At 37.2% G+C, this 144179-nt stretch overlaps 11 protein-coding genes, 2 long non-coding RNA genes and 1 pseudogene across 19 annotated transcripts; 9 read left to right on the plus strand and 5 right to left on the minus strand.

The window, feature by feature from the left end:
- Nucleotides 1-34610: 34610 nt before the first annotated feature.
- Nucleotides 34611-38352, plus strand: LOC121785173 (tRNA-dihydrouridine(16/17) synthase [NAD(P)(+)]-like). 4 transcript variants are annotated; one of them, XR_006046934.1, is made up of 4 exons: nt 34611-35171; nt 35263-35369; nt 37061-37844; nt 38221-38352. XR_006046934.1 is itself a non-coding variant. In XM_042183551.1 (3 exons), exons 1-3 carry the CDS (start codon nt 34809-34811, stop codon nt 37785-37787), a joined length of 1197 nt encoding a protein of 398 aa, XP_042039485.1. In that variant the 5' UTR covers nt 34611-34808; the 3' UTR covers nt 37788-38044. The 4 variants fall into 4 exon arrangements, 2 of the variants coding, with proteins under 2 accessions (XP_042039485.1, XP_042039486.1); XR_006046933.1 differs by having other exon boundaries at nt 38209-38346; XM_042183551.1 differs by lacking the exon at nt 38221-38352 and having other exon boundaries at nt 37061-38044.
- LOC121785174 (protein IRX15-LIKE-like) lies at nt 38114-39384 on the minus strand. Its single transcript, XM_042183553.1, has one exon. The coding sequence runs from the start codon at nt 39165-39167 to the stop codon at nt 38250-38252; it is 918 nt and encodes a 305-aa protein (XP_042039487.1). The 5' UTR covers nt 39168-39384; the 3' UTR covers nt 38114-38249.
- A 6603-nt stretch (nt 39385-45987) lies between these two features.
- On the plus strand, nt 45988-50730 carry LOC121785090 (pinin-like). 2 transcript variants are annotated; one of them, XM_042183442.1, is made up of 10 exons: nt 45988-46366; nt 46951-47013; nt 48227-48311; nt 48380-48448; nt 49021-49096; nt 49313-49361; nt 49691-49773; nt 49861-49930; nt 50100-50185; nt 50289-50730. In XM_042183442.1, exons 1-10 carry the CDS (start codon nt 46073-46075, stop codon nt 50335-50337), a joined length of 924 nt encoding a protein of 307 aa, XP_042039376.1. In that variant the 5' UTR covers nt 45988-46072; the 3' UTR covers nt 50338-50730. The 2 variants fall into 2 exon arrangements, with proteins under 2 accessions (XP_042039376.1, XP_042039377.1); XM_042183443.1 differs by having other exon boundaries at nt 45991-46366; nt 49024-49096.
- Nucleotides 50731-56090: 5360 nt separating this feature from the next.
- LOC121783413 (ethylene-responsive transcription factor ERF008-like) lies at nt 56091-56929 on the plus strand. The gene has a single exon (XM_042181475.1). It carries the CDS (start codon nt 56244-56246, stop codon nt 56682-56684), a length of 441 nt encoding a protein of 146 aa, XP_042037409.1. The 5' UTR covers nt 56091-56243; the 3' UTR covers nt 56685-56929.
- Nucleotides 56930-64222: 7293 nt separating this feature from the next.
- LOC121783745 lies at nt 64223-65795 on the plus strand. Its single transcript, XR_006046639.1, has 3 exons — nt 64223-64527; nt 65041-65178; nt 65395-65795. It is a non-coding gene; the product is annotated as an uncharacterized LOC121783745 (long non-coding RNA).
- Nucleotides 65796-70489: 4694 nt separating this feature from the next.
- On the plus strand, nt 70490-75962 carry LOC121784070 (annotated as a pseudogene).
- Nucleotides 75963-84293: 8331 nt separating this feature from the next.
- On the plus strand, nt 84294-87270 carry LOC121785566 (floral homeotic protein APETALA 2-like). Of its 2 annotated transcripts, none has more exons than XM_042184025.1 (10): nt 84294-85224; nt 85314-85339; nt 85463-85493; nt 85583-85670; nt 85891-86036; nt 86119-86163; nt 86264-86355; nt 86451-86572; nt 86691-86807; nt 86886-87270. In XM_042184025.1, the coding sequence occupies exons 1-10, from the start codon at nt 84737-84739 to the stop codon at nt 87078-87080; spliced, it is 1350 nt and encodes a 449-aa protein (XP_042039959.1). In that variant the 5' UTR covers nt 84294-84736; the 3' UTR covers nt 87081-87270. The 2 variants fall into 2 exon arrangements, with proteins under 2 accessions (XP_042039959.1, XP_042039958.1); XM_042184024.1 differs by having other exon boundaries at nt 84296-85224; nt 86655-86807.
- A 10858-nt stretch (nt 87271-98128) lies between these two features.
- Nucleotides 98129-101384, minus strand: LOC121785156. The gene is made up of 3 exons (XR_006046930.1): nt 100516-101384; nt 98965-99029; nt 98129-98508 (listed from the first exon to the last, which is right to left on the minus strand). It is a non-coding gene; the product is annotated as an uncharacterized LOC121785156 (long non-coding RNA).
- LOC121785155 lies at nt 99539-101369 on the plus strand. The gene is made up of 2 exons (XM_042183531.1): nt 99539-99998; nt 100088-101369. Exons 1-2 carry the CDS (start codon nt 99554-99556, stop codon nt 100267-100269), a joined length of 627 nt encoding a protein of 208 aa, XP_042039465.1. The 5' UTR covers nt 99539-99553; the 3' UTR covers nt 100270-101369.
- Nucleotides 101385-101894: 510 nt separating the features above from the next.
- On the minus strand, nt 101895-107412 carry LOC121783684 (filament-like plant protein 7). Of its 2 annotated transcripts, none has more exons than XM_042181832.1 (6): nt 107232-107412; nt 106663-106815; nt 105897-106041; nt 103418-105788; nt 103295-103352; nt 101895-102552 (listed from the first exon to the last, which is right to left on the minus strand). In XM_042181832.1, the coding sequence occupies exons 2-6, from the start codon at nt 106765-106767 to the stop codon at nt 102085-102087; spliced, it is 3147 nt and encodes a 1048-aa protein (XP_042037766.1). In that variant the 5' UTR covers nt 106768-106815; nt 107232-107412; the 3' UTR covers nt 101895-102084. The 2 variants fall into 2 exon arrangements, with proteins under 2 accessions (XP_042037766.1, XP_042037767.1); XM_042181833.1 differs by lacking the exon at nt 107232-107412 and adding an exon at nt 107060-107214.
- Nucleotides 107413-110375: 2963 nt separating this feature from the next.
- Nucleotides 110376-113564, minus strand: LOC121783652 (PI-PLC X domain-containing protein At5g67130-like). The gene is made up of 8 exons (XM_042181794.1): nt 113400-113564; nt 113205-113330; nt 112987-113124; nt 111981-112079; nt 111591-111894; nt 111202-111425; nt 111025-111111; nt 110376-110767 (listed from the first exon to the last, which is right to left on the minus strand). Exons 1-8 carry the CDS (start codon nt 113478-113480, stop codon nt 110594-110596), a joined length of 1233 nt encoding a protein of 410 aa, XP_042037728.1. The 5' UTR covers nt 113481-113564; the 3' UTR covers nt 110376-110593.
- Nucleotides 113565-117035: 3471 nt separating this feature from the next.
- Nucleotides 117036-118298, minus strand: LOC121783654 (mitogen-activated protein kinase kinase kinase 20-like). Its single transcript, XM_042181795.1, has one exon. It carries the CDS (start codon nt 118204-118206, stop codon nt 117193-117195), a length of 1014 nt encoding a protein of 337 aa, XP_042037729.1. The 5' UTR covers nt 118207-118298; the 3' UTR covers nt 117036-117192.
- Nucleotides 118299-129697: 11399 nt separating this feature from the next.
- Nucleotides 129698-134016, plus strand: LOC121785074 (triacylglycerol lipase OBL1-like). Its single transcript, XM_042183412.1, has 5 exons — nt 129698-130078; nt 131332-131525; nt 132430-132463; nt 132788-133386; nt 133613-134016. Exons 1-5 carry the CDS (start codon nt 129766-129768, stop codon nt 133892-133894), a joined length of 1422 nt encoding a protein of 473 aa, XP_042039346.1. The 5' UTR covers nt 129698-129765; the 3' UTR covers nt 133895-134016.
- Nucleotides 134017-138567: 4551 nt separating this feature from the next.
- LOC121785258 (triacylglycerol lipase OBL1-like) lies at nt 138568-142106 on the plus strand. Its single transcript, XM_042183646.1, has 5 exons — nt 138568-138938; nt 139874-140067; nt 140710-140743; nt 141035-141633; nt 141720-142106. The coding sequence occupies exons 1-5, from the start codon at nt 138626-138628 to the stop codon at nt 141999-142001; spliced, it is 1422 nt and encodes a 473-aa protein (XP_042039580.1). The 5' UTR covers nt 138568-138625; the 3' UTR covers nt 142002-142106.
- Nucleotides 142107-144179: the final 2073 nt, after the last annotated feature.

The following is a 144179-nucleotide window of genomic DNA, read 5'->3' on the forward strand; positions in this document are numbered from 1 at the left end:
CTCCTCGGTACCGGAACCACAGGAGAACTCCATCTCCTCCGTACCGAAGAGATGTCGGGTTCGCCATGTACGGAGCATTAAAGACTCCGTTCTCGGACGATATCACCCGAACTCCTTTGCCGCGGAACTACCGGACACCGTCAATGACTTATGACGGGCTAGTGGATCCTCATGACTTCCTGGGACGCTATCAGTATAACATGGCGAACCAGGGTCTCAATGAGGTCCATATGTGCAAGCTGTTCCCCGAGCTGCTCATCGGGAACGCCAGAAGGTGGTTCGACAGCCTTCCTCAAGGCAGCATTAGATCCTACCGAGATCTAATGGATGCTTTCCACAGGAGGTTCTTTCAGAAAGCGGAAGCCCGAATTACTTCGGCTCAGCTGCTTTCTATACGTCAAGGTCACGACGAAAAAATCAGCGACTTTTTGACGAGATTCCACAAGGAATGCCTACAAGTAGATGATCTCAATGATCTACTTGTCATTTCAGCATTCCAAAATGGAATCCTGCCCGGAGCTCTCTACAGAAAGCTCGTGGAATGCAGTCCGCAAACAGCTCAAGAGATGTGGGACATTGCGGACCAGTTCTCCCGTGCCGATGAGGCAGACCGTCGCAAACGGTCGTTAGACAGCTCATCGTCCCGAGGAGACAGAAGGAAGCCCGATCATAGCGATCAGAGGTTTCCTCGCCGAACTCCTTTTGAAAGAATTCAAAGGGCACCGGTACAAGGCAGATTGGGACCACGTCTCAATCCTGAGAAGCCGCCCGCTCAGTTCGTACCATTGAACAAGTCAAGAGCGGAAATTTTCGAACTACATTCCGATATGTTCGAAAAGCCAAGGCGGATGACGAAATCGGCCGCGCGCCGACCTCAGGATCAATATTGCTCCTTCCATCAAGATTACGGTCACGATACCGAGGAGTGCCGACATTTGGCTGCAGGTATTGATGCCCTTGTGAAAGCAGGGACGTTAAAAAAATACCAAAGCAAGCAGCCGAAAAGGAACAAAAAGCAGGGAGGTGCGAACTGCGCTCCTCAGGATCCGAAAAGGCAACAGGATCCCGAAGACGACAACGAGCCGCAATATGATGGAGTAATCCTAACTATTGACGCTCTCCCTGCCGGGAAGACTAAATCGTCTCTGAAGTCATAGAGCAGAAAAAGGCTTTTAACGAGCTCAAAAGTTATTTAGCCGAGCTTCCAATTCTCTCTGCTCCAACAGATGCCGAAGTGATTTTCTTATACTTAGCGGCATCCGAACAAACCATCAGCGCGGTGCTTGTACGAGAAGAAGGCCCGAAGCAGTTTCCCATCTACTTTACAAGCCGAGCATTAAGAGGTCCAGAAACAAGGTATCAACCTCTGGAAAAAATTGCTCTGGCGTTAGTAAATGCAGCAAGGAGACTGCGGCCATACTTCTATGCTCACAAGGTATGCGTCTTAACCGATCTGCCTCTTCGGCAAGTTTTGACCAAGCCAGAAGCATCAGGCAGAATCGCCAAATGGGCCATAGAGCTGGGAGAACACTCAATCGAGTACCTACCTCGAAAAGCCATCAAGGGACAAGCCTTGGCAGATTTTCTTACAGAGGCCAAGTTCGATCAAGCAATCCCTGTCATTGCCGAACAGAAAAATTCTGCCAATGCCGAACTAGCACAGCCCTTGGAATCCGAAGAAGAGCCGCCGGACTGCTGGAGTGGATTCGTAGATGGAGCTTCGGATAAAACGGGAAGTGGAGTTGGTATTCTACTTATCGCTCCCGACGGAGACGAGGTAACTTATTCACTTCGTTTCTTATTCCCAACTACTAATAACGAAGCCGAGTACGAAGCCCTCCTGGCCGGACTCCAGCTAGCGCAAAGTCTGCTCGTCAAATCTCTCAAAGTCCATTGTGATTCACAAGTCATAGTAAATCACATGTTGGGTACAAGTGAAGTTCGTGACGAGAGAATGAAGAAGTATTTGGACAAAGCGCAAAGCATCAGCCGAAGTTTCTCCTATTTTCGGATAATCCGCGTTCCCAGAGCGGAAAATAGCCGAGCAGATACCTTAAGTAAGTTGGCCTCAGATCCGAGCTCAAAGGCGGAAGAATTAATGCATCGAAGCATTGATGAAGCCGAGGTACATTCAGTATCCAGCTCGCCGAACTGGATGACGCCGATCTTGCAGTATTTGGATCAAGGACAATTGCCCGAGGATAAGAGAGAAGCTCGGAAGATCACGTGCCGAGCACTTCAGTACGAACTTCATGAAGGAGTCCTCTTTAGAAAGTCTTACCTCCAGCCGTTATTGCGGTGCGTAGGACCAGAAGAGACGGACTACATCCTCAGAGAAGTTCATGAAGGATCGTGCGGCAGCCACATCGGAGCTAGAGCTTTAGCTAAAAAAGTTCTAAGATGGGGATATTATTGGCCAACCTTGGTACAAGAAGCAGTGCAGCTCGTCAAGACATGCCCGAAGTGCCAAATTCATGCAAATGTCCCAAGGATGCCGCAGACCGATCTATACACTATGCAAAGCCCTTGGCCGTTCATGCAATGGGGCATAGACATAGTGGGACCACTTCCTCAAGCTCCTCGGCAAATGAAATTCCTAATCGTTGCCGTGGACTACTTTACGAAGTGGGTGGAAGCTGAACCATTAGCTACGATAACGAGCTCGAAGGCATTGGATTTCGTCTGGAAGAACATAGTGTGCCGATTTGGCATACCCCACATCCTCATCTCGGATAACGGGACTCAGTTCACCGACAAGACGTTCAAGAATTGGTGCCAAGAGCTGAATATTCAACAGCGGTTCACTTCAGTCTCTCATCCACAAGCAAACGGACAAACGGAGGTAACAAATCGTATCCTGGTGAAAGGGTTAAAAGCTCGGTTAGAACAAACCAAAGGACAATGGGTAGAAAATCTCCCTCAAGTCCTATGGTCCTACCGAACTACACCCACCACCTCCAACGGTGAAACTCCGTACAGTCTGGTGTACGGCACTGAAGCCGTAATTCCGGTGGAGATCGGCGTACCCAGTCCCCGAACTCTAAATTTCTCAGCAGAAATGAATGACGACGGACTGAGAGCCGAGCTAGATCTTGCCGAAGAGAGAAGAGAATTGGCATGCATAAAAGCAGCCAAGTACAAGGAGCAAGTAGCCCGGTATTACAACCAAAGGGTGAAGAAGCTGCAATTTCAAGTGGGAGATCTCGTCTTGAGAAACAACGAAGTAAGCCGAGCAGAAAAGCTGGGCAAGCTCGAACCCACATGGGAAGGTCCGTATCGGGTGTCAGAAGTCCTCGGCAAAGGGTCTTACAAATTGGCTCACATGTCAGGAGAACAGGTACCCCGAACATGGCACGTTTCCAACCTCAAAAAGTTCTATTTGTAAGAGACAGTCCGGTCAGTCAGTCTTGAGTCCTGTTCGGTCAATGTGCTTTATTTGTTTTGCTTGGTCTTTATTTGTCTCTGTGCGTGTTGTCTGTATGTTTTGTCTGTCTCTGTGCGTGTCGTCTCTTACAAATGTTACTAAGGTATCTTGTTCTTCAAAGGCTGATCCCCTTTTTAGAACATGTACAAGCCCACGATTGTGAGTCAAAGCTTCTAAAGAGGATACAAGACCACAATTCAGCTAAACAAGCAGTTCGTCTGAAACGAGCTGCAACAAGCCAACGATTGTGAGTCAAAGCTTCTAAAGAGGATACAAGACCACAATTCAGCTTAAACAAGCAGTTCGTCTGAAACGAGCTGCAACAAGCCAACGATTGTGAGTCAAAGCTTCTAAAGAGGATACAAGACCACAATTCAGCTTAAACCAGCAGTTCGTCTGAAACGAGCTGCAACAAGCCAACGATTGTGAAGTCAAAGCTTCTAAAGAGGATACAAGACCACAATTCAGCTTAACAAGCAGTCCGTCTGAAACGAACTGCAATAAGCCAACGATTGTGAAGTCCAAGCTTCTAAAGAGGATACAAGACCACAATTCAGCTTAAGAATCAAGCACTTCGTCTGAAACGAACTGCAACGAAAGTCCGATTCTCGCGATAAAACTTGCCTGAATTAGGACAAGGGAAAGTCCGATCCACGCGATAAAACTCGCCGAATTAGGACAAGGGAAAGTCCGATCCCCAAATTAGGACAACGGAAAGTCCGATCCGAGCGATAAAACTCGCCAAATTAGGACACAAGCTTAGTCCGGTCAAAGATGTTTATTTCATCAGACCAAAGACGAGTCCGGTCAAAGATGTTTATTTCATCAGACCAAAGACGAGCCCGGCCAAAGATGTTTATTTCATCAGACCAAAGACGAGTCCGGTCAAAGATGTTTATTTCATCAGACCAAAGACGAGCCCGGCCAAAGATGTTTATTTCATCAGACCAAAGACGAGTCCGGTCAAAGATGTTTATTTCATCAGACCAAAGACGAGCCCGGCCAAAGATGTTTATTTCATCAGACCAAAGACGAGCCCGGCCAAAGATGTTTATTTCATCAACCCAAAAACGAGTCCGGTCAAAGATGTTTATTTCATCAGACCAAAGACTAGTCCGGTCAAAGATGTTTATTTCATCAGACCAAAGACGAGTCCGGTCAAAGATGTTTATTTCATCAGACCAAAGACGAGTCCGGTCAAAGAAGAATTCACTTCATCAGACCGAGGACAAACATCAACTTACCCCGTACCTTTATCCAGAATGCCGAAGTGATTCACTTCGCTTTCCGGGGGGGGGTAGTGATGGAGTACGTACTAAACAAGCCCAACAGCGGTAAAGCCCATCAGCCTAAAGCCCAAGAAAGAGTATCAGTTCGGCATGACTAAAGAGTATCAGTCCGGCATGACTAAAGAGTTCAGTTCGGCACAACCAAAGAGTTCGGCCCCAGCCTACAGCTCGGTAAAAGCCAACCAATCAAACTCTGCTCTCAGGTCGGCATCAAGCTCTACTCTCAGATCGGCAAAAGCTGTTCGGCTATAATTCAGCAGTTCGGTCTCAGTATTCGACCGAACTAGGAGATAGTGGACTCATGCAGGATTTCCACCTCCACTACACCCACGATCTATTTAGTGGTGTCAAGCAGTCATTAACTCATGCAGGATAGTGGACCCATGCAAGATCGCCACGATCTCCACGACATCCACTACCTAGTAAATGGCTGCATGCCACGATCTTGGTTCAATGTATAAATAGAACCTAGATCAGATAGATAGGGTTAGGTTCTGAGACTCTCTCGCTTTCTAGAGATCAAATACAAAATAGCAAGTCTGTATTGTAAGCTGTAGAAAACAGATCAAGCAATACAACTCTGCCCTCTTTTCTTCCCGTGGACGTAGATTTACCTCAGTAAATCGAACCACGTAAATTCTCTGTGTCGTGATCTGCATTTTCCTGCATTCACTAACATCAAATTTTCGCGGATCCATCAGTATGAAAATTTACATTATTTCAATTCCAAAAGTCCGAACATAAGCAACAAATAGATCAACCTAGCTATAAAGGTCACAACTCACAAGTGATTACAATCCACACACCCCAAATCAGCAATGCAAGACAAAGTACGAAAGTTTAAAAAAAAAATAATTGATCCAATTACTGCATGCCAAGATAAGACAATAGATAATCTCCCCAACCATTCTTCAACGGGTGAATTTCATACAAGTGATACCACTAACAAAATAAAAATTGCAATTTGGTCCGAATACATTCTAATAACTTGGTTTACTCACATTTTATTATATAAAATTAATTATAAATGTAGAATCGACATTCCACTATCTTTTTTATCCTTGATCCTTTATATATCTTAAAACTTGAACTAAGTGAACTAATGACACAGAGGGATTATTAGAATTTTGTTATGTTGAAAGCAATATGTAGAAATTTGTAAAACCACAATATTATTCAATGAAAGTGACCCAACAATCACCTAAATTAACCATGTAAGTTTGCTTCGACCAAATATTCTCCCCTCTAAAGTTTTCGAGATTTGAATAGATGTCACCACCGCCAACAAAATATTTATATGGAGTACAAGAATTTTGGATACCAAATATATTAATTTACAAAATTCATCGATCTTTCGCTATTGAAATAGTTCTGCTGAGAATTATAGTTGCATTGGATTAGCAATATGTGACCAAAAGTAATGAATTTACTTGTAATAGGTTTTTAATCCGAATGTGGAAATAAATAACACAACAAGTTAGTAGTTTTATTCATAGTGTTTCACTGCTCAACCGAAAAGGATCTCCTGCTCAACACAATATAGTCATATTCCTATCTATATATTTCGTGTGTATCATTAGATAATAAAAAAAATTGATCAATATTGGAGGAGAAGAGCAGCCTGCAACGCCAAGTCTATATATATGGAGAATATATTTAACACATTTCCTATGTTAATATCATTTTCCTGCATTTACTTAATTAAAAGCTGACTTCACTAAACCTAGGATGATGCCAAGAAATCTGGTTATGAAAATAACATTAGAACGTATATTTAATTCCAACAAATAATTTTACTATGTTTATGCAAGAGAATTTCTTTTTGATTTTTATGCTTTGTATGTTAAATAAACAAAAAATTATGTAGCTATATGAATATATTTCTATACCTAGAAATTAAGTTTACACAAGATTTAAAGTTATGGGCATTCGGAAAATTAAAATATTGTCCTATTTATTTCGGAGTTGGGCCAAGACTATTTCGTACGATTTTAAAGAAGGCATTTATATGGTTAGTTTTACTGTTGGGCCTTCAATTTTGGACTAGAAAAAAAAAATCAGCCCCGTTAGGGGAGGCCGCCCGATGAGCCTGCATTGCAGGTCCTCATTCTCCATCGGGCAGCCCGCCGGCCATGCCGGCACCTCCTTTTTTTTCTTTATATATTAATACCCACCTTTCACCTATAAATACCCCTTTCTCGGGTTGAGAAATCGTTAATTCAATAATTTCATTAATTTTTTTTCAGTTTATATTTTTCGCCTTTCAAATTATTGCATTTCGCGGTTAGTATCTCGATTACAATTAAAGTACTTTTCAATTAAATTTAATTATTTAAAATGCTGAATTGTTGGGGCTGAGTTTGGAGCGTGCTGCATTGTAGCTTTTGGAGTTGGAATTTGAAAAGTTGAGGTGGCAGTTGAAAAATGAATTCATGGCTGGATTTTTAGTGTTGCATTATAGATGCTCTAAGCTTCAAGGTTCACACTAGATAATGAATGAAAAATGTCCAACCAGTGACTCAATCACTAAAAATGTCAGTAGATCGATAGTCTAGAAATAGATACTAATTTTTACTAATATTTGAAGGAATTTTAGATATAGATTTTCCACAAACTAATATAGGAGTAGAACCTTTTAATCTTTTTAACCGGGTACAAAGATTAGTCTATCCACTAAGCTGTCTCTATACCGTCCCTTAACTACTATTTTGACCACTATTTGAGGACCCCACTGTCCTTTTTTCCTCCATCCCTTAACTAAGGGACGGAACCTGCAACGCTCCGTCCCTTAACCGTCCCTTATTCCGTCCCTTAATTACTATTCATTCAATTTCATTTTTATTTTTTTTCCCAACCCAATTCAATTAAAACAAACACACTTTATTAAAAAACACACTTTATTAAAAAACACACAACATAAAAAAACACACGACATAAAAAAACACACAACATAATTTAAAATACAAATTTAAAGAAAAATAAAAAAACTACTCCGTCGGCTAATCATCCTCCGGAGGCGGTCGAGGTTGAGGGGGAGTCGGAAGGTCAAGTTGTGCTGCCATATGCACAATTCCGTTCCACCAGGCCATGAATTGGGCGTACGAGAAGCGGGAAGTGTCCACCATTGTGGCGGTCATGTACGCCACAATAAGTGTGTCCAAGCCTCCCCGCGAGCCCGATCCCGAGGCCGACTGGCTTGATTCGCCTCGGCCCTTCCTTGCTCTAGCCGCTTTCGCCGCCTTCGTCCCTTGCGGCCGACGGCGCCCACTCGCGGATCCTCCAGCATCGCCGACCGTACCCGCAAACTCCTGGGATTCAGCCTCAGGTTGGCTGATGCCCTCAGCGGTGTCACCACCAGACGAGTATTGGCCACTCGTCGTATGCTTCGTGTAACGACCTGTTAAATCGTTACCTACACGAAAGAATAAACCACGTATCAAATACACTTTCGACAACAAATCGAGATGAAAAGTTGGATAAGAATCGCGTCACATCAGGCACGTTTTCCAATTGGATAAGAATCGCGTCACATCAGGCACGTTTTTCAACGCTGCATTAATTACGCGTCACATCGAAACGAAAAGACGTGAATTTTTGTCTTTTATGAAATTTTTTTCTATAAATATGACCTCCCTCCTCTTTCATTTCTTTTACTTCTACGAACGAATCGAGAACCCGAGAGAGAGAAGAGAGAGGGAGGAGCTGATGGTGGCGGATCCGCGATGGCGGATTCGTGGCAGCGGTGAAGGGAGAGGGACGAATCGTGTCAACGTTTGTTCTACCGATTCGTTTTGTGTCAAAGAAGGTATATTGTTCACTTTCTATCATCCTACCCGTTTTGACCATGTTCTTGAGTCCTACATGCATGTAGAGGGTGTAGGTTTGATAGATCGCAAGTTTAACGGGAGGGAAAGTGTGTTTCGTAAGAACTTGTTTGATTTTGCGCTGTTGATTGAAATCATGTGTGTTGGATTGAAATATTTGGTGAATAATATGAGTTTATGTGCAAATATGTGTATGAGGAACGTGTAAGCATGATTATGTGTTATCGAGCATGAAAAATCGGTGTTTGTGTTGTGGAAGTTTTAAAAACCCTATTTTCGAACTTGAACCAGAAATCTGTGATGCACGACCAGTGACTTATGATCTGTATTTGACCTATCAAACGAACGAATTTTTCTATGAAATTTTTACTGAGTAAACTTCAAGTTGTTTTCTGTGTCTCGTATAAATTTCAGCCCTTTTTGTCGAAAAATGAATTTTTGAAAAATGTTTGAAGTTGACTGCGCAATTCTGCCAGTAACGTGTGTTCTCGGCCAGAATGTTTCGAAATCTGTTTGACCGACCAAATGACCTCCGATCGATGTGATTCTTGAACTAGATGAAAATTTGAAGTGTCTTCTCAGTCTTGTGAAAATTTCAGCCTTATTGGACATCGTATGAATTTACGGTGAATTTTTCAAATGAACTGCAAAGTGCTGCTAGAATTTTATGTTCCGATCAGAGAGTTGCATAAATGTTTTGACTGACCAAATGATATGATTTCAGTGTGAAATGTTAACTGGGTGAACTTGAATGTGTCTAATATGTTGTGACCAAATTTTAGCGTCATACGAGGAAGGATGAATTTTGGTGAATTTTTGAAGTTTACTGCGCAATACTGTCAGAAATTATATGTTCTGACCAGAGAGTTCAATATGTGAAATGACTGACTAAATGGCGTGATTTCGATATGAAAATTTTCACGGATGAACTTGAATGTGTCCTCTGTATTGTGACCAAAATTTAGCATCTTTTGAGGTTGGGTGATTTTATAGTAATTTTTACAAAACGGTCGCGCAATTCTGCCAGTTTTCTGCCTTATTAAAATGACACCTAGTTTCAAGATTTAAAAGTGTTATATGATGCATGTATGTCCAAGAAACGTGTTTAAATGTTGAAATCACTTGTGATCAGTTGAAATGTGTTACGCGTGTCTTACACCTATGTGACGTATGCTGGGTTTGGGAAATTGAGGAAAACGACGAGAGAGAAGCGATAGGACATGCATAGTAAGATGATGTTGTGTGAGGCTGACTTGTGTTGTCATTGACAAGGGTGTTGTGTACTCGTGAACTCGAGGATCGAGAGTTGCTAAGTTGGGGTGTGAATTGCTAAGAGAACGAGGTGGGCTTTCTTTTACTAAACTCTTTTACGCTTTCAAAAGTATGATTATGGAGAAATAAGGGTGGTTTAAAGTGTTATGTCATGCCATGATGTTTTGTTTATGAGATTGTTGCCTGATGCCTAGTTCGTCTGACCTTGCTCCGTTAGGCTATATGGTTGTAATGAATGAATGAAACGAATTCGGGTCTGAGTAGGGCCGCAAACCCTATCAGGCTGTGTACACAAGTGGGATCGTGAGCCGTCCTTGCTAGTCGGCCGGTCTCGTGGGCGAATAGTGTGGCCACACTTTCGTCGCACTATGGAAAGAGAATGTGATTGAATGATTGATGAGAAAGTGGGGAGATTGATTGTCTGGCCAGACTTTGAAATATTTTTGTGTTCTCGTGATATTTCTTAACTACATAAAACTCGAGATCACTGGTATGGATGACATAACTGTTTTTATGAAAATGTTTTCGGCATGAGCCCATTGAGTACAACAAGTACTCAGCCCTGCATGTGTTTTCCATATGTGCAGGTTGAGCGGGATGTTGCGGTGGATGTTGAGTCGGCATAGGGAATTTGGATGCGTTGTGTCTTCATACATAGGCGTCATCCTTGACTCTCTTTGAAACCTTATTTCCGCTGCTATATATATATTTTTGAACTAAAATACTATTCTTTTAAGCTAATTGAGCATTTCTTATGAACTGTTATCCTTAAATGCTATACTTAAATGGTTGACCCTAGGTCACGATCGCCTCGTTTGTAACACCCCTAGTATGGGCGGTCGTGACAGAGTGGTATCAGAGCTTCGTTCTTTCGCTCTGGTCCGAGAGTCTTCTTTCACCTTAAGTCTAGAATAGTAAACCTTAAATTGGAGTGTCATGAAGGCTCAACATCCAAAGCATCACGCTCAACCAAAGAAAGTGAGGTATGTTTTAAGTTGTTGAAAGAATGTGAGATAGATGTATGAAATTGATGATGATATGATGAGGATGTTTTGGCAAGTGTACGCATGTGAATGAATGTTATACGTGAAGCTGAATTTTGATGATATGATTATGTGGAATATGAGTACGATTGACATGAAAATTTAAGCACGTGTGGTATGTTGATCATGATATTGTTATGATGTGATTATATGGAGCATGAGCAAGACTAGTATGATGACTAAGTATGTTTTATATGTGTGAAAGTATTACGACGTGAGCATGTCAACATAGGATGATTGAGTGTTTTACATGAATGACGAAAGTTGATGAGTTGTTTTGAGAATGTTAAAATTTTTAGAAAATAAATGAGTAATCTAAGAATGTTGTTTCAAACATATATGTGAAGTGCATGAGTGTTTTGTTTGGAATACAAATGTGTTATGAGTTTTGAAAGATTTGCATGGTTTGATATGTAGAAAAAAAAAATGGAAAAAGGATTTTGTGGTTGATGTTTTGTAATATTAATGACTCGTTGTCTAGTGGAGTTTGATTGAGGAAAAAATGTTTATGTTGTGGAAAGTTGTTAAAAAAAATTGAAAAAAAAAATTGAAAAAAAAAATTTTGAAAAAAAAAATTTGAAAAAAAAAACTAAAAAAAAAAATTAAAAAAAAATGGAAAATTGAGCCATCGAAGTGTGATGTTATATATGTTATGAGGTGCGAAGTATGAAGCGTTACTCTATGGAGTGTTTTATACGAGTGATGAAAGTGGATGTTCAAGTATGTTTTGAGTTTTGAGTCAAAACTTTTACTCTAAAGTTGAAAGTGAGATGTGAAAATTTTGATGAAAGTGTGAGAGTCTGAAGAAAATTTTATTTCAAAAGTTTTAAATGATAATGAGAAGTGTGAAAGTGTTTTGCTTTGAGATGTGAAAATGTCGTGTGTTATAGTACTTGTTGTGATATTTTGCTATCTACGAGATGATGAAATGTGTTGTGAACTTAGAGTGCCGAAGATGTAGACCTAGTTGACCACGCGGACCGTAGTTCTAATTTAAAAACTCACCTATTGCTTTCCCGAGCAATGAAAACGAACGAGAATGAAAAGTAGGGTGAAATTTCCAAATTATCGAGATATGAGACTAGAGTATCGAGATAGAGGATGGAGACCGGTGGACCATGAAACTTTTTCTATTTCTTGGAATGACGCTATGAACTTTGTATGCGAACATAGAGTGCCTAAGAAGTATGTTAGATTAAAAGATATCGAATTTAGTTGTTGACAACTGCAATATCACTTTTCCGAGTGATAGGACAAATGGAAATATGTGGTGTGAACTCGAACTTTATCGAATGATTACAAATTCAGAATCGTTTTTCCCTGAATGACGAGAACAAGGAGAATGCGAAAGGACGTAGCGTATGATAAAGAGTTTAAGAAAAGAAGAAGTGCAAATTGAAGAGATGTTCCAAACGAGAAAATGCTCGAGGCAAGAAGAGATGCGAAATGATCCTACAACGGATGTAGAGATCATACCTGCGATCTAATAGATAAATCCGATCTTCGGTCAAAAGTAGCGATTCGGCGAAAACGACCGTTATAGCATGTTGAGAGCGCGAGTATAACTACAACGTTTTAAGAAAATGACGATTATCACGTGCAAGGAATATATGAAGATATGGCTTTCGACTACTGTTATTAGTTGTAACGACACGATGAATCTCAACTTGGAATCCGCAATTTCGTAGAACGATGTTACCATGTTCGGCCTCAGAAAGATGAACGAGAGAGTGTGACCCTCGTGGCTATAATGAATGATTTTAATCAGCAGTACTTACTTGGATCCTAAGAAATTCTTTCTACGTTCTTTCGATTAACGGGGAGCCCTGTTCAATTTAAGACTCTGTTTGACTCAAACCTTGCAAGTAATGCTCATTATTTCTTTTTCCTATGTCATGTCAGGACTCATTTTTCAGTTCTTGAAAATTTGTGCTTGTCTTTGTAACTTTGGACATCTTGATTAGTAGTCTTCTTTGATTCATCTTTTGTAAGGACAATATTTTGACTTTATGAACTTCCGCCTTTGAGCTTCATTTCTAAAGTTGTTTGCAGTTATGACTTTCAGTACGATCTCATTCCCAAACATGTTTCTTCAAAGAATGGAATATTCTTCTTGGAACTTTTGTACACCTTTTTATTTCGTAACTATGCATGCGGCAAGTTCTTCCTTGCAGAAGTGAAATTTTTTTAGCTCAGTTTCACTACACATATTGTTTCATGCTCAATGATTTTTTTTCTGCAACACCAAGTTAAGGCTATTGTGTCTCTTTTTCCTTAACGTGGTTGATCTAGCCGATCTTCCTAAAAAAAAAAAAAGTTCACTTCACGTTGGTTGCAACCCTGTGAATCCATTGATGTGACATCATTATTCAATAACATGATGTCGTCGAATCATGATCAGTGCTACCTCATGACATTTGTCTATGCTTCTAAATCCTCCCACGATTGATCATCTTGTGTCATGACATGTGTGAACCATCATTCATTGATTTTGCAAATTTGATTTGACAATTGAAATATCTTATTTGGCAGTCTACTATGTAATTTGAGACCTGATTCAGTTTCATCCTGTTTTCAAGGCCTATCTCATATTCTTTCGAGCTCTCGTCAGGAGTAAAGTCTCAACCTTTATGAGTTTATTTGAAACCTTAATTTCCAGAATGAACATGATCAAGATCAGTGAAACTTAGACCCTGCCTTACTTTTTCAAACCAATTTCTGCAAGTTGGTGATGAGATCTAAAAGAGTCGAACTAGAAGTGTTATTCTTGTTTTCTTGATTAATTCTACAACCTTTCTGATTAAGACACCTTCAGCAGTGTTGCTACAATTTTGAATTCAGTTCATATCCAAGTAAGACTGCATGATCAATTTTCGAGTTCTTGATACTAGACTTGGAGAAAAGGGAGGGGTTGAGCTTTTCGAATGCACACGGGGGAATAAGTTTCTATACTCAGACATGCGTAAAAGTGATGCACCAGCCAGAGGCAAATTTCTTTTCAAACCCCTGGCGACGAGCCGACTATTTTTTGTAAGGGATTTCTTTAAATCGACAAACCTCTATAATCTCCGCATTGCAAGCAACCATGATGATAAGGAAAGGGCGTCCGGCGTATCTTGTGTACTTGAACGGAGAGGAAAGGAAGGAATTGAGAGTGGAAGAAGTGGCAGTAGTACTAGATTTTCTCGATGTGTTTTACAGAAGCTTTGTCTGGACCGCCAACCGACAGACAATTAGAGTTCACTATTGATTTGGAACCAGGGCCTGCGCCAGTATCGAAGGGGCCATACCGAATGGCCCCTAAAGAGTTGGCAGAGTTGAAGATTCAGTTGCAAGAATTGTTAGACTTGGGTTTTATCCGACCTAGTGTGACACAGTGGGGAGCGCCGGTGTTGTTCGTAAAGAAAAAAGGATGAAACGGTGAGAATGTGCATCGATTACCGTGAGCTCGACAAGATGACCTGAAGAATAAGTACCCACTGCCGAGGATTGATGATTTGTTTGACCAACTTCGAGGAGCGGGCATATTTTCAAAAAAAAGGACTTGAGGTCGGGATATCATCAACTAAAGGTCCGACGAGAGGATGTACTTAAGACTGCTTTTCGCACTCGTTATGGCCATTATGAATTCGTAGTGATGCCATTTAGGCTGACCAACGCCCCGGCCGTCTTCATGGACTTGATGAACCGAGTTTTCCACGAGTATCTTGACAAGTTCGTGTTAGTCTTCTTCGATGATGTTTTAGTATACTCGAAGAACGAGGAGGAACATGGAGGGCATCTGCAAACTGTGTTGGAAACGTTACGAAGGGAGAAGCTTTATGCCAAGTTTAGTAAATATGAATTTTAGTTGACTCGAGTGAACTTTCTTGGTCATATCGTGACGGCAAATGAGATTCAAGTAGCCCCCGCAAAGGTTTAGACTGTGCAAAATTTGAAATCGCAGAAAACGCCGAGTGAAATTCACTGTTTCTTGGGATTGGTGGGATACTACCGATGCTTCATCGAGGGATTCTCTAAAATCGCGAGACCAATGACACAATTGTTGAAGAAAGGAATCAAAGAGGTTTGGACGCCGGAATGCGAGGCGAGTTTCCAACGATTGAAATAAAAGTTGACCACAGCACTTGTTCTAACGGTGCCGGCAGCCAACAAGGACTTCGCCGTCTCTACTGATACATCAAAAGTAGGACTTGGATGCGTGTTACTGCAAGATGTGAAGGTGATAGCATATGCTTCCCGACAGTTGAGACCGAATGAGCTGAATTTTCCGACTCATGATTTGGAACTAGCAGCAGTAGTGCACGCACTGAAAATTTGGAGACACCATCTCTATGGAGTGTGATGTGAGATTTATACGGATCATAAGAGTCTCAAGTACTCGAGCAGAAGGAGCTAAACATGCGACAATGACGTTGGTTAGAAGTCGTGAAAGACTATGACTGTGGTATTCACTATCATCCGGGCAAGGCGAACGCAGTAGCCGATGCTTTGAGTATGAAGAACCAACCACAAATAGCTTATTTCCTAACGCAAGAGGAAGCGTTGATTCGCGAATTCGATAGAATGAGATTGGAAATAGTAAAAGAGCCCGAGACAGTAGGAGAAAGAATAACGACGCTAGTGATTGAGCCAGACTTGATAACCAAGCTCATAGAAGCCCAACGACGTGATGAGAAGTTGGAAGAATTACGTGTGAAGGTGAGAGCCGAGAAGCTCGATCATTATCGTGCGGAGGCGGATAATGTTTTGACGTACGATGGACGATTGGGTGTACCGAGCGATGAGGCGCTAAAAGATGAGATTTTAAGTGAAGCGCACGACATGCCTTATACTGCTCACCCCGGAAGTACGAAGATGTATCGAGATTTGAAGCAACATTTTTGGTGGAATGGGATGAAAGGAGACGTAGCGTCACATGTGGAATGATGTCTAGCGTGCCAACAAGTGAATGTCTTACACCAACGGCCATATGGGAAGTTGCAACCACTCGAAATTCCCGAATGGAAGTGGGAGCATATAGCCATGGACTTCGTGATGAGTTTGCCAAAGTCACATAAGGGCAACACTGCGATTTTGGTGATTATCGATCGACTGACTAAAAGCGCGCACTTCTTACCGATTAAAGATTTCCTATGGATCGGAAAAATTAGCTAAGATCTACGTGAGTGAGATTGTACGTTTGCATGGAGTGCCAAAGACTTTTGTGTCCGACCGCGATACGAAGTTCACATCAAAGTTTTGGATGAGTTTGCAACGAGATTTGGGCACGAAATTGAACTTCAGAACTGCTTATCACCCGCAATCGGATGGACAGTCAGAGAGGACGATTCAAAAGCTTGAAGATATGCTACGAGCCGATGTCTTAGATTGAAGGGAAAGTTAGGAAACTGTTCTGCCGTTGGTTGAATTCGCCTACAATAATAGCTACCAAGCGACGATCGATATGGCTCCGAATGAAGCTTTATATGGCAGGAAGTGTCAATCCCCACTATATTGGGATGAAGTTGGCGAGAGGAAGATGTTAAGACCCAACGCTATAAAGGAAATGACCGAAATTGTGCATCAAATCCGCGCAAGGATCAAGGAAGCTCAAGATAGGCAAAAGTCGTATGCTGACGTGCGTCGAACGGAAATCAAATTCGACGTTGGTGACAAAGTGTTCTTAAAAGTATCCCCGACGAAAGAAGTTGTGAGGTTTGGAATGAAGGGCAAGTTGAAACCGCGCTTTGTAGGATCGTACGAGATATTCGATGAAGTAGGCCCTGTAGCGTATCGTTTGGCGTTACCTCCCAGCTTTGGGAACGTGCACAACGTGTTCCACGTGTCCCAGCTGAGCAAGTACGTGTTTGACCCCAAGCATGTGATTCATCAAGAGGAAGTGATCCTAACCCCCGACATGAGCTACGAGGAAAGGCCAGAGGCAATCCTAGATCGAAAGATACAAGAGTTGCGAAACAAGTCGATAGCATTCGTGAAAGTGTTGGAAACACCATGGTTCCAAGGAAGCCACGTGGGAGTTAGAAGATGAAATTAAAGAAAAGTACCCCGAGTTGTTTATGTAAGACGATCAAATTTCGGGACGAAATTTCTGTTAAGGTGGGTAGAATGTAACGACCTGTTAAATCGTTACCTACACGAAAGAATAAACCACGTATCAAATACACTTTCGACAACAAATCGAGATGAAAAGTTGGATAAGAATCGCGTCACATCAGGCACGTTTTTCAACGCTGCATTAATTACGCGTCACATCGAAACTAAAAGACGTGAATTTTTGTCTTTTATGAAATTTTTTTCTATAAATATGACCTCCCTCCTCTTTCATTTCTTTTACTTCTACGAACGAATCGAGAACCCGAGAGAGAGAAGAGAGAGGAGGAGCCGATGGTGGCGGATCCGCGATGGCGGATTCGTGGCAGCGGTGAAGGGAGAGGGACGAATCGTGTCAACGTTTGTTCTACCGATTCGTTTTGTGTCAAAGAAGGTATATTGTTCACTTTCTATCATCCTACCCGTTTTGACCATGTTCTTGAGTCCTACATGCATGTAGAGGGTGTAGGTTTGATAGATCGCAAGTTTAACGGGAGGGAAAGTGTGTTTCGTAAGAACTTGTTTGATTTTGCGCTGTTGATTGAAATCATGTGTGTTGGATTGAAATATTTGGTGAATAATATGAGTTTATGTGCAAATATGTGTATGAGGAACGTGTAAGCATGATTATGTGTTATCGAGCATGAAAAATCGGTGTTTGTGTTGTGGAAGTTTTAAAAACCCTATTTTCGAACTTGAACCAGAAATCTGTGATGCACGACCAGTGACTTATGATCTGTATTTGACCTATCAAACGAACGAATTTTTCTATGAAATTTTTACTGAGTAAACTTCAAGTTGTTTTCTGTGTCTCGTATAAATTTCAGCCCTTTTTGTCGAAAAATGAATTTTTGAAAAATGTTTGAAGTTGACTGCGCAATTCTGCCAGTAACGTGTGTTCTCGGCCAGAATGTTTCGAAATCTGTTTGACCGACCAAATGACCTCCGATCGATGTGATTCTTGAACTAGATGAAAATTTGAAGTGTCTTCTCAGTCTTGTGAAAATTTCAGCCTTATTGGACATCGTATGAATTTACGGTGAATTTTTCAAATGAACTGCAAAGTGCTGCTAGAATTTTATGTTCCGATCAGAGAGTTGCATAAATGTTTTGACTGACCAAATGATATGATTTCAGTGTGAAATGTTAACTGGGTGAACTTGAATGTGTCTAATATGTTGTGACCAAATTTTAGCGTCATACGAGGAAGGATGAATTTTTGGTGAATTTTTGAAGTTTACTGCGCAATACTGTCAGAAATTATATGTTCTGACCAGAGAGTTCAATATGTGAAATGACTGACTAAATGGCGTGATTTCGATATGAAAATTTTCATGGATGAACTTGAATGTGTCCTCTGTATTGTGACCAAAATTTAGCATCTTTTGAGGTTGGGTGATTTTATAGTAATTTTTACAAAACGGTCGCGCAATTCTGCCAGTTTTCTGCCTTATTAAAATGACACCTAGTTTCAAGATTTAAAAGTGTTATATGATGCATGTATGTCCAAGAAACGTGTTTAAATGTTGAAATCACTTGTGATCAGTTGAAATGTGTTACGCGTGTCTTACACCTATGTGACGTATGCTGGGTTTGGGAAATTGAGGAAAACGACGAGAGAGAAGCGATAGGACATGCATAGTAAGATGATGTTGTGTGAGGCTGACTTGTGTTGTCATTGACAAGGGTGTTGTGTACTCGTGAACTCGAGGATCGAGAGTTGCTAAGTTGGGGTGTGAATTGCTAAGAGAACGAGGTGGGCTTTCTTTTACTAAACTCTTTTACGCTTTCAAAAGTATGATTATGGAGAAATAAGGGTGGTTTAAAGTGTTATGTCATGCCATGATGTTTTGTTTATGAGATTGTTGCCTGATGCCTAGTTCGTCTGACCTTGCTCCGTTAGGCTATATGGTTGTAATGAATGAATGAAACGAATTCGGGTCTGAGTAGGGCCGCAAACCCTATCAGGCTGTGTACACAAGTGGGATCGTGAGCCGTCCTTGCTAGTCGGCCGGTCTCGTGGGCGAATAGTGTGGCCACACTTTCGTCGCACTATGGAAAGAGAATGTGATTGAATGATTGCTGAGAAAGTGGGGAGATTGATTGTCTGGCCAGACTTTGAAATATTTTTGTGTTCTCGTGATATTTCTTAACTACATAAAACTCGAGATCACTGGTATGGATGACATAACTGTTTTTATGAAAATGTTTTCGGCATGAGCCCACTGAGTACAACAAGTACTCAGCCCTGCATGTATTTTCCATATGTGCAGGTTGAGCGGGATGTTGCGGTGGATGTTGAGTCGGCATAGGGAATTTGGATGCGTTGTGTCTTCATACATAGGCGTCATCCTTGACTCTCTTTGAAACCTTATTTCCGCTGCTATATATATATTTTTGAACTAAAATACTATTCTTTTAAGCTAATTGAGCATTTCTTATGAACTGTTATCCTTAAATGCTATACTTAAATGGTTGACCCTAGGTCACGATCGCCTCGTTTGTAACACCCCTAGTATGGGCGGTCGCGACAGAGTGGTATCAGAGCTTCGTTCTTTCGCTCTGGTCCGAGAGTCTTCTTTCACCTTAAGTCTAGAATAGTAAACCTTAAATTGGAGTGTCATGAAGGCTCAACATCCAAAGCATCACGCTAAACCAAAGAAAGTGAGGTATGTTTTAAGTTGTTGAAAGAATGTGAGATAGATGTATGAAATTGATGATGATATGATGAGGATGTTTTGGCAAGTGTACGCATGTGAATGAATGTTATACGTGAAGCTGAATTTTGATGATATGATTATGTGGAATATGAGTACGATTGACATGAAAATTTAAGCACGTGTGGTATGTTGATCATGATATTGTTATGATGTGATTATATGGAGCATGAGCAAGACTAGTATGATGACTAAGTATGTTTTATATGTGTGAAAGTACTACGACGTGAGCATGTCAACATAGGATGATTGAGTGTTTTACATGAATGACGAAAGTTGATGAGTTGTTTTGAGAATGTTAAAATTTTTAGAAAATAAATGAGTAATCTAAGAATGTTGTTTCAAACATATATGTGAAGTGCATGAGTGTTTTGTTTGGAATACAAATGTGTTATGAGTTTTGAAAGATTTGCATGGTTTGATATGTAGAAAAAAAAAATGGAAAAAGGATTTTGTGGTTGATGTTTTGTAATATTAATGACTCGTTGTCTAGTGGAGTTTGATTGAGGAAAAAATGTTTATGTTGTGGAAAGTTGTTAAAAAAAATTGAAAAAAAAATTGAAAAAAAAAAATTTGAAAAAAAAAATTTGAAAAAAAAACTAAAAAAAAAATTTAAAAAAAATGGAAAATTGAGCCATCGAAGTGTGATGTTATATATGTTATGAGGTGCGAAGTATGAAGCGTTACTCTATGGAGTGTTTTATACGAGTGATGAAAGTGGATGTTCAAGTATGTTTTGAGTTTTGAGTCAAAACTTTTACTCTAAAGTTGAAAGTGAGATGTGAAAATTTTGATGAAAGTGTGAGAGTCTGAAGAAAATTTTATTTCAAAAGTTTTAAATGATAATGAGAAGTGTGAAAGTGTTTTGCTTTGAGATGTGGAAATGTCGTGTGTTATAGTACTTGTTGTGATATTTTGCTATCTACGAGATGATGAAATGTGTTGTGAACTTAGAGTGCCGAAGATGTAGACCTAGTTGACCACGCGGACCGTAGTTCTAATTTAAAAACTCACCTATTGCTTTCCCGAGCAATGAAAACGAACGAGAATGAAAAGTAGGGCGAAATTTCCAAATTATCGAGATATGAGACTAGAGTATCGAGATAGAGGATGGAGACCGGTGGACCATGAAACTTTTTCTATTTCTTGGAATGACGCTATGAACTTTGTATGCGAACATAGAGTGCCTAAGAAGTATGTTAGATTAAAAGATATCGAATTTAGTTGTTGACAACTGCAATATCACTTTTCCGAGTGATAGGACAAATGGAAATATGTGGTGTGAACTCGAACTTTATCGAATGATTACAAATTCAGAATCGTTTTTCCCTGAATGACGAGAACAAGGAGAATGCGAAAGGACGTAGCGTATGATAAAGAGTTTAAGAAAAGAAGAAGTGCAAATTGAAGAAATGTTCCAAACGAGAAAATGTTTGAAGCAAGAAGAGATGCGAAATGATCCTACAACGGATGTAGAGATCATACCTGCGATCTAATAGATAAATCCGATCTTCGGTCAAAAGTAGCGATTCGGCGAAAACGACCGTTATAGCATGTTGAGAGCGCGAGTATAACTACAACGTTTTAAGAAAATGACGATTATCACGTGCAAGGAATATATGAAGATATGGCTTTCGACTACTGTTATTAGTTGTAACGACACGATGAATCTCAACTTGGAATCCGCAATTTCGTAGAACGATGTTACCATGTTCGGCCTCAGAAAGATGAACGAGAGAGTGTGACCCTCGTGGCTATAATGAATGATTTTAATCAGCAGTACTTACTTGGATCCTAAGAAATTCTTTCTACGTTCTTTCGATTAACGGGGAGCCCTGTTCAATTTAAGACTCTGTTTGACTCAAACCTTGCAAGTAATGCTCATTATTTCTTTTTCCTATGTCATGTCATGACTCATTTTTCAGTTCTTGAAAATTTGTGCTTGTCTTTGTAACTTTGGACATCTTGATTAGTAGTCTTCTTTGATTCATCTTTTGTAAGGACAATATTTTGACTTTATGAACTTCCGCCTTTGAGCTTCATTTCTAAAGTTGTTTGCAGTTATGACTTTCAGTACGATCTCATTCCCAAACATGTTTCTTCAAAGAATGGAATATTCTTCTTGGAACTTTTGTACACCTTTTTATTTCGTAACTATGCATGCGGCAAGTTCTTCCTTGCAGAAGTGAAATTTTTTTTAGCTCAGTTTCACTACACATATTGTTTCATGCTCAATGATTTTTTTTCTGCAACACCAAGTTAAGGCTATTGTGTCTCTTTTTCCTTAACGTGGTTGATCTAGCCGATCTTCCTAAAAAAAAAAAGTTCACTTCACGTTGGTTGCAACCCTGTGAATCCATTGATGTGACATCATTATTCAATAACATGATGTCGTCGAATCATGATCAGTGCTACCTCATGACATTTGTCTATGCTTCTAAATCCTCCCACGATTGATCATCTCGTGTCATGACATGTGTGAACCATCATTCATTGATTTTGCAAATTTGATTTGACAATTGAAATATCTTATTTGGCAGTCTACTATGTAATTTGAGACCTGATTCAGTTTCATCCTGTTTTCAAGGCCTATCTCATATTCTTTCGAGCTCTCGTCAGGAGTAAAGTCTCAACCTTTATGAGTTTATTTGAAACCTTAATTTCCAGAATGAACATGATCAAGATCAATGAAACTTAGACCCTGCCTTACTTTTTCAAACCAATTTCTGCAAGTTGGTGATGAGATCTAAAAGAGTCGAACTAGAAGTGTTATTCTTGTTTTCTTGATTAATTCTACAACCTTTCTGATTAAGACACCTTCAGCAGTGTTGCTACAATTTTGAATTCAGTTCATATCCAAGTAAGACTGCATGATCAATTTTCGAGTTCTTGATACTAGACTTGGAGAAAAGGGAGGGGTTGAGCTTTTCGAATGCACACGGGGGAATAAGTTTCTATACTCAGACATGCGTAAAAGTGATGCACCAGCCAGAGGCAAATTTCTTTTCAAACCCCTGGCGACGAGCCGACTATTTTTTGTAAGGGATTTCTTTAAATCGACAAACCTCTATAATCTCCGCATTGCAAGCAACCATGATGATAAGGAAAGGGCGTCCGGCGTATCTTGTGTACTTGAACGGAGAGGAAAGGAAGGAATTGAGAGTGGAAGAAGTGGCAGTAGTACTAGATTTTCTCGATGTGTTTTACAGAAGCTTTGTCTGGACCGCCAACCGACAGACAATTAGAGTTCACTATTGATTTGGAACCAGGGCCTGCGCCAGTATCGAAGGGGCCATACCGAATGGCCCCTAAAGAGTTGGCAGAGTTGAAGATTCAGTTGCAAGAATTGTTAGACTTGGGTTTTATCCGACCTAGTGTGACACAGTGGGGAGCGCCGGTGTTGTTCGTAAAGAAAAAAGGATGAAACGGTGAGAATGTGCATCGATTACCGTGAGCTCGACAAGATGACCTGAAGAATAAGTACCCACTGCCGAGGATTGATGATTTGTTTGACCAACTTCGAGGAGCGGGCATATTTTCAAAAAAAAGGACTTGAGGTCGGGATATCATCAACTAAAGGTCCGACGAGAGGATGTACTTAAGACTGCTTTTCGCACTCGTTATGGCCATTATGAATTCGTAGTGATGCCATTTAGGCTGACCAACGCCCCGGCCGTCTTCATGGACTTGATGAACCGAGTTTTCCACGAGTATCTTGACAAGTTCGTGTTAGTCTTCTTCGATGATGTTTTAGTATACTCGAAGAACGAGGAGGAACATGGAGGGCATCTGCAAACTGTGTTGGAAACGTTACGAAGGGAGAAGCTTTATGCCAAGTTTAGTAAACATGGAGGGCATTTGGAAACTGTGTTGGAAACGTTGCCGTCGCCGTCGCCGGACATCTTGAGTTGTTATATGAAAATTTGAGAGAAAATTTAGATGATAGGAAGAATAGATGTGTAGTTGTGTGTGAAATTAGGATGAGTTTAGGAGTATATAGAGTAAAAAATTAATTAAAAATCAAAAAAATTTAAAAAAAAACAAAAAAAGGGTATTATTACCGTTAGAAAAAAATTTCTTTTATTTTTATTTTATTTTTTTAAAATTTGAATTTTTTTTAAAAAAAATATTTATTGCGTCAACACGTGACGACGCCCACTCGCGGGCCGGCGAGTGGGCGTCACGCACGACGCCGGGTCGCGCCACGTTGCCTAGGCGCGTGGCGAGACAGCCCGTCTCTTGGCTCGTCGGGACGAGACGCGGGATGGGACGGCGAGCTGCAACGCGTCGCGCCGAGGTCCCGTCTCTCCGGGACGGGACGCGAGACGCCGGCGAGACCGGTAGTGGATGGTCTTAGAAGTTTATGTTGGAAGGAAAGAATCTCACCACATTCTCGGCAGATCCTACACAATCAAGGCACACAAGATTAGTGATTGATTAGTATCTTTTCTATACCTTGTATGAAATTAGGAGTAGGATTTAATAGCTTACCATATTGAGGAGAATTGATGGCCTATATGAGGTGTGTAAAACCTTTGTAAATCAATCAACCAATAATGAAATTATTCCCTCAAAAACCTATATTCAACATGGCTTCAGAGCCAGGTTATGAATAAGGGCTCAGAAAAATCTCATCACAGCCCCATACCAATCCCGACCAAAAAACCAAGAAGCAAGTGAGAAAACCAAATCCCAATCCAAAATGGCCGACGATAAACCAACCACAGAATCATCAAGCAGCAAGATACGATCAAGCAAGAATGTAACTGTTGCATTCAAACTCAACGGAGGAAATTACCCATTGTGGTCGCGACTGATGAAAGTCGCAATCGGGAGTAGGGGAGGCTACTCCCACATAACTGGAAAACCAGCGCCAGACAGCAAGGAGTACGAAGATTGGGAGGAGACCGATCTCATCGTCTTCTCCTGGATCGTGGACAACATCGAGAACAATATAATCGCGGATTTTGCCCACCACCAATCTGCCCAAGCAATCTGGGAGAGTCTAGCCACCACCTATGAAAGTGAGGCGGACCTCTACCTCGTGTACGACCTGGAGGACAAGGCGAACACGATTAAACAGGGAGATATGGACCTCGAGACTTACTATCGAAAAATCCATGGGATGTGGATCAATATCGATCGGTGCCAAAAGCAACCGATCGACTGCTGCGACAAAGGGGTAAGCCAATTCCGAGCATACTCAAACACCAAGCGAGTGCTTCGATTTCTCGATGGACTGAATGAGGAATACGAGGGTGTTCGTCGCGACATCCTCAAAGAGGTGACACCACCTCCAATCGAAGCCGCGTACAGCTGGGTGAAGAAGGAGGCGGCCCGACGGAGAATCGGACCACCAATGTCCCTCAACAACACCACTGACAACAGCCATGGAGGAACCGATCTAGCATCTGGAGGAATTGGCCACGGCCTTGCAGCACAAGGACATAGACAACCTCATCGGGCCGGGAACTCATGACCAACGGCCACCACACACCGCCCGGGAAGCAAACCGGTGGACAAGTCCAAATTGTGGTGCTCTCACTGCGGAATGCAGAAGCACACGCGAGAAAATTGCTTCCAATTGGTGGGATATCCCGATAGGTGGGAAGAGAAGCAGACGGGAAGGGCCAAAATGGCCGTCGGCTTAACCGTCGGGAATGAGACGAGAAAGTCGAACTCTGAGAAATGGGAAGCACCACCAAATGGGCGAGGGAAGCAGAAGGAAGGGGGACCAGAAGCCTCCAGCGGAGGCGGCGGCGGAGGCGTCGTCGGAGCCGGTAATTTCGCCGAGAGGCGGAACTGGAACGAGAGAGGGAACGGCGCCTCGTCAAATGGAGGTAAAGGGTTGGGGATTCACAACCCTAACCCTAGTAATTTGTGTTTATTACAAAGTCCCCCCACCACTTTCCGAAAAATATACAAAGAACCCCACACTTTGCACAAAACCCCCCAAATTTATGATGACCTGCATAGTGACCCACAACTTATAGAATTTTGTGAAAAGCCCCCTGACATTTCCGAAAAATTCAAAATATGCCCTATTTACCTTGAAAACCGATTTGAGCCTCTAAACCGAATTTCCGCTGCATATATCGTGAACCGTGGGATTGAGGGGGAGAAAAAGGGATGGATTTTTTATTGTGGGGCCACCGATACCATGACCCCAAATAAGAATGATTTTATCAGTTTTAGTGATATTACTAAGACATATATAAAGACTGCTAGTGGGGAATTAATCACTGTAGCCGGGGCGGGCACTATTGAAATATCCCCGACATTGAGACTTTCAAATTGCATCTATGTTCCTACTTTGTCCCAGAGATTACTGTCTATAAGTCATGTGATGAAGGAATTAAACTGCACGTTACTGATGCATCCCGACTTTTGTATCTTGCAGGATATTCGGACGAGGAGGATAACTGGTCGTGGCACTGAGAGCCAAGGACTCTACTACGTGGATGAGATAGCTCAACAAGGAAGTGCGTTGCTGGCTCACGGGTCCACGAAAAGGGAGGTTTGGCTTTGGCACCAACGACTGGGACACCCCTCTCCTGGTTATTTTAGTTTACTTTTTCCTAAGATTTCGATTCCAAAAGATTGTAGTTGTGAGACTTGTGTTTTGGCCAAAAGCCACAGACAATCATTTAAACCTACAAACACTCGTATGAATTCCATTTTCTCTCTTGTGCATGCTGATGTTTGGGGTCCTGCACCTGTTGTGGGGGGGAATGGTTTTAGATACTTTGTCATATTTGTTGATGATTGCACTAGGATGACATAGATATATTTTTTAAAACACAAATCCGAAGTGCCAGACAAATTCATTCTTTTCTTTAAACTCATTCAAACCCAATTCCATACCACTATCAAAACTCTTCGGTCCGACAATGGGAGAGAATTCGTTAACCAAAAAATGCTAGATTTCTTTATCGAAAAGGGCCTCATCCACCAAACTTCTTTCCCCTACACCCCCGAGCAGAATGGGGTAGCCGAGCGAAAAAACCGAGTCATCCTTGAAACCACCCGAGCCTTGATAATTGAGTCCAAAGTCCCTAAATCCTTTTGGCCAGAAGCAGTTGCCACCTCGATCTTTCTTATAAATCGACTTCCGACCAAGATTCTAAACAAAAAGACACCCCTTGATACTTTGACCAAACTCACCAAAATTCCCGAACATCTGAACCTTCAACCTAAAGTCTTTGGATGTACAGTGTATATCCATATCCCAAAACATGAGCAAACCAAATTGTCACCCTGTGCCACCAAATGCGTCTTTGTGGGTTACGGGGTTAATCAACGAGGGTACAGATGCTATGATCCAAACACACGAAAAGTCGTAACCACAATGAACTGTATTTTTTTAGAAACCGAATTCTTCTACCACACCAACTTTAGTAGTCAGGGGGAGAGTGAGTCAGAAAATACTTTTGACTACCTAAGTTGGTTTGTGCCTCGGTCAAACCACTCCAACGAGGACTCAACAGAGAAAGTTAGCACGGCCACCGAGCACGTCTCAAACACCGAGTCCTCTCAGCCACCACCTGATGATCCTCCTCAACCGATATCCGAGGTAACTTCTGATGATCCTCAAACAATTTCGATCCCTAACCAAATTGATACAGAGACTGTTCTGGATGAGAGTACTGGGAGGTACATCCTTCCGCCCCGGAGCACTCGGGGAGTTCCACCGAAAAGATACTCCCCGGAGAAGATAGGAAGGCGGAGTCAGTATGCGGTTGCAAACTTCGCCCAAGCAAACCTAACCAAAATGGCGAGAGCCTTTGAGGCTGCACTCTATGAAGATGAAGAAATCCCTTATACGGCAGTGGAAGCTTGGCAGAAGAAACAGTGGAGAGATACAATGCTAGTAGAGATGGATGCACTAATGAAGAATAAAATTTGGGAAATTAGCAAACTTCCCAAAGGAGCAGCAACTGTGGGGTGTAGATGGGTGTTCACCATAAAAAGGAGGCCAGATGGGTCTATCGATCGATACAAGGCAAGGCTAGTAGCAAAAGGGTACACTCAGACTTACGGTGTGGACTATGCCGAAACATTCTCACCAGTAGCCAAAATCAACACAGTAAGAGTACTATTTTCAATCGCAGCCAATAGAGACTGGCCTCTTCACCAATTTGATGTGACGAATGCCTTCCTACACGGTGAACTGACCAAGCCTGTCTACATGGAACCTCCTCCAGGCTTCGAAGGAGATTTTTTGGATGGAGATGTTTGCAAACTCAAGAAGACCTTGTATGGTTTGAAGCAATCCCCGAGAGCTTGGTTTGGCAGGTTCACTGAAGTGATGAAAAAGTATGAATACCAACAAAGGAACTCGGACCACACATTGTTCCTTAAGAAGAGAAAGGGTAAGCTCACTTGCCTTATTATTTATGTCGATGACATGATTATCACCGGGGATGATGAAGAAGAGATAAGTCAGCTGAAGAAGAATTTATTCAAAGAGTTCGAGATGAAGGACCTTGGTGCCTTGAAATACTTCTTAGGCATCGAGGTGAAAAGGTCGAAACAAGGTATATTCATCAATCAACGAAAATATGTACTTGATATCCTTGCAGAAACAGGAATGGTCGACTGTAAGCCAGCAGACACTCCTATGGTTTAAAATCATGGATTACAATCCGTGAAGGAGCTAAACGGGCTGATCGGGGGAAATATCAGAGACTAGTGGGAAAGCTCATTTATCTATCCCATACTCGGCCGGATTTGGCCTATGCTGTTGGAGTAGTAAGCCAGTTCATGCATGCACCCCAGGAAGAACATTGGGAGGCCGTCCTAAGAATAGTACGGTACTTGAAGGGCACGCCAGGACATGGAGTATTATTCAAGAAGCACAATCACTTAGAGATACATGGATATACGGATGCAGATTGGGCAGAAAACTCAAATGATCGAAAGTCAACAGCCGGGTACTTCACCTTTGTAGGAGGTAATCTCGTGACATGGAGAAGCAAGAAGCAGAAAGTAGTAGCTCTGTCGAGTGCTGAAGCAGAGTTCCGAGGAATCAAGAGTGGATTAACCGAAGTGCTATGGCTTAGGAGACTTATGACTGAGTTGGGACTCAAATCGGAACAAGCATGTCGATTATTGTGTGATAATAAGGCTGCTATTAGTATCTCTGAGAATCCGGTTCAACATGATCGAACCAAGCATGTGGAAGTGGATAGACACTTTATAAAAGACACAATTGATGCAAAGATCGTGGAATTACCATATGTCAGGTCGGAAGATCAACTGACCGATATCTTGACCAAGGCTGTGAACTCTCAATCTTTTCACGGAGTATTGGACAAGTTAAGCATCGGTAATCCCGTCACTTAACTTGAGGGAGAGTGTTGGAAGGAAAGAATCTCACCACATTCTCGGCAGATCCTACACAATCAAGGCACACAAGATTAGTGATTGATTAGTATCTTTTCTATACCTTGTATGAAATTAGGAGTAGGATTTAATAGCTTACCATATTGAGGAGAATTGATGGCCTATATGAGGCGTGTAAAACCTTTGTAAATCAATCAACCAATAATGAAATTATTCCCTCAAAAACCTATATTCAACTGTTTATACACTCTATTTTGTTATCAAAACCTTTTTAGATATATATTGGTATTCTAATCAACTATTCATTCATTCATCTCATGGATATCATGACGCATAAATTACAAGGATGATCAAAGCAATCTCCCTAAATTTATGGAGAAAATCTATAACACTTCTACTGATCAAGAATCGTACTAATAAAGAGAAAACTCCGCCGCCAGGAAGGCCTTCGGCTACCAACAACGCCCGCATCATCATCCCAAAGTAGTCGGGAAGAAGGTCGGCGAGCTGGTCGGCCGCTGCCCCAGTCGCGCCGAGATGAGCCACCTCGCGATTAACCGCTTCTTCCACCGAGGAGGCGATTGCTAAATTAGTCAGCCTGATCAACGTCCTCGTGAAATCATCGTTGGTCCATGGCCGCCCTAATATCCTCTCCAGTTCGATGACGTAGATTGGATGGTTTCTTCTAGTATCGTATCGAGTTCATCGTAAATATTGGATTGGATACTTTTCTCCATCTTAATTCTTGACCTAATTGAGACAAAGAGGAGGAAAAGAGTTTGGTGTTATGAGAACCTTTGTCCTTAATTTATTTATACCACAAATTTACTAATGTAAATCAAATAATGTTAATTCTACTCTAAGATTTCTCCTATTTTTTATATTAAAATCATCTATCAATTAATCATTAAAGTTTGATTTTTTATATATTAGTTGATAGATGTACATGTGGAGTGAAGGCTAACAATGAGCCAAATCGGATCTGGTGTCTGATTGAAACTGTTCGTTGCCTATCAAGACAATGTCCAAATTCTTTTATCTTACCACCGTTATCTTCGTCTTTGAAATAGCTTCGCGTGGGTACCTTGTACGCTTCAATCAGAGCTCGGATGAAGAAGTTATAGCCATTTGATGAAGGTTGCGCGAAGCAATGCGAACCCGGCGAAAACGCCCGGGTCCAGTAGAAAGGCCCGGGTTGGCATAAAAAACGCCCGGGTTGGCACCATTTCGCCCGGAAACTGCCGAATTTCAGTTTTCAAATAGGTTTCTGGAGCAGTTTTTGGGGTGATTTAGGCTTCCTTGCACGGAAAGAGAGAGGGGAAAAGAGAGAAAGAGAGGAGGAAGAAGAGAAGGAAGTTATTTCGGCCAACATTCCGACTATCCGTCTCCAAATCTCAATTCCACTCAACGAGAGCATGCTTCCTATGGTTTTCATTGTGATATCTACCATTTGTTTAGGCTAAACTCTCAATGTTGCTCCAAGTAGTGATTTAGACTTGTTTGAATGTATCTACACCTTTGAATTCACGTTTTGACATCGTTGATGTGTTTAATGTTAGTTTCTATCACTTTAGAGGCCTCTATCGTTATAGATGTTTAATCCTTGTTTATCGTCTCTTTATCAATTGATGTGTTGTTGAATTTGAATTGTTCAGAGGATAATTTGACAACGGATTAGGTAAGTTTATATAGTAGATGATCTTTTATTCCCGCGCTTCCGCATAAGTTTAATATCTTTGAAAGTTAGTTCATGCAACAAGTGTTCAGCTGACTGTGAACTATACGTCGCAAACATGTTCAGTGCACGCGAGTAGGTTGATTAATTAATCCCAAAATATGTGTTTTTGATATAGGTGTAGAATGATTCAAGTCTAATGAGCAACTTGGAGTGACATCTTTTCGTTTGAGAAATCCGACAATAGTTAATCTTTTAGTTAATTTGTCAACAACTTTTAAAGTCAAAAATTAAATCTTTGTATGTTTTTATATGCTTTTAAGTCTAAACAATATTTCATCTCCATGTGAATCGAGACTCTTTTACTGAAATTACATTTGTATCTTGCAGGATGTAATTTTGGAGTTATTCTATAGACTCGTGTGTTTGAAACTCTAAAATACACATCAAGTGTTGCCTATTGAACTCAACGCAGTTGCGATTGTGATTAAGGAAGGTTACCTTTTGAAGAATTAACGTGGGACAAAATACCACTATATATTAATAAGCCGTGTGAAGTAATTTTACGAATAATTTGGATTTGAATCATAATATTATGTTGAATTCTGAGTTAATCAATAGGAGAGATGATATGATGCCCGATGACTGTGAGCGACAACTTGAGCGACACTTTCACATCCAAGCGCTCCTTCTCTTTATTTTTCTTCTATGAGTTTCTCTCTCCTCAATACATCTTCGCATGGAGTAAAAAATATCTCTTTCTCTTCATCACTTTTCTTCTTCTCGATTCTTTATCACAGTAATAAAGATACGCTAAAAATGAAAAACATTCTGCAGTTTTCAATTATCTGACCACAATTTCACTCTTGATTTTTGTCAAGCTCTCTGTTTCTAGGTGATAACAATCGGCAGCAGCCCTCAATCACATAGCAAATCTATTTCCAAAATGAGCAGTAAAACACAAATAGAAGAAAACGCAAATATGCATAGTTGATAGCAGAAAAGATTTGATGAAATTAATACTATATGCATACAAATAAACGATGAGAAATTGATGAGAGAATTGAGAACATGAGTTGGCATTTGATAAAAATTTAGCAGATGTTTTGATTCTCACACAATGAAGAGAATTGACAAGAAAAAAAGAGAACATGGAGGATTAGAATTGGGCAATAGCGAAGAGAATCTGATAAATTTTCCAAACTAATTGCGCCTCCCAATTGTCACAGTAGCAATCCAATTGAATCTCTTCTTCTGAATTTGATAAATTTTCGAAACTAATTACGCCTCCCAATTGAATAGTAATCCAATTGAATCTTTTCTCCTTCAATATTATTATCTTCTTCGTCGATAGAGGTCAGAAAATTGCTTAATATCCATGGATTTTGATTGGATTTAAAAAATACTGCGGAGAAAATTGTGGAAGAGAGATTGAGAGAGAAGATCAGAAAATTTATGAGTGTATCCGTAGTTTGTGAATGTGATAAGAAAAACAAGAATTAGGCGGTGAAAATTATGGAAGATAGGCAGAGATCAGACCTATACTTATAGCTTTTGAAGGAGTCGCATGAGGGAGGAGAGAGAAACTCATAGAAGAAAAATAAAGGGAAGGACCGCGTGGATGTGAAAGTGTCGCTCAAAAATAGTACTTTAAAAATTGAATATAAAATTATGAGTTTTTTAACTTTTGGCAATTATTTCACAAAAATTAAAATTGAAATTGATGTGCCAAATTAAAAAATCACATCTTTTCATATAAATAACATCATGGTATTTGAATGTTGCCACACTACTTTCATTTTGGCTATCGGAAAATAATTGAGTAAATTGAAAATTTATTACGCCTATTATATTTTAGTTTTAAAAGTGATATGATTGATAGAAGTTAACGAAAATTATGATTTATATGATAATTATGAATTATTGGATTTAATAGGTATTAGTATAAAATAGTCACTAATTACACCATTAGTCTTTAACTTTTAGAGTTATTGCATCACAGACCTCTAATAAAAAAATATCCCCAGATAATCCTAACGTTTTATATAATCACGAATGCGGTTTTTTAGTCACTTTTCCGACGAAATTGCCGAAATCATTTGAAAGATATTTTTGGTAATCCCCAAATCCGATGACATATAAATTCTAGAGAGTAGTTAATATTTGTTCGTGGTAATTAAGTTCGGGAAAAGAAGGTCGCAGAGTTGGTCGGCCGAGATCAGCGACCTCGCGATTAACCGAGGCAGCGTCGGTTGCTAATTGAATCAGCCAGGTCAATCGTCGCTGGTCCATGGCCGCCCTAATATCCTCTCCAGTCCGATGACGGGGCCTAGGATAGGATGGTTCCTTCCATGATCGTATCATGTTCATCGTGGATGTTGGATTGGATACTTTCCTCCATCCTAATTCTTGACCTAATTGAGAGAAAGAGGAGGAAAGGAGTTTGGTGTTATCACAACTTTTAGCCTTAATTTATACGAAATATAATGGAGTAAGCCGTGTGAAGTAATTTTATTTGAATCATAATTTTATGTTGAATTCGAGTTAATATAAAATTGAGTTTTTTATTTTTTTTGTTGGTTAAAATTGAATTGATTTGGCAAATTCAAAGATGACGTGACAAAAGAATCACGTCGTTTTAAATAAATAGATATTGTTTTAATTGATGCTCAAAATATAATGGTATCGCTTTACATCATGATACTTTTCGATTTTGGCTATCGTGAATTAATTGAGTAAATTGAAAACTTATTACTATTACATTTCAATTTTAAAAGTTATGGAGTATATATAATTGACAAAGTTAACGAAAAGTTAACAATTGTTATTGGGATTAATAGGTATTATAAAATAAAAAAAAAACTAATTATCGTTTCTTAAATAGTAGATTCATCCAAACTTTTTGGTATTATACAATTGGATGCGTATAAATTACATGGGCAGAAACATCATCTTGTGTAGTGGGCCGGAAATTGGAGTCCAAATCCTTGTAGTATGGTGAATGGTCAATAAAGTTTGGATTTCTTTTTTCATAACGAATTTATATTGTCAGTCGTTTTATGTATTACTGTAATTAAGGTAATTATCACCACCGAATTCATATAGGAGTATCTTATACGCATATGGTGTTCGGTTTTCAAGATAAAATAATACCAAGATACAATCTAAGATGGAATTGTGGGATTATTTTAGCCATAGGAGTTATCTATGACTAATTATCCCATGATTATCCATCTATGATTAAGTTGTGGGGTTGAATCTCATGAACTAAACACATTACAAATTTAATCCCGGATACAATCTTGCAAATACCGAAACAGTAGAAACAATAAGTTATACAAAACCTATCGATGATTAATAAACAAACAATAATAAGAATACATATTTTATGTAATTTTGAATATAACTCCAAGATAAATGAGTTATTTACCTTATTGTATCAAACTAAAAATATGTGTAGTCATTGATTTTATTCTTGTATTGGGACTTTGCCCGCTTTTTTTATCAAAAAATAATTATTATATGTATAGAGAGAAAAATTAATACTATAATGGAATGTTCAAATTAAATCACTATTGTAGAGGTTTTAACCGAGTATGAGTGAACGGACGACAAAGGCGACGAAAGCAACGAATGACATGGATTAGCGATTAAATTTGAGGCGCTTGACATCAACATGAATTCATCTATCGCCAAATTGTAATCCAGTTTGTGACTCTCGAAGCAGCCAATGAGGATGCTAACTGCAATGACAAATAAAAAAAAAGGAAATTATGAATCGAATATATTAATACTAAATAATTAATGGAGTAATTATAAATTTATATAATTATTTTTTAAAAAATATGACTCTTTTTTCTCTAAAATTAAAAGAATTTGAGTTGAAAATGGTAGTGGGATCAAATCTTAGTTTGACATTCATGATTGAAATTAAAATTCTAAAACGTCCCAAATAAAGGAGCACACACCACCTCCTCAGCCAACCCACCAACCATATGCATTCGACCATGGCTCAATCCTCCACCGCCGCCGCCTCTCGCCAGTGAGATTCAGGCGAAATCTCTGTGCTTCTCTATTCACGCCCAACCCCAACCAGAAACTGGCTAATACCCTTCTAAACCCTTTCATGGCTACACAAACCCTAAACCTCTCTTCAGCGTCTCCGCCGATTAACGGCCACGACATTAACGACGATGCCCTCTGCTCCTCCGAAATTACCACTCCGCCGCCTTCCGAGCCGCTCGTCTCTGCTTTGGACCGGCCTATTGGGCACCTGACTGGAGAGGCCCGCATCGAGCGGGCCTGGGCTCACTGGAATGGGCTGGGTCGGCCAAAACTCATCGTCGCCCCCATGGTCGACAACTCCGAGCTACCGTTCCGGCTGCTCTGCCGGAAGTACGGCGCCCAAGCTGCCTACACGCCTATGCTCCATTCTCGAATTTTCTCTGAAAATGAAAAATATCGTTCACAAGAGTTCAGCACTTGTAAGGCATGTCTCGGTATTGAACTGGATCTGGATTTTGTGTTTGATTAGTTTATTGATATCGTTTGTTTTAATGAATTTTTATCGGAATTGACAGGAAGATAGGCCATTGTTTGTGCAATTCTGCGCGAATGATCCGGATCTTCTGCTGGAGGCAGCGCAGAAAGTTGAGGCTTACTGCGACTACGTTGACATTAATTTTGGGTAATTGTTTAAAATTTCATGCCTTGTTCATTTCTTTTGTTGGAAGAGCTAATTGAAAACCATTTGGCTGTGTTTTGGTGTTGTTTAGGAAGGGTTAAATTCTGGAATTAGGTGTTGTTAATAGTTAGAATTATTTCTGTTGTAGGATTATAAATGAAAGCATTTAGTTGAGACATCAAATTATAATTAGAAGTATATTTAAAAGTATAATAGTATGTTTTTTATGCATATATATTTATATTTATATATTTATACTTGTGTATTTTGTTGATAGTTCTATAATGTACTTGATCTGTTAGTATGTGGAGTATAAAAGATCCCACGAACTGTTTTCCAATCCCGGTTAGTCACACAACATTTAGGACCGATATGCCTTAACAAGTGTATTCGGTTATTATCCTGGAGAACACATATATGACCTGAATAGAGAGGTGTCACTCGGCTTAAGGCGACTGAAAATTGCTTTGATGTTGTAATCGCACCATACTAAGGAATCTGTTATGGTTATTATGTTTTTTTATTGTCATGCTTTGATTTGGAATCACTGTATAGTTGATTGCAGTTAACCCATTATAGTACTGTGTTCCACTTAAGGTCCATCAAGTCATGTTCACCCTCATCAACTTCATTGTAACTTACACTCTTCTTATAGCTTCTTCAAACTTCATCTTGAAGTACTAGAGGATTACTAGTCCACTTATGAGTTATGACAAAAGGACATCCTTTTCAGTCCTTTTCTTGTTAGGCACACCCTTGGTGTATGTATGGAGGAGACATTCTTTCTCTTGGTAGATTTAAAAGGATGGGCCTCCTCAGTTTCCTTTAGAAACACAATATCATCTAAAACTCTAAGTATCACACGCGACTTATAAGGCATTCCTATTGTTTCCTGATTTCTAGATATCCTAATTACTTAAAATGTGAATAAAGGTTTTAATGTCCAATTCAAGTTTGAATTGTAACAAACAAGAAAACAACCCAAAATACAAATAGACCCAATTACTAAAGAAAGATTTCTCTAGGGTGTGCCCTTTTCGTGGACTTGGCCTCACGAAATGGCACCTGGCTTGAAGCATGGGCAAACGGTTGGTCGAGTGCTGCAACTCATGTACCTTGGGCCTCATGCGTGCAATACAAGTGGTTACATGCTAAAGTTTACCATCATACAACAGGGTACTCGTGTGACTTAGACAATAGATGAAATCATTAATATTACTAGTATTGGTAGTTATTAGGAAAACCGCACTTTTTGTGCAAATGTGGGGAACTTAATAAGAGATGGAAATGCTTGGGCAAAGTATTCTCCTTTTTTGTTTATATTATTCTGTTCTAACATCCTTCATATGTTCAATTTTTGAGTGGCTCAACAAAGGAACTTATTTGATTTCTTTTTAACAAAATTTATAATTTGAATACCATTACCAATATGTTGCTCTAAAGGTGAAGTAAAGTATTCTATAACATCAAAATCCAAAATTTATCACACATTGATAAAACCTTCTAATCTTAACTTCAACCTGAACAATATTTCAAGCTATACATAGAAGAGAAAAAGTTTTTTTTTTAAAATTACTCTCTGCCAGCATTCTCGACTTTGTCCTTATGATTCTAGTTGCCGTTGTGCATTCAAACAGGTTATTGGCACTTGTATTTGAATAAAAAACTTATTTTCCTTTTGGTTTTTTGTTTAGGTGTCCCCAGCGTATTGCTAAACGAGGATATTATGGAGCTTTCCTGATGGATAATCTTCCTCTTGTGAAGTCTCTGGTGGAAAAATTAGCTAATGGCCTTAATGTTCCCGTCTCATGCAAAATTCGGATCTTCCCAGATTTGCAAGACACGATTAACTACGCAAAGATGTTGGAGGAGGCAGGGTGTGCTCTTTTAGCAGTACATGGAAGAACTAGAGATGAAAAAGATGGGAAGAAGTTTCGAGCAGACTGGAAAGCAATCAAGGCTGTTAGAGAAGCAGTGAGAATTCCTGTCCTTGCAAATGGTAATATACGGCATATAGAAGATGTGTGGCAATGCATGGAAGAGACCGGAGCTGAAGGGGTCCTTTCGGCCGAGCCTCTGCTTGAGAATCCTGCTCTGTTTGCTGGTTATCGAACTTCTGAATGGGTTTTGGGTCATGAAGAAATATGCAAAGCTGAGGAACTCGACCAGGCTCAGCTGTTGGTGGAGTATTTAAACTTCTGTGAGAAGCATCCGGTGCCATGGAGAATGATCCGATCTCACGTTCACAAGTTACTGGGAGACTGGTTCCGAATTCATCCACATGTAAGAGAGGATCTCAACAAACAATCCAAGCTGACGTTCGAATTTCTGTATGGTATAGTCGACCGACTTAGAGAGCTTAATGCAAGAATACCACTTTTTGTCACGGATGATAATCGCAACAACACATATGTTGCTTAAACTTAAGCACGACTCTGGATCCTGACCACCTCAAGAATTGTTTAGCAGCATTGCAAGGTAAGTTACTAATGAGAGCTCTATACTTCAATTCTTACGGCATACGAATTTGTAGATGGTTCAAGTGTCGATTTACTTGTTGTAATCCTCGATTTTGTCACCACTGATGGGGAATGGACCTTCCAATTGTGTTACTATGCCTGATTCAACTTGATTGTACCTTTATATGAACTATATCTCTGCTTGCTATGCAAGGGTAATCATACTGTTAGTTCTTGGATATTTTGCTTTTAGAACACTAGAAGAATATGCTTCTCTTTTGAATGGTATACACAGGAAAGATTTCTTGAATTTGACAGAAAATTACAGAATACAGATATCAAAAGGGACAAAAAATGCGAAAATCAATTAAATTATCCTCTAGTGATTATTACAGGAAAAGCACAGAGGGTGTAGCAAACCCGATCACGAGGAGTTGGATGGCGGCGAATGGGTGTTCCGGCAGAATTGCACGGCGTTGCTATCCATTCTGTCGAGCACGAAGTGGCCCATTGTATCTGTTGATTTCACCAAATTTTCTCTGCAGAGGAACTCATCGCTCGTGACTCGGTCCACCTTCATGTTGAAATCATGCACGAATACATGCGTTTTAGGGTTGGATCCCCTCTTGCTCCGGGCGAGCACCGCTGCCGTGAAGATGGCTGCCATCCTCCCTGGCGCCTCCGGCCAGTAGCCCCGGGGCCCATCCACGAGTATCACATCCCACTCGACCTCGTAGAGCTGGTTGGGGAGGTCATTGAGGCCTAGCTTGCACTCGGAGAAGAGGAGATTCTGCACCGGCCTGCACTCGTTCCTTGCCTGCTCCTTCACGGCCGCGATCAGCTCCTCCATCTCGCTCAGCTTCGTGGCGTACTGCACGTCGTAGGCCTCGATCTCCGGGTACTTCTCCTCGATGTAGGCGGCGTAGTAGCGGTTCTCGTCTATGAAGACCGTCCTCCCGTTGTGGTTGAGGGCCCGCCAGAGGAGGCTCTCCGGCGTGAGGCCGAACACGAGCAGGTTGCACGGCTGGGAGCACTGGCGGAGGGCGTCGGAGATCTGCTTCATGTCGGTGTAGGTCATGTGGTCGGAGTTGTTGGAGTTGGAGGCGTAGTGGATCAAGGCCCTCGACACGGAAGCCGAGAGCCGGGGGTTGGCCGCGGCCACCACAGCCGCGACGGTGGAGGTGGTGGTGATCGACTCGCGCGTGTAGATGAGGGTGGCGAGGAATGCTAGAGTGAGGAAGGAGACAAGAGCGAGAAGCCATAGACGGTTGGAGCTCCCTTGCTTTTGAATGTAAGGGTGGAGAAGAATGAGCCTCGTGCTATTGCTCAAATTGTTCTTCATCTTTTTATTCAACTAATAATCTCAGAGGCTCTCTTGAATTTTCTGAGAATTTCAATGAAGGTTTGATCTTTAAAGATGTTAAACGCCGGCTAACAATGAAGACGACGTTACGATTTCCACCAATATACGATTGTGAAAATCGTTCTTTTTAATTGATTTAGACCTTTTTGGTGCACATTTTCAATTTGATTGGGTGTGGAATTTTTTAAAGCTTATCTAATATCGACCTACTAATATATAAGTCAAATACAAAAATGGTTTGGGGGGTGGTTGGAGAAGGTGGGAGTGGCAAAGGAGTGTGGAATAAGGGTGCAATGACTCCTTAACTAATTACAAGCCAAATGTCGTTTTTACTTGTTCATCCCATTTTCATTTTTTAAAGCAACCCCATTTTTTAATTACAATTGCAAGTGCAAAATTATTAAAATGTAGAAACACTTTGATATTTCCTTTTCGGTGATTTGTTTCATTGTATGGGTTCTAAGATACATATACATTTTCTAATAGATGCATATTTTTCAGTTGTGTACTTATATATGCGCATCCAATTATCTAACATAAATATACATTCTGCAATATATGGATTTTTTTGTAGGAGTAAAGATAATTTAACAAAAATAGTATATACAAAATGCCCTGAACCGGTTTTTATTTAAACCGGTTTTCTTATAAACTACTTATTCCTTTACTTGATTTCCCTTTTGTTAAATTTGTTAAGTTAAATCACTACCAAATTACATGAATTATATATGGAGATATGAAAAATAGAGATGACCAATGCAACAAAATGGTGCCATTTAATTAGAGAAATTTTATAAATTGAAGTACAATAAATTTAGGTGGCCGATTTTAGTAGTGATGCATCATATAGTTTGCCTAGTCATTTTATTCCATTTACTCGCAATTATATCTTATTTAGGGTGCAACTATTTCTGATTTTTAAATTAAACTTAAATAATTCTAAAATAGATTGGAAATATAATTATTCACTAAAATAGATTGAAAATATAATTATCCTATAATCTTAAATTAATTTCTTATAGAAATTTATGTTACAACATTTTTTTTAATTTGATGCGAATAGCTATGATTATTTAAAATTTTAAAATTTTTAATTTATAATTCAGAAATGTATAGTAATAAAATAATTAGATGTAAACGATTATGATTATTTAAAATATTAAAAACCATTTAATAGTAAGATAACTAAATGTGAATAACTATGATTATTTCTTTTGATGATAATACTAAAAAATTAAGTATATTATCGTATTTTTAACTTGGAATATAATAATTGGATATGAAATACTATTATTACTTCGTTGGATAATAACGCAAATAAAGTAAATATATATACATGTAGTCGTTTTTACAACTTAGAATTTTAAGAGTTATTTAATACGAGTAATAATATTATTAGATGCGAAATACTAATATTATTTCATTTCGAGATAACACTAAGAAATTAAGTATACCTGCGTGTAGTCATTTTTATAACTTGGAATTTTAAAATATTTTAATGATGAAATAATTGGATGTGAATGACTATTAGTATGATTATTTTGTTGGATGATAATACTAAGAAAGTAAGTACATACGCATTTAGTCATTTTTATAACTTGGAACTTTAAAAATTATTTAATGATGAAATAATTGGATGAGAATGACTATAATTGTTTTGTTTGACGATAACACTAAGAAAGTAAGTATATATACATGTAGTCGTTTTTATAACTTGGAATTTTAAAAATTATTTAATTATAAATAATTGGATGTGAAAGACTATGATTATTTCATTTGATGCTAGCACTAAGAAATTAAGTATTTATATGCATGTAATCATTTATATAATTTAAAATTGTAAAAGTTATTTAATAATAAAATAATTCAAATTTGAATGACTATGATTAAATTATTGGATGATAACACTAAGAAATTAAGTATATATGGATGTACTCGTTTTTATAACTTAGAACTTTAAGTATTACTTTAATAATAAAATAATGGGATGTGAAATATTATTATTATTGTGTTGGATGATAACACTAGAAATAAAGTATATAATGATGTAGTTATTTTTTAGTAACTTGAAAATTAAAAAAATATTAATAATAAAATAAATGGACGTGAATGACTATGATTATTTCGTTTGATGGAAGAACTAAGAAATTAAGTATATATACATACAGTCATTTTTATAATTTAAAATTTTTAAATTAATTAATAATCAAATAATTAGATGGCAAATATATTATTATTTTGTTGGATGATAACACTAAAAAATTAAGTATATATGCATGTAATTATTTTTATAACATGGAATTATAATAACTATTTAATAATAAAATAATTTGATGTGAATGACAATGATTATTTCATTTGATGGTAACACAAAGAAATTAAGTACATATGCATGTAGTAATTTTTATAAAGTCATTTAATAATAAACAATTAGATGTGAATGACTTTGGTTAAATTTTTAGATAATAACACGAAGAAATTAAGTATATATGCATGTAGTTGTTTTTATAACTTATAACTATAAGAATTATTTAATAGTAGAATAACTAGATGTGGAATATATTAATATTATTTTGTTGGATGATAATACTATAAAATTAATTATATAATCATGTAGTAGTCATTTTTATAACTTGAAATTTTAAAAATTACTAATAATAAAAAATTGGATGTGAAGACTAACTATGATTATTTTGTTTGACGGTAACACAAAGAAATTAAGTATATATACATGTAGTTAATTTTATAATTTTGAAAGTAAAAAAATTATTTAATAATATAAATTATTGTATGTGAATGACTATGATTAAATTGTTGGATTATAACACTTAGAAATTAAATATATAGGCATGTAATTGTTTACAAAAGAGTATTTCTTTAGATGATAACTGATTACACTAAAAATTAAACTAAATTTTTTGTATATATATGATGCAGTCATTTTTTTTAAGTAGAAAAATTATGCAATTAATGTATGTTATATATGGAATTGATTGCTAAATCGTTTCCTAATTGTGTAATTGTGTAAATATTGATTATGGTAAGCTTAATTTTCCTAAATGAGCAAAGAAGGCTAATTATGTAATACATTAAATTAAGTAATAATCATAAATTTATTGTAAATGTAAAATACCTAAAATATCCAATTTTGTATGTACAAATTTTGTTAATTTATCACTACTCTTTTTGTAGTTATATATATAATTACTCCTACTATATATGGTACTTACTATTTAAGTATGTATTGATAAGATACAAAATAAATTTCGAGGTACGGCATAAATGACCAAACGTGCGCTTGTCGAATCATATCTAGTCGTTTTGGAACAAATAATTTTTAGTAATATAAAAACCATACAATCTATGTAGTATCCAAACGTCTGCTTTTTGAATTATATCTAGTTGTTTTGGAACAATTAATTTTTATTAATATAAAAACCATACAATCTATATAGTATAATAAATGACCAGCGTCTTCTTTTCGAATTATATCCAGTCGTTTGGGAACAATTAATTTTTATTAATATAAAAACCCAATACCCCATGACCAAAGTGTAAACTCAATCATTTTTGTAGTACTGTGTCTTTCTTGAATAAAATTAAAACTAATTACCAACAAAAAGGAATCTAGGCACTCTTAAGCAGAAATATTAAGGAATTAATGGATGAAGGAGACAAATCAACACCCTCATTTTGTTGGCGGAATGAATTATTGTATGATCATTAAATTTATATCGAAGTGGCTGAGGATAGTTTGAAAAAACAAAGGTTTGCTATTTAGTTTGGTAAATGTCTCAAATCGGATTAGTTGACATGAAATATTATTTAAGCAATCACGTCAATAATAAATCTGGTTATAATTACGTTTCAAAGTTCAAACAAATGAACAATCTCTGGTTATATGGATTCCGTAAAAACAATTTCGATAAAAAAAATTAATACCCAGAATGGCCAAAAGTATGATTATCGCCGTTTAAATAAAAATGTTTTATAACGTACGGAGTATTTGATTTTGCGTAAAAGTTTAGAAAATTATAAATACGAAGTTAAATAGTGGAGTAGTAATTTTAGTTATACTTCATATGTCAACAAAATTTCATCCTTGGTGGGTGTGACACGTATTTAAAGAAATACAGGAGATGATATCTCAAGTAGAAATTTGAACTTAATTGTGACATTCAGGAGCATGGATTAGAGAATGATGTTCTCCTTTTTCTCTTTTTTTTCCAATTGAGATGATTGATAAAATTAGTGATATTAGATCATCCATAATAGCTACGGAAATCATAAATTTAGTGATATTAGTGTATCCACAATAGCTACGGACTTCCTATAGGTTAGCAATAGGCTAGCCACAAAATTCCTCCTACCACATCATCAAGGACTTCCCACAGCCTGTCATATCATTAAGGACTTCTCACAGTCCAGTAATAAGCTAGCAATAGGTTAACCAACGCCCTAGCCAAGCAAATAAATTCACAAATACAGAATTAAAATTGGACACGAATATGAAAAAAGTGCAATAATAATTTCATAAAAAAATAACCTAGTACAATTCAAAAAAAAGTTTAGTACAATTTATAAAAAAAAATGAACAACCATTCAAACAAATTACAAATGATATCAGCGTGCAATCTTACGAGTCAATAACTCTTCAATTATATCATTCTGGAGTGGAATATGGGCTTCCTGTTGGCGCATATCAGCAAATTTAGTGGAATATGAGTCTCATTTTAATATATTAATTTTATAATAGAATGTGAGTGTAATGAGTTATTGAAATATGGCGCCATTGTAGGCCCCGGATCGGCGTCAGACCGACGTCAGATTTTTAATTTTTCGAAACACTATATATATACGTGCTTTGGACATCATTTTCATTTGCACCACTTATTTTAACAAGTACTTTTTCTATCTTAATTAATTTCTGTACAAGATCAATAACGAGAAATGGAGAACAACTACGAAGGTGCGCCAGTGACGACCGGGTCTCAGACTCCCTTGACTCCCTGGGGAGGGTCTCAGACTCCCTTGACTCCCGGGGGAGGGTCTCAGACTCCCCCGGCTCCCGTGGGAGGTGGTTGGCCTCCGATGACCAGGTACTACAACATGTACCCGTGGCAGCAGATGATGCCACCGATGGTCGCCGGGGGAAGTGTGCCGGCTTGGCAGGGGGTACCGCCGATGCAACCCCCTATGCAGATGATGCCGGGGTGGGCACCCGGGATGCAGCCACCGGCGCAGCAGATGATGCCACCGCCGCAGGGGACGCCCGGGGGGAAAACGTCTATCGGCCGGCTTTTGATTTTTCCACCGGTTCTTCGCACACATCGACCCCAACGGATGCACAGTACACGCAGTATGAGACCTTCTCCTTAGAGGAGTTGGGTTTTGATATTAACGAGGTTCCGAAAACTCCCATTCAAAGCCGGGGAGTAGGGCGGGGTCGGAGCGCCCCTAAGAAGAAGGGCAAGGCCAAGAAGGTCGGCAAGTCGTCGCAGCCGGGTGAGGATAGCCGGGTCCGGAGGAAGTGGACAGACGCGGAGAACGTTGCGGTGGCCAAGGCGTGGGTGAGTGTCTGCGATAATCCTCTCGTTTCGAACAACCAGAGGATCGTCAACTTGTGGGAAGATAGCCGCAGCCTACAGGGCATTTTGCCCTGAAGGGAGACCGCGCACCGGGGAGGAGTGCCGGAAGTGCTGGGACCGAATCAGGTCTGCCGTCTCTCGATTTTTGGGTTTGTACGCCAACGCCCACCGCATGCGGACCAGTGGCCAAACAGAGGAAGACTGCAGGAGGATTGCAGAGAGAGCCTACCCGGATCCCGGGAAGTACTATGAGTTCACCTACTGGAACTGCTACCTCGTGCTCAATGAGTCGAAGAAATTCCGGGCAGGTGTCGACGCTGGCTGGCCGAAGAAGCAGAAACTGAACTATACCGGTGATTATAGCGACAGCAGCGGTGGTTCTCACGACCTCCCCGAGACGGCCCAGGAGGTCCCGACCCCTCGTTCGTTCGGTCGCCGACCTCGCCCGGTTGGCAAAAGGCGGGCGCAACGGGATGCGAGGGGGGCACCCCGAGTTCCCAGGAGGTCCAGTCGGCATCCCCCCTCGGCAGGTCCACCGAGGAGCTCAAATGGTGAAGACGTTAGCCGACTTCCGGACGGTGATGGACCCCGAGGAGAAGGCTTATCTTCGCGTATTGCTCTGGAGCATGCGTGAAGAATTGGAGGGGTTGCAGAGGGATACCGGCGGGAGTAGCCGCGGTGTTGGTGGCGACGGAGGTGGCGGCGGCGACGACGAAGGGCTGGGCGACGACGGAGGCGAGGACGGCAGCGAGGAGTGATTTTTTATGTAAATTTTGTTATTGTACTTTTTTAATTTTTGTACTTTTTTTTAAATTAATGTACTTTTTTTTTAAATTATTGTACTTTTTAAAATTTTAATAGTATTATTCAATTTTCTTGTATTTGTCTCGTAAATTAAATTCCGTATGTTGATACGATTGTAAATTAAATTATATAATTGTTATTAGTGATGTGGATAGGCTATGAGAGGGCTATTGCATGTCTAGTTGCATGTCCAGATGATGTGGCAGGAGGATTTTAGTACTGATGATGTGGCAGTGGCAAAGCTATGAGAGGGCTATTGCATGTCCAGAACTACTGGAGATGCTCTTATAATACTCTATAATTTTATATGCTTTAATTAAATAATTTTAAGATATTAATTATCTTAGTAGTATTTTTTATTAGAGAAAAAGCTAGTGTAGTAGTCGATAGCAGTGGTTTTGTTGTGTGTGTTGTGGACTCAACAACTCTAGCTGGGTTGTATAATCACAAGAGCAAAAAGGTGCCTTTTTGGTTGGGCGTTGCATAGCTTCAATGGACGATTTCAGTGCTTATTACGCTCCGCCAATCCACCACCCTTACTACCAGCCCCCTCCGCCTCCGCCTCCGCCTCCACCTCCACCTCCGGGAACTTCCCCTGCCGTCCAGCCCCAAATCGTCGCCTACGCTCCCCCAATTTACCCACACTCGTCGCACGACCAGGTCCGCACGCTCTTCGTCGCCGGCCTCCCCGATGACGTCAAGCCGCGAGAACTCTACAATCTCTTCCGTGAATGCCCCGGATACCAGTCCTCTAATCTCAGACCCCCTACCTCATCCAATAATCAGGTACGTCGCGCTCCCGATCGAGATTTGTGCATTTATCATGAGCTCGTAGCTTCAATAGGCAGCTTCGTTTTAGGTTATAGTTCGAAGACAGGGAATCGCGACAAATTGAAATTCCTTTTTTTCATGAATTGAATTTCTCGAGTTCGATTTGTGCAAATGAATATCGGGATTTAGGTTTTTTGCTATCCGATTTTTGGTGATGGAGAGGAATTTAGTCAGGAAATGTATGGAAGAGCTGAAATGGTGAATCGGCATATGCGTACTTGTGATAGAAATTTTATCTTTTGATCTTCTGTTCTGATTCTTATGTTGTTTGGTTAAGAATATAAGGACTTTGAACAATGCTCGGTACCTGTTTCTGCTAGCATTATTTGTGCAATTTGTACATCAATTTTGGATAGTTTTACCTTACGTAGAAATACAGAATGATTACTTGGTCACTATAATAAGCGTCTCAGAAGAAAGTAAGTGTAAGATGTAACATTGTCTGATTCTGTAAATCGAACTTTATGATTTCAGATTTTAGGGTTTAGTATACTTGTTTCTTTTGAAACTGATATTAACACTTATTTCTTGTTTTCCAGCCTTTTGCTTTTGCAACATTTGTGGATCAACAAACAGCAGTAATGGCTTTGCATGCATTTAATGTAAGACATTCTAGCATGTTCATCCAATTCTAACTGTGAAGTTTTTTCAATATCATGTCTATTTTCTTGAGTAATTTTCCTATTTTTTTCTTGAATCATGTTTTGCCTATGTATTTGTACAGATAATGGTATATATGATTGATGTGTCTGTATAGGTTTTAATTCTATGTTAGATGAAAACAGATAAATGCATACATGCCTTTTGAGGTTGTAATGGGTTGTCTCTTAGACTCTTATTAATGCCACAATAACATGAATGTATTGACTTCATCCAGCATCAAATAAGCTCTATGATATTTCGGAATTGGAATCTATGGAACCACATTAGCTAGCAATCTGACATCTGAAGTAACTGTATCGAGAGTGTATGATTAAATGAACTTCAAATATTGTTCTGTCATTCAAAGCTTGGAACTTTTGAGATGGTTACTACTTACTATTGAAAATTGAATATATGATTATAGAGACACCCAAAGGGATATGTATGTTTTCAGATTACTTAAAATGACCATATATTGTTTGGTTGAGGAATTAGGGTAGTGAAACAGTTTGTTTCCTGTTGTCCATCCTAGGGATTAGCTGCTGCTACTTGCTAGTTTGTTTGGTTGAGGAATTTCGGCAATTGGCTTAAAGCCCTCAAATAGGGATTAGCTGCTGCTACTTGCTGCACATGAATGTTTTTTTATCATACTTAATAAGCCGACTTAATTCTGCTAGATTATATTAGCCTACCCAAACTTAAACTTCACTAAAGGTCTCAAATAAAGTTCCTTTGTTATAACTTATACTAACTTGTAATGGATGCCTCATTAGGAAGGTCATTTGGTCTAAAACTAGTAGTTGAATGCATAACAATGCATAGTAGCATAACTTGATTTATGAGCTGCTGACGAACTTCCATGAGAGGCAAGAAGATCATTATGTTGAAATATGTATGAATGATATTCACAAATGAATTAAGGATCCGAAGCATCTAAGGACTGGATTTGCTTCCAGGAGAAGGGGAAAGTAATGATTGCTATGAATCTTGTTAGGATACATAATTGCTCATGAGGTTGTAAAACAACTCTTATCTGAGATGTCTGAAGTCTGGCTCTTGTGCATTCTACATGTTGACTAGGAATTGCATTATTAATTAACATTAAGTGATTAAATGATGACCATAAAATAATTCATTCTCTTATTTCCTTTTGCATTTAAATCGCCTTTTCAGGGTATGGTGTTTGACCTTGAAAAGGGTTCTACTCTGTATATTGATCTAGCAAAATCTAATTCCCGGTCAAAACGCATACGAGCAGGTATATCATATCCTAAATTAATAGTTTGCCATATGCTTGTTTCTTGAACTAACTAATCTCATGAATAGATGATGAGAACCAAGGATCAGAAAAGAGATTGAAAGGAGCGGTGGCTAGTTCAAGGGGTGATGATCCTGGTAAGATATGACCTCTAGTTTGATTATGTAAATCATACACTTTGATTTCCTGTGGAGCTTCCTTTCCCTAAAGGCCTCATTTGTGGATGAGAGTGGATAAGGATTGATTACTAGAAATTTTCTAATAGGTGCCATGTTTACCTTTCTTTGATTTAAATTGACGGATAACAAGAACCCCTGATTGTTTTGGTTTTGACTTTTGAGTCAAATGACTGATATGTGTATCCCATCTAAAGAGGTTGGGTATGGTCTATCCATTTGTCTCCTTAATACTTTTAAAAATGCACAAAGGATGTGTTTATGAATTTTATTAGTATATTCAATTATTCATAGTTCTATCCATTAAGCCATCAATCTACCAAACTATAAATCTTCAAGAATAAACAAGCCCCAAATATATTCGCTAGGTCCTTTTTGATCTGTTATTGCTTCCATTTTTCATCCTATCTACCATGTTACTATATTCTGCTGCTTGAGTGAAAATTTAAAATGATCCCATTTGAAACTAGTCACGTGGAGCACACATTATTCTTAAAGCTCATGTTACACGTGTTTGCACCCTTGGGCACTAGCAGGTCTTGGCAGCATTCACACACCTGGAATGGGTAATTCTGCTTACAACACGATTGGTTATTCTTCCACACAAAGGTCATATGCGCACTTCTTATGCACATTTATACTACTTGGAAGTGATTGTTTAAGTATGCGCCTTGTTTTATATTTAACACCTGCTCCAAGCTTAATAACTGGGGGCGAAGTAGAAGCATTTGCAACTTATCCCATTTCCTGGAGTTAGAGTACTTAGTTTACCATGCCATAATTGAGTTGGCTTATGATTATTAATTCTGCTTCTTCTTGATCCAGTCTGTGTAACGTTGATGGTGCGTCCATGAGTGGAGCTTCTTCGAAGTCGGTAAAGTCTGCTACTAAAGTATTTCTGAATTCATTTTCTTGAAATGATCTCTTCTCTTGCACTTATAGCTATTCCATCATCTGATCGCTTCTACATTTTCTCAATTTTGTTATGTTTTTATGTTGCTGGTTGTTGCCTTTGTCTACATTATTTTTCTTAAGATTAAAGACCGACTAAATAGTCTTAAATGACATTAGAGTGAACTTTGCTACTTTGAAATTATTATGAAAAAGAAAGTTGGCTGTGCATTACGTTTTGTGTTTTTTTGTAAGGAGCCACAGTCTAGTTTAGTTTATTAGGTGGCCTAATGCATTTCCTAACGTTTTCAGAGCAGCAGCCCATGTCCAACGCTGTTTGTAGCTAATCTAGGTCCACATTGCACTGAGGAAGAGCTGACACAACTGTTTTCTAGGTATATAGTGCATTTTGGATGCCCATACTCTATAATGGAACCACAGCGAATGCTCTGATATTTGACATTACTGCCTGCTTTCCATAGATGTCGTGGATTTATAAAACTGAAGATGCAAAGTACATATGGAGCACCTGTTGCATTTGTTGACTTTCAGGTATGGCATTATTTTGACAATCCTACAACTCCGTTTATTTCCACAGAATTTAGCATTATTTCCAGTGTTTTACATGCAGTCATATGATCGTTGGGTTTACTAGCAACGGTTCATCTGTGTATCCTTTCCTCTTAATTTTTTCTTCAGCAATTCTCTTATGCATACTCAGGACACTGCTTCTTCAACCGAGGCTCTAAGCCATCTACAGGGCACAGCTCTCTATTCCTCAACGTCTGGCGAAGGGATGCGGCTAGAGTATCCTTTTTAGCTAGTTACAGCAGTAAACTGTTTCCATTTACTGATATATATAGTTATGTCAGAACAAATTTCTTGTCATGTTCCCTTAACCTGAATTTAGATATGCAAAATCTCGGATGGGAATGCGTAGTAAGAGGTCCACCAGGTAAACGGATGCAGTAAAATCGTGTAGGAGCCTCACTGGTCGAGATAATGCTTCGTTGAACAAACCTAGTTGGGTGTTGCCTATGTCATTGGATATCTTTCTAGAGATGCGTCGAATTAATGGAACTTGGGCGAAGAAAAAAATGGGATTCTGCCTTATTTTTCTTCAACCACTCTTTGACATATGCGAAGAATTAACACATTCTTACTATGTAAAAATTTCCAAGATGCCTATGATAAGAGCGGTCTTGTGTGTCAACATAATTGACCATTATAGTAATATCTGGGTTGATTACCTACTTTTCACATAGGATTTGAGAATATCATTATTGATGAAGACAGTAGAAATTGTTACAGTGCAGATGCATATTTCATATTTGTGAGATTTACAGAGTTTTTGTCGGTCTTGCCATTTTTACTATTAACAATTGTTGATAGAATCTCTCTCCGGCATCTGCGGGGGAGAAAAATTATTGTCAATTCATGCTAGAATTCTAATAATGTGATTTCGACATTAGTAATCTAGTAATAAATTCACACCTTGTTTTACATTTTCTGTACTTGAAACTGTAACGTTATTTTAGTTTTGAATTAGATGAGGAGTGTACCATGTGAAAAGGCATTCCAAATTACAGATTGTATAGTATTGTCCTAACAAATTTAAAATGCTACAAAATAAACATTCAAATACTTGATGGGAATAATTATTTATTAAAATTTAATTTCAAATATATAATTTAAAAATATGTAATCTAATTTGAATCTCTCGTAGTCTAATCATCATTATAGTCTATAGATGTGATGATCGAACTTCCCAAACTTTCGGTCCACTTTCTCATGCTCCCCATATCCGAGAATAGGAGTCTCATTTTTCCATTTTAGTTCGTCTACAAATAGGAGTCCCGTTTCACTTTTACCATAAATGGTAATAGGGTCCTACCTTCCAATAACTCATTTCACTCACATTTTATTTAAAACTAATATATACAAGTGGGATCTCTATTCCACTAACTCCACTTTTCTTAACATTTTTTAAAACTCGTGTCACCCATAAATGAGACTCCAATGGCAGACGGAGGGAGTATAATCTTTCTAGCTTGTAGAAAGAAAAAAAATCATTTAAATTTCAATATAAATATTAAATTTCAATATTATATATATTAATTTTAAAATAAATACTCATCCATAAAATCTATAATGAGAATCCACACTCCCTATATGACGCATAAACAATATGGTCGGTTGTAATAGGAAGCATTTTGTTCAAGTGATATGACTAATAAGACAAGGTTGATAATTAATTTTACCTTTTCTCTTGTACACAAATTTAAAAGGTCATAGTGAACTCACCATACTACCATTAGACCACCACACACATGTGATATTATTTAACCTATTCAAATGTTTACTTTGCCTGATAAAGGTTGTGATGGATAACTCAACCTACACCTAATCACACTATTAGTTTATCACCGAAAGTTGAATTAACTATTTAACCATCCTTCAATGATCAATCTATAATATAAAATTCAGAGAAATATTCTCACAAAGATTGTTATTGGTTTTGTGTATTCTCAATTCTATGCATTTCTGCATGATTGTAAAAAGTCAAAATTTTATCATATTTTTTTCATTTTAGTCATAATCATTCAATTTTATCCTACACCATAATAAATTAATTCAAACACAAACTATAATTCTACTCTATTTTATCAGCCTTATCTATTGCATCCACCAAACTAACCGTCCCATAATATATTCAAATAAGTGTTACAATAATAGTACTATATCTTTAGCTTCAATAATTCCCTAAACCAATGATGCGAACACAAGAAGGCTTGTTTGAATTGTTTGGCCATTTTTATAATTCTAGTTCTTGAACACCCACTTAGCAACGACTACATTATGATTGTATTAATTGCGTTCCTTTTGCTATGACAGAAAGCAAGTGAATAGTGCATCGTTATTTAAGATGCTCAAAATAGTTGCTTCTTTTGTTTCAACTAAAGTTGCTTCAATTTAAAGATCTGTCCAAGCACCACCGAAATATCAAAACTATTTAGAAATTAAAAATAAATAAATAAAAACAAAAGCATGTTACTATAGAAAAATATTTATTTTGTTTCCCTTTTCTATTGGATTTCTTGTTTTCCTTTTTCTATAATTTAATATTTGCAGCGATAAAATCTTCACAAATATCACAAGAATTTAGTTTTGAGGGAAAACAATAGTTTTATGAATAAAGAAATATTCACTTTAATTTTATGAATTTTGATACATACCGACAAAAATTATTTATGAATTTTGGTGTTAGATTTAATGATCGGTTCATTGTGATCCATCACATCACAATATATTAATATACAAGTCTAAAACATAAAATTTGCATACAATATTTCACACATAACTAAAAGTACTTTTGGTGTCAAATAGAGAAAAGAATTGACGAAGTTTTCAAAGTAAATTAACATAGTACAAATTAAGAAATCAACTCCCATTTTCAGTTTTACCTTAAAAAAGAATCTTCCCACAGATACGAAAACGTCGATTCAATGAGAGTGACAAAACAACTAAACAGTCAACTTACTAGAAACTATTCTCGATCTACTTTGAAATAATCCAAATTTAGAAGAGAAATAAATAAATAAATAAGAGTAATTGTCAAAAATAATTGTTACACTCAATACCAAATTAATCATTAAAATTTATTAGCAGTTGCTCAATTCAAACACACAAATATCAAATGCAATGCTTTAATATTGTAGGTAAACCAACAACTCGGATTGAATATTTACAATACACTTATAAATTGTTTCTTGCATTCTAGCTTCGACGTACCTTTTTAATTGGGTATTTTACTTTTATTGAAATATAAAGAGAATATTATATACTACTATAATTAAATTAGTAGGAGTAAGATTCAGTTATGAACACGCCAAAGTTCTACACCTTAATATTATATGATTTGGTCCCTAAAAGCTTGAATAGATAGAATTAGGTGTTTTGCCATAATGTTACAAACGTGTTCAAAGACTTTAATACTACAAGTGTGCTATTATTTAGCAATATAATTGACTTGTCGGAAAAAATTTCTAATGTTTAGATAAGAAGATAAAATTTTAGATGAAGAATGCTATTTTGATTTTTAAATCTGGTATTTGTTTTCTTAAATAAAGCCAAATGAACTTTTTTTATAGGAATCTCATTCTCTTTATAATGATTCATCTCTAGTTTAAAAGAGCGGTTCGGTTGTATCTCATTCATGTCCCATTATTAAAATTTAATATTAGTATTTTATACTCCTTCCATTGTGAACACGAGTTTTAACAAATGTAAAGAATAATGGTTTGAAAAGTTAGTGGAATATGAGACTCATTTTTTTATTAATTTTATAATAAAATGTGAGTGAAGTGAGTTAGTGGAATGTGAGACCTACTTACCATTTATTGTAAAAATGAAGTGCGACTCTTATTGTGGGGCGGACTAAAAAGGTAAAGTGTGACTCTTATTATAGGACGGATGGGGTAGTATTCTATCTATTCCATAAAAATAGACATTCTCTCCATTTTGATTGGTCTCATAAAACTAATCCACTTCTATTTTATGCATTTTTTTTCTCTCTAATGAACTAGACCCACCCTCTATTAATGAGTACTCAGACTATCTCTCTCCTAGTTTATTCATTGTGCTGTGCATTTAAACTCATATGGGGTATCATTCCAAATATGTCCATTTTTATGAGATAGGGAGAATTTGATATAGAATATAAATTATGATAATATATAAATAACTATAATTAATTGATATTTATACCTAAAATTAAAACTTAAAAAAATTATCTACCCTATTTATGAAACAGTTAAACCTAATTAATAATCTATTTAACAAAAAATTAGAAAATTAAATAGAATAAATAATTATCCCAATTGGTGAATCCTAAATAATAAGACTCCCATGAACAAAAAAGCTTCATATTAGTCATATTATGTCATGGATTGTCTTATTATAGGAAGTCGTTTTTCTTTTTAATTTAATTTAATTCATTTTATTTTTTAATAATTGTTTTATCTCGTATAATAATATTTTTTCATTATTTATGAATTGTTTATGTTGCATAATTAATAAATTTGAATTTAAAAATGATGACAGAGGATGGCCCACAAAGGCACAAACTGAAAAGCAAAGGGCAGTCAATTTACAAAATCGTTAATTGTTGAAGTGGCTCTGAAGAAGGCTCCCAAAGTCAAGTCGCAACGGTATCTATCCGCCTCACCGACCACCGACCTACTCTTCTTTTTTTATTTCCTTTTTTTTTTTATTATTTCTTCTAAAGACTAAACCAACCACACCAACGACTATTCATAATTAATCATCATTTCGCATATTTATTAATTAATTAACTCAAACTTGGCCAACGAATATACAGGCGTTTAATTATTTTTGGATTTCCGTATCATTGCCAATTATTAATACTGAAATATTCACATCACTGATATACTCAAGGATTTGGAGTGTTTACACAATTAAGTGGAAATTTTAGTTCTACCAAAATAGTCTGATTTCTGAATAATTTTAAATTACAGTCAGCCTTTCCATTTTATAAAAGACACATATATTTATAATCATGAAGTGAGATCGAATTTAATGTTTGTAAGCAAAAGAACAAATCTTCAAATATAAGAGCATCTCCAATGGCGGATGTCCGACCAAATATAAGAGCATCTCCAATGGCGGACGTCCGACCAAATATAAGAGCATCTCCAATGGCGGACGTCCGGTCGGACATCCGCGACGGGCGACCGGGACGTCCGCCATTGTGGCGTGGCAAGTCGGATACGGACGTCCCGTAAGGACGTCGGACGTGCGGGCGATGGGCGGGTGGACGTCCGCCATTGTGGCGTGGGTCGGACGTCCGGTATTTAATTTTTTATTATTTTTTTAAAAACTCTATATATACGTAAATTTTTCCCTTTCGTATTCGTGTTGAAATTTTATTTCCGTAAACGTAAATTGCTTTATTTGTGAATTTGTGATTTTGTTTATTGCGGGAAGTCCTAGTGAGAAGGGCGGATTGTGCAGGGGAAGTCCTAGTGACGTGGCAGTGGGATGAGAAGTCCTAGTGACGTGGCAGGAGGTGTTTTTGGGAAGTCCTAGTGGATGTCCGAGTGGGACATCCGGGTATTGGAGATGCTCTAATGACACCAGCTATTTCGTGGAATCCGAGGCTAACAAAATATGAGGAAATCCAAGTTTTAAATATAATTTCCCATTTCTCCGGTAGAGCCAAATAGTGGAGAATGACGAGTGAGAAAAAGCCTCTGCGGCTGAAACCAAATTCATACACTATATCATGCCGCCCAACCTTTCTATTTTTCGTACGTCGTAAAAAATATTTAATCACAAAAGACAAGCCTCACGATACGCAGATTTATAAAAAAAAATCCATTCCTAACGCTATTTTTGCTTCATTTTTTATTCATTTTAAAATATGAATTTTGCTATGATGAACAAAAAACGAAGTACATCAGTTTGCTTTTAGCTAGTGTTCTATGTTTTGCATTTAAAATTAGTTCTATTAATTTTCAAATATTTTATATTATTATTTTGTGATATCCAATATTAAATATGTTATTTCATCTAATTATTTTCAATAAAAAAACAAATTTTATAATTTAATGACTCATTATATTTATTAATCCTATAAAGTAGATATTGGTTTGTATAAATATGAGTGATTCTAGAGAGAGAAAATGCCGTAACGAGAGAGAGAGAGTGTTTTGTCGGTGGATTTCTTTATTTCGTTAGTCTTTTTGGCTCACAAAAACCGCTTTTGAAGAATAAAAACTAAGCTGGCCGCCCCCGCCCATATGACTTAATTCTCTCTCTCTCCTCTTTCCAATTAATTGAAGAAATGGACGGCGGCGGAGCACCCAGAATCTCCTCCCGGCGGCGGAGCGACAAGCCCTACAAAGGTATCCGTATGCGCAAGTGGGGGAAGTGGGTGGCCGAGATTAGAGAGCCCAACAAGAGATCTCGAATCTGGCTCGGTTCCTACTCCACCGCCGTCGCCGCCGCCCGCGCCTACGACACCGCCGTCTTCTACCTCCGCGGCCCCACCGCCAAGCTCAACTTCCCCGACCAAATCGCCGCCGCCGCCGGAGGCGCCCTCAACGACCTCTCCGCCGCCTCCATAAGGAAGAAGGCGGCCGAGGTCGGCGCCAGAGTCGACGCCCTCCACTCCACCAATCGCCACTCCTCAAAACCCGCTTGGTTTCAAGAAGAGATCGATCTCAACAAACAGCCCGAGCCCGAGCCCGAACCCGAAGACTCCAGCCTTGACTATAGCTCATAATTGTTAATTACTACAAATAACGTTTTTACTTTTTTTTTAGTAGTATTAGTAATTTAGTGTTCCTCGTTGAGGGGTGTGGTGAAAAACATGCACCTAGTAATTCAGGCAGGGATCTCTTTTAGATTTATTTTTGGAGATTTTTGTATATTATTACTAGATTTTGATTTTGATTTTGATTTTGATTTTGATTTTGATGTTGTTATTTTTGCTATATTGATATGGTTGGATGGAACAGTTTGGCGTTATGCTCGTGTAAAAGAATAATTAATGTACATATCTTAGGTATATACAGCAGCAGAGATTTTGTTGTAGAGGAATTGCATGTTAGTGTTGATGATTATTGGTGGTGGTGGAGGAGGAGCGGGAAGCAGCTGGGGGCCTACAATTGCTCGAGTTTGGTGCAAGTGGATATTTTTCAATTAATTATCAAGATTTCAATTTTTGAGTTTTGAATTTTTTAATTTTGTAATGTCATTATTGATAGGAGCAGTACTATTTTCTTTTTAATGTTGGGGTGTTTAGGAGTATAATTATTATTTCTTGCTTTGACACGGTGGCGGCCCGGTGGGTCAATCTCAATCATGTTGTATTTTATTATATTAACTAAATGATATAGTTGGAGTATAATACTAATATAATAATGAAAAATGTGAGAAGGAGGGGATAGGCTTCTTGGGAGAGTTTTGAATGGATAATGGAATTGGGTCGACTTACGTTTAGTGCACAGCAACCCACCATATGCACTTTCTTAAAGCTCCCGTTCTTATCCATTGGGGGAATAAATTACTTCTGCCTCAATAAACTTATTTTATATTCCTCACTTCCATCAAATATTTTTCAGAATGATTGCTTGTTTCGTAAGTTAGAAAAAATAAAGTCAGAAAAGTACAGAAATTTTTAGTAGAATAATTTAAAAAGAATTTCGTTTCATTTTAATTGGAATATAATGAGTATTAAAATTTACCAAAATTAATGGTATACCAAAATTTTAACTGGAATATAATTTTTGTAATGACATGAATTTCATTGTACAAACCATATTAATCCTGGTGTGTATCAAAGAAGGGAAAATTGTCTAAAAAGTCACAAACTTTGGAGAAAGTTTGGTTTTCCCCATAAACTATAAAAGTTGCACCTAAAGTCACGAACTTTATCGGATCGTGCAAATTTCCCAAACTACCGACCTGACGACATGTTTCCGTTAAAAACTTATCCCACGTGGCATGCCGGAGGCGTGACTTGGCAAAATTTTTGACTGGGCACAAAACGATGTCGTTTTATGTTTTTTTTATTGAATCTTCTTTACACGTCGCCGATTTCATCCCTAAACCGTTTGTCTATGATTTCACTCTTGTCGATTACGTTTTCCGTTGATTGAATTGGGATTGCGCTTTCGAAATCAGCCAAAAAGAGATAATATTACTTGAGTTTAGGGTTAAGCCAGAAATTTTGTCAAGCCATGCCTTCGGCATGCCACGTGGGATAAGTTTTTAACGGAAATATGCCGCCGAGTCGGATAGTTTGGGAAATTTGCACGATCCGTTAAAGTTCGTGACTTTAGGCGCAACTTTTATAGTTTGTGGGAAAAACCAAGCTTTCTCCAAAGTTTGTGACTTTTTAGGTGATTTACTTTTTAATTAATGTGCTGAATCAAATATTTGGGCTTATCACATATATCCATCCTGTTCTAGCCTTTTATTTCTTTTACTTGGGACAAATTTTGAAAAGCCCAAAAATCAATTAATTATTTTAATCCTGCAGTCAAATATTTGGTCAAATACCTCCCAACTTCTTCCACACGGTTTCCCCTATTTCTCCATCTTCCCTTAAAAATCTGCAACTAAAAATCAAACCTTTTCTCCTTCTTATGTTAACACACGCAGCCATCTCTTCCTCACACATTCTTCCATCCAAAATCTGAGGAAAAAGAAATCGCAAACACCCAATCTGCCGTTATTCTCTTCTCTTCCTCCAAAAGGTAATTTATTCTCATTCCATTGAATACGAAAATCTCCATACTTTGGTTCCATAATCAAAATTCTCGATATCACAGTGTGAAAGGGGTTTTTTCTTTTTTGTTCTAGAATGCAATTATCATTCCTCGAGTGTACTGGGCTTTTTTTAAATTCCGGCTTTGGGAGAGACGCATGACCCTCATGCGTCACCCATTAATGAAACGCATGACCGTGATGCGTTTTAGGGCACGGCGCATGAGCGTAATGCGTCTTTCAAATTTTTTTATTTTAATTGAAAGACGCATGACGCACATGCGTCTTAGGGTAAAACGCATGTGCGTCATGTGTGTCTCTCTAAAGTGGCTCTGTAGTTCAGTGGTAAGAATGCCATGTTGTCTCTGTGGAGACCTGGGTTCGAATCCCAATAGCCACACCATTACAATTTTTTTAATTAATTACAATAATTATTAAGTAATCCTGTTCCAATTTCCTTTTTGTGTTTTGAATTATTTTTTGATGCATGCCTCTTATTTATATTGAGTATTTACATAAAAAAAAACAAAAATTAAGCTAAATCAAACATATATTTTTTGGCTGCCTCAACGATATCCTAATCATCAGAAATGTTTTGCAGGACATTTTATTCCCAAAATGAAACAATGTGTACTAAATGGTAATTACGTAATAGTGGGATTTTTTGGTAGATGAAACAAAATTGGCTCTTTACCATTTTCTATATAACCAAGAGTATCATTATGCTAGGGTAAGAATGCCAATTATGTTTAAAATTGATGAACCGACCTGAATAGATTGAGAAAAAATAGAACATGAGTATAGGACGAAACTTTTGTATCTAACTCAAGTTCAAGTGAACATATTGAGAGAACACAACATATATTATAAATTGATAGAATTCATAAACCGAGTGGCTAGCTCGATTAATATTCATAATCACGAAGATTTTAAAACATCTCTCTTAACAAGAAAAATATTCAATTTATAATATTTGAGTGCTAGTTTACCTAAGGCAGAAATGAGGAGGAAAACGATACAAAAACCATATTGCTTGATTTTATGTTAAAACTATGTATGCGTGTCTATTTATATAAATAGTCTGGCACATACCATGATAAAAAAAACTAATAAACTTATTGTTGGCAAACTTTATTAAATGTAGTTTGCCAAAAAAACATTGATTCGTGTGAAAAATAATTACAATTTCCCAATAAACTTATTATTGGCAAACTTTATTAATTTGCCAGTAAATGAAGATCTGTAAAGTATATTTATTGCATATACAATGAATAGATTTTATCTTCTACTTTTCTCTCTTCAATTATTTACTTTATTGTTAGCTTATTTTATTGTGTTCTATTTCAATTGACTCATTAAATACAATTTCCTATATTTTATGCCTCAAAATATTTTAACTACATAGTATTTCCAATTTTATATATTTGTGTTCTACAATAATATTGATAACTCAGACTAATAATTTAAATAGGCTTGTAATCATGTCGTGACTGTCTCCGTTTTATGTAGTTGGCAAGTTGAAAGTCCACGCCATTTAGACACGTGGAACTAAAAAAAGAGTGAACTGCATAAACAGTCCTTGATCATATAGGATTGGACATAAATAATCTCCGGACTTTAAAATAGTACGAGAGGTCACTGAAATTAGGTATAATTACATTCATGGTATTTTTTCACTATTTGGATAAATTTTCGATCCAAAATACCCCAAGACATGGAAGACATTTATGTACATTTATAAATCATATATCAATAAATATTGTCTCAGTATATATATAATGATTGAACTTTGTCTCCCCTATAAAATATTCCCTCCGACATCTTTCAGCCCGAGTATCAGTGTATAATGTCAATTAACAACAATTAATTATAACTAGCTTTAAAAAAATATCTCAAAATTTTAAATGCATTTAACTATTTCTATTTAAATTATTTTTTTCACTCGACATCTATCAAATTATAGATAATTTTATAAGAATTCCAACGAGATCCAACATGCATATATTTCTTTCAAAATTTGATAACTTTTTTGTAAATGTTCATATATTTAGTAAAACAGTTTTTATCAATGTAATGTTTGTACAATGTCAATATGAAATTGTGTTGACATTGTCATGTCTTCGTGTTGATATATTTAATTCACTATATTGACAATGAATTCCTTAACCATGAATTTGATAGTTGTAATTATCTTTTTAATATTAAAAAATAAAAATTAAACCTACACATGTCAATTTATAGACCATTAGATTTATACGTTGGTTTTGTCTTTCATATTACCAGTTGTCACTATCACGGTAGAAAGAGTTAATTTCGCAATTAAATTCATTATGAGTGTTTTATGCAATAGTATGTGAGACCAACCATTACATGATTATGTGTGTATGCGTTGACCTAATGATAGAGTTGTTAATGTCCGAGACTAAATATATCGAGGGTTCCATTGCCATATTCATGGCTTCATCTCCGTATCCAAGTGCCGTATTTTTCTTTTTCTTCAGGGATTGTGTTTTCCTTTGGATTTTGCAAAATACATTGGATCTTGTTGCATTATTATAGAGCTTGAGAGTTGAGAATTAGATTTCAATTTTTGTGAAATCCTATTTTTCTTCGGCGGCTGCTATGTCTAATGCAAAAATCAAATATCCAATTTGATTTGGTTTGGGTTTTTTCGAATTTCGATTTGGTTTAATTTAAATTTTTGGCATGTTATGATATTTAGATTTTATGAAGATTGTAATTGTTTGCAGATGTTAATTGATTGATACGATAGTGCATATGTTTTTGTAGATACAAGAAAAATAATTTTAGAATTTTAGTTTTTTTTACTATATTTGTGGAATTTTGGTTTTCAATTCGGATTTCTTTTGTGAATAAATTGATTCGCTTCGGTTATAATTTTCATGCATTGGTTTTTTTTATTCAATTCAGTTTGGAGAAAAAGTTTAACTAAAAATCAAAAACTCGCCAGTGATTCTACTAAATTAGTGACCGTGGGAAACACCTTTATATGAACTCCACTATGCAATGTTTGTGTCATTTTGAGCTTCGTCTTCATCTGCTTGGCCCTTGAATCGTGAAGAGTAATTTTACAAATGAATTTATGTGCAAAAACTTTTCTCCAATACCTTTAGAGCATCCACATCCTTGCTCTTTGGCAAGAGCATGGATGTAGGCCCGAACCCACTTTTATTAATTTTTTACTCCCTGCTCTTCCCCAAAAGCACAACACTCACATCCATGCTCTTCCGCAAGGACATGCACAAGGGTCTCACATTCCATTATTTAATTTAAATACTTCAATTACTAAAAATACATTAAAATATAAAAATTACATAATTAAATCATAAAAAATAAAAATTACAAACTTAAAATCCTAAAAAATAAAAATTACATAATTAAAATCCTAAAAAATAAAAAATATATAATTAAAATCCTTCAAATTAAAAATTACATAATTAAAGGCTAAAAAATACCCAGTGGAAGACTAGTCCTCTGGCCCTATCCCCAATGTTTTTCGGAGACCCCGTATCATTGCCAAATGTGAATCAAGTTGCTCGAGAGTCATCCGATACCTATCGGCCAAATTGAGTTGAGCCAAAATGGTACACAACGAGTTGGTGGGGGGTTGAGGTGGCACAAAGGGAGCGGGAGTGGGGGCGGCTGGAGTCGCAGCGCGACGACGGTTGGCCGTCGCCTTCTTCCTTCCTTGCGGCCGGCGTTGGGAATTGCTCGGGCCGGCGTTGGGGCTACCCAAGTTAGCTCCGACAAGTTGGCTAGCCACCTCATCCTCGCCGGCGTCGGATAGGGATACTGACCTCGACCGTTTGCTGAGGAGCTGGAAAAGGATAATACGTCTGCCTTATACTTCGGATGATGGCGCACCTCCTGCCAAGCGCTGAGGTACTTGAACGGTTTGTAGTGTTGGGATTGGTAGGTCGCCAACGCGACACTGATGATGTCAAACTCGCTCCTGCCGCTCCCCGCCGACCGCTCTTCCTGGAGGTAATACCCATGGAACTTTTGGATTTCTTCGTTGGCTCTGAAGATGGTATTGCGCACCATACTCTCATTGCGCTCGATGGTTCCATCCGGGCTGTTTTCATTGTACCGGCGAGAAACGCGCCACCAAAACCTATCCCCGTTTTGGTTCGTGCCAACCTCCGAATCTTCGGAGATAATCAAATAGGCTTTGAATAACTGATCCGTCTCCGCCGGAGTGTACGGGGTGCAGACACCACGAGGAGTAGGAGCAGGAGGAGTTTGAGAGCCGCTGCTCCCTCCCGATCCGGGTTCGGGTGCCCACCCGTATCGCCCATCGAGGGCATCTTGGTCATCCACCGGGTAAGGCCGGTAGCCACCCGGAACTTGAGAACCTTGGGTTTGAGGAGGGGCCGAGAATTGCGTTTCCGGACTAGGGAATGGTTGTGAGCCGAACCATTCGTGTTTCCAACCGCGTGAGTCGGTGGGGTGATCGCCGGAGCCAGACATTTTTTTTGTAAGAGTGAAAGATTGAGAATTGATAAGAGAATTTAGATGAGAATTGTGTAGTGTGGTGGGAAATTTTTTGTGTAGAAGTGGGGGTATTTATAGATGAAAATGTGAATTTTGGGGGAAAAAATTGAAAAATAAATTAAAAGTGGGGAGGAAACGGATATAATTTATTGGGAAGTGGGAAAGTATTTTTTTTATTTAAAATGATTTTTCAAATTAAATTCAATTTTTAAAAAAATTTTGAAAATGCCAGCGGCTTTGCCGTTGGCCAATCCCGTTGCGCCACGTCAGCCTGCTCAGCGGCACGGGCGTGCTCTATGTATCGAGCTGAGTCGTGCCAGCGGCACGGACATCGTCCTCCGCATCAAGCACCGATGCGGATGCTCTTAGGCTTTATAGCAGATGATAGCGTGAATGAAGACGACAAAGAGACCGCGTTGGAGGATGACAACGCGTCGACAAGTGAACCTAGCATGGAAAGCTCGCGGCCTCAATGTCAAACTCGGGCGCCAGATCGTTTCCAAAATTATGTTTTTCGCAAGTTAGGTTTTATTTTTTTTGCATTATAAGTTAGAGTATTTATTTTTTTGCATTATAAGTTAGAGTATTTAATTTTTTTAGCATGGTACGTGTGTAATGCCCCAAAATTTTCTATTTTTTTTAGTTGTTCTCGAAAGGGCATCGAAGTTTAGCCAAAATAAAAATACTTTTTTTGTAATGCTCAATTGACAGAGTATTAGAACGTCTACGGTTGATCAAGAGGAGTTTCAATTTACGTTTAGTGCTTGGAATAACACTAAGTAGTTATTGAATGTGAAATAGGGAGTACAAAAAATTCAAGCCCAACTAGACGATACGGTACATGATAAAGTTTAATATAAATTAAATTACAATTTAGTTTGGGCATGAAAGTAAATAAATATTCTTTGGGCCTAATGGTATTGAAGCTAAATTACATCTTCTGAATTGAGCCCAAGTAGCTAAAATCTTTTGAGCCCATATGACCCAACAGCTCCAAGCTACAGAATTTCCAATTTCAGCACAGATCAGATTTCTGCCGCTACACTGTAAAACCTTCCCTCTCCTACAAAGTTAATTCACACAAGTATTAATCTTTTTTCTTAATTATGAGCCCCTAACCTCCAAATTCTTGTAAACATCAAAATCTGTTTTAGCAAAAGAAAAGGTGAATGACTTAAAGCCCAATCTGACGAGAGAGAATCCTATTGTGAAGGTTGTATTTCCGTGGAAAACTGAGGGAGAAGAAGCGATGAAGTTCTGGGATTGGTACTTGAAGATAGCTGTTGGGTCAGCGATGGTTGGAGGTTCAATGGAGCTTTTCATGATCAAAACTGGTTTCTGTGTGAGATCCCTCCTTCTCCCTTCCATCTTTTTATTTTCCCACTCGCACCAACACACACATTCAGGGTTATTTGCTTAGTTTGATTTGTTTTTTTATCAACCGTTAATCAGTGAGAAGCCATTCCTGAACTTGAGTGCTATGAATTTTAATTTTGTGTATTTGGTCAGGGAGATGTTGGAATTATTGATTTTATTTCCCTGGTCTATTGTTGGTGATTTGGATACCTCTTAAATTAGGCTAATGTAAAAGAATGTGAAAAGATAAGAAGATGTCCATGCTTTGATTATGCTTCCAGAGTTTAATCTTGAACATGAAATTGCTGCAATGATGCACCACTTAGTCAACTTCATTTTCTGATACCTTATGTGAGAGCACTAACTCACAGATTCAGTGTTGCAATATGCTTGTAGTCTATTCAATTCATGTTTCTTTGTTGGTTATATAGTGAGTAGAACCTCTTCTGCTACTGATTTTTAGCATATTCTTGTATGTATTTTCCTAAATTAAGCAGACGATAAAGTAGCAGTTTTGGAGTCAGAGAAGAGGGCTTGGGAGAGTTCGCCTGAAGCTCAGGCCATGAGAGACGCTCTCAATCCTTGGCGGCATCAAGAGAAGGAAGCCGAAAAGAGTTCCTAGTCGCGTTAGAACGGTTTGTTTCACAAAACTTCAGATCTTGATATAAACTAGTACAGATTGTTAGACTTCATCTTGAGTATCATATGGTTGGAAGCCACCTAATAATTTAGAAATTCTGTACAAAATCATAATTATGTGAAAGTTTGTATACTTAGACACAACTACTCCATTTAGAAATTAGAACTGATGTGTCTGCAGAAATTTATGAAAAGCCATTGTTGATTTACAGGTCTTGAGTAAGGTTTGCATCTCTTCTACAGTTGATGAAATTTATGAAAAACCAATTCTCTTACATTACACCCTCAGAGTTATCTTCCCTTGTCTGCAGAAAGCAGGCAATTTGTTCCAAGGCATAATATTCTGAATTGAAATTGGCAGATCATAAACTCAATTACTGCCTTTGTTGCAGGCTTTATTGTTGAAATCGACTGACTGGTTTGAGTTAAGATGGCGAGTTTATGTTGATAGATATTTGTTTGAATGCATCATGTTTTCATACATGATGTCATTTGCTCATAACGCTTCCGTTAACATAGTATTTCAGTTGAGTTCACGTATTGTTGAGATACTATTCCATTCGAGTTTATGTGACTTTGAATCTATTCTAGTTATTTTCATTATTGCTAGCCATGTCCAATTGTGCCAATGTTCTTATTTCTTCACAGCTTCTTTAATTCCCCCCTTGTCGCGATCAACGGAGTTTTCTATCCTTAAAAAGTGTGTTCGTGACAAAGTTAGGGTATTTATTTTCTTGTATGGTGCGATAGGGTATTTATTTTCTTGAATGGTAAGTTAAGATATTTATTTTCGCGCATGGTAAGTTTTTATTTTGATCTCCATAATTGACGATTCGAGCAAATCTATAAGCTCATTTTCGAGTATTCTTTGTGATTATTTCCCGGATCATATAAGAGTGTTGAATCAACTTTAGATCCTAGAATTATGAATAAAAGACATTATTATTCTTTTCTAATCCATGAATGAATAAAATTATCTCTTAATTATCTTTAATCTTGCAAAAAACCCTAACAAACGGTCTCCGTCTGCTCGACGAGGTTTTTCGTCACGAGAATTCATAAACCAGAGTGGCTAGCTCGATTAATATTCATAACCACAAAGATTTTAAAACATCTATCTTAACAAGCAAAATATTCAATTTATAATATTTGAGTGTTAGTTTACCTAAGGCGGAAATGAGGAGGAAAACGATATAAAAGGATTGAGTCAGTGAAACCATATTGCTTGATTTTATGTTAAAACTATGTATGCTGTGTCTATTTATATAAATAGTCTGGCACATACCATGATAAAAAAATTGATAAACTTATTGTTGGCAAACTTTATTAAATGTAGTTTGCCAAAAAAAACATTGATTCGAGCGAAAATTAATTACAATTTCCCAATAAACTTATTATTGGCAAACTTTATTAATTTGCCAGTAAATGAAGATCTGTAAAGTATATTTATTGCATATACAATGAACATATTTTATCTTCTACATTTCTCTCTTCAATTATTTAATTTATTGTTAGCTTATTTTGTTGCGTTCTATTTTCAATTGACTCATTAAATACAATTTCCTAAATTTCATGCCTCAAAATTTCTTAACTACATAGTATTTCCAATTTTATATATTTGTGTTCTACAATAATATCGATAACTCAGACTAATAATTTAAATAGGTTTGTAATCATGTCGTGACTGCCTCCGTTTTATGTAGTTGGCAAGTTGAATGTCTATGCCATTTAGATATGTGGAATTAAAAAAAGAGTGAAGTGCATAAACAGTCCTTGATCATGTAGGATTGCACATAAATAATCTCCAGACTTTAAAATAGCACGAGAGGTCACTGAAATTGGGTATAATTACATTCATGGTATTTTTTTTAACTATTTGGATAAATTTTCGACCCAAAATACCCCCAAGACATGGAAGACATTTATGTACATTTATAAATCATATATCAATAAATATTGTCTCAGTATATATATAATGATTGAACTTTTCTAGCTCTGGATCGTTTGCTTCATTTTTAGTTAGTTTTAATCCGTTTGAGAACATTGTTAAATAACCCGTAGATTATTTAATGAGGTCTTTATCTAGTTTGTTTTAGTCCGTTTTAGAACATTGTTAAATAACCCGGAGATTATTTAATGAGGTCTTTATCCACACAAACATGATTCACTTTCTAACTTGTAACTAACCACCAATTCATTTATGCTGTAAATTTATCACAAAAACTCCCTAAAAATTTATTTCATACACAAATAAGATCAAAATAGCCATATGACTATACTTTTAATCCCCTTTTCTATTTTACTAATTAAATTATTCTTTTATAGATATTCATTGAAAGATTTGTGAATAAATCTGACCAATCAATCCCCTGTCCATGAATATATTTTCCATTTTTTTTACTTTGCTTTCTCATAGTCGATTATTTGGCCAATCAATCTCCCTAAAACCCTTAATTAAAGACAAGTTTGCATTTGATATTTTTCCATTTAATTTACAATAATCTATTACATGGAAGAATATTATATTGAGTTACGCTATTAAATCTCGCTTCTCCGTCTCCCCTATAAAATACTCCCACCGAGATCTTTCGGCGCGAGTATCAATACACTGTATAATGTTAATTAACAACAAATTAATTATAACTAACTTTAAAAAATATCTCAAAACTTTAAATGCATATAACTATTTCAATTTAAATTATTTTTTTCACTCAACATATATATCAAACTAAAGATAATTTTATAATAATTCCAACAAGATCCAACATGCATATGTTTCTGTCAAAATATGATAATTTTTTTTGTAAATGTTCATATATTTCGTAAAACAGTTTTTATCAATGTAATGCTTGTACAATGTCAATATGAAATTGTGTTGACATTGTCATGTATTTGTGTTAATATATTTAATTCACTGTATTGATAGTGTGTTCCTTAACCATGAATTTGATAGTTGTTAGAGTGTCCACTATAGAGGCGGCGCGCCGGCCGGCCCCTTCCCACCGCCGCCGCGCCTTGCTATAGTGTGGAGGACGTCCGCCCCGAGGCGGATGAAATTTCCGGGGCGGAAGGTCCTCCGGCGTTTTTTGTGCGAGGACGCGCCGGTGTCCTTTCGCCGCGCCGACCTATAGTGCACAGGCAATCGGTGCGCCGGCCGCCCCCTTCCAAATTTATTTTATTTTATTTTATTTTATTTCGAAAATTATACCTATAAATACCACTCCTCCACCCCCCATTTTTACATCATTTTCACACACTCTCCATTCATTCACTATCTACACTTTTAACTCTCTAAAAATGCACGGTGGACACGACGACTCACCCAGCTCGGACGAATCGAGATATGGCGGCAATCCTTCCCAGCCGTCGGGATATGGCGGCTATCCTTCTCAGCCGTCGGGATATGACGGCAATCCTTCCCAGCCATCGGGATATGGCGGATATCCTTCTCAGCCGTCGGGATATGACGGCTCTCCGTCCCAGCCATGGAGTTGGAGTCAATCTCCCCCTCCGTGGGGATCGAGTCCAACTCCTCCTCCATCTCAGCCGTGAAGGTCTTCTCCCACGCCCCAACCTTTTCAGCGGAATCTGAGTCGCTCGGCGTTTGGAGATTACAGACCCAACCTCAACGCGCTTAACCATCCCCGTCCGGAGACTCCTTTCCAATCCAGCCAATCTCCTTTCACTGGTGCAGATCAAGACGCCCTGGATATGATGATGGGTCTGCTCAGTTCGCGCGTACCGGATACGCCCGTTCCGACGAGACTCGACTGGACCGAAGGGGCGGGTGGAAGCAGTGGCGGCGGTGGAAGACGCGGTGGCTGCAGTGGCGGCTCGGGCAGGGGCGTCGGAAGCGGCGGTGGCGGCTCGGGCAGCGGCAGTGGCAGCGATGCAGTGGCGCCAGAGGCCGGACACAAACGGGGCACGCACTACACCAAAGCGGAGTCCATTGCTGTGGCGAGGCCGTGAGATGCCGTCACATCAGACCCCATAGTGGGCACCGATCAGACCGAGGGGAGCTTTTGGAAGCGCGTCCTGTTGGCATACAATGAGTTCAAACCTCAAGACGCCAAACCGCGTGACGGAGAACAGCTCCGCAAAAAGTGGTCTAGGATTCTGCCGGCCACCAAGCGGTTCACGAGCATATACCAGAACAACCTGCTCAATGCTGAGAGTGGCCGGAGCGAAGCCGACGTGAAGGCATTGTCTATGGGCCAATACAACACGGAGGGCTGGCTGAAGTTACAATGTGGGAGGAGTATCAAGTTCTTGAGCACTGGCCGAAATTCAAGGCCATCTGTGAGCAAGAGCAGGCTGGAGCTCCTGGGCCGAAGCGTACTAGACACAAGACTACAGCAGCGGCAGCGGCTCGCAATCATTCGATCTGAACGATGAGCAAGCTGAAGAGCCCTCTGTTACACACTCTAGGCGCGCACCTCCGGGACAACATGCCTCTATCCGACGCGCTAGAGAGGATGGAATTTCCTCCTGCCGATCGTCGGTCGCGTCTGGATCGTGCACCCCGCAGCCCGCCCCAGCACCCCAGCACAGGGTCCCTGGTTCCCGCGAGGTCTTGAGGGAGAACCTAGATGTGCAGTTGATGCAACAACTACAGGACGTCTGCAGCAAATACGAGGCCGCAACCGACCCGTTCATCTAGGATACATACTTGAAACTCATAAGTCGAATCCAGCGCCGTCTAGGCTTGGCCGAGAGGATCTTGGGGCAGGGGCGGCCGGTGGCAGCGGGGAGACGGAGAAGAAGAGGAGGATTCCGACTCCGCCACCGATTAGACGGTGGCGCCGTTTTTATTTGTATTTTGTTTTAAATGTTCGTTGTATAATTTTACTGTTTCCAATACAACGAATATTCGGTCTCAATTACCTCGTTTTCTAATTATTTAAATTCTGATGATTTTAACTATAATTGATTGAAACTAAAGGAAAAAATTAAAATTGGTTATAAAATTTCGGGGCTATTGGAAGTGTCTGCCTGTAGTGGCGGAAACCCTTTTTTTTGGGCGCGGGCAAAAAAATTGGGATTGTGGACAAAAAAAAGGGGGCGGGGCTATTGGGGACGTCCGCCTTATAGTGGACACCCTTATTATCTTTTTAATATTAAAAAATTAAAATTAATCCTACACATGTGACCATTAGATTTCAAAAATCTTACTATAATTTTAAATTAGTAGTAGTTAATAATTTAGGTCTTAATTTTATATTGGGCCTGTCTGTGTGCCTATTTTTTTAGGAGTAAGACGCATATAACTGTGTAATTTTTCCGTATCCGCCCGTGGAAGTTGCCAACTCTCTCTCCAGCTCCTCTCTCCTTTCCGATGAAGAACCGATTGCGATAATCAACTATATATAGCCGGAAAAGATGAGTACTGTCGACAAAATGTTGATAAAGGGCATCCGGAGCTTCGACCCCGAAAACAAAAACGTCATCACCTTCTTCACGCCCCTCACTCTCATTGTCGGCCCCAACGGTGCCGGAAAAACTGTACAAACTCATGCCCCATACCTCTTGTGCACTTTGCATTGGGATTTGTACCTTTCATCATCTCCACATTTTTAAGTTGTACATTATGCTTAGGATGTGGTAATCCCCTTTTCGCATTCATAATTGGGGCAATTTAGCAGTCTGTGAGATTAATTTGATCATGCATATTCGACTCTAGAACTATTATCATCTTATTCCCCCTTTACAATTTCGTGGTTATTGCAAAATCTGGTAACTGTGTAGACTGAAGTGTCAATCTTATCCGTTTTGCTTTAGAATGCACAATTCACTGCATTCTATTCAGTGAAAAAGGATTACTCAGTCCTTATATTTTAAATTTTTAGTATTGTTACCCATATAAGATCTTTTTCACATGGTGTCTTCAAAGAATATTACTCTGGAATCTGTTATTCTGTAAATACTGAAACAAACTTGTTTTTCTGTAAATTCTGTAAATACAAGTGAACTACCTCCAAATGCCCGGTCAGGTCACAGCTTCGTTCATGACCCAAAGGTTCTCTAACGCCTCTATACATGTTCACCTATTTAGATAATGGAATAAATATTCCTGGAACTATACTTTTAGGTGGCAGGGGAGACAGAGACGAAGGGCCAGATAAAGCTAAGGTTTAAGACGGCAGCAAGGAAGGATGTAGTCTGCATAAGGTCATTTCAGCTCACCCAGAAAGCCACCAAGATGGAGTACAAGGCAATTGAGTCTGTGCTTCAGAAGATAAATCCTCAGGCTGGAGAGGTAAAATCACTTGGTTTATAAAATTTATTGAAATTTCATAGGCATTGCCTTCCCTATGGTAATATTTTACTTTTCAGTGCCTTTATTCAGTTTCATGCATAACTAATTCAACTTGTTTAGATATGACACATGTGCAGACAAGATTTTCTGAATCGTAGGGGATATGTGTCAACAGCACTATATCAGTAGCTTTGGATGTTATTTTTGAGTGGAGTCTTAGTCTAGGACTCCAGGGCAGAGAGAGTTTTCTTTAACTATTGGAGCTTAACTTGCTGGCTCTCACTCTGTTGATGTGTTCCTTTCACGTGCATGCCTCTCGGCTTACATAACTGTGACCCCTATCTTCTGGAGATCTTATTGTATGAATTTTAATTTGAGGGGACCATGAAGACAATACTGCATGTCCTTTGACAAGAAAGGCCTGTAGTAGAGTTCGGTGTCTTGACTATTCAATGTAACTTGCAAGAATGGGTTTCTTCCATGAGAATTTTAAGGGATCTGCAGCATCATAGTTTATTCACTGATTAAAATAATTGCGCATCTTTGATTACTCATTTCAAGACCACTGTGAACCGTCCGAGATAAGCAGACTTTGTGGGATTTGAAGCTGGTCCTGTAAAACATTATCAGAGAAGCAGACTTCTCTGGTAGCAGCATTTTTGGACAAGAACTTGAATACTTTAACTGTGTGACTGCTTGGTTGGGGTTGGTTGTGAATTATTCTAAAGAGACATTTTATAATTTGCCTTTAATTGCTTTAAAGGAAACTCAGACACTGGATACATTTAGACACACAACTATATGTAAGAAATTTGAACTCAGTATTAAAATTTCATGGTTTATTCACATACCATAATGCAATAGCATGGGAATTGGGAACTGATGCAAGCCCTCAATTAAGGCACACTAGACATGTTATTGTTGTGCCAAAAGAGAAAAGGTTGTTGACTTTTGGTGCATATATAGAATAATAGTCCATTTGTAGGGATGCTATGTTTCTGACTTCTATAAAATGTATTTTGACTCTTAGAAATGATATAAAGGGAAAAGGGTCCATCCTAGGCCAATGTTTCTGTAGATGAATCCTAAAAGTATACTTTTTGATCGCAAAGTATTGTATTATTGATTCCATAATTGAATTGCCCAGTGCTTTTGTTTTTGGAGCATTAAGTTAAGATGGGTGATTGAGCTCTTAAGCTGGAGTTGCCACTTGCGATTCATGAAATGAAAGACCTATCAATAACCATTATTCATACTTTTAATCTTCTTTCATTTTATTTCCTGATGAAGCTAATTAGCTGGTGTTGTCTTAGCCAGCTACGGGAGAGCATTGCACAATATGAAGCGAGGACAGCAACGTTAAATTCTCAAATCGAGGAGCTTGACCCCAAAATACAGAATATAGACAGGGAGATTAATAAAACTGAATTGCTGTTGAAGGACCTGCGCGAGTTACAAGGTCAGATAGCTACAAAGTCAGGGAAAGAAAATCCAAGTTTGAGGATGTTCACAAGCGCTATAGTGACCTTGATGAGGAAAGTGAAGGTCTGTGATATGATTGCATGATCTTGTTTGTTTATTTTTCTGCTTCTTCTTTTCCATGGAATCATTGTTGGTGATTTTGTTTTTTCATCTTCACATCTATTTTTTCTTAGACACTGATGAAGAACTAAATGAATGGAAATCCAAATTCGACGAAAGGATTGCGGTGTTGGAAACCAAAGTTAACAAGTTATTGAGGGAAAAGATGGATAATAAGGAGACAAGTCGACATCTTGAGGATGACATTGCAAAAAATATCAAGGAGATTGCCAAGCTTCAAGCACTCATAGAAATAGTATTTTTGTATCTCTTTCTGCAATGTGATATACATTGCGCATCATTAAATTTTCACTATGTGATAATCTACTCTCTCTATTTTGTCGTCAGGCTCAATTGTCCCAGAAGGATAAAAGAGACTCCACCATTCGAAGCCTAATCAGGAAGCACAATTTAGGTTCACTACCAAGTGGCCCATTAAGTGATGATGCTTGTTCCAGCCTTACTGATTGAATCCAGTCAATGTTGAAGGACCTACACAAAGACTTACAGGATAAGAAGGTCTATTTCTTTTGCTCATTCTGCTTGGTTTTTATGCACTATATGCTTGCCTGTTACACACTATTTCACCTGGTAGTATCATGCGAGTATAGTGATGATGAAAATGCAACAGCTTGGCTGTAGCCTAAGCAGGCAACATTTAGTTCATTTCCCTATAAATGAATTAGATTACAGTATTTCATGGATACAAATGGTTTATTCACCATCAGTTCTCATGCAATATTTTTGATATGGTATTGAGTGCCATCTTAGGGTCAAACTTTTGAATGATCGAAGTATTGAATGACATAATTTTTTTCTTATAATTAAATTACCTGGATCTAGGAGCCAACTAATAGATGAATTTGCAATATCTTTTATTTGCTTTGGTTCTGTCTGAATGATCATTCATCTAAGAGGTCTAAATGGTTAAGCTGATAAACACAAGAGAGCTATTTTGCATTTAAGAACCCCATCAAAAAGCTCCCTCTATCATTCAAATATACCCCTCCCCTCCATATTAAGATAAAACATTTAATGTATTTGGGAAAGTAAATTTGACACAGTTATCATACCTTACACTTATTTACTATGTTAAAGATTTATAAGTGCCTTAGCGGTGTTGTGTCTATTTAGTGATATCATATTTAGTTCTGGGAGGTGATTATTATTGAAGGTTCTCTTTTTTGTTTCTAAACCTGATGCAGCAAGACGGAGATTTGTTGAATCCAAACTTCAGTCCTTGGATCCGCAGGCTGGTGGTATCGATTCATATCTTAAAATGTTGGAGACTGCCAAGGAAAGGAGAGATGACCTGAGCAGGTTTGCGCTTATAATTTGTTTTCTTCATTTGTTTGTTCTTCTATTTAGTGATATCATATTTAGTTCTGGGAGGTTGCATGTATCAATGGTGGTTTTGGTGTATATGGTAACTTTGCTATGTTTTATACTGGCAGAGACTACAATGTTTCTGATGGCATGGGGAGAATGTTTGAACCATTCGAAAAGATTGCTAGTGCTCATCACTACTGCCCTTGCTGTGAGAGTCCTTTTTCATCCAATGAGGAAGATGCATTTATTAAAAAGGTGCCTAAATTTATATAACCATTTGATGTTTCCAACCTATCTTAGTTAAAAGAGATGTCTATAACTCTTTGCTTCATTACAGCAAAGAGTGAAAGCACTGGATCTTACCGAACGGCTGAAATTATTGGAAGTACAGTCGTCAAATGCTGATTTTCACTTTCAGCAGTTAGACAAACTCCGGGTGGTCTATGATGAATATGTCAAAACTGGCAAGAAGTTAATTCCGCTTGCTGAAAAGAACCTGCATGACTTAAATGAGGATTTTGATCTAAAACATCAGGCTCTTGATGATGTAATCATCGACTGCAGTATATTTTAGCTTTAACAGGACTTTTTTTTGGCTATTTCATGCTTTTCTTTTATGACTCTTAAAACAAAAGGAACTGTAGAAAGATAATTAAAACCTTCTGTTACTCAGATGTCCCTCTTTGCTTTCCTAGTTAAGCCTATCTACCTCATTCAGTTTAGAGCTGATGTACTAGAGTAAGTGAAAAGATCATGTACAAACTTTTGTTCATATTCTTTCTGCACCATAAACTTGTTGGCATTTTCAGTTCTGTGATCACCCATCTCTTACCTTATAAGGCATTCTCATGAGTTGCTTAATTTTTTTGTGCTCTTCTCCAAAAATTGATACTGTCTTCTGCATTAGCATAACAAACTTTCTGCCCTACAGGTGCTGGGTGTAGATGCATTGATACAACCTGTAGGAACTGTTGACAGGCTGTTCCAGGAAATGCAAGCTTTACAGAAACAGGTAAATGAATTGGAAAGCAAACTTGATATTCAAGCTCAAGGTCTAGATGCCAAATCCCTAGAAGAGATCATATCAGAGCTGAAAAGTTTGGAAAAAGAAAGGTCGGTAATACCTTTATCTCATTTCTGTAGAGTTATCTATTTTTTGCATATTAATCGATGAGCTTGCAATTGTTGTATGAATTTGATTGAATCAAGTCCTCACATCCTGTAGAAGTAGAGGTTTCCTGCATTATGTGCTGATTGTGCTCTTCTGTTGATCATCAGGAATACCTTGATTGATGATACAGAGAAGTTAAGAACTGAGCAGATGACCATGGAAAAAAAAATATCATCACTACAATCACGGTGGAGCATTGTAAGGGAAGAGAAGATTAATGTTGCTAACATATTATCGAACATTAAAAGAGTAGAGGATGAGTTAGATCGTCTGCTTGAAGATAAAAGTCAAGTTGATCTTGATTTGAAGGTAATAAGTTTTTCTTAAACGAACTGCCATATATATATTAGACTGATTAAAATGTCTTCCATAAGTTCAAATTTGTCGAAACTCAGAAGGTTTAAAATATCTCATACTATGGAAAATAAGGTTCAGTTTCCGAATATTGCTCTGAAAAATAAAGGCTGTTGTACATGTAGTTAAAATCAATTACTCCCTCCATCCCCTAAAAAGAGGAACTTTTGAAACATAATGGGTTTTAATGCAAAATTGGTAAAGTAAGAGAGATAGAAAGAAAAGTGTGTTAGTAGAAAATGGGTCCCACCTCATTAGAGAGAAAGAACTTTCCTCTATTAGAAAGTTTCTATTTTTAGGGGATGGACCAAAAAAGAAAGAGTTTCTTTTAGGGGACGGAGGGAATATTATATTATAAATTCTGTAAAGGATTTGACTGTTAGTTTAATATTTCAGGGGGCATATTCATTATTCAGTAGACACTCTTATTATTCCAGAATTATCCATCTAAGGTTAACCTGTGATATTCAATATCATGATTAAGTTGTGAGAATCAATGTTATGAAAATAATATACTCCCTCCGTCCCGGACTACTTGCACTTATTTCCTTTCTGGGCGTCCCAAGTTATTTGCACTCTTTCCATTTTTAGTAAAAATTATCACCTACAGCCGTAATATTTGACTTTGTCTATCACTCATTCCTTAATCTCCGTGCCGAAAAGGAAACGTTCGAGTAGTCTGGGACGGAGGGAGTATTTAATTATAAGATATAATCTATAATATAATATGAGTGAAATATATGGTCTACCTACCATTAATAGTAAAAGTAAACTGTGATTTCTAATTGCCTATAGACTAAAATAGTAAACCGGAACACTAATGGTAGACTGCCGGACCGAGAGAATAACAAAATCAATAAACATAGCGGGCTTAGATTTCAAGGAGGGCCTAATTTTACTTAAGGTTTGAAATGTTACAGTCATCACCTTAATCGGCACAATATTTTTGAAATAACAAGAAGATGTTAAACATAGTATGTCTAGTGATTTTTTTAATTTTAAAAATTTAAAACTATACTCCTTTCGTCTCATAAAATTGTTTCATTTTTCTATTTTGGATCGTCCCACAAAATTAGACCTTTCCAATATTTGATAAATTTTTCTGTTATGAGGTTGAAAGTTCAATTCTTCATTAACAATATTACTCTAATTATCTTTTTTCTCTCCTAAAATCTCTACTTAATTTATGTGACGAATGCATGAGTACTATTATATCCCAAGGTAAATTCACGCATCAGCGCTCATTTATTCACTTCTATATTACTACTTACCTCAAATAATTACGAGTTTAGGTCCAAAAATCTTAAATTTATGAAACAAAAGAAAAATATTTCGACAGAAACAACACCGACAACGTCTTAAAATCAAACTACCAAAAAACATATGCAGAAAAGAAAACCATAATATAAGGGCACCTATAGTGGTGCGGATGTCCCGATGGACACCCCAAAAACACCTCCTGCCAGGTCATAAGGACATCACATTGCACAGTGACGGACATCCCCAAGGACATCCCGACGGATTTCCCACAATAATAAAAATTCACAAATTCACCAAATTAAACAATTTACGGAATTAAAATTTCGACACAAATACGGAGAAATTGCAACCACTTTATTTAAAAAAACATACATAATTATTAAAAAAAATTACATAGTTAAAAAAAACCGCCGTCTCACTCCTCGGATTCCCCGCCGGTAGTCCCCTCGTCGCCACTCTCCGCCATGTCTCCCAACCCCAAATCACGCCGCATACTGTTGATGATATCCTTCAGCGACGACCTGTAATGGCGATCGGTCGATGTTCTCCATTCAACCATTGCACGTAACAGGGTTTCATGTTGAGCGACGCGGGCGAGTGAGGGGAGCTCGGGATCGTTTTGGGTAGGAGCTGCCGATCTCGGCGGACCCGCTGGCGCTTCCACTCGCCATCCGCGCCGCGGACTTTTGCCCCACCGGGCGACGGCGACGGGCCGACGATGAAGGTGTCAGGAACTCTGCCTCGGCGGGGGGAGTTCGTGGGAACCAGCACTGCTTCGGCCAGCCAGATTCAACACCCGTAGTAAACTTGACTGAAGTCTGCACCACAAGATACACCTCCCAATATTTGAATTCCCCGAAAGCCCACCGCAGCGTCTTTGAACTGATGGTGAGACAGAAGCTTCACATCCTCGGCAGACATGCCGCTGGTTGCCGAGAGGAGGTTGTTTGTGTAAATGCCGGCGAATCGGCTTAGTTGCCTCTTCAGCCGCTCCCACTGTTTCCGACATTGCTCTCCGTTGTGAGGCTTCCCCCTGGCGGTTTGAATTGGAGGTAGCTTTGGCTAATGCGCCACCACATCCCGTCGATATATTGGTTAGCCACGATATATGGATCCTCCACTATACTGATCCACGACTTCGCAACCGCGATGCACTCCTCTGTGCTCCAGACGGTCCTCTTTTTCCCGCTGGATCCCTCCCCCACCTCAACATCCACCGCCTCACCATCGTACCCCGTCGCAGGAGAGGTAGTGCCCCATCCCCTGCCCCTCCCTCTCCTTGTCCTCCCCCTCCTCCATGTTGCCGTTGGTGAGTCTGTGGGAGAATCCCGGGTCGGAGATATCCCCAACTCCTCAAACGAGAACTTCTCGATGCCAGTGAACTGAGTCTCGAGAGGAGTACTCGGGGGTTGTCCGTCGACAGTAAATCCATATACGGGCGATAGACATTGTCCACTGGTGATTGGGGGACCCCCTGCCTACTCCCCCCAACAGCGACAGGCGAGCCCTGCATCATCCTCGGCATCATCATCCCGGTCAACTGGGGCGGCATCATCCCCGGCATCCCGGGCATCATCCCCAGTATTCCGTGCATCATCCCCGGCATTGGGGTCATTCCGGCACTCACCCCGGGCATTTGGGGCTTCATCTCATACCAAGGCGGGTACATGTTGTAGTACCCGGGCATCATCCCCGCCGTCATTTGGGGTTGGGGCATCATCCCCGCCATTCCGGACATCGTGGCGGACATGGGGTACTTCCGCCAACGGGAAAGATCGGTTCCCTTGACTCGCTCATGACGGGGGAATCACTATCGTGGTGCTCCATTTATCTTCGAAAGAAAAGTATTTAGAGAGAGAGAGATACTCGTTAATACAAGTGGTGCGAATGAAATGAAGTTCAACGACAAGTATTTATAGAATTTTTGAAAAAAATAATAAAATAATCGGGACGTAGTCAACGCAATGGCGGATGTCCGCAAGGACGTCCCGGGAACGCTGCGGAACTCCGGTGTCCGCAGCGGACGTCCGTATCCGCGTCACCGCTGCATAATGATGGACGTCCCGTGCGGAACTCCGACACACCGGCCGGACGTCTGTCGGGACGGGCGCAATTGTGGATGCTCTAAAGACAACAAAATGAAGAACTCAACATTTTCAGAAAGTTTTCGAATGGTTTTTTTTTCAAAAATTAGAGTGAAGAGATACAAGGGCAAAAGAGTGATTTCACAGGGAAGAGGGAGTAGATGGTGGGACACGCGCGGCGGGGGCGCGAGTGGTTGATTCATAAATACGAGGTACGATTGTGAGATAGGCATTGGTCGCTGAGAGAAACAAAAGAGGGAAATGGTGGGCCTTTTCCCGTACTCTTGGATTGGACTTTTCTGGAAAGTTTTTCCATTTACTGCTATTCTTCCATTTTCCTTTTCTGAGACCAAACCCCTCAAACCATCTTTCCCAAATTGCCCCTCCTCACTCTCCCTATTTACATATGTCGGACCTGCAACAATTGCAATAACTAAGCGTAGTTATCGCAATAATAATAATAATGTGTTTTCATATTAAGTAAAATGACAACCACAATACTACCGAAATGGAAAGACTCGAGTTTTAATGTTTTTCGTGTGGTGTGGTTGGGTTTTGTAATCATTCATCGTGAAATACCTAATGTGGACATGCGTATGATTTTGATAATCTACACCCATCAACTATTTATTTATTTTTGAAAATTAATTGACGTGAGGTGGATGTTTAGCTCAGTTTGGAAATCATGTTAGGATATCATAGGTAAAAAATTGAGATTAAAAATTAGTATAAAACTAAATGACGTATTTAAAGTCATCCATTACACAAGGACGGAGTATTATCTTCTCCACAAAAAATAGTCTTGGTGATGGACAATACGATACCAGTTTTAATAGTAGTATAAAGAATTGATAAAGTAAAAAGATAGAGAAAAAATGAGTGAAGTATATTGTTAATGGAAAATGAAACTCACCTCATTATAGAGAAACCTTTCATTTTTCATAAATAAATAGAGAGTAAGTTCGGTCGACAATCCAAAGTAGAAAAACACACATTCCCTAAATTATTCATGGACCTCATTTTACCCTACACATTTACTTAAAAAGCGAAACTTATGACACACCATTAATTTCCTTAATTATTTATGGATCACGCACTTCGATTTCTTATTCTTTCACTATTTAATTTTATTTAATATATATTCAAAGTAATTAAATTTATAATTTAAAGAAATATGAAATTTATTGAATTTTATAAATAGCATAAATAAATATAAAATTCATTAATATTTATAATTTGCATAATTAAAAACCTAAAAACTAAAACTTTACATAATTAGAATCCTAAAAAGTAGTAGTAAAAAATAGTACTCCATATAATTACAAACCCAAATACTTTGGAGTCCCGCAAACATCTTCTTTTCGTCACCAATATGCTATATTTAGGGAGAAAGTATAAGGTGAAATGGGTATTTACATCACGTGTGAGAAAAGATGATGATAGGGGATTAAAAATACTAATGAAATAGTAGTATAATTCATTGGGTAACAGATTTACTTAAGTGTGGTGGATATTTTTCATTTAAAATTTTGAAATCTTCGAATTAAATAAGCAAAATAAAAAACGATCGAAATTGAAGCTCACTCGCTCCTCCTCTAGTGGGCCTCATGAAGCGTTTCGACCAGACAAAAGGGCGCGCAACAGCACTTCTTCCGCCCTTCGCTTCATTACATGACGCCATTCACGCCCATCCCCTACACCGTGTCTCGCCCTCGTTCCGTCCATTGGACGAGACCATTTCCCCTGATGTGGATGCCTTGATAGCCTAGATTGTTTCTTGTATTAAGATATATATTAACGTTTTTGTCTCCCCTCCTCCACTCACCCTTTATGATCGATAGATCCAATAGTAGAAATCAAATGAAAGTCGTTTTAATCCAAACAACCACATAAATAAAAATGCACCCAAAACATAGAACAAATAATGCATGCACTTGAGTTCGTATACAATTACTCAAAAATTCAGATAATAGATTATAATAATCCAAAAAAATTCCATAAATCATACGGAGTACGTTTCTACAAATGGTACACAAATTAAACAATTCTAACAAAAAAATCAAACACAATTTCACAAATGGAACAGTTTTAACCTATAAATACAAATTAATAACCCAATTTCTTCCGGAAAATCTCAATTTGTGGCCCAATTCATCGAATTAATTCCCCCAGGGGAAATTAATCCAAAAGATGAGCCTCCCAGGGATCGAGCTCGTGACCTCTAGGATGACGAGGTATCCTTGCATCCCTCCTCAACCACTTGAGCTAAGGGGCTTGGATGACTGACTAGGCAAACCTTATATGTTGATTATTTCATTATTTGTTAAAAATAACTAAAACTAATCTGCATAAATAGTATAATCTAAGTTGTAATGTTGTAAACAAAAAAGTAAAAAAAATCAGCCGTATAAATTATAATTGTGGTATTAATCTGTCATAAGAGTATTTTAGCTTATAAAATCATTATTGCTTTTTGAAAAAAGGACACATTAGGTTACACTACTATTTTACATACTCCTATCATTTATAGTTTCTTTACGGCTTGCTATGTCACTAATATGAGTCAGAAATTTAATGTTGTTGTAGATTTGGTAAAAGTTTTAAAGAAAATGTTAGGATAAATTTGAAAATAATGTTATTTCTAGGTGTTTAAGATGTAGTATTATAATTAATCACTCCTATTTAAGATATACTCCATTGGTCACACCTTACATGAGAAATATTTTTAGCAAAAAAATTTAAAAAAAATGTTTACTGAGTTAAATAAAAAAAAGTAGAATAAATAATTTAGTAGTAATAGAAAATAAATTTGTTATGTTTATTAAAAAGGAATTACTCATTTATATTACCTCCGTCCACTAAAAACTGAAACTCTCCCACACAATTATTAAAATATGAGAGAAATATCAAAAAATGATTGGAGTATTATTAATGAAAATTGAAGTAGGAGAAAAAAATATTGTGTATTAGTAGAGAAGTTAATATGAAACATATCAAAATTGTAAAAATTGTCGCTTTTTATAAGAAGAGAGTATTACTACTACCTCCGTTCCCGAAAGTTTGCCTCATTTTTTCATTTCCGTCAGTCCCCCAAAGTTTGTCTCATTTCACTTTTTACCATTTTTGATAGTGGACCACATATTCCACTAACTCATTCCTACTCACATTTTATTAAAACTAATATATAAAAATAGGACTCACAATCCACTAATTTTTTCAACTCACTTTCCATTACATTTCTTAAAACTCGTACCGGGTCAAAGTGAGACAATATTTGGGGAAGGAGGTAGTATATAATTTTGGTGTAATCAAGGTAAAATGAGATGCGGTATTAGAGCATGAATAACGCGACGAGCCGGGCCGCAAATCGCGAGTCCCGGCCCGTCCTGCGCGTTGGAGGAGGAGGCGTCACGGCCCAGGCCGGTCCCGGGGCAGCGTTCCCGGCATGGTGACCGTCCCGCGGCCCGGCCTAGGCGCGCGTTGGAGCTTCCGGGGCGACGAGCCGGGCAGCTACTGTTCATTAATTTTAAATTTTTTTTTTTTGCATTTTTAAGTAGAAGAAGAAGAAGAGGGGGAAGAAGGAGGAAGAGGAAGAAGAAGGAGATGGAGAGGGGCGACGTTTTTTTCACCAATTTTAATTTTTTTTTTTCATTTTTAAGAAGAAGAAGAAGAAGAAGAAGAAGAAGAAGAAGAAGAAGGGGGAAGGAATGGAGAGGGGGAATGTGTTTTGCAGAATTTTAATATTTTTTTTATTTTTTTTGCATTTTTTTAATACTCTATTTTTTGTATATTTTTTAGTTTATAATTTATTATTTTTGTATTAAAAATAAATTTCTCGTGTTATAATTGCTTAACGTATTCTATTTTACGAGGAAAATAAATTGGAGTTGAGAATAGTGTCATTTATTAGTTGCGATCCGGGTTGCGGCCTGCAGGGTTAAAGCAGTTGGAGCCTGGGCCGCAACTGTAGGAGAATGATGACGTGAAGGAGACTTGGGGCCGGAAATGGGGACGGGGTTATTCATGCCCTTATTAGATAATTGTGATTTTGAGCTTTTTCCAAGGGTTAAAAAGAGTAGTGTCAGAAAAGGTTATATTTGAATTTGACTCTGGTGGTTTCGTTATAACAAAACCCAATTGAGTAATTGGATTTGGAGGGTAATTGAAGTTGGGTAAATTTTTAACTTGGTTGAAATAAGGTAAACAAAAAAACACGAATGTAAGAGGTGGTGTGGGGTTACGTGGGATTGAATGAATGAAAATGAAATGATAATTAGTGTAGCTAATAAAGGTAATTGAGTAATATGTCATCCATCTTGTGTTGGTGCTGTCTATTTCCATTAGTGGGCAATATATATATATATAGAGAGAGAGAGTGTTGAGGGGAATTGGTTTTCGATTTGGTTAACGTCGGAAAGTTGCGTAAGAAAGAGATGGTTCTTTAATTTCCTTTTTCTTATTTATCAATTTTATAAATAAAAAATAAAATTAATCTTGCAAATTGCAATGTTAAAAGAGAAGAACCAATGGGGTAAAAGACACGGGCAGAGAGAGAAAAAGAGGGGGAGAGAGAGATAGATAGATTTGAGGGTCAGAGTTAAAGCTAGATTGTAGTAATAAAGGGCACAAATGTATAGATACACAGAATAGATACAGAAATAGAGTTTAAAGAAAAGAGAATGGTTAAATGGAACACCCACAGCAGACATATATAAATAGAAAGAGTTTTAGAAAACCATCCCTCAAGTATTTATGACTTTGATTGAACAACATAGCCACCAAAAATAATTACTTCCTCCGTCCCACTAAAGATATCACACTTTCTTTTTCGTTTATCCTAATTAAGATGACTTATTATTAAAATTAGAAATATTTTAATCTCTACTTTATTCTCTATCTTATTTTACTCTCTCCACCAACACACACAATAAAAATGTATAAAATCTCATGTCATCCCAAGAGTGTAACAAAGATATTACAAAAATAAAAAGAAAAGAAAAAAAAAGAAAAGTAGTAGTTCTCCCCACTCTAGGCTTAGCCCAACTCTCTACATTATACTTAGTCCCATTCTTTATTTGAAACCTCAAAAGTGAAGCCAAGTTGCCTATATATCTAAATGAACGAATCAAGTCTAGAGAGAGAAAGTAAACTGCTTTCGGCCAAGCCTTGAAAAACTGGCCTCGTCTATGCAGTATTGGGTAGCTAGCTAGGGAAGAAGAAGAAGTGGAAGTGAGGACATGTAGACAAGAGAGTATAGAGATCTACTTCTACGGTTGGAAGTGGGAATTACACCCAACAACGTTTTTTTTGCATTTTGTTTTTCATTTTTTTTCTTCTTAGCCTATATTGTCCTAGCTTCTTGATGTTGTATCACGAGACAGCATTCACTTCATCTATTTCTCCCATGGATGTAGTATTATTTTTTTAGTTAGAGAGAGAAAGTGAGCCCCAAAAACTTTTTGGTTCTTCGTGATTAGACTGTGCTGTGATCACAATTCAATTGGGAAATTAAATAAAAAATGTGGGATCTCAATGATTCGCCGGATCAGAGGAGGGACGACGAATCGGAAGGCTGCTCCGACGACAAGGGGAAACGGGTCGGATCCATATCCAATTCCAGCTCGTCGGCGGTCGTGGTGGAGGACCTCTCCGAGGAGGACGACGACGCCGACAGAGGCGGCTTCCGCAAGCGGAGCAGCAAGATTTTCGGCTTCTCCGTCGACGATGACGACGCCGCCCTCGTCACGCGGCAGTTTTTCCCCGTAGACGACTCCGAAGCCGCCGCCGCCGCTGCGGCGGGCGGCGCCGGCTTCCCCCGGGCCCACTGGGTCGGGGTGAAATTCTGCCAGTCCGAGCCCCACGCCGGCGTGGCCGCCGCCTTCGGCAAGTCGGCGGCGGAGGTGGCGCAGCCGCTGAAGAAGAGCCGCCGTGGGCCCCGCTCCCGGAGCTCCCAATACCGCGGCGTCACGTTTTACCGGCGAACTGGCCGTTGGGAGTCTCACATATGGTACATGTATACCAAAATTCATCTATTAACATAACATAATTTTTTCTCAATTTTCTAAATACAATTAAATTTTTTTTGTTTGGAATCAGGGACTGTGGAAAGCAGGTTTATTTAGGTGGGTTATGATTCTTTCATCGTTTAATTACAACCGCATTGCAATTCTTGATTTTGTGATTCATTGATCGGTGGAAATTGGATGGAATTTTAATTTTTTTTATGAAAAATGTTGTATGTATAGGTGGATTCGATACAGCCCATGCCGCTGCCCGGTAAGCTTCCCACCACTCTTAAAAATTTTAAATTTTTTTGGATTAATGCATAGAAATGAATGTATATATTTATATATGTATACACACAGCGCATACGATAGAGCAGCAATTAAATTCCGAGGAGTTGAAGCAGACATCAACTTTAGCATAGAGGATTATGAAGACGACTTAAAACAGGTAGGTCACTTGTAGAGAGAGAGAGAGAGAGAGAGAGAAGGAGTTGTTTTATTACACCTCTTATCTTCCACAGTTTGATTCCTTATCTTGTACACTTTTTCACACTGACATGAGTCCTTAGTGTGTATGTTTATCAAATGAATTAATTTATGTAGTAAGTATTATAGTAGTACTAATAAATGTGACATACCACTATATTGTATGCTTCATTTTTGAACAGATGAGCAATCTAACAAAGGAAGAATTTGTGCACGTACTGCGTCGGCAAAGTACTGGTTTTCCAAGAGGGAGTTCAAAATATAGAGGTGTCACATTGCACAAATGTGGTAGATGGGAAGCTAGGATGGGCCAATTTTTAGGCAAAAAGTACCATTTTTCTCTCTTTTAAATTTCTATTAAATTCGGTCTTTACATTGCGCCTAATTTGTGTTTGATCTTACCGTGACAGGTACGTGTATTTGGGACTCTTCGATACTGAAGTCGAAGCTGCAAGGTAGGTTTTATGGAGTCAAATAATACCTAAAAGTCGTCGGAAATTAATTGCGATTTTTAAAGATGGTTGAAGATGTGAATTATTTTTTTGCTTGTACTAGGGCTTATGATAAAGCCGCCATAAAATGTAATGGGAAGGAAGCTGTTACCAATTTCGACCCCAGCATTTATGATGATGAACTAAAATCAGCAGGTATTAAGTGTGACCGATGGAGAAATTACACTTGAAATGTCTTGCAATTATTTCTTGCAACAACCTAAATAACATTTCTTGTTTCTGTGTATTAGAATCTTCCAACAATGCAGCAGATCACAATCTTGACTTGAGCTTAGGGAATTCCGCTTCTCCACAAACCGGATTTCGCGAGCAGCAGCAGCAGCAACAACAACAACATTCGTTAAGGCCCGAGGTACATACTATATATATATACATAAACACATTAAGTATTACTTCAAATCTTTACTTTAATGTGAGAATTTTTAATTTCTCAGAGAAGAGATGGATATAACGAGACCGAAACATTGCAGCTTCTAAGCCAAGCACACCTGCACTCTCCCGAGTCGTTCAGGATCAGCAGCGAAGCCCCTCGCTACAGCCACCATCAAGTTTTCAATAGGCCATTATACGCCTCGCAAAACTACCATGTAATGCTGAAAATTAATGAAGTTTATTTAGTCCTTCAAAAAATTAGAATGTGGATTAGTACTAACAAATTGCTGCAGTTCTCGGGTGGGGGCGCAGCCGTGGAGGGCGGGAGGAACGCAGGAGGAGAGGTTTCGGTATCGAGGAATGAACAGCAATGGCAAATGAATCAAGCTCGAATGTTTGCTACTGCTGCAGCATCATCAGGATTCCCATCTGCGCAAACGTTTAGACCTCAAAATTGGATTCAGAAAAATGGGATGAGACCATCTTAGTTCATCTTCATCTGGCTGCTGTGATGTCACATTTTTTCTTCACTTGTGATTCAGCCATAAGAGAATGGAAAAAGAATATCTCCATTTTTCTGTAAGTCTGAAAAGATTCTTGCTTTCATCCTCTTTCCCCTTTATTTTACATATTGAATAACTCTCCCCTTTTTAACGAGGCATTCGGTTCTCATGTTTACTCGTTTTTATTTCGGTTTGTTTCTACATTGCCAAATTTACACTATTTCTCGTTATTAAACATAACAATTACCTCTGCAACTAATTACTTTATTTAATCTTAGATAAAGCTGTGTGTCGCTGATAGATTGTGTAACGAACTAAATGTCTCCGATATATTACTATATTGTTAGATATGGCACAAGGTTGTTTGTTTGGATTCCATGTGCAAAGGTAGTAGTCTAGATTTTATACATTATGAAGGAAATTGTGAAATTAGTAATTTAAGGTGACACTATTAGAAGTAATGTGAATCAGTGGGCGGCGGGATTCCTAAAGAGGGGAGATATTTGAAGAGGTAAATATTCACCTAAACAAGATATTTTAATATTTTAAAATTTGGCACACAACAGCAATACATGCTTTTATCAACCAACACGGCTTAATTAAAAGCTGATATTTAAAGCGCTTTTACTTTTTCTTTATAGTATTAAACCATACCTAAAATAAATGCAAAAAAAAAAAGAAAAAAAAAAGTGGGGAGAGGAATCGTGGTGTTATGGGAAATATCAGATTGGTGGTGAATTGTCAACATCGTTGGTGTCCTTCGAATCAGTTCTCATGAGCAAAAGCAATTCAGACAGACAATTGCTATAATGGTGAGAGGGACTTAACCTAACTCTACTCGAGCTTCAAAGGACTACACCCACCCCCACAACAGCTTAAAAACCACACCCACACACACACATCTTTGGATTATTACTCTCTCCGTCCACCATTATTTGTCTCATTCGAGATCTACACGGGTTTTAAGTAATACACAAGAACATGAGTAGGTGTATAAAAAGTTAGATGAATGCGAGACCTACTTATTCAATATAGTAAAAGTGAAATGATGCATGTAATAACATGCATCTGAAATAGCAAAATAAGCAAAATGAGATATTTAATGACGGATATATTGCAGATTATATTTTATGTCTTATTCTATAGTATATAAATAATAATGGGTGTGTGAGTTGAATAATATAAATTTTATAGCTACTCGGAGGATCTAGGTTAAATGCACACAAAAATATTAATTTAAATAGTAAAATATGTAGTTTACTAGTAGCAAGTATATGAGGCATATATGTATCAAAATTATACTAAAGCGATTAGATAAACAAAAATATGTTATTATATGTTAGATCATTTGTGACTCCACAATGAACTTATCACTTTGTATGATTGCGTCTGAAGTTCATGGGAGACGAAAAATTCAATTTTTCGAATTTGTCAACTTTGAAAGCGAATTCATTACGTTGTAAAGAAAATTCATTATGTAGTTCCTATTTTAGAATGAGGTTTTAGTCTAATCTTTTCTTTATACCAAATCACTAAACTAAGTATTACTACTATTATTTTTATAATAAAATTAGTAAGTACGGAGTATATTTGTACACTTTTAGTAGTAACTATTAATGAATTAGTTTAATGAAATTTTGTAGAATAAGAGTCGTTTATGATGACATTGATATAGACTATGTGTGCTTGGTTTTAAGACAATATAATATTAAAATATCTAAAAATGATCACCTCGCACAGAGGTAAGAAAGAAACCTAATTCATCCAAAGCATCCACAACAAACTAATTTCTCTACGAGGTTTATCTTTTACTCTTTACGAGAATATTTAGGAAACAAATATTTATTAATTTATCACAACTATCATATAGTACTAATTAAACTATATTGAATCCAGATATGCAGCATTGGCTATCCCCACTCAATTTTAAAATATAAGTTGGGTACAAAACATTAAAATATTAATGCAAATTTCGTCACCTGCGACGTCATCGTCGATTATATTATCTAGTGATTACCTTCTATATTTAGTCATATTGCTAATACTTTATTCCCACAATTATTTTTTAACACCACCTTGTCGTGCGCAGAAGATTTGAGAAGAAGTACCTCGATTAATTATAAATTAAGATAGATAATTTGAGGGGCATAAGGTCAAGAATAACGCCACTTTATTTTATTCTATTAAATTATTTGCTTTCGTATATATATTTTTTATTTTTTACTGTCACAGAAGGCTAGTTGACAAGTAGCCATGTTTATAAAAATATGAAATGGCTTGTTAATTAAGGTTTTGTTCGATCCACAAGTCACCTCAGGTGGTCCAATGCTTTCACATTACATTGTATATTCTCTTTCCTTATAAGAAAGAAGGCCTTTTCATTTATTTCCGTTATCTTTTTTCTACCTAAAATTGATATTTTGTTATCAATTGTTGATGTCGTGTCTTCGTCTTTATTGGTTAAGTAGTTGTTAATGGTTTTGGTTTAGGAACCAAAATCCCAGATAACAAGCGATAGTTATGGTACGTGTGTAATGGATGCGATATAAAAAGATTTGTTTTAAGAAAAGATTATGCATGGTCAAATTCATAGTACTACTTTTTTCAATTATCAAGATATTAGATGTTATGTTCCTTATAAAAATAAATCATTAATATATATTCCTACATGTGTTAATATAGGAGTACATGTCAAGTTGGCTGGGCCGGGTCGCTCACGCTAGCCCGATCCCAGCCCGATGAGGCCTGACTCGTTTTTTACTTGATAAAAGTAAGTATTTTCGGTGACGTTTATAGCTGAATTGGTAAGGCTTTAAAGTTAAAGTAGTTAGTAAAATAAATTTGATGTGTTGTTATTATAATATAGTACGTTCTTTCAAGACAAAAAATAGCTCTTTCTAGAGCTAATTACTCAACTAGGCTGAGTCGGGCCAACTCATTTCACAAATTTATCTATAAAATACCTTCGCTGTTGGTGAATAGAGATGTCACTGGAAAGAAATTCTATATGATATTTCATCGTTTTTGTTCAATGATCGAGAATAACTTAAGTCAATAAAATCGAGAGATTTGAGATTTAGGATTCCCTTAAAACTAAGTTTTTATTGTTTTAGTACTTTTAGTTATTACTCTCTTCGTCCCTTCAGAGTGGCACGAGATAACTAATAATTTCATATTGGTAAATAACTTTACTGGATTCACTTGCGAGTTTACATGGACAATGTATTTATCTATCCAAACCTATATTGTGGATACACAGAGTTATTTGTACGTCAACTAAATTCGAGTTTACATGATAATGCATTTATCTTTCCAAAAACTTAAATGTCAATCAGAAGATATTTGTATGCTAATACAATTTAGTTGATATACAACATAGTTAGTGTTGACATCTATATATAGGTTGTTGACGTAATTATGAATTAGCAAATAGTTTGCATCAGATCACATCTCTAATTTAATTAACTTAGTTGAAGTTTTAAATATATCAACTTCTTCTGTTAAACAAAACTGAACGTAGTTTTCTGTTAAAGGATTTTAGTAATTGATTTATTATTTTGATTAGTTTCGATAGTATTGATTTAGGAGATCAAAATTAATTGTAAAGAAAATTAAAAGTCATTTCCCTTTATCAGTTCAAATGAGGAGTAATATAATATTTTAATCAAAATAGTACTTCCTCTGTCTTCTAGAAATTAAAACTTTTGAAAGGACATGAGTTTTAATGTAAAATTAATAAAATAAGAGAAATAAAAAGAAAAGTGTGTTAGTAGAAGATGGATCACACTTTATTAGAGAAAATAAAATTTCTTAAAAATATAAATTTTCTATTTTCAAAGAACAAAGAGGGTAGTATAAAAAACTTACACAGAAAAGGATGAAATATTTTGACTCATCTCTAGTGTATGAATATGTAAGCTTGATAAGTCATTAAATATGCCACAATACGTTACGTATTTGTGACATGTGAATGTAATCTGATTTAGATCTTCGGATAGACGTAAAATTTTGATATCATTAATTGTGACACAAAGTTTAATAAACATGTATTGATTGCATACATAGACTGACACAGAGAAGACATGTATGTCTAAATGCGGTAGATAGATTTTTGCGGAGTTCCAAGGATCCTATGCTAATCAAAGAGTCTAGCTCTACTGCCACAATCAAGATTCTCCCTTTCATTCCTATTTTCTTTAGCCACTCTCTTGCAATACTGCAATGTCACTTCTTTAATTTAGGGTTTTTTTCTTTTAAAAAAAATTAACTCATGAAAGAAATTACAAATAAACTCATATACTCCCTTCGTCCCGGACTACTCGCACATTTCCTTTTCGACACGGAGATTAAGGAATGAGTGTATAGCAAAGTCAACAATTGCGGCTGTAGGTGATAATTTTTACTTAAAATGGAAAGAGTGCAAATAACTTGGGACGCCTAGAAAGGAAATAAGTGCAAGTAGTCCGGGACGGAGGGAGTACTATAGATAGAAGGAAATTACAACTAATATCAAGAGGGCTCGAACTCGGCACCTCATGCAATAATGTTTAAGCTCTTTGCCGCTAGGACAAAGGCTATGGACACTTCTTTAATTTATGGTTCAGTTTTTTTTTTAAAGAGGGCTCGAACGAAATTACAAATAAACTCATATACTATAGATAGGAGGAAATTACAACTGATGTCAAGAGGGCTCGAACTCAGCACCTCATGCAATAATGTCTAAGCTCTTTGCCGCTAGGACAAAGGCTATGGACACTTCTTTAATTTAGGGTTCAGGTTTTTTTTTTAAAGAGGGCTCGAACAAAATTACAAATAAACTCCTATACTATAGATATAAGGAAATTACAACTGATGTCAAGAGGGCTCGATTTCGGCATCTCATGCAATAATGTCTAAGCTCTTTGCCGCTAGGACAAAGACTCTGGACAATTTAGGGTTCAGGGTTTAGGGTATGGCGGACGTCCACGCGAAATTCCCACCGACGTGCAGGAATTCCGTGGCGGACGTCCGCCATTGTGCGTCCCTTCCACGGATACAGAATTCCGCGGGGAATTCCGTGCGGATGTCCACCATTGCATTGACGCCTGTGGAATTCCGCGCGGAATTCTCATTTAATGCATTAAATGTTTTTTTTCGATTTCTATATATACATCCCGTTGAACTTCATTTCATTCGCACCACTTGTATTAACAAGTTTCTCTCTCTCTAAATTTCTTTTATATATCCTTAATGACCAATAGTGGTACTGGTAGTGGTGGTGGTAGTGGTAGTGGTGGTGGTGAACACTATGAACACATGATGCGGATGATACACGCACGTGTGTGGGAGGCCGCGGAGAGGGGGGACAAGGGCCTCAGCGCCGGCGGTGCCTCGACCCATCCATCGTCGTACTATAGTGGCCCGGGATCACCTCGCTGCCCACTGGCGGTTGTACGATGATTACTTTGCGCCGGAGTCACGGTTTGGGGAGAACCTATTCCGGCGATGGTTTAGGATGCATCGACCGCTCTTTATGCGTATCGTGGGCGCTTTGGAGCGTCGATACGGGTATTTTAGGGTGCGGGAGGATGAGGCTGGTAAACCCGGCCACACGCCGATTCAGAAGTGCACTGCCGCAATTAGGCAGTTGGCATACGGAGGTTCGACCGACATGTTCGACGAGTACCTCCACATCGGCGAGACGATTGCGCGCGACTGCCTGAAGTATTTTTGTCAGGGCGTTACAAAGATATTCGGGGATAGGTATCTTCAGAAGCCTACCCCCGAAGATTGTCAGGCTCTGCTGGATATGCACGGGAATCAGCACGGGTTTCCGGGTATGTTAGGCAGCATAGATTGTATGCACTGGGAATGGAAGAACTGCCCCGCTGCCTGGAAAGTGATGTACACTACTGGTTTCAGGGTCAAGAATCCCACGATGATCCTTGAAGCGGTAGCTGACTACCGATTGTGGATTTGGCATGCCTATTTTGGAGTAGCCGGGTCGAACAACGACATCAACGTCATCCAGTCGTTGCCCCTTTTCAACGACCAGTGCATGGGCGTTGGTCCGGCCGTCAACTTCGTCGCCAAAGGCAACCAGCACAACATTGGCTATTATTTAGCGGATGAGATATACCCTATGTGGCCCGTCTTTGTGAAGACGATCAGGTGCCCATCAGATGAAAAGAAGATATATTTTGCGGGTCGCTAGGAGGCAGCACGCAAGGATGTGGAGCGAGCATTCGGGGTGCTACAGGCTCGATGGGCGGCAGTGAAGGGTCCCGCACGGCTGTGGTGTGTTGACAACATCGCTTAATCCCATCTCGGAATAATGGATTCTTGAATATATTGAAATTGATGCAGAAGATGGCCTTGCAATTGTATGTTGCAGCCAAGAGAGGTGCAAGCCCTAGCTCTGGTGTCTCAGGAATTGGGGATTCTACAATTAGTGATGGTGGAGTAGGGGAAAGTGAACTTGGTGGAGATTTGAGGGAGGATTTGGGGGGTAATAGCGAATTGGGTAGTAGGGGAAGGAGGATTGAGTAGATTTTGAAGGAGCTAAGGCCAACTGCAATACATGTTGAGGATATATCTTATCAGCATGCCGGCCATTCCGGGGTGGCCGGTAGCGATGGAGAGACGCATTTCAATTGAGGGCAGAGTTGGAATTGCATATGGTGGGTATTATTAAAAAAATTGACAAACAAAATAAAATTAGTATTTCCGGAAGCATTCCTATAAGCTTGAACACAATGAACTCAAAGATTAAAACCACGATGGAACAGTGCCAAAACCAGATCAGATTAAATTGAGCATATATCATGTCAGCCAACTTGAACAGCCCCTAAGTGTATATGAACTACGTGAAATTAAATACTACTCCCTCCGTCCTCTAATAGGAGTCGCTCTTTGACCGGGCACGAGTTTTAAGAAATATAGAGAAAAGTTGGTTGAAAAAGTTAGTGGAATGTGGGACCCATATTTTTATATTGGTTTTATAATAAAATGTGAGTGGAGTGAGTTAGTGGAGTGTGAGGCCTACTACCATTTATGGTAAAAATGAAGAGTGACTCTTAATGGGGGACGACCTAAAATGGAAATTAGCGACTCTTATTCGGGGACGGAGGGAGTATAAATTTTTGAGTGGCACGGGATTAGATGAATACACATTCTTGAGTTTGACACGTAAAAATATTTTGTACTTTCTCTGCCTGCCTGGAGTTACTTGAGTCGTATTTCATTTTAGGGTTATTCTAAATTATTTGAGTCATTTAACTTTTTGGCTAAAAATAAAACATCTAATCACACTTACTTTATTTTTTCTTTTACTTTACTCTCTTTTCTATCTCTTACTTTATTCTCTCGTCTACTTTATTTAACATTATTTAACTCATTAAATATAACTTTCTTAAATCCAGTGCTGAAAAGAAATGCCTCAAGTAACGTGGGACGGAGGGAGTACTACTCTACTTGGACCAAAAATGATATTATGACAAAGTTCATAGACCAAAAAAGGTTGTTCTTTCAATAATTTAAAGATGAAGAGATAGTAAATAGGCTAAAATATCCTTTATGGGCTTGAGGGTATTTTCACCCTAAAAAGTTTGAAAATAGAGGAAAAAATAATTCAAATGATTTTAAATCGAAGTTCATGGACATCAGAAGATATTTTCAAATGTTACGGACTAAAATTGATACCTTGACAAAGTTCGTGGAACAAAATATTTATTCTCACGCCATTTAATTAATAAAATATTTATTTTTTAATCTTCGTATCCATAGGAAATACTCCAATACTAATAGGATGGAGGGAGTGCTCCATCCATCAAAATTAGTAATTCCTCCGTTCCATTGAAGTTGGAGCATTTCTTTTGGGCATAGAGATTAAAGAATACATATTTAAAAGGTTAGGTGGAGTGAGATTAAGAATAAAATACTCCCTTCGTCCCAAGAAACATGACTCATTCTTGGGATGACACATGAATTTATGAATGCTATTTTAAAGTGTTTAAGAATGGAGAGATAAAGTTGTTGGGTGTTTAAAAGTATGAGAGATTAATAAAATAAGGGAGATAAAATGTTGTTCATGTTTAAAACTAGGAGAGATGAATAAAGTAAGAAAAAAAAAGATAATTGAGTATTTTAAATATTTTCTAAATAAGAAATGGGTAATCTTGATTGGGAAGAATGAAAAAGGAAAGTGAGTTATCTTCGGTGGGACGAAGAGAGTATAAGAGAGAGTATAGTAGAAGAGAGTAAAGTGAGACAAAGAGCAAAGTAAGAGAGATAAGTGTGTTGATTTTTACCCAGAGAGGATATGTGCCAACTCTCGTGAAACATCCCAAAAAAAGAATATGTTTGGCCAACACTATTGGCACAAAGGGAGAAGTAGTACTCTTTTATTTTTTGGAAATATTTTTACCATACATTACTGAAAGCAAGGCTTTTGTGTGTTCATCCTTCATTCTCTTCATCTTTTTGTTGTATCGTTGTAGATTGCTCAAGTCAAATCATTAAGCTGATCCATCCAGCCTATGTGTACATCTGTTACCTGCAAAATGCAGGTGAGTGGATCTAGTGGAAACTCAGGCTGATCAACTCCACTTACTCCGACTCGAGTGAGAAGAATGGAAGAACTCAAAAGTGCTCTCAAAACCTTAACCCACAATACTATTAACTAGTATAGGGAAGTAAGGATCGATCCCACAGATATGATGCGTTTGACATTTGTTGTTGGACACGGAATGGGAATGGCTGCGGCCACGCTTTCTAGAGGGTGGGTTAAGTTAACTACTGGACTTGAGAGACTAAACTAATTAAACTGATCAACTCATTAGACGAAACTAAAACTACTTGATCAACTCAGCTAAACTTTCCATAAATGGACAAACAGCATAAACAGGGGACTGTAGTCCCCTGCAAAATGTACGATAGATAAAGTAAAAACTTTTTAACAACTTCATCTTCTTTACCAAATCAATATGAAAAACAGAGCAAAGAACAGATTTGAAAAGCTACGGAAGATGAAACATCATAACAACTCATAAAATTAAATCTACTCCTAAGATCTAAGCTACGACTACGTAAACTATAAAATAACCCATACTCATGCAAAATAAAACGTTAGCTACCAGATCTAAACAGAAACGTGAATTGAAAACTCAGATCTGACCAAATCAACATGAAATAAGATATTTGGGCTAAGATGTGCATCATAAAACGGAAATCAAAACATATAAGAAGTAACATGCATGAAACAGAACGCATCAGCTGGAAACGAAAACATAACTCCAAATTTACTAAATCAAAACATCAAGGAGTAGACAACATCAAAAGTAAACTGAAAGCAAACAACAAAAACAAGAAATTGTTTCATCGCTTCTTCTCGAAGCGGAATAGCAAGGACATAACGATTAAAGCTAAAAACCAACACCAAAACGCCAACTAAACTAAACTAAACTAAACTAAAATAGAACAGGACCAAGTGTGTGTGACGGAAATCGGGAAGATGAAGTGTTTGGAGCTCCCAATTCCAGCTCTAGAAGTGAGCTGAAAACTAATGAGTGTCGCCCTTGGAAGCTGCCTTCCTCCTCCTTCGCTATCTTCATTTATAGGAAGGCGTGAGGTCTTGATCCTTAGGGCATTTGTTCTCTGAAAAGTCTGCTTTATCCTTTGCCATCTTTCTTATGTGACACATTAGTCTTCTCATTGGGTGCTCCCGCTGCATGTAATTTGCTCCAACTCGATCCATTTGCGCAGCAATTTGGCTCCTTCTCCTGATCCATTCGTCCGCCCAGTTGATCAACTCAATTTTTTTTTTCTAAAAATGGCAGACTTCACACACACCTGGCTCAAAATTGAATGTTAGTTTATTGAATTTTTTGTAGTTTTACCACAGAACACATGCATGAAACGAGCCTCATCAATTACACTATAAATTATGCGGGTCCTACTATCCAATTGCACTATCTTTTTTCTCTCACATACTTGATCAATTTCACGTTAAAACTCATTTCGTTCTCAAAGTCCATTTTTAAGAGCGGAGAGAGTCCTAATTAATAAATACTAAATTCTCTATAACTTTTTTTTATTAATATAAGAGTAATTTTATTAACAGTTCTAACTTTTCCACATGAAGAGATGATATCGATAATTGCCCAAAAATTCTGGGTTTATTGTTGGCGTACGTAGAAATATTAGTAAAATTCTTATAAATTTTAGAATATTTTCAAGAAGAAAAAAAACTGACCAGAGATGCGACCATAAAAATCAATAAAGCATCATCCTTGAGTTGTCGGGAAAAAATCATCATTTTGGGACTACTAAAGTAAACCATGCAAAAGAAAATGAATCAAAAAAATGAAGAATGGAGAGAGATATCATGTTTTTTTCAATCAACCATCAGTGTTCGTTTGTCACAATCAATCCTTAAGTTAATAAAGTTGACTTATCATCTAATGAGTTCTAATTAGATGAAACAACAAATCACAATGATATCAAATCAAATAAAGCTATGTTTCACATTGAGAAGAAACCTTAGTGAAAATACTAAGTTTATTTGTTACTCACAAAATTGACTGTTGATATTAATAATCTTATCTTAATAGTATCATGCAGTTAAATCTTCATTGCAATGTGAATTTATTTTGTTAGTAATAGTACAATATTCTTTATTTGGAGGGACAGTGACTTTGCATGCTCATTTACTTTCTCCAAATGGAAGATAAAAAAGATGGAGTAAGCGTAAATAAAGGCAATTGTGCAGTTTTCCTTGTATACGAAAGGTATTCATTTTCACCTCCAAACGTTTATTTTGAAGACTTTCCATGTTTGGATGAAAGGGAGAGGAAATGTGGGCACACCCTCATTTCTAGCCATTCATCCATTTGAGGATATTATTGTCCTAGGTGAAAAGTTTAAAGTGATATATATACAATGTATCCACTTGTTATAATATCGGATCGAGACTTGTCGATTTGACTCTCGTTTTTCTACAGTGAAACAATTTATATGTGGTCCAAAATTTTCAAATTCGTAAGAATAACTATGAATATGTAAAATCTATTCGTGTTATTTACCATGCTGATAGTAGAACTACTTCCAAAACACTTGCATGTAGAGTTTGTAACAATCGAACCGCCAAAGTCCTTTTTGGTCAATAATGATCACGACTGGTTAAATATAATGTTGGTATTTATATTTAGAGTGAACTATAAAAATGGTCCATGGACCATGGGTTTATCTCGCCCTGTCACGACCACATCTCCCTAGTACTAGTGAGCGTAGCTATTTCGCGACTAAAAATACTCTCATCAATCATTAAGTAAACATAAGAGCAGTAAATCAACTCGAGGTAATAGTTTCGAAGGGGAGACTAATTACTTATTAATAGTCATTTCCCAACACCTTCGCCTCCTCGTTCACGTTCAACCTGCACGTTAGAAAAGAAACATGCAGGGCTGAGTACTTGATATACTCAGTGAGCATAGTGCCAAAAATAAGTTCATTTTTAATTTGTCAGCCACAGTTGAGTGAACACGGGGTTTTTCTTTTAAAAGACCCGAGTAACTAAATTCCTTTCATTTCATAAAATTGATTGCGCAATCACATAAACATAGATACCATATCTGAACGTATGTGAACCGGGAATGTGGCCACATTCCACGACGGTCACTGGACCGGCCAACTCGAAAGCTAGCTCACGATCCCCATATGTGTACACTAGTTCAAGTAGGGTTTGCGGCCCTATTGGGACCCGAATTCGATTTAACATGATTGGCATAGTCAAACAGATAGGTAATTGTAAAAGCAAAACATGGCATGACAAACATGGTTAGAAAAGATTCATATTTTCATACTAAAATCACGTTTTGAAAAGAATGCCCACCTCAGAGCTTTTCCTTAGCCATAAAGTTCCCTTGATTTAATCCTAAACGCCGTGTGTAGACGCTCCTTTAGAAACATAAAATAATACTGAATTAGGCTTAAGAAGCCAAATAACTTGACGTGAATGCATCCTAAATGCATGGTCGTTTTTATTTCTTTTTCCTTACTTCATGAGGAGTCCTTGAGCATTAATTAAATTGGGTGATTTAATTTGTATGGGGATTCACCGATTATTCGTTCAACGCAGAGAATACTATTTCCTATGCGAATTATTCAAGCATTAAAATAATCCGAGGTCTATCCATTATTTCGGAATTTGTTAGCGTACCATTAATTATTCGAGCACTTAAACTAAAGTTCAGGAATTTTAATTTATCATCGTAGAATTAATTAACGGATCATCAATTATTAGGAGAGCCCGAAATTTAATTAAGTTCTTATCCCAACTTTAAATTCTTAAGAAGTAGCTCAACTCCATAATTAGATCATTTCAAGGGCAGCCCATCCATTTAAGAATTAATCTGGGCCCAAACTTTTAATGATGGAGCCCAACAAAATTAGTGGCCCATTAAAAGAAAAAAAGAGTCCAAATGGACTACTCCCTCCTCCCTCTCGGTCAAAACCGCCTCATCCTCCCCAGTTCTCACTTTTCCCCTAAATTGAAAGATACGAACCCTAGCTCCTCTCTCTGCCTTTGCCTCTCAGCGAAACGCCGCCACTGGGTCGCCGGAGTACCGCCAGCACCAGTACCAAACCTCCTTCACCCTTCAATCTCCTTTCCATTCACGAATTCTCAAATCGAGGGGAAATCCTTAAACTCTTCTCCCTCCTTACTCGACGGAACGCCTCCACTCGCGACACCAAATCGCCGGCGTCGTTGCCGACGTCGTAGTGTGCTCGTCGCGCTCTGTCGCCGCCTCCATTGCTTCTCCCGAATCCGCCGTTTTCTCCAAATCGTCGCTGCACCAGAGTCGACGCCACTGCACCCTCCGTTTCGTCGGTCAGCACTACCGCCGCCTCACCGTTCTCCGGCAGGTAAGGTTGGGATTTAGCTTTCTTTCTCTTTTGTTCATTTTCTCTAAAGATTCAGTCTTTGATTTAGAGTGTTGGTGTTTAACTTGTAGATTTGTCAAGATTGGGGAAAATATTGAAAGTCAGGGGGTGTGTGGAACTGCAATCCGTCGTTTCCGGGCTGCCGAGCCGGAATCCGGCAGATTCGTTCACAAGAGATAAGTTTCTTAAATTACCTTGGTTTAGCTATTGTAGGATTTTGGTTTCTCTATTCCATGTGTTTGGTGAATTGTGAGTATATGCCTAGAAGACTCAGTGGTGAAACATGTTGGTAAACTTGCTGTGTGTTGTTGATTTCAAATTTGGGGCAGATTCTACTTTCAAAATGTATATATATGCATATGCTTGTACATATATGAAAGAAAAGAAAGGCTTGGGATTCACTATGCATTCACGCTGATTGAAAAACATGGAGGAGGGTTTTTACCTGATGAAAATGCTGAGTTTCAAAAGAACTTGGAAAAACATGGAGGGTTTTTACCTGATGAAAAAGCTGAGTTTGAAAAGAACTTGGAAAACTCTTGCTACCTAGCTCCACTCTCTGCCCCTTTCACCTAGAAACTCCCTCTCTAACTCTCTCTATATTTGCTGGATTTCGATGTGTGTGGGAGGTAGGGGTTTAATGCATATGAGGGGGGTTCTTATAGGCAAACTTTGGTGTATTTGGGAGGAATTTATGGGACAGATCCTCATTTGTTTTCATACGCAGCATATCCCCTTGTTTGATCCTCCCTGCAGCACTTTTACTTAAGAATTTTGGTGTTATTTGTAGTACTATGCACTTTGCATTTATTTCTTCTTGTTCGTTTGTGGCTGGTACATAAGCATGGATTTGCAGGATTGACTTGCCCCTTTTGTGTAAGTCTTTGGTCTTCCAACTAAAGAGAGGTTGTCTCCTTCCTCATGGTAAGTTTCTTTTAATTTCTTTTGTTCTTTAGTAACTAAAGGTTGTTTTTATCTTGTAGGTGAGGGAATGGCTTGTCTGCCACGTTGCTCTCGCCGCGACGGGCTCGCTGCCTCAGGCCTTCGTGCTCGCTGCCTGGAGTCGAAGGCTGTACGGCCACGGGTCGTGGAACGGGCCCAAAGTGCAAGCCATACTAGATTTTATTCTTTAGCTTTTAGCCCAAGGTGCAAGTCATACGGGAGACGATCCTATAGATTAATGTATCTTGTTTTCGAACGCTTTTAGTTCGGGATAACATCTTCGTATTCTTTTCTCGTCGTTTGCCGTATTTCTTACACATTCACATATTTATGTACTCTCACCGTTGTAACATAGATACTGAAACTCTTGTATTGATTCTAACTGAAGGCATGGTTTTTTATACTCTTCAATTTTTGTTTCGCAAACTAGCAACATTAAGAAAAAGGGTTCCAATTATTTCAAGAACAAGAAAACGACATTTCTCTAGTTCGACAACACATAAAGAAAAGAGGTTTTAAAGAGCGGGTGTTATATGCCCATAGTACCTGGACTTTAAAAATATCGCTAGACATCCCTGGACTAAGGTTTTATTTTGAAATCGGTCATATTGGCTATTTTTGTTCCGAAAATGTCCTTTTAAGTATCGCTAGACATCCCTGGACTAAGGTTTTATTTCGAAATCGGTCATATTGGCTATTTTTGTTCCGAAAATGTCCTTTTAAGCATTTGGGTAATTTCATCTTTTCACAATTAACTGTTTCAATATGATATTATTTCAATAATGTACTAAATCTGATATTATTTTCAACCGTTTTTGGCCTCAGTTTATTTCGATTTTGAGCCAAAAACATCAATTACGGTTCATAAACCAAAACCAACGGTCCGATTTAAACCTAGCAAACCTAGAGACAGCCATTAAGCTTGGACTTTAACGATAGTCTTGAATATGTGAAATATAGATTTCCTTTTCAAAAAAAAATCTCGTGCTATATTTGCCAGCATTTTCAACACGAGAGACATACAAATTCACCGGCCGAGAATCAAACGAAGAAGACAAAACAGGCAATTATGAAGGGCATCATGCAACAGAAGAATCAGATATAGACTTCACTGAATCACAGCAGCTTATGAGATGTGGTTGTTACTGTTTTTACCTTTCTTACGTCGCCAAAATAACCTCTTGAAGAAACTCATGCCACCATGTTTCTTACGAGGGACAATGTCCATTGGAGCAACAGCAGTTTTAGTCTTTTGTTCGTGATTCATCCCGTTTGGATTAGCATACTTGGCCGAAAAGTCTGTGGCCTTATTGGTACTTAGACCGGAGTTTACAATTCCATTGCGCTTCTCATTTTTAGAATTAGGAGAAGCACCGCGAGTATCATTATTGTCCTCAGCCAGCATTTTGTTGAGTAGGGATGATTGCCGGCAGATATTTTTCGCAGCAACAGGAGAGCCAGCAGGTGCAGATATGACCTTATCCAAAAGAGCTGCACTACTAGGTGAAGCCAATGCCTTCAATTGCTTCCCGAGATTTAGGATTGTTTCTTGGCACTCAGCTAATTTTTCTGAAGCTGCAGTGATCTCCCAATCCTACAACATGCATGAGATAAGTCATGTTCTGGATATAGATCTAACTGTATCATGAGAAGCAAGTGTCTTAGCTCAATTAACATGAAACGTTTCGATGCATGAGTTTTCACGTCAAAACCATTATAGGCTCGTTCGTTTTCTTTGGTAGCAAAGGTATCATAAGAAAAGGAGAGATAACAAACGACAAGGAATTATTATCACTTTTAATTCCATGTTCTATATGGTGGAAAGCATGGAAAATATTATCACATCAACAACTCAAGAATTGAAATGAAAACGAGGGCAAAAGGGACTACTCAAAAACTTTTTCCATCCTATCTGGTGAAAAAATCCCCCCCAACAAAATATGTGAAATAAGTAGAAAAAGGGTTCAAATACATGTTTTCCACTCTTTTCCATCAACCCACCCTATATCTATGATATTTTGAAATGACTATCCCATTATTTCCTAAAGATCTAACTAAAGCATGTTTCTTCGAGAGATAAAGATGATGTTCAAGGAAGCTAGTTTACTCATTGATGATGCACGGCAGCTCAAGAACATGGTTTTCTTTCATGAACCTAATGTAATGGTTTCACCTTTCCAGATATTCTACTGAAATTGTTCGATATCTTCGTAAAAATTTATAGCATTGCATACACAAGTTTGTAATATCTAAAACTATCACTCATGATTTAAAACTTGACCAACATCCTAAAGTCTTGGATATCAGGTGCCAAAGATAGAATAGGGATAACTTACATGTGAGAGTTGCTTCTCCTGGTGTTTTTCGCCATCTGGAACTTCCTTGCTTGCCATACTGAAAAGCGATTTTTTTTAGAAAAAGTCCCAACTACTTTACGAATGAAAAATCATCAACATTACCTTTTTAGCTGTATCTGCAACTCATGGCATGTTTTTTCCAGTCCCTTGTAACAGTTATTTTTATTTTTCAGCTCATTTTCCAGAAGTGAAATCCTTTCGCAGGCTTTTACTCGTTGTTGATTACTTTCCATAAGCTGGGACTCAAGGTCTTCTTTTATCATCTTTTCCTTCCCAAATATCCCCTCCGATTGCTCTTTACCTTCCATTTCTGTGTGAAGATTCGTATTCTCATTTTCAGATTCTTGAGGTTGAATAACGAGGCACTCGCGCATGGAAGTTTCTGAGCGAAGGCAGCCTTCTGAACCTGTAGCTTCTGCTGATCCCTTATTTGTCCAGTCAACATTCCATATTTTAACCTCTTCTTTGAAAGAAAGCTCAAGCGCCTCCATTTTATTAGTACTGTTAGGCATGTGGCTAACTGCTTCGTTTTGTTCCTCACTCTCACTTCCTGAATCATCCCAATCTAAATGATTCCTGATAGCGTCCTTCATGCTTGAAACGTCCTGAAGGGAAAAGCAGTGACTCATGATCCATTCTAAACTAGAAGCTATCTGGAGGACAAACTGTTCGAGATTCGTTGTTCCAATCAAAAAATCATTGCATGTTTCAACAAACTGCTGCACAATGGCAGAAAACTCATCAGTTTTCCACTGAAACATTCGAACTGTGTATCCAGTTGGGTTCCCAGAATTTTTATCTGTACCATTATCTTGAGAGTGTATATTTATTCCTTCAAGTAGTTCAAGAACTTTACGTATTGGTATGCTGATATTTGGCCCAACTTTCTGACCACTATCCTCTTCGGTAGATAGAGTTATATTATTTCCATTCTCCATACTTGAAAATTCATTTGCGCCTCTCCCATTATATGACGCCTCAGCATGATGAGCACTTGCACTGCCGCAAAAAACAGAAGAGTCTAAACTATAGTTGGCCAAAGCAGATTTGATATCTTCTAGTAAATCTTGAGGGTTTCGTTGAGATGAATGGCTATGCTCCAAAAGCATCTTCACCAGATCACCAACCTTTTCAGGGGTTCCATTTCCTGCTACACACCCGGAATGAGTTTCCTTCTTTGGGCTAACATGTTCTGATGGGATATCACATATTGGCACACAGCCCCTGGCAAGTTCAGATGAAAAGTTAGCACTGGATGGAATTCCAGGACTACCATGAACTGCTTTACTTAGTTCAGAGGAACTATTGGGACTTCCAGCCGGATCATCGAGTGAAAGTACTGCTAACTTTTCCATCTCAGCAAAGTCATCCATGAGATTCATGTCTGAAGTTGCCATATGGCTATGAGATGGTGTTCTTAATTGTTTCTCATTTTTTAAATCCTCAAGATCCGATATCAAAGCAGAAGAGCAGGATTCAGCACAACTAGATTTGTCATAACTGCCCACCTCAGATGAAGCAGCTAGTGAGTGCTCTTGCACGAAAAATGGGTATTTACCTTGTTCTGCAGGTACTTGGCCTTTAAGTGGTTCTCTAATAAGTCCTGCAGCTCGTGAAAATTTGGAAGATGTACGAGCATACGTGTTCCGAGAAATTTGAAGCTCATTTGATTTCTTGTTAATGGCTTCTTTCAGAGCCTTGTTCTCTTCTACCATGGTATACAATTGCTCAGTCAACAGATTGATCCTCTCACTTGACACATCAGGAATCAATTCAGAGGAGAATTCCGCTGAACTAGTAGGAGAAAGATTCGACTTTCTTTGGTTCATCTCAGCATGGTCTTTAGCAAGTGATTTGACTTCATTCCTCATTTTCGCCAAAGTTGCCGGCCCAGGCAACCTTTTCTGAATAAGGAGACGCAGCCCTTGACATTCTGATTCCAATTTTGCAATCTTTATCGCACTTTCATGCTGATGCTTTTGAGCAACATCAGCTATTCGTCGATTGAATTCTCTCTCCTCATTGCGAATGTCAAGCTCCTTTTCCAAAACATGAACCTCATACTTAAGAGAGGCATTTTCTTTTTCATTTGCTTCTGATCTTAACAAGAGGGTATTTAAGTCGGCCTCTAATCGACTTCTGTATTTTCCCAAGTCTTCAATCTCCTTGTCCTTCCCTGATAAAGCATTACTTAGCTGAGCTTTTTCAGCATCTAGTTTGGCAAGTTTTTCACTTGCCTCCACTATCTGTTCACGTAGAGCAATCTGTATCTTTTCAAAATCTTCAGATGATTTTGTCAATGCACCATGAACTCTTCTCTCCTGCTCTTCCCGAACAAATCGCAGTTGATGCATACACTCCTTCAGTGCTGCGTCCAAATGGTGCACTCTTTCTTCAGAAGAAGCTTTCTGCTGTAACACTCTATCAAGTTCTTGTTTTAAACCTATAGCTTCCGTCTCTGCCTTCTCCCAGCCTAAACAAATAAATTAAAGATGCGAATGGAAAGAATCAGCATCAAAGTCCAGAAATCCTTCTCTGCACAATGAATATGTGTAATGCAAAAAGGACACGAGTAGATCACCTAAAATAGCCTCCTCTGCAATTTTGACCTGTTTCTTCACGATATTATCCTTGGCAATACAATCAGAGTGGGAAGATGAAAGCCTTTCATTTAATATCTGGATATCTTTTTCAAGACATGTCTTCTCATTCGTAAGTTTCTGCACCTGTAAAACAATATCGTTATTTCCTTCCATCTCAGGCAACAAAAGTCTTGAAGCAGGAGTTTCGACAAACAATATTAATCCATAGACCGTTAATTGCTAATTTGAGTATTATACGTTTCCCTGTGTCTGTCCTCAAAGCATTAGGCTCAATGCAATACATCACTTGTTACTTTAGAGAAATAGCAAAAAAAAGGAAGCTTCAGCATTCGAAAAAGCTCCCGTTGATATGGCCTAGAACAAGATTCTAGCCAAACTCACCAAACTAGAGACTTTTGGCCTAATTAGAAAACTAGCATTATGTAGAAGACAAGTCTCTTAAGGTTTGATTACACTACATATTAACTACCTCGAAGGTTGTAGTTTCCAGTGTGATTATCATTATGATGTAGCTAAAAAGAGCCAATAACAAAAGATTTATGCTTAAACTATCATTACCACCAGATCCATTCTAGATTTTGTTACCAATTCAAGTAGGATATCACATGATATTAATGACTTCCAGAAAGAAGCTGCCAGTCACAAAAGTACTAACACTATCATGTTAAAATGGCAATGCCATCATCATCCAAAAGGAATCAAACACAAATAAGAAACAAGAACTGAATAAGTAAAAAAACAGACCTCAGTTAATTCTTCTTCGTTTTTGCCCAAAGAGTTGCCTGCTTTATCAGCTACTAAAGTCTTCTCAGTAGATTTTTTCTTCCAAAGCCATGACTTTTGATCCATTGTGCTACTATTTTCCAGCTACGATCGATTCAAATGATCACATTATACCTGACAGCATTACATTTACACCCAATTCGGTCATTAATCACATGTTTAAAAATCTGCCCTAATCACTGGTCCTCACCAACCATTTTCCTCAAAAAGACAAAAAAAATGGATCACATCACAAATCAATTAGCCTCAACTAGTCAATCATTTTCAACACAAACGAACAAAAAAACACAAATAACAGCACACTCTGATTACTAACAAGCAAGGGGATAAATTGAAGTAAAATAAGCATTAAATTTACCGAAGAGAAGGAAGTGGATATTTCAAATACATTGCACACACATTGGGCAAGCTCACGGAATGCTAATTGAAAAGAGATGAAAAATAGAGCAAATGGCGGTGCAAGTGGCAACACAAGTTTGAAAAGCTGAACTACTTTTCAATGGAATAATGCAATTAATAAATTACTACACCTTTAAGCAAAATGCAGTTGAATCCAAAAGTAATTTTGAGAAACGAGGTCGAGGAATGGAGTGGATCTGACATGTGAGAGTTGAGCGAATCGGGTTTGGTTTGAAAAGGAGTGTGGGCGGGTTGCTTTAACCTGAAGGGCAGGGAGAGATGGCTCATTTATGACGATGCCTTCCACCAACCATACATCCAAATGAGTATTCATAGAAACGTGCGCATACAGTAAGCTTGTTCCTTTCAGACAAACATTACACCATCTTCCTTCTAGATTTTGATTTAGGATTTCATAATAGCATCTCCAATGCCGGACATCCGGTCAGACATCCGCGACGGGCGACGGGACGTCCGCCATTGTAACGAAGCAACTCGGATACGGACGTCCCGTAAGGACGTCGGATGTCCTCGGACGTCCGGGCGACGGGCGGGCGGACGTCCGCCATTGTGGCGTGGGTCGGACGTTCGGTATTAATTTTTTTTAAACTCTATATATACGGCTCGATTGAATCATGTATGTTTTATTGCTATGTAATTTTTTTTTTCGAATCATGTATGTTTTTTTAATGAAGTTGTTAATTTTTCCTTTTCGTATTCGTGTTGAAATTTTATTTCCGTAAACGTAAATTGATTTATTTGTGAATTTGTGATTTTTTTATTGAGGGAAGTCCTAGTGGGAAGGGCGGATTGTGCAGGGGAAGTCCTAGTGACGTGGCAGTGGGATGGGAAGTCCTAGTAACGTGGCATGAGGTGTTTTTGGGAAGTCCTAGTGGATGTCCGAGTGGGACATCCGTGCATTGGAGATGCTCTAAAAGAGTGAATTACAATCCGATCTTTATTTTATATCGTTTTTGTTACCTATAAATCACATTTTTTGTACCTGATGCAATTTTCACCCCAAAATACCATCTAAACTAATTCATTTTTCTATTTGTGTCATAAAGGATATTTTGGGCATTGACAAAACTAGTACCAAAAGTGATATTATAATATTTTCTCTCATTCTCCCGCTCTTTATACTATTATTATTAATAAATATTTATATTATTATTTTGATGTTATAAATTAATAATGAATTTATTTTTTAATATCATTTAAATATACTTAATCATAATTATAGTTATAACTATATTTAATATTATTATTATTATTATTATTATAATCGTAAAAACTAGTAGTAGTAATTAATAAATAGTACTCCAATTATTATTTTATATTAAATTAATAACTAATCAATATAGCCTTAATCAAAATTTAAAATTGTGAATTGTGAAAGAGTTGAATATTTTTAGTTAGGTGTTTCAACCCTAAAATGAGTATAAATAATGTAATTAAAAATATTCAATTGATTTAATTACTTTAACTAATTAATTTAATTTGGTGTTTTATTATTGATTTATATTATGAATGCAATTAGATGTATGTATAAAACACTAAAAAGAAAGAAGAAAAAGAAGAGAAAGGAAAAAAGAGGAAACATAAACTAAGGAGAAAATGAAAGAAGAAAGAAAGATAAAATACTAAAAATAAAGAAGAAAATGAAGAAAAAAGAAAGAAGAATAAACTAAAGAAGAAAAAAAGAAATAAGAAAGGAAGAAAACAAAATCACATATTTGGTTCTATTTAATTGAAATTTCCAAAAATATCCCCCATAACAAAAAAAATCACATGTTTGGTACCTAGGGTTATTTTTGTCATGGGGTACCAAAAACGATATAAAATAAAGATCAAGTACCATTTATGTGCGAAAGTGAAAGATCAGATACCATTTATATAGTTTTAGCTATTTCATTATCTGTTTCTTTGATTAAAAATATAGGTATCCCAATTTTTTTATACTCCCTCCGTCCCGGCTAAGATACACGTTTCTGCAAGTGATTTTAGGAGTTGTTGGTTACCGTGTTTAATTGGAGAGATAAAAGGTGGGTGTGGGTATTAGATGAAGAGAGAAAGAGAGTTGAATATTTTAATTGGAGTGAGAAAAATTGGTTGGTTGTATTAATTGGAGAGGGAATGTCACCAAAAATAGAAATGTGTCATCTTATTTGGGACAAACTAAAAAGAAAAGTGTGTCATCTTAGTTGGGACGTAGGGAGTATTTCATTTGTAAAAGTGGATGTTACTACTCGAATTTTACTTTCCACTTCCCCGTTATAGTGTCAACAGGTTTATGGAGATTCGTTCTTATTGAGTTTGGAGTTTTATTTGATCCAGATGGGTGTCACACTAAAATTGATTTCTTAGTATTTTTGCCTAATGGGTTTATGTAGATTCGTTCTTATTGAGTTTGGAGTTTTATTTGATCAAGATGGGTGTCACACTAAAATTGATTTCTTAGTACTTTTGCTTCACACCATATTTTCGTTGAATACAAGTGAGATTCATATTCTATTAATTTTTATCCATCCGCTTTTCTTAACATTTCTTATAACACATGCCGCCAAGGAATGAGACTCCTAATAGCGATACGAGGGAGTATGTGATAAATTTTGAAGTTGGGGTGAATTTAGGAAAAAAAATTCTTTGAATACTTATTGTTGCTAGACATACACCAATTATGGTAGCTCAATGGCAAGCAATGTTTTAAAAGAATTAGAGACCTGAGTTAGAGTTTTGATGCCAATAGTTATTGTTTTATTCGTCTCTTTAAACACGCCAATGTTGTTAGTGTTTTTTACTTTTTTTTATGTACTTGTTGTTTGACATATTAATTGTGGCAAGCAATGTTTTAGGGCGAATGGAAAACCTAGGTTTGAGTCATGATGCCAACATTTACGTCCCAAGGATTCGAACTCGGGTCTTCCTTTTTCCCAAGACACTGATAGTTTTCAATTAATTGGCATTTTTCCTATTTATGGAATGCAAGAAAAAAAGGAAGATCATTTTTACTAAACTCGCCCCAAAATTGAACTCTTCCTTTTTATATTCACAAAATATTCTCAAGTACACAAATCATTTTTTAAAAAATTTTAACCAATTCCTATGTAAATGTTGCTAGTAGTAGAATTGACTATGTCGTCCCTTTTTTCATTTTGTTTGTACTTTTTATTCTAATAATATTACCAAGGACTTGCAAAATTACTCAGATTGGGATATGGGGCGATCTCCAAGTTGGCCACTAATACTATAGTCTCCAAAGAAAGTGATTCTGCTTTAGGCACATCCTAAAAATTTGGATGTAAAATTTATTCCTCTTTCTGTCTTTCATGTTCAAAAGTCTTTCATAACGTACAAGAATTATTATACAGGCTATACATTGATTCACATGCTCAATAATAAACTAGTACTAGAACACAGAGTATCCTAAAAGAGAGAAAAAAAACTGGAAAACAATGCAGAAAATGTACTCTCAATCTCCCCATTTGTAGAATCAAAGGCGCGTAAGAAGAAGTGTCAAAAGTGTTACGAAAAACAAACAAGATCGGCACGGCCTGGTAAACGGAGAACCATTGACAGGCCCTTCTCGTGTCTCCGTGGGAGATAACTGCGACGGAGGCGGAGGCGAAAGCACAGGCACATCACACGTACCAAATGTTGCATTTGCCTGCATCCATGTTGATACTAACTCATTACTCACTTTTCATTAACAAACTTATAGTTTTGCTTTCTATTACATTTTCCTTAATTTTCGTATTTTATTAATTTTGTATTAAAACTCTGTCTCATCCACTACCAACACTCTTGGTAATGGATGAAGAGAATAACTAACAATTGGTTGGGGGTGCTCGTGCCTCCCCTAGCACCCCCGATTCGATATTCTCAACACTCACAAGTCACAAAGCAAGAAACATGTGTGCATACCTTGCAATAGGCAATGTTGCCACAGCCACAAGTTAGCTGACCATTTGCTTGGTCGACGGCCTCCGCTGCCCCCCCACCGTCGCTCCTCTGCAGCCACGAAGTTCTAGACATAAATATTTCTGGCATTGCTGAATTGGTTATGTCTGAAAAGCAACACAGTGAGAATAGTTTTAGTACCTTGTAAAAGTCAACTGCAATGAAATTAGGCCACCGGTTGCCGCTAGCAGAATAACAAGTTCTCATCATGCTAATCAAGTCAGCAGAGTTGTCGACGCAAGCCTCAGATGTATTCGGATTGGTCGGAAAATAGTTCATCAGCACCAGCGACCTTGATGACGTGCTCATCCCAGATGACTCGGAGCGACTAGGGCACGCACTGCCTTTCATTCCACCGTTCCCATCTACATCATATTTACGATAGAGTAAGGGCACAATTTCTTTAATTGAAAACAATGGAAATATATTCCTAGCAGTGGCGGAGGTAGAAAGTTTTATCAGGATGAGCATTTTTAGACATAAGGGGCCGAGCCAGAAAATATTCTTTATAGTAATATTTTTTGACTCACATTGATTTTCTACGACGTAGTTCCATTCATAGGCGATCCCTTCGGAGGATTCCTTGGATGACTTAGAGGTGAAGACGACGAGACGTTGATTCTTCTGTGCCATATCGTCCACCGTGGGCCAGTCTTGGCCGTTTGTAGGCATTCGCGAGAGCGGGAACAAGTACGGGGTGAGGCCCGATGCATTGAACACTCTGGAGAGGCCTAGAGACGAAGACACGTAATCTTCAATGAAGATGGTCACAATCTCCGTGGGGTTTCCTTCAAGGAAGACTTGAATCTCTTTTAAAACATTGATAGCTGGTTGCTGCATATAAATCAATTAATTAATTAATTACCACAAAATTTATTTAAGGTTGTTGGAATCCACATTACATGTATATATGTACTTACGAATGCTGTCACATTGAAACACTGGCCGTTGAAGGAGTGGCACAACCAAATGTCGTTGTTGAAATCGTACAAATCAAGCATAAGTCCTCGAACGCCATTCTACATATGCATAAATTGACATCAATATGATATCAATTTCCTCTAAAAATTGAAATTATATTTAGATATAATATGGCAACTTGGACAAATACTCCTGATTACTTGCTAAAGTATGATTTGTATTTGTATACAATTCTAATATATATAAAAGTACTATCAATTACTTGCTATTAGAAAATGATTTTTAACCATACTCTTAGATCTGATCGCATCATACAATTATATACAATTATATGCATAGGAGTCCACCAAAAGGAAAAATTTAATAATTTTGAGGGCATGTTCTACCAAAATAACTTGTGCACCAACTTGTTCGAACAGTGGTCCACTTTTTATATCACCACTTTCATTTTTTTTTCTTTAGTTGAATTTCGTTATTAACAAGAATTCATTGTACCAGAGTAGGATACATGGTTATTCTTTTCAAGTTTAGTGTAACTTTCATTCGATAAAAATTGATTGTTAAAGTTGATATATTCATAAACAGAGTACGTATTATATGGCTTTTTAAAATCCTAATTTTCAAGTAAATAGTTAGTACTACTATTAATTATTATGTACAGTATTATTTAATATTTTATTTTATTTTCGTAATATAGATATTATTAAAATAGCTAGTGTAGGGGTGAACACAATGATTATATGAGGCAATCAATATCTTCTTCCCTAAGTTACCACCTCAAATTATTGACTCTTGAAAAATCTATGATCATGCCAACAGCAATAATGCACTCATAACTAACATTAATTTGTTGAAAACATAACATAATAATTGATTCAGTCCAACTAACTAACCACTAAAGTAGCAAGAGTTGTTGATAGGCACATGACAACTAGAATGACTAGAGCAGGATTAGGACGGTTAATAACTTAAAATTATGACAAAATAAAAGTAATTAGTGCTTACTTTGAGCTGATCAGTGATGGAATCCTCCTGATTGGTCGGAGCTAGAAGAGACGACCCGGTACCCGAATTTGACCCGGTCCGAGCAAACGAATTGTGGGTAGTCAGCCATGTGTAATTGTTAAACGGCAGCCCTTTTACCTGTTCAAGGCAAAACTAAAACACATCATTTTATTTGTCAACAAAAATATAAATTGAAAAGTATTGTGTTCATACTATACCGTGGAGGTGGGAATTATCGGGTGGATCCGGGTGCACCGTGGCCTAGTGTTGCCATTGGCCGGGCAAGTTCCGCATGTTAGGCCGGTGTCGCAGTTGTTGCTTGTTGTGGAACATGTTTCACCACTCTGTTCAAAAATGTAAAATTCAATCCAAATATAGCAATTTAATGATAACTGACATGGCAAGATCATCACCTTGAGAGAGGATGAATAGCCCAAGAGGAAGAAGGCTATGAATAAGAACAGTGTTGTGTGCAGAGAATTTGGACCCTGCATCTGAAGCTGTCTTAAAATTTAAGAGAGAGAGAGAGAGAGAGAGAGAGAGAGAGGTATTTGGTGGCTTGCGAATAAATGCTTGAAGGTTTAGATTTTAATGAGGAGTTGAGATATATATATATATATATATATATATATATATATATATATATATATATATATATATATATATATATATATATATATATATATATATATATATGGAGTAGGAGTAGTTGTGCTTTTGAAATTGGACTAATTACATTTATCTAATTTTCCTCTGTTTTATAAGTATGTTTAGTCTCGGGTGGCAACTTTTTCATTGGTATTAACGCGTTGAAGCATCTCGATTGCTTTGATTTTTATTTGTTACTGAATACTTTGATTTTTATAGCCTTTCTTTATTCTCTACTGTTTTTTATTGACGGAAATACTTTAGACATAATAAGTGGGGTAATTTTTCAAATTAATATAAACAAATAAATCGATAAGTCTAAAGGAATATTTGGAAGGGAGCGATTTGGAGATATGAGGTAATTTTTTAAAAAATGTTATACCATAGAAGAAAAGTTAATGCGAAAATTATTAAATTAATTGGAGTGTATAAAATAAAAGTTTACTCAATAACCTATCGGTTCTAAATACGTATGAAATACTAACAATTAACGAAAAATTAATCTTTTGGAGTTAAGTCATTGTAAAATACTAAAATCGGTAAATGGCAAATGGATATGGATTTGCAAGGATGATCCGTTTGAATCGAGCCTACAATAAAGATGAGACTTGCTTTAAGTATCAATATCATTCTAATTTTGTCGGAAAATTCAAAGTATTGCCGTCGAATAACTATGTTAATTAATTTAAAAGGGAGAATAAAGTATAATTTTTTTAATTAGCAAAACTGAAGCGCACGTGTAATGATAATATGGTCCATAATATATATGATGGAAGTTAATGAAATTTTATCACAAAATCAAGTAATATTATAAGTGAAGTAAATCATGAGATTTATATAGCAATTTCAGTTTATATTTACATTGGCATTAAACATTTTACTATATGAAAAGTATTTGCTAGTTATCGGGCACCATTTATCAAGTTCAAGAATGATAAAACCTAATTACAACTTCAACGATTAATTTTCCATTTGAGTGAAAATATTAAATAACAACTTCTCGTAGTATAAAATACTTATCTTAGAAATAGACTATTTCTTCTTATACTTTTCTCTTTCATTCATCTCTACAATTTTTTAATTCACCAATTGGATACTAAGTGGATTTTGAATATTACCTTTTGATAAAACTAGAATGTGAAAACTTTCTTTTTAACATTAGTATTTTGTTTATTAGAACTGAATACTTGACTTCAACAGAGACCATCCAGCAACCCTCAGATTGTGTGTTGGCTGGAGTGTCCATATCTCAAGGTCAAAATATTCCGAAAGCAATAAACCCTACCCAGTCAATAATTCAAACCAAATCGGAAGTCATTCTTTAATCCTGCAATTAACTAAATGTTTTCGAGTAAACCAAAGTTTTGGTATTAAAAAAATCAGCTACCTTAATCCTTTCTTGCAAAGTTTATGATATTAAAAAAATATATTAAAGTTGAAGTTATAAACTAAAAAAACGTTAAAATTAAAGTCATATAGTATTTACTTGTTTGTAACACAAAAGCTTGATATTTAATTGTTTAGGTTAATTAAGATAATTTGAATTTTTAGTTAATGAAAATATTACAGTGTTTTTAGTCAATGACTCACTGTAATTCCACAATACCTATATGGCTATATACTCGTTTTATTTGTGCGATTGCAACATGTGAATATGTGATATGTGGTGATGAATAAACAGTTTTCTTGGAAGATTAAATTCCATCAATCTTTTGTATTCGTACATCAATAAAGTAGTGCAAGATTAAATTGGGTTATAGTATGTAATTGTGAGAATAATGTGGTCGAAACTTGTAAGGTCCAAATACGCCTAGCTCAAGGATAATTTAATCCATTGCCTACTCGTAGGCCCAACCCGATTGCAACCACACACTACAAATCCTAAGAGCATCCACAGTGGGATGGATGTCCTGGCGGACATCCTGACAGACTTCTCAAAAACAACTCATGTCACGTCATAAGGACATCCCACTGCACTGCTACGTCATAAGGACATCCCACTGCACAATGACGGACATCCCCAAGGACATCCCGACGGACATCCACAATAATAAAAATTTACAAATTCACCAAAGTAAATAATTTACGGAATTAAACAATTTACGGAATTAAAATTTTGACATGAATACGGAGAAAATTCAACCACTTTATTTAAAACAAAAAACATACATAATTATTTTAAAAAATACATAGTTAAAAAAACAACCTCAAGCTTCGACAAATGCAACCCCCGTCTCACTCCTCCTCGTCCCCGTCCCTAGTCCCGTCGTGCTCGTGGTTGGTCCCGGCGTCACTCACGGGCAGGGATGGCATCCCCAAATCGCGCCGCATACTGTCGATGATATCCTCCAACATCAACTTGTATAAGGGGTCAGTCGCTGCATACCACTTCTCCATGGTGTGTATCAGGGTCCCATGCTGTTGTATGCGGGCCAGTGAAGGGAGCTCGGGATCGATCTGGGAAGGAGCTGTCGATTGGACCTCGAGGGACCCGCTGGCGCTTCTCCTAGCCATCCGCATCGCGGTCTTTTGCCCAACCGGCGACGGCGGTGGGAAGACGATTGAGGGGTCGGGAACTCTGCCTCGGCGTCAGGGAGTTCGTGGGAACCGGCACTGCTGCTGTACTCCCCGAAGGCGTTGATCTTCGTCCGCTTCGGCCAGCCAGCTTCAACACCCAAACAAAATTTGGCGGAAGTCTGCACCACAAGATAAACCTCCCAATATTTGAATTCCCCGAAGCCCAATTCACTGTCGGGGAACTGCTGGTAAGATAGAAGCTTAACATCATTGGCGAACATGCCGCTGGTTGACGTGCGGAGGTTGTTTTGGTAGATGCCGGCAAATCGGCTGAGCTGCCTCCTTAGCCGCTCCCACGGTTTCCAGCATTGCTCTCCATCGTGAGGCTTCCCACCTGGCGGTTTGAATTGGAGGTAACTTTGGCTAATGCGCCACCACATTCTGTCGATATGCTGGTTAGCCCCGACATAGGGATCCTCGACTACACTGATCCAGGCCTTTGCCAGCGCGACGCACTCCCCTATGCTCCAGATGTTCCTCTTTCTCCCGCCAGCTTCCTCCCCCTACTCCTCGGCCCCCCGCCCCACCCTCGTTCCCTGCACGCGAGGACGAGGTAGTGCCCTTGCCCTTCCCTCTCCCCTGCTTCCGCGATTATGTAAATTTATTTTGTAAGAAGAAGACATTGTTTTGAGATTTTTTAAAATTTTATATTATGAAATCATAATACTCCATCACTCATTCATGCAAAAAGATAAAATCTCATTCCCCTCTTCTTTCACACTCTCGTTCTTCCACTCATATTAGTATTTTCTGAATGGGTTTTCTGAATGGGCATCCAAGCAAGTAAGCAACTACTTATATTAGTATTTTGATATTTTCCAAGATAAAGAAAATCAATAATTGAATTGATTTAATTATGTTTTGCAACTGTACACTCCAAAATCTTGGAAGTCATAACCCCAAATCTATTTTCTATCATATACAACTTGGAATAAATCTTTAACAAAATATGTTCCTAACTAAACATTGAGATCCCATCACCTACCTAATCGTGACCCAATCACGCGAATCACACCAATCCGGACTCCGATCACAAACCAGCCACCGCAGCCTCTCCGCCGCCGCCCCACTTCCCATCTCACCACCAAACCAACACCCATTCTCCGGCGAATATTCCGGCGACGCAATTGAACACGTCACCCAATCCGGGAAATCCAACGGCCCTCTCGGCGACGACGTGGCACCACTCACTTTCACTCCCGCGAAATCCTGATCACAAACAAACGGATGATTTAAAAGCATCTCAGCCGTCCATCTCTCCCCCGCATCCTTCACAAATATCCTCCCAATAAAATCCCTCCCTTCCTCCGACAACTCACAAGGCATCTCCGGCACCTCGCCGCCGATTCGCATCAGCAATCCCCCCAAATCGGAGCAGTGCCACGCCGGAGATCCGGATAAAAGTTCCACGATCACGCAGCCGACCGCCCAGATATCCGCCGCCGGGCCCTGATCGCCGCCGGCGACCATCTCCGGCGACATGTACAAAGGGGTTCCCCTCAATTCGAAGCCGGAATATTCCCCCTGCCGCTTGGCTAGCCCGAAATCAGCGATTTTCACTTCTCCGCCGTCTCCGCATAACAGAATGTTTTGGAGCTTGATATCGCAGTGGACAAACCCCAATTTGTGGATGTAATCGAGCCCCTTGAGCAATGCTTTGGTGCATCGCCGGACTTCAGATTCCGGCAACCGGCGATCGGCGGAATTGTCCAATTTGTCGGCGAGAGAGCCGCCGCAAGCGTATTCCAGCAGCAAATTTTGCAATTTCTCGCCGTTCTCGTACGAGACGCTCTCGCCGAAGCAGGCGATTATCTCGGGGCAGTCCCTGAGTTCATCGAGGATGAGTTTCTCTCTCGTGAGAGAGGAAGAGAGGGAAAAGCCGCAAGACTTCACCGCCATCAATGGAGGAAGCGGAGAATTGCGGCTTCTCGGCGCCGCGAGGCTCACCATCGCGAAACTCCCGTGTCCCAATTTCTCGCCGCGAATCCAATCCATCTCGAGAGATTTTTTAGAACCTTTGTCTTGTTTGGGTTTTGGGAGGGAATAGGGAAAAAGAGAGGGAAATTTGGGGATTCAAGGAAATAGGGGTTTACACTATATGTAATGAGAAAAAGGGGAATTTCCATATATAAAGGAATTGCCTTATGTTTTTATTTATTTATTTTTTAATTATGGTGTGAAAGGTGTTTAAAAATTAGAAAGCACGTGGCGGTAAGGATCTTTCGTACATGACTACAGGAAATAGAGATAGCGCGGCTCGTGTTTGAAAAACGTGGTTAATTAATTTGTGGATGATTTTAAAATTTTGTGAAGGTTGCCGTCAACACGCCAAGTATTGTTTTTTTTGTTTTTTAAATTGTTGTTGTGAATTGTGTGCTATGACCTTTTGAAATCCTTCTACTAAATAAATTCATGCACTTTCACTATTAACTAATGATTGTTAAATTATTTACTGTTATAAATAATACGTGTTTAATGACGAATAAGAATTGGTGTCGAATTTCTAACCAAATCATATGCGATGCATGTATTTTATTGATTGTCGAATTTTATTGTTTTGATTGGTTAGAAAATTAATGGTGTACTAATGGTGGTAAATTGTATTTAACTAATTAAAGTATATATTAAACGAACTTGAATTTAATTTCATTGGTGAATGCACAAGAACTAAATACTGGAGTAGTAACTAGAATCCAGTTATTCAATGTATTAGAACTAGATATGTCTAATATTGTATCTTGTGATAACATAATTGAAAATCATAGTTAGGATTCGTTTATTTGTTAGAAAGTGTGCTGGCTGTGTTGTTAGGGGAATACAATTCATAGGAATATGATCGTTGGTATATTATTTATGCTTCGTTTGAAAATATAAAAAAGATGCTAGTATTCTAAATTTATGGTATTAATCAGTTAACATATACCAGTAATAATTAAAATAAGATTTTCTTACTAAATTATTAAATGATTAAATAATAACAACAATAAATAAGATGCTACAGTTGTGATCCATATTTTTAAAAATAATATTGAGATTTGCTTATTAAGTTAATTACTCCTTAACTTAAACATAATAACAGCAACAATAATAAAAAAAACTTAATATAGTTTGTATTTAAATAAAACAATACAAATATATAAATCCTATTTATGGCATAAATCCTAGTTTTGTATAGATCAAAAACCTATTACTTAATAGTATATAAATATGGATAAATCCTATTTTTAAAAGAAGAATACCTAACAAAAGACAGAAAATAAGATGTCTGAAAATTTGTACTATAGAATTCATATTAGTTATAATTTGTGTTTGTTAGTATACAAAATCAATTAAACATATGAATTTAAAATTACGAATCAAATTACTTTCTTAGGTTAGAACCTTGAGAAAAATTATAAGTAGTACAAAAATTATTTTGATTTAAATTTCAAGGAATAAAAACAACAATACATTCATGTGTTACTTATCCCACTTAAATTTTAATTTAGGAGATCATATCATTTTATGATATTGATATGATCGTAGCTTAATTTATAGTCTTTCTGAAAATTTGTTTTCTTATTAATTTACTAAACTTGATAATATTGCAAATTGGATCCAAATCGGATGTGAAGAAAATATTATCTTGAATAAGTTATTAATTTTTCGGGTGTTAATTTGGGAACATTCTACTGTATAATAGTAACATACTGCACAATTTTATATACGGTAACATCAATTTAAGTAAATTTATCCACTCATATCATAAAAACATTAGTAATAAATTCAATAGGTAAGCTCATATGGTAAAATTAATATAAAAAGAAGTTTGAATATGTATATAAGAGAAATGGTAGTGATAAATTAACAAAAATAGTATATACAAAAGTGGATATTTTAGGTATTTAACATTTACAATAAATTTATGATGATTATATAATTTAATGTTTTACATAATTACCCTTCTATGATCATTTAGGAAACACTAAATTATCCACAATCACCATTTACACATTTAGCCGATTTAGGAGATAATTATCATCTTAGTAATCACTTATGTAGATACCCTACATTAGTTGCATAATCTTTTCTTCCTTTAACAAGAATGTGGATATTTTTTTGACTCCACGTAATTTCTTAGTGTTATCATCAAATAAATATTCATAGTCATTCACATCAAATTATTTTATTATTAAATAATTTTTAAAGTTCCAATATAAAAATGACTACATCCATATATACTTAATTTTTGAGTTTTATCATTAAACAAAATCATCATAGTCATTCGCATCAAATTATTTTATTAGTATTAAATAATTTTTAGATTTGTAAATTATAATGACTACATGCATATATACTCAATTTCTTAATGTTACCATCCGAAAAAATAATAATAGCATTTCACATCCAATTATTTTATTATTAAATAATTTTTAAAACTCTTAATTATAAAAATGACTAATACATATATACTTATTTCTTAGCTAGTGCTATCGTCAAACGAAATAATCAAAATGATTTGCATCTAAATATTTTCTTATTAAATATTCTTATAATTCTAATGTACAAAATCGACTATATGCATATATATTTAATTTCTTAGTGTTATCATCCAACAATTTAATAATAGTATTTCACAACCAATTATCTTATTATTAAATAATTTTAAGTTATAAAATGACTATTTGTATATACTTAATTTCATAGTGTTATCATCCAACAATTTAATCATAGTCGTTAACAATTCAATTATTTTATTATTAAATAATTTTTAAAATTTCAAGTTACATATATGACTAAATATATTTATATATACTTAATTTCTTAGTATTATCATCAAATGTAATAATCATAGTCATTCGCATTCAATTTTATTATTATTATTATTATTGAATTATTAAATTATAAAAATGACTAGATGCACATATACTTAATTTTTTAGTGTTATCATCCAAAAGATAATAATAGTAATAGTAGTTTGTATCCAATTTTTTATTATTAAATACTTCTTAAAATTATAAACTATAAAAAACGACTACATGCATATATACTTCATTTTTTAGAGCTTTCATCCAACAATTTAATCATAGTCATTCACATCTAATTATTTTATTATTAAATAATTTTTAAATTATAAAAATGACTACATGCCTATATCCTTAATTTCTTAGAGTCACCATCAAACAAAATAATCAAAGTCATTCACATTCGATTATATTATTGTTAAATAATTTTTAAAATTATAAGTTATAAAACGACTACATGCATATATATTTCATTTCTTAGTGTTACCATCAAACGAAAGAATCATAGTCATTCACATTCAATTATTTCATTATTAAATAATTTTTTAAATTCCAGGATATAAGAATGACTACATACACATATACTTAATTCATTAGTGTCATTATCAAACGAAATAATCATAGTCATATGCATCCAATTATTTTATTATTAAATAATTCTTAAAAATTCTAAATTATTAAACGACTATATGCACATATACTTAATTTCTTAGTGTTATTATCCAATAATTTATTCATAGGTCCAATCATTTTATTATTAAATAGTTTTTAAAGTTCTATATTAAAAAATGATTACATGCGTGTATATAGTTAATTTCTTAATGTTACCATCAAACGAAATTACCATAGTCATCCACATCCAATTATTTCATTATTAAGTAATTTTTAAAATTTTAAGTTAATAAAAATGACTACATGATTATATACTAATTTACTTAGTATTATTGTCCAACGAAATATAATAGTATTCCACATTCAATTATTTTATTATTAAATAATTTTTAAAATTCTAAGTTATTAAAACCACTACTTGCATATACATATATTATTTCTTATCATTATCATCCAATAATTTAGTTATAGTTTTCACATCCAATTGCTTTATTATTAAATAAATTGTGAAATTTTGAAATTATAAAAATGACTATACGCATATGCACACTTAATTTCTTCTATGAAACGAAACAATCATAATCACCAATTATTAAATAATTTTTAAAATTTCAAGTTATAAAAATGGCTGGTGAATATATACTTAATTTCTTAGTATTATGATCATCAAACGAAATAATCATAGTTATTCGCATTCAATGATTTCAATATTAATTTTTAAATTTCTAATTTTAAAAAATGACCAGTCATATATATATATATATATAGGGTTGTGATCAATTGAGATTTTTTAGCCTAATTGAGAAATGAGATGCATTATCAGCCACTCATTTTTATTAAATGAGTGGTCCAGAATTTGCCACATGGAAAATATTTTTAGTTTAATTAATTATGAAAGGGCGTAATGGTAATTTTATGTTTAAATTGGGTTTCTACCGCTTGTGTTCTCCATCTCCTTCCCAAATCCCCGCCGCAGATTTCGATCTCAGCCCCTCCGCTTCTCTGCCGCCCCCAAAATCTCTGCCACAATCTCCGTCGCCGACAAGCTTCCTGACGCCACCCTATCCTACCTCGAAGCCTCCGACGAGCTCCAGACCATCTCAATCGCCGACATCACCACGAATAAGAAGGCAATTTTGGTCGTGTCCTCCGTCGCCGCCTCCTTCATCCGCGCCATCAGCGACGCCGCCATAACCTCGCTCTCCTGAGCCAATCTCTGCCACATCAGCTTCCTCCTTCTCCATCCTCTTCACCCATTCCTCCAGGTCCATTTTCCTCCACCCGCTCTCGAGATCTCGTCGTCTCTCTGCTTCGGTAGAGACTGGATCTTCGAATCGTAACTCCTCACCAGGAGCGCCGTCTGCCGCCGCCGCCGCTCATATAGTGCGATTCTCAATCTGTCGTTCTGTTTCGGTTGACGAAATTGCAATTATTAATTACTCTGTTTTCTCTTCAATTTGACAGCAACAAATGGTTGTTTTGATTTACTTGTGTATTGAGGTAGTGTTCAATCTCGATTCGTTGTGATTGAGGATTGGCTAGTAGCAATTTTCCATTGACACGCTTCAAATCGTTGTTGGAGATCGTCTCCGATGAGATCTGCAACAAGGCGAGCTCGTGCGCGCTGAAGCTGCTGATGCAGATGCTGGAGGCGTCGAAGAAGTCGAGGCTGAAGGCGATCAAGGCCGGCGCGATCTGCATGTTGGTGGAGCTGCGGCCAGAATCGAGCAGATCTAAATGCGAGAGGATTATGCAATTGATCAATTTTGCTTTTGTTACAGTGTTTGTCAGTTGTTGACATTTTGATATATAAGCTGGTGACACTATGACAACTATGGTGCATATCGTGTCAACGGCACATACATGTCATGTCAACTACGGTACATATCGTGTCAACTACACATACAAGTCATGTCAACTGTGTTACAAGCCATGTCAACTACACGTACAACCATGTCAACTGCACATAGAAACCATGTCAACAACAATTATAAGTCATGTCAACTAGACATAAAAACCATGTCAACAATCCGACACATTAAAACACGAAATGACACTTATACCCCCGTGTCGACATAATGTGATAGCTGTTGACATTTAGTTAATCTTGTGGATTAGTGGCTGATATTGCATCTCATTTCTCAATTTAGCTAAATAATCTCAACCTAACAGGACCCTATATATATATATTATGTTATAAAAACAATTACTTGCGTATAGTATTTAATTTCTTAATGTTATCGTCCAATGAAATAATAATATTATTTCACATTCAATTATTTTATTGTTAAATAATTCTAAATGGTTTAAACAAATAATAGTGTTATCATCCATTTCTTAATGTTACCTATATATTCCTAATTAAATGCACCGATTTATTTTGCAGTGATCATCCACATTTATTATTTTCATATTTCCATACATAATCTATGTAATTTGACATTGATTTAAGTTTACAAATATAACAAAAGGGTAACAAAGTAAAGAAATAATAGTTAATAAAAAAACCGGTTTAAATAAAGACCGATTTAAAATTTAAGGGCATTTTGTATATACAATTTTTGTCCATTTATCTTTACTCTAAGAGAAAAGATAAATTTAGCCTAAAAATAATGTTGTATTATAATTTTGGAAATAACTAACCATAAATAAAAGGAAATTTTCCTTAATTAGGTTAATAGATCTGAAATGGTTATATTAAGATTTTTTTTCATAAATTGAAAAGCTGAATACGTAAAGGTGGAAAGATATGAAATGAATGTGGACAAGCTTTACAAAATCCTACCAGTAGATATCGATTTAAGTTAATGTAAGCACTGTATTAACAATACCTCTTCTACACACTCATACAACATAATCACATAACTCTATATATCTCTTTCACATATTTCAATTATATTAGTGTTGAATATTGTTGGTGGACATTTATTTGGGCTGTGATTTAATTTGGCCCAATGCCAAATTATTGGGCCAGGTCCAAGTGACCAAGCCTATTAGCCCGGTGACCTTAGCTCTCCACCGTCAGATTGATGCCACGACTTACCTTCACCTGGATCCTGATTCTGTACCGTTGGATTGACGATGTGCTTGTTATGTGTGAGACTTGTGACGGCTTGTGTATTCATTCTACACTCTTCTCTCTCTCGCTACTCACTGCAGTCTGTGACTTCTCTCTTCTCTCTCACTACACTCCTCTTCTCCGATGACTTCTCCAATGGTTTCCCTTGAGTCTTTCATTGTTTCCTTGTGTGATTGACGGTGGTGTATTCGGTGAAGGCAACTGCTTCGGTTGCCGGTGTGTTTGTGAGACCTAGGGTTTTGTGTAATGATTCTAGATCCGGTGTGAAGGGGTTGTGTTGTGTTGGTATCGACGACGAGAGGTGAATCACTGGTCAGATTCAACGGTGCTCACTTTGATTTGGTTTCTGGTTAGAACTATTGGCGGGTAGTTGAGCCAATATCTGTGATCTATTCGGTGTTCTCTGATTTTCTAGTTCTTCTTGTTTGTAATACTTCAGATCCGAGAGGATCTTGCTTGTTATTACTAACTCGTGTATCTAGTGTGCAGATTATGAAGTAATCAAGGAAGCTAGCTAGGATTTCTGTCAAGAATTTGTAATAGCTAGAGTTTCTTTACTTGTAAACAAATCTGTAATACTTGATTAAAATCAGCCGCGTGGTTGAGAGTTTGGCTGAGCTCTATTGCACAAGAACAAAGAGGTCTCGGTAATTAGTAAATCCGGACTGGTCTGATCCCTATAATTAGGTTATAAATTTTTAATCTTGTCACTTAACTTTCGGGTTTTGGACTAACTCGTTGGACCAATCCACTTAAAAAATAAACTAACATTCCCTATGTCCCACAAGAATATGCATTCTTTCCTTTTTAGTCTGTCCCACAAGAATATACATTTTCCAATTTTGAAAACTATTTTCCTTCAAATGAGGTGGGACTCTCCCCACTAACAATACTTTAATTACTTTTTCTCTCTACCTCTCTCTTATTTTACCAATTTTGCATTAAAACTCGTGTCGAACCCAAAGTGCATGTTCTTTGGAGACGGATGGAGTCTATTTATATTGATGATTTCATATTTACAATAAAGTACTAGCTAGTGTATCTCTTTAGTTTCATACTCATATTAATTATAAAATCGTCAATATTTGTTGTGTAACTAACCTCACAACAATATTCATGATTTTTGGGATAATAATAGTGTTGTATTCATGTTTTTTGGGATAATAATAGTTTTATAATTGGTGTGAGTTGCAAACATTCCTGTGTTGTGAGTCTATTGTGTAATAATTTTGAGTGAGTTAATTTCCATTATATTCATGCCTTTTCAAAGTCAATCCCTATCGTCTTTTGTTTTATTATATGGTATGCTAAATCCTTTTATTAATTCAATTTGTCAGTCACCTCATATAAATATAGTAGGATATAAATGACATCAATGATAATTCTATAAGTAGTAGCTAGTGCAAAATTTAAAAGTTTTAGAAACTAGTACTATATTCCAATATTTTATGGATTCCAAATTTCCAGTTTTATTTATAATTTTCTTTACAAACAAAAACATTAATAAGGTTGAGATTTTAGTAAATATTTAATAACCACTATTTGTTACTACTCGATATCGTAGTGTCAACTTTGTATTATTATTTTATTCGAATATTATATTCGCAAATATTGCGCACGTGCGAGGAGAGGTACATCACATGAAATGCATGGATAGATTGCGTCTCCATTCCGTTTGGGCATAAACACACCTTTTTTTTACTGCATCAATAAACCACGTGGTTAATTTTTGTAAGATTAATTTATTTTTCTGGACAAGAAATTTTGATTAACTTGTAGGAACTTGTGCACGTGTGCATTGAATAAGCCGTATTTCTTTGAAATAGTATACTACTCCCTCCGTCCAGCAATAGGAGTCCCGTTTTTCCGTTTTGGGACGTCCGGGAATAGGAGTCCCGGTTCTACTTGCCATATTTGGAAAATTTAATTACCCTCCCCCTTCTTACTAATTTACACAATTGCCATAAAAAAACACCCCCACCCAACTTCACCCTCACTCTCGGTCTCCCTCATTCTCTCACCCTCACTCTCGATCGCCGCCCTCCTCCTCCTCCTCCTCTCCCAATCACTGCTCTGTGTGGAACCCTAATCCACGCCGCCTCCTCTTCCTCCTCCAAATCGTCTTCTTCTTCTGTTTTTTGTTTGATTTGTTGGTTTTGGAGTTGAAATTGAAGAAGTTTTGGGTTCAATTTTTGTGAGTCATTTTCGATTTTGATTTTGATTGCTCATAAATTTCGATTTGGATTTTGTCCGATTTTTTTGGATTCTTCATTTTGTTTGGGGTTTAATTTTCGTGTTTAATTCTTCATTTTGTTTGGGGTTTAATTTTCGTGTTTAATTCTTCATTTTTGTGAATAAATTCTTCATTTTCGTGTTTAATTCTTCATTTTCATGTTTTACTTTGCTGATAAGTTTTTGGATTCTTCATTTCCCTCAATTTTTAATTTGCTGATAAGTTTGGGGTTTTGGATTTTTCCAGTTGTGAATTGAATTGAAAGCTTTCACGTATTGTTAAGCGTGAACTTGAACTTTTTATATGTAGAGGATGATTTTGTTTGAAGATGAGAAAACAGAGAAAAGAGTTTGCAGCTTGAACTTGTACCTTTGCAAAAGGTACAAACATCAATTGAATTTGAGGGAGAGGTGACGGAAAGAGGAGTATCATGAGAAGCAGAAATTGCTGATTCATTTGCTTGATTCAGCAATTTGATTCATTTGAAAATGATTCAAATGATTTTTTTTGAAAATGCATATTTTTGGCATATTTGAAAATGATCCAGTTGTGAATTGAATTGTTGGATACAAATTTCGAATTTTGGAAGCATATTTAATGCAATTGAATTGTTGGATGCATATTTTTGGCAGCAAATTTCAAATTTTGGAAGCATATTTAATGCAATTGAATTGAATTTTGAAAGCATTCAAATATTGAATGCAATTGAATTGGCAGCAAATTTCGAATTTTTGAAAGCCAAAATTTAACACACTTGAGGTGGGTCCCAAATTTCACTATCACACACCATTTATTACACACTTCAACAACTTTCTTAAAACCCGTGCCATGGAGAAATGGGACTCCAATTGCTGGACGGAGGGAGTACAAATTATTATTTTACTGTTAAACAAGTACTCTAGATTGACTAAGTGTATATAGAATTGGGCCGGGCTGGACCAACTTATCCACTAAAATGGACATGTCACGAATTGAGTGGGTTGGGCTTCGTATAGATTGTTTTAGTTTTTGAATTTATATTGGGCCACAATCTATATATTTAGGTCTGTCAAAATAGGTAGCATATATAAGACCTAACCCAACCCGATACTCGCCGGATATTAGATACCTAAATTAGAGGTGTAAACACATATTCCAGCACACCAAATTGACTGGACACATAATGCACTCACCATAAATTTGACCAAAAGCATTTTCGTCCAAAAGAATAAGTAAGAGTGTCCATAATAGCCAGAACAGCCACGTCACAGCTACAAAAAACTTGTCCGCCCTAATCATCACAAAGTAAATTCACAAAATAAAAAAAAATCATGTTTTTGACCACCGCGGTGCTGCCGGCGGCTCACAATAGGCCGCCGCGGAACTGCCACCGCCGCGTACGCGGCTCCGGCCCTCTTGCCACGGCGCCCCTCATCCAGCAATAGACCGTCGCGGCGCCGCGGTGGACACTCTAATATGTAGATGAAACATAGTCGATGGACTTTTGTTTTCAACTATCCTAAATGATCAAATCACTGTATTACCAGCAAAATATATTTTTAAATTCTCTCAAGTCCAATATAAATTTTGTCACATGTTTTTAGTCTTTCTGACAAATATAATAGCTATTCATTTACAACATGTAATAACTTTATCTAGCTAGTGTCATTTATAACTGTCACAGTTTTTAAAAAATGAAGTTACTATTGGAAAATTTTGTTGTATTGTTATGTGAGAATGAATATCTAATACTACTACAATAGAAAAATATCTTGCATCAGTCCAGTCCCAAATTAGCGCGTTCTCCAATCCAGTTTGGACATTAAAATCGGATAGTTGACTGATGTGAACCGGAAAATTGACATAAGCAGAGAACACTCACCATACACAATGCAATTCGGCTGAATATAGTACTCCATCTACTACGTACCTCCGCTCATAAAAAAATAGACAGTGTGCAATTGATAAATTATGAGAGGAAGAATAAAGGTGATAAAAGTAGGGATTACGAGGTCTACATTATTAGTAGTGTTTAAATTTTTTTATTTTTAGAATTGGTCTAGTTTTAATGGACAATCCAAATGGTAATACTACTACTTATTGAATATTGGGTTACTATATGGGCCTGAATCTTGACATTTTGAGTTGAACCCATATTAATTTTTATTGACAAATTTACAATTTTAAATTGAGTAAAAATGTTGTTAAAATAGCAATTCTATAGGTTGGATAAGACCTAATATTGTGGTGTTGGGAAAGAAAAGGTATATCTATGAGAAGAAGAAGATAGATAGAATCAAACAAGAACCTTCCATACCTTCCATATTTTTTTTGTCATACTCTGTGAGGATGCAGAAGGTTCAGTAGAAAAATGGAGAGAATGTGGGAAGAAATGATATGGGCTCCAAGAAGCATATCATCCAAATTTTGGTTTCTAACCAATTGGATTTTATTTTTGGTAAATTATAATTGCTATCCCAATTAAGTTTTTATAATGTATCATAATCTTTGTAAAACATCTTTTACGAGTACTTAATATTTCAATTAAGTACAAATTAATGGGCCACTCTGGGCTGGCGAAACTTCATTTTCAATTCATTATCATCTTTATTCAGCAATAATGTCCACAACCATAAAAAAGAATCATATCGTTTTAGCACATTAGCTCCATTATTTATCCCATGGCCCCTGCAGGAAATGGGTGGTTCCAAATTAAAAACGTTTTCACCATGCAATAGTAGTAATATACTAATAATTGGAAAGTTATTCACCTATATATATGACCCTACTTTTTTCACTCTTCTTCATACTATCACACAATTTCTTACACTGCTTATCTAAGAACCATACATACATTCATCTAAACAATGTCTAGCCCACCTTGTGACAAGTCCTTCTGCAGCGACTACATGCTGCTGAATGCTGAAGATGCTAAGTTAGGCGATGTGTTTAAGATCCTCTTCTCCAGCGATATCGCAAAGAGGAAATTCGTCGACTGCCCTGACGGCACTGAGGAGCCGTTTGGCCGCCGATGGATCATTTTTGTTTCTATTTTAGTTCAGAAATTGTTGCAGGCAACGGCTAAGCCTTTGGCGGCTGTTGGCTCCGGTGTCGAATATTGGCTCAATTTGCTCTCCGGGAACGGAGGCTTTTTCGGCCTCATCAAGAATACTTTCAAAGGTATATACATTCATGAGTAAAGGTCAATTTTTGTGCTAAACATATTACCAAAATACGAATTTGGTCTAAAACATTAACTTTTTGAAAAACAGGTCCATAACAAATGAAATGTCGACGAAGTAGTCCTTTTTTTACAGTTCCGTAAAAAACTAACGGTCAACACTAATTGCACACTAGGATTGCCGTTAGTTTTTTGACGGAACCGTAAAAAAAGGATCACTCTGACAAGTATTTCATTTGTTATGGGCCTGTTTATAAAAAAATGAATGTTTTGTACCAAATTCGTATTTTGCTCATATATTTAGGACCAAAATTGACCTTTACTCTACATTCATACATTACATTCGTCCATAATCAGTAGTCTCTTTTTATTTTTGTAAATCTCATAGAATTAATCACTTCCTATTTTTGATAATATCTTTTGTTTATTACTACCTCCGTCCTCCAAATATTGTCACACTTTGACCCGACACGAATTTTTAAGAAATGTAATGGAAAGTGAGTTGAGAAAGTCAGTGCATTGTGGGTCTTACTTTTATATATTAGTTTTATAATAAAATGTGAGTAGAAATGAGTTAGTGGAATATGAGGTCCACTACAAAAAATGGTAAAAAAGTGAAATGAGACAAACTTTAAGGGACAGACGGAGATAGAAAAATGGGACAAACTTTCAGGGACGGAGGTAATAATATTTATCCACCTTTAATTAACAATACTCCATTCTAGAGCTAGTAGCATAAATTCATAAAAATAAAAGGGATAAGTTTAAAGAAATAATGATTTAGGGAATGAGATTAAGTGGATATATATAGGTTCCGGTTTACTGTTAGCTCGTGGACCAAACCAATAGATTATTATCTTTTCCTAAAAACTTTTAAAAGATTATCTTTAGCCTTTCCCAACCAATACTTAATGACAGTTAGTGACCCGTTGATTATTATCAATTATATTTAGCTAAAAGATGGTTCACACTAGATGAGTAGTGGAATATAAGTTCCATTTTTAAAGTAAATTGTTTGCCCTTTTTTTTCCAAGTAGTAAAATGTGGGTAATAAGTTAGTGCACCGTGTGGGCCACTTATTACAAATGGAAAAAAATTATTATAAGTATTTTCTCCATCCGTACGTATAAGCCTGCACTACAAAATTTTAATATAAAGTTGATAGTTTGAAATTTGAAAAATAATATAGTAATAAAATTTGACACATTTTATATACAAAATATTTATTTATCATTTTATAAATACACGTCAGGAGAGGTTGTCCAACCGGACAATGAATCGTCGGATTATTTCTCGTTCATCGGAAACCTCGATAGACGGCAACAACTAGACCCGACAATCATCCCCGGTGAGAAGAAATATTACGCTGCACTTTCTATAATGGCGGCCAAGGCATCTTATGAGAACAAGACACACATCAAATCTGTTGTTGAGGACCACTGGGAGGTATGTATACTAAAAATAAGTTATTAAGTCAAATTAACACAACTTAATTAAAAATTAATCTAATTTAGTCTTTTATTAGAAGACTTTGACAATTAGGTCAATGGCACACGACTTCCACTCTTCCAGTATATATTTGCTCATTTGATTACTTTATTTTAATGGACAAAAGTCTTCGATTATATAGTAAATTGTTTTCATCTTTCACATTGAGATGCCCTTTTATTCATATGATTCGTGATTGGAAGATAACATCATTATGTTAAATTCAAATGCAACATAAAGTTTGTATTGTATTATTAATTAGGTGGGTCCCTTTCTTTTTCTTTATCCCCTTGGGCAGCTGTTGCGATAAGATTTTGTGAATTCTATCAACAATAATTTCAATTTATTTTAGAGATATTGGTTTCTAAAACCATAAACTTTGTCTAAAATTTGATATTTTCCTTGAACTTTAAAGTTGCTTTAGAATATCACAAACTTTGCACTTTGGTATTTCTCACGACATGTTTATTACCATATTTGACTAACTTACGAGGCTTTTTTTATCATACTTGACACAATTAAATCAATGCAGTTTTCTGCGTGATCTTTTATCCTACTTGTTATGAACTTAAAAAGTGATTTAAATACCATAAAAGTATCATGGTTGCTCACAAAAAATAAGATTTTGATAAAATATCTTATTTGGGTCAGCTTGGTAAACACCAAACAAAGTGCAAAGTTTGTAATATTCTAGACAATTTTAAAGTTCAGGGGAAATACCAAAATTTGGGCAAAAAGTTCATGAGCTTAGAGACCAATATCCCTTTATTTTATTTATATATGTATAGAGCCAAACCCATATCATAAAATAAATTTCCTCTTTAATAATCTGTCCTAATCACATTTATATGCTTCCCTGTAGATGAATTTCGTCGACTCCTACGATTTCTGGAATGGTAAGTTCAGAAAATTAACATTCATCATTTCTCAAACTTGATTGAGTAATTTTATAAATAAAGTTCAGGCTCCCCTGCATCACTTTATCTAATAATATAAAAAAAATAGTATTAAATGAAATAAAAAAATAAAACATACTCTTTTCATCTATAGAAAATAATGAAGGTACTGTATCGGACTAGTTTTAACGCAGAATTAATATATTAAGATAGATATATAGGGAAAAATAGTTGAAATAAGTGAAAAATTGACATCTGATTAGATAGGAATTAATTTCGATAAAATGAAAAAATATGACTATTTTTGGTTGCGAATTTGCATAGATTATCAGGAAAAAGCCACAACACAAGCTTTCATAATGGACGACAAGAAAGACACAATCGTAGTGGCATTTCGGGGAACCGAGCCCTTCGACGCGGACGCATGGTCTTCCGACTTCGACCTCTCCTGGTACGAAATACACGGGATCGGGAAGATGCACGGTGGATTCATGAAAGCTCTCGGCTTGATCAAAAGCAAAGGCTGGCCGGTGGAGCAAGACCCCGGCCAACAAGAAACCGCGTATTACGCCGTCAAGAAACAGCTCAGGAAACTCCTCGAAGCAAACGAAAAGGCCAAGTTCGTAGTCACGGGCCACAGCCTAGGCGGTGCGCTAGCCGTTTTATTCCCAGCGATTCTAGGCCTACATGGTGATTCATTCTTGCTCGATAGATTGGAAGGCGTCTACACATTCGGACAGCCAAGAGTTGGAGATGACAAATTCGGACAATACATGAATGATCTAATTTCGAAGCATGATTTCACGTGCATCCGATTCGTCTACAGCTATGATTTGGTGCCGAGATTGCCTTATGATGATTCCACTCTCTTGTTCAAGCATTTCGGCACCTGCATTTACTTCAATAGCATGTATACCGGAAAAGTAAGTCCTCTTCCGTTATACATTATTAATACTGACTACGTCCATAAAAAAATAGGCTTAGTAATAAATGGCGCGAATTTTACTATTGTTGGGAAAAAAGTTTGTCTCGCCTCATTAGAGAGTGAAATTTACCTTGATAATTTTAATAGATGGATCAAAATAGAAAAACATGATTACTTTTTGCAGAGGAACATAGTATGATTTGATTAAATATAAATTTGTGCAGGTTGTCGAGGAAGAGCCGGACAAGAATTATTTTTCGATAATATGGATGATTCCGAAGTTTTTCAATGCATGTTGGGAGTTGATTAGAAGTTTCATTATAAAGTATTTTAAGGGGCCGGAATATGCGGAAGGGGGTCTGCTTCGATTGTTTCGGGTGATCGGAGTGTTGGTTGCCGGAGTGCCGGCGCATTGCCCTCAAGATTATGTGAATTCTACGAGGTTGGGGTTGTCGGAGGACGTGTTTGTGTACTCAAATGGACAGAAAATTTTGAAGACGCAATAATGGATAAAAGTGTGATAGTCAGATATTTTTCTATTTATGGTTGATGTATTCTGAAGCTAGCTTGGGAGACCAAAAATGTTGCTTTGATGTTAAATAAAATTTCTAATGTCATTTTGGTTAAATCTCTCATTATTGATAGCATGCCTTTTCATTTCAATAATAGTGTTATGCGGCATTAAATATTTTTTAAAAAATTAACTTTATAACACCGAATCGAGTTCTTATATACGCTGCATCTATGACATTATAATGATGAATAACAACATTGCAGATTATTTCATAACTACAAAAAAATTAATTCCCAAATTTATTCATACAACATAAATAGTAAATCCTAAGGATCTATTACGTTCCGTATGTAAATATTTCACTACATTAAACCTAGTCCGATAGATCAACCCATCCAGATATTGAAACATGTTTGATGTAGCTGACAATGCTAACAATGCAGAAGAAGTCAATTGACTTGAAACTCACACGAAACTATGGAAATGAGTTCAAAATTTCTATTAATTTGATTATTCTTTACCACGTTTGCATCAATGGTTATGTAAATACTTGTTAATCATTTTTTCTTTTACGTTACTTTCTGTATTTTAACATAATGTTCTCCTCCTTTCACATTCTTAGAGCATCTCCAATGGTAATAGGCCAACCATAGGCTAGCCACAAACTCCTCATGCCCCATCATCAGCACTAAAAACTCATCCTGTCTCATCATCAGGACAAGCAATTGGACAAGCAATAGCTACCCACAATAAACAAAATTATAAAAAACAAATAATTAACAATCACACAAAATACGGAATTAAATTTACGACACAAATACGGGAAAAATCAATAATAATATTTAAATTTAAAAAAAAGTACATTAATTAAAAAAATTACATTAATTAAAAAAAATCTAACGACGTGCAGTCCTCCACGCCCACAACTATTCAATTAAATCCTTTTGGAGTCGAATATGAGCATCCACTTGGCGCATGTCGGCATGTGCCTTGAGGCGGCCGACTTCATCGTGAGGTACCCCCCCTTCGTACGTTGGGGGCGGCCACGCCGTGGCTTGGGCCGGCTTCATTAGCATCGTCATTGGCCCAACTAGTCAATTGTACACCTTCATCTTCGACAATCATGTTGTGCAGGATAATACAGACGTACAGTATATCAACAATGCAGTCGACATGCCACAAACGTGTTGGACCCCTAATTGCCACCCATCGAGACTAGAGCACACCAAATGCGCGCTCCACGTCCTTGCGCGCCGACTCCTGCCGTTTCGCAAAGTAGGTCTTCCTCTCATCTGATGCGCATCTGATCGTCTTCACAAAGACGGGCCGGACCGACACCCTGGCACTGCTCGTTGGCGATAAAACTGATGGCCGGACCGACGCCCTGGCACTGCTCGTTGAAAACGGGCGACGAGTTGAGGACGTTGAGGTCGTTGTTCGACCCGGCTACCCCAAAATATGCATGCCAAATCCACAGCCGGTAATCAGCTACGGCCTCGAGGATCATCGTGGGATTCTTTCCCTTGTAGCCGGTCGTGTACAACCCTTTCCAGGCAGCGGGGCAGTTCTTCCACTCCCAATGCATACAATCTATGCTGCCCAACATCCCGGGGAACCCATGCATCTGCATCAGATCCTGGCACTAGGGGTGCGCATTCGGGTTTCGGTTCGATTTTTCGCCCTAACCGAACCGAACCCGAAAAACCGAATTTCACCTAAAACTAAAACCGAACCGAAACCGAAAACCAAAAAACTGAAATTATATAAAAAACCGAAAAATCAAAAAACCTTAAACCGAAAACCGAATTAAAAAATCGAAAATCTGGAGAGAAAGAAAACAGTGCAGAAACTTAGAAATTTTCAACCTACAAAACATATCATGATAAAAATGATAATATCCCTAATCCATCAAAGACATCAACCAACAAATACAAATATGCAATCAACATTCTACAATAAAAATTATCAACCAGAATGTCTTCAATAGTTTCAATTAAATAATAGTAACATATATATAATAAAATAAATAATTAAATAAATTCGGTTATTCGTTTTTTTTCAGAAACGTGAGTTTTCAATTAGGGCTTTTACTTTTAGTTATAATTAAATAATAGTAACATATATATAATAAAATAATTAATTAAATAAATTCGGTTATTCGGTTTTTTTCTTCGCTCGAACCGAATTGAACTGAAAAACTGAAATTTTTGTATTTTCAAAACCGAACCGAACCGAACCAAAAAATCGAAATAACCGAACCGAATTTCAAAATTTCGGTTTGGTTCGGTTCGGATATTCGGTTTTCGGTTTTTTTACTCACCCCTACCTGGCACTCTTCAGGGGTAGGGCTTCGAAGATACTGATCATGGAATATTTCAATGACACCCTGACATAAATACTTCAGACAATCCAGGGCAGTCGTCTCACCGATGTGGAGGTACTCGTCCCACATGTCTGTCGCGCCTCCGTAGGCCAACTGCCTGATTGCCGTATTGCACTTTCGTATAGGTGTGTGGCCGGGGTCTGCCAGCCGCATCGTACCTGAACCAAAAACACAAATATCGACGCTCCAAAGCATCAACGGTACGCATAAACACTGTCCTACGCATCCTAAAACGCCGCCTGAAAAGAGGCGCCCCAAACCACGGCTCCTCCGCAAAGTAGTCTTTATATCGCCGCTGATGAGCAGCTACGTGATTTCGATCAATCACTGCTCGTCGGTGTACAACGGGTGGAGGTCGAGGTACCGCCGGCTGCAAGGCCCTTTGTATCAACCGATTTATCTCGCGGGACGTATAGGCCTCCAACTCTTCGTTCATTTGCCGTTCGTACTCCTCAGCATCACCACCACTACCACCACTACTACCACCCGCGTTACTCATTTCACATTGTTGCTCTTGTACAGAAATTAAGATGGAGAGAAAACTCGTTAAAACAAGTGGTGCGAATAAAAATGACGTGCAAATCGCGTATATATAGTTTTCGAAAAATTAAAAAAAAAATTGAGCTGGCCGATCGCTCGTCGATCGGGAGCCTGCAATGGCGGCCAGCCGACCGGCGAGCGGATCGGCTAGCGCCCAAAAATCGGCGTCGGGTGGCGGATTTTTTGGCCGAAATGGCGCTCGCCGGTTCCAATGGTTCGGCGAGCGGACCGGCCAGTGCCGTGAATCGCCTAGCCTGTCCACTCGCCGCCATTGGAGATGCTCTTATTTCTCTAACATTTTTCTCTCATTCGTTTGTAATTATGATTCCTCTTAATTTTCCAATACCGACGTTTCGTCTTCACCACTATCAATTCAATCTGAAACCTGCTGGTTTACCCGAACAACCAGAATGAACATAAACCATACAGTCTACAATCTAATAGGGTTGACCCAAAATTAACCCGAGTCCCATAGAATTGGCTCGAAATGGGTTTATTCTCATTTTTCAATTTTTCATTACTTTTTTCGAACTTTTAAAAGTTAGAATAATGATTTTTTAATCTACATAAAAATATTTTTTGATTCATTTTCTAAATTTACACTTATTTTTTTATTTTACTTTTATACTTTTTATGAAAAATTATATACATATATATTATTACAGTAATATTTTTTTAGCCCGATTGACTTAAAATGTTTATAATCCAAATGGTCCATATTCAAATAGCCCAATATTCCAAATTGTTTGGATCGATTGACATTCATAACTGTCCGTTTAGTAGAAAAAGCTAAAACTAATATTCGTTTATTTCGATGAATTTACCAATACTACAATAGTAAAAATAGTGAAGCTCCTCCCTCTCCCTGTATTTTCTCCCCATTAACTTCATCGAAATGATGAATATAATAGGGATATTGGCATTTAATATCATGAATTTTTCAAAAAGTTGGATTTTTCCCACAAACTTTAAAATTGACAAATAGTATCACGAACTTTACCTCGGGTTTATTTTTTCCCACGAATAAAAAAAAATCATGTTATTTTAATAGATTGAAGAACAATTTTGGAGGGTGTGCTTCAAAAAAAACTATCTTCAAAGATTGAAAAACTTGAAGCTCTCAAAATTGTTGTCGAGAAATTACGGAAAAAATCTGTATCATAATATTATTTGTGAGATTTTTTTCATTTGTGGGAAAAAATATTATAAGAGCCCATTTTAAGGTTCGTGGGAAAAACCCAACTTTTTGAAAGTTTATGCCAATATCCCAATATAATAAGAGCCATATATACTAGTATTCTATATAATCATGTAACTTATACTCCACTAAATATAATACGTGAATTTCAATTAAAATAGAGTAGAACACAAAAATCTATATACTAGTAAAATATTACCTCAAGCACCAATCACGTAGGGAGAATCCATCCATTAGAATTAGTATATTTTCTCTCCTCCGACAAATTAGAGGGTCATTTGACATTTTAGCACGAAACTTCCTTCAATCTTATCTTATTAGCAAAAATACCAAGTTCAAACCAAAGAATAAATTATTTTAGCACAGTAGCTCCATTATTTTCCTTTTTATTCAAAAATTGGGGTCAAGTCAAGGTACACTACAGGTTGTTTCTCTGTAATATCCCTCAAATTAAAAACGTGTTTCACCATGCAACAATATAAAATAAATTAATACTAATAGTGTAAAGTTATTAGTCTATATATATGACCCTAGTTTTCTTCTTTTTCATAACATCCCCAATTCTTACATTACTTTCTAAGACACATACATTCATCTAAACGATGTCTAGCCCCCCTTGCGACAAGTCCTTTTGCAGCAACTACATGCTGCTAAATCCTGAAGATGCTGAGCTAGGCGATGTGTTTAATATCCTCTTCTCCAGCGATATTTCAAAGAGGAAATTCGTCGACTGCCCCGATGGCACCGAGGAGCCGTTAGGCCGCCGATGGATCATTTTTATTTCTATTTTAGCGCAGAAATTCTTGCAGGCAACGGCTAAGCCTTTGGCGTCCTTTGGCTCCGGTGTCGAATATTGGCTCAATTTGCTGTCCGGGAATGGAGGCTTTTTCGGCCTCCTCAAGAATACTCTTATAGGTATGCAAATTCTTACTTCCTCCGTCCACGATCAATAGTCTATTTTTTTAATTCATTTTTTTAAGTCCGTTCACAAAAAGTATATTTCAAATTTTTTAGTAACATAGCCACTAACATTATTTTAGTTATTTTTTACAATAACGTAGGATTAATTGGCTTTCATTTATTTGTCAATAGTCAATTGAGAAACGTAAATTCACAAAAATTAAAACAGTCAATCTGAAGACGATATTCTGTTTTCGCTTCAAATTAAGATTTTGGATTTTGTAAATTGGAAGTCAAGAGAAGAGTGTATTTTTGGATCCAAGAAATGACACCTATGTATTTCTTGCTACTTCATCTTTGTGATTTTCACTTCTTGTTTTATTTTGAATAAATCCCACTTTCACGAGCTAAAGCGAATATTAAGAATAAAATGCCTAATGTCAAACTAGTAGTCAATTAAAGTGTGGTTGAATATTGTAAGCTAGTGGACACTTTACAAAGCAATAGTTCCAAACCAATAAAGTAATATAATATTATTGTCCTTTAAAATATGTTATCATTATCATTGATTACACTTTGTTGTAGGACCTTTCCAACTAATACAAATCGTAGTTAGTGATTATTATCAATTAATTTAAGCTAAAAGACGATCCACGCCAGCTAGACAAAATAAACAAAGATGATCCATATTCCACACACTAGGTATTATTTATTTTTTTCCCCCATGCATACTAACTAATAAAAATCTCAACGGCAGGTCACCTGCTTTATATAAATATATGCAGCCTTAATAAATGGTACTTCAATTAAAATTATATATATGGACGCGTGATAATTTTGATACAAAGTTGCATGATAGATTGAATTTTAAAAACTGATATTGCATTTTGATAAAGGGGGTATAGTTTAAAATTTAATTGATATTTACCCTTTTATATATGTGTGTGTAGCAAAGGTTGTTCAACCGGACAATACATCATCGGATTATTTCTCGTTCATTGGAAACCTCGACAAACGGCTCCAATTAGACCCGACAATCATCCCCGGCGAGAAGAGATATTATGCTGCACTTTCTATAATGGCGGCCAAGGCATCTTATGAGAACAAGAAACACATCAAATCTGTTGTTGAGGACCATTGGGAGGTATGTACACTAAAAAACTTATTAAGTCAAATCAATACTCCAGTTTTGCCTAGCTCAAAATAGTACTCCACACTCTTATGGAAGGGTTTAGTTTTATTTTTCTTAATCAGGTTAGTTTCATTAAGGAATATAAAATTGAAATATCGCACCCTTGTTAGAAGACTTCGATAATTAGGTGATTTAGGTCGATGTGTATTTTAGACTATTACTCCTCATCATTCACGTTGGGATATCTTTCAACACATGATTCGTGATTGGAAGATAGCATCATTATATTATATCAAAATGAATCATAAAGTTTTTTTTTATTAATAGGTGGACCCCTTTCCCAAATTGTAGTTGTTTGCAATGCCGTAATTGTCTGTTCTGGTGTAATTTAATTTTGTGTCCCACTTGGGCAGCTGCAATCAACAATAATTTCAATTTGTTTACTTTAAATATTTGGATTGCTGATGCGATAAGATTTTATGTATAGAACCAACAATAAATTAATTTACTTTATTTATATACCTGACCGTGCTTAGATCAAAAGGTCACATGCATGCATCTTATTCTTATACTATTGAAAAAAATAAGGTTATTGCAAATAAATTTCCTCTGAAATATCTCCTCCTAATCACATTTTTGTTTGCTTTCCTGCAGATGAATTTCGTCGACTCCTATGATTTCTGGAATGGTGAGTTGAGAAAAACACACTCATTTTCAAACATTATTTGATTGAGTGGTTTTACACTATAGTTCAGCTCCACTGCTTCACTTTATCAAAGTAATAAAAACATTATTTAATGAAGCAGAAATAAAACATATACTCCTTGCATGAAAATTTGTCTCAGTAGGATAGGATACGAGACAGAAAAACAAATGGTTGAAGTTAGTAAAAATGAAACTCATCAAATCGCATTACATAGATAAATTCATCACAATATATACTATAGTATTTTACTAAAATCAAAACAAATATCCACAGATTATCAAGGAAAAACCACAACACAAGCTTTCATAATGGACGACAAGAAAAACACAATCGTCGTATCATTCCGAGGAACAGAGCCCTTCGACGCGGACGCATGGTCTTCCGACGTGGATCTCTCCTGGTACGAGCTACACGGGATCGGGAAGATGCACGGTGGATTCATGAAAGCTCTCGGCTTGATCAAGAGCAAAGGCTGGCCGGTGGAGCAAGACCCCGAGCAACAAGAAACCGCGTATTACGCCATCAAGAAACAGCTCAAGAAGCTTCTCGAAGCAAACGAAAAGGCCAAGTTCGTAGTCACCGGCCACAGCTTAGGCGGCGCGCTAGCAGTTTTATTCCCGGCGATTTTAGGGCTACATGGTGATTCATTCTTGCTCGATAGATTGGAGGGAGTCTACACATTCGGACAGCCAAGAGTTGGAGATGACAAATTCGGACAATACATGAATGATCTAATCGCAAAGCACGATTTCACGTGCATCAGATTCGTTTACAGCTACGATTTGGTGCCGAGATTGCCTTACGATGATTCCAATTTCTTGTTCAAGCATTTCGGTACTTGCATTTACTTCAACAGCCTGTATACAGGAAAAGTAAGTCCTCCTCCATTTTTTTATTATTATTTAGATAAACAAAATATTATTATTACTTTAATTTGGTTAAATATAATTTTGTGCAGATCGTTGAGGAAGAGCCTGACAAGAATTATTTTTCGATAATATGGATGATTCCGAAGTTCTTCAATGCATGTTGGGAGCTGATTAGAAGTTTCATCATAAAGTATTTTAAAGGGCCGGATTACGCGGAAGGAGGCCTGCTTCGATTGTTTCGGGTGATCGGAGTGTTGGTTGCCGGAGTGCCGGCGCATTGCCCTCAAGATTATGTGAATGCTACGAGGTTGGGATTGTCGGAAGACGTGTTTCTGTCCTCGAATGGACAGAAAACTTTGAAGACGCAATAATGGACAAAATTGTGTTGTGAATTAGTTTTATTTTCTATTTACGATTGATGTGTTGAGAAAGGAAGAATGTGGCGTTGATGCTAAATAAAATAAAATTTCATTTTACCGAGACTCATAGATAGATAGTAGTACTATAAAAGTTTCTTCAAGATATATATTCTGCGAGACTATTGCAAGTTCCATCCAGTGACGGAACCAAAATTTCGAATAAGCCAAGGCTGAAATTTAAATAATAATAATAATAATATTTAAATACATACTCTCTTTGTCACTTTAAGTGGAGCATTTTTATTCGACACAAGATTTTATGCGGTGTTCTTTTGTGAATTAAGTGGAGTGAAAATAAAATAAAATAAAGAATGATATTTCTATTTTAAGAAATGTGTTATTTAGAGTGAGACATCTTAAATTGAAAAATATGCAACTTAAAGTGAGACGGTGGGAATATATAATATCTTTATAAATTTTATGAAATCTTACATGATAATTGTGATGAATAAAAAATCAATAAATCTATATTATCAAATTCATACAAATCAGAAATCATCACAAATTATAACCATCTCTAACTAATTAATTTCAAAATCAATCAAAACAAATTATAATTCATACTCATGTATCAACATAATATCTAAAATTTAAATTTCAAATCAAATAAATAAATAAATAAATAAAGTGCAAAAGCTCAATTGACTCCCCGTAAACAATTTCTCTTCAAATTAATTTAAAATTAGGGGATATTTTTATTAGATTTGACTAAAATATCGGTTTGTAAACATAAGCCATCATTTAAATAGAAAGATAGGAAGTAAATTGAGTATGTATATAGTCAGACTTATTATAGCCCAACAATTAAATAAATATTCCAAAACTAAAAGCCCAAATTGTGTTCACCTTCCTTCTTTCACAATTTCAGAGAATCAGGCTCTCTGGCGGCGGGATTCGTTGGTCTGGATGGATGGAGGTTGGGCTCTCTCTGTGGTGGAGAACGGTCGTGTAAAGAGAGGCCTGGGTCTGGTGTCGGCCAAGCCCCTGCCCGTGCCGGGGCTTAGCCCTTGGCCTTGGTGGTTCCGTCGGGACCATCACATAAATGCCTGAGAAAAAGTGCCAAAGTATTTTTAAGGCATTCTTGGACATTCAAAGACTGATCCAACAAAGTAGTAGTTGCCATATGACCAAAAATTTTACTTCCTCCGTCCGCGAATAAGAGTTCCATTTCATTCCGGCACGGGTTTTAAGAAAAGTAGGTACAAGAAAGTTAGTGTAATATGAGTCTCATTTATGTATATTAGTTTTAGATGATACTTGAGTGGAATAAGTTAGTGGAATGTGGAGCCTCTTTACCAAGTAATTATGAACCGGGACTCCTATTCGCGGATGGACCAAAATGGAAAAAACGAGACTCCTATTTGTGGACGAATGGAGTATAACTCTTTCCTTTTTAGTCCGTGACTTTCTAATTTTGAAAACTCCTTTATCTCCGATGTGGTGAAACTCATTCTTCACTAACAATATTTTAAAACATTTTTCTTTTTATCTCTCTTACTTTACAATTATGTATTAAAAATCGTGTCGAACCAAATGTTCATACTTTGAGGGACGGAGGGAGTAAAATACAATATTAACATAAATAATTCTAGTGAAATTGCTAGAATACGTTATAGTATTTTAGAATTGGATCCGCAAACCCCTAGTTGATGGAGCGATTGTCTAATTATTTTCGTTAACAAATATCATCTCAAAGTGTTATTAATCGGGGTCTGGCTTTTGTACGTGTGAATGCTTTGTTGATTCTTGAACAAGTACTTGTAGAGAATTGAAGTGTATGTGAGATAGATTCTTCCGTCCGCAAAAATTAAACTAATTTTATTATTTTTGGGCATTCACGACCAATTCTAAATTCACTAAAATCAATAGTACACCATTTTTATCAAAAGTGATGTATATAATATAATATTCATTCAAAGGGAGAATAAAGCGAATATTACATGCTACAACTAAACATAAAAAGTGTATATTTCGTGTAACATATTTAATATTTAATTTATTCTATTTTATATTACTACCATACAAATTGATCGGGTCATTCTTCACTACATTTTACTAAGGGTCATGTAAGAGTCCAAAAACATAAAATAATTTAAAACGTTAATAGTGGCTAAAAGTTGGCGGCTACAC

This window comes from Salvia splendens, chromosome 21, assembly GCF_004379255.2.
Source record: "Salvia splendens isolate huo1 chromosome 21, SspV2, whole genome shotgun sequence".
Classification (NCBI taxonomy): Eukaryota; Viridiplantae; Streptophyta; class Magnoliopsida; order Lamiales; family Lamiaceae; genus Salvia; species Salvia splendens.

Bases quoted from the DNA above. Each gene is read 5' to 3' on its own strand.
- LOC121785173 (XM_042183551.1), top strand. From the start codon at position 34,809: ATGGCTACACAAACCCTAAACCTCTCTTCAGCGTCTCCGCCGATTAAC. The intron at 35,172-35,262 runs GCATGTCTCGGT...CGGAATTGACAG, and splicing joins AAGAGTTCAGCACTTGTAAG to GAAGATAGGCCATTGTTTGT. The intron at 35,370-37,060 runs GTAATTGTTTAA...TTTTTTGTTTAG, and splicing joins TACGTTGACATTAATTTTGG to GTGTCCCCAGCGTATTGCTA.
- LOC121785174 (XM_042183553.1), bottom strand. From the start codon at position 39,167: ATGAAGAACAATTTGAGCAATAGCACGAGGCTCATTCTTCTCCACCCT.
- LOC121785090 (XM_042183442.1), top strand. From the start codon at position 46,073: ATGGACGATTTCAGTGCTTATTACGCTCCGCCAATCCACCACCCTTAC. The intron at 46,367-46,950 runs GTACGTCGCGCT...CTTGTTTTCCAG, and splicing joins CTACCTCATCCAATAATCAG to CCTTTTGCTTTTGCAACATT. The intron at 49,774-49,860 runs GTATATAGTGCA...TGCTTTCCATAG, and splicing joins CTGACACAACTGTTTTCTAG to ATGTCGTGGATTTATAAAAC.
- LOC121783413 (XM_042181475.1), top strand. From the start codon at position 56,244: ATGGACGGCGGCGGAGCACCCAGAATCTCCTCCCGGCGGCGGAGCGAC.
- LOC121785566 (XM_042184024.1), top strand. From the start codon at position 84,737: ATGTGGGATCTCAATGATTCGCCGGATCAGAGGAGGGACGACGAATCG. The intron at 85,225-85,313 runs GTACATGTATAC...GTTTGGAATCAG, and splicing joins CGTTGGGAGTCTCACATATG to GGACTGTGGAAAGCAGGTTT. The intron at 85,340-85,462 runs GTGGGTTATGAT...TTGTATGTATAG, and splicing joins TGGAAAGCAGGTTTATTTAG to GTGGATTCGATACAGCCCAT.
- LOC121785155 (XM_042183531.1), top strand. From the start codon at position 99,554: ATGGACTACTCCCTCCTCCCTCTCGGTCAAAACCGCCTCATCCTCCCC. The intron at 99,999-100,087 runs GTAAGGTTGGGA...TTTAACTTGTAG, and splicing joins GCCTCACCGTTCTCCGGCAG to ATTTGTCAAGATTGGGGAAA.
- LOC121783684 (XM_042181832.1), bottom strand. From the start codon at position 106,767: ATGGATCAAAAGTCATGGCTTTGGAAGAAAAAATCTACTGAGAAGACT. The intron at 106,042-106,662 runs GTCTGTTTTTTT...ATTGTTTTACAG, and splicing joins ACGAAGAAGAATTAACTGAG to GTGCAGAAACTTACGAATGA. The intron at 105,789-105,896 runs GTGATCTACTCG...TTATTTGTTTAG, and splicing joins TGCAGAGGAGGCTATTTTAG to GCTGGGAGAAGGCAGAGACG.
- LOC121783652 (XM_042181794.1), bottom strand. From the start codon at position 113,480: ATGCAGGGTCCAAATTCTCTGCACACAACACTGTTCTTATTCATAGCC. The intron at 111,895-111,980 runs GTAAGTACATAT...ATTTATATGCAG, and splicing joins GTTTCAATGTGACAGCATTC to CAACCAGCTATCAATGTTTT. The intron at 110,768-111,024 runs GTATGCACACAT...ACATGGATGCAG, and splicing joins GCAACATTGCCTATTGCAAG to GCAAATGCAACATTTGGTAC.
- LOC121783654 (XM_042181795.1), bottom strand. From the start codon at position 118,206: ATGGATTGGATTCGCGGCGAGAAATTGGGACACGGGAGTTTCGCGATG.
- LOC121785074 (XM_042183412.1), top strand. From the start codon at position 129,766: ATGTCTAGCCCACCTTGTGACAAGTCCTTCTGCAGCGACTACATGCTG. The intron at 130,079-131,331 runs GTATATACATTC...AATACACGTCAG, and splicing joins CATCAAGAATACTTTCAAAG to GAGAGGTTGTCCAACCGGAC. The intron at 133,387-133,612 runs GTAAGTCCTCTT...AAATTTGTGCAG, and splicing joins ATAGCATGTATACCGGAAAA to GTTGTCGAGGAAGAGCCGGA.
- LOC121785258 (XM_042183646.1), top strand. From the start codon at position 138,626: ATGTCTAGCCCCCCTTGCGACAAGTCCTTTTGCAGCAACTACATGCTG. The intron at 138,939-139,873 runs GTATGCAAATTC...ATGTGTGTGTAG, and splicing joins CCTCAAGAATACTCTTATAG to CAAAGGTTGTTCAACCGGAC. The intron at 141,634-141,719 runs GTAAGTCCTCCT...AATTTTGTGCAG, and splicing joins ACAGCCTGTATACAGGAAAA to ATCGTTGAGGAAGAGCCTGA.